Source organism: Lepisosteus oculatus, unplaced genomic scaffold (assembly GCF_040954835.1).
Source record: "Lepisosteus oculatus isolate fLepOcu1 unplaced genomic scaffold, fLepOcu1.hap2 HAP2_SCAFFOLD_121, whole genome shotgun sequence".
Classification (NCBI taxonomy): Eukaryota; Metazoa; Chordata; class Actinopteri; order Semionotiformes; family Lepisosteidae; genus Lepisosteus; species Lepisosteus oculatus.
Window position 1 is genome coordinate 172039 of NW_027167671.1, and position 135570 is coordinate 307608.

General features: G+C 41.8%; 1 protein-coding gene and 6 long non-coding RNA genes across 8 annotated transcripts; 6 read left to right on the plus strand and 1 right to left on the minus strand.

Moving 5' to 3' along the window:
* The first annotated feature begins 12563 nt into the window (after positions 1 to 12563).
* Positions 12564 to 15676, plus strand: LOC138226268 (uncharacterized). The gene is made up of 4 exons (XR_011184458.1): positions 12564 to 13070; positions 13485 to 13634; positions 14189 to 14365; positions 15526 to 15676. It is a non-coding gene; the product is annotated as an uncharacterized lncRNA (long non-coding RNA).
* Positions 15677 to 26314: 10638 nt separating this feature from the next.
* Positions 26315 to 30832, plus strand: LOC138226260 (uncharacterized). Its single transcript, XR_011184451.1, has 4 exons — positions 26315 to 26407; positions 29265 to 29370; positions 30269 to 30371; positions 30786 to 30832. It is a non-coding gene; the product is annotated as an uncharacterized lncRNA (long non-coding RNA).
* A 6587-nt stretch (positions 30833 to 37419) lies between these two features.
* On the plus strand, positions 37420 to 39249 carry LOC138226261 (TOG array regulator of axonemal microtubules protein 1-like). The gene is made up of 5 exons (XM_069186261.1): positions 37420 to 37498; positions 37727 to 37826; positions 37984 to 38089; positions 38237 to 38472; positions 39069 to 39249. The coding sequence occupies exons 1-5, from the start codon at positions 37420 to 37422 to the stop codon at positions 39247 to 39249; spliced, it is 702 nt and encodes a 233-aa protein (XP_069042362.1).
* Positions 39250 to 42538: 3289 nt separating this feature from the next.
* On the plus strand, positions 42539 to 80305 carry LOC138226259 (uncharacterized). 2 transcript variants are annotated; one of them, XR_011184449.1, is made up of 3 exons: positions 42539 to 42579; positions 79973 to 80075; positions 80239 to 80305. It is a non-coding gene; the product is annotated as an uncharacterized lncRNA (long non-coding RNA). The 2 variants fall into 2 exon arrangements; XR_011184450.1 differs by lacking the exon at positions 42539 to 42579 and adding an exon at positions 77311 to 77391.
* LOC138226267 (uncharacterized) lies at positions 65349 to 68318 on the minus strand. Its single transcript, XR_011184457.1, has 3 exons — positions 68233 to 68318; positions 67714 to 67863; positions 65349 to 65640 (listed from the first exon to the last, which is right to left on the minus strand). It is a non-coding gene; the product is annotated as an uncharacterized lncRNA (long non-coding RNA).
* Positions 80306 to 83206: 2901 nt separating the features above from the next.
* LOC138226264 (uncharacterized) lies at positions 83207 to 86985 on the plus strand. Its single transcript, XR_011184454.1, has 4 exons — positions 83207 to 84219; positions 84634 to 84783; positions 85338 to 85514; positions 86675 to 86985. It is a non-coding gene; the product is annotated as an uncharacterized lncRNA (long non-coding RNA).
* An 11886-nt stretch (positions 86986 to 98871) lies between these two features.
* LOC138226262 (uncharacterized) lies at positions 98872 to 102934 on the plus strand. Its single transcript, XR_011184452.1, has 3 exons — positions 98872 to 98963; positions 101826 to 101937; positions 102835 to 102934. It is a non-coding gene; the product is annotated as an uncharacterized lncRNA (long non-coding RNA).
* Positions 102935 to 135570: the final 32636 nt, after the last annotated feature.

The following is a 135570-nucleotide window of genomic DNA, read 5'->3' on the forward strand; positions in this document are numbered from 1 at the left end:
GTTGAGAAGCATTGCTTTAATAGATCGATCAGTAAATATCAGTCTCTAAAGAGGAACAATCTTACTCTCTAGCTTGATGGCAAGATCAGAACAAGCTGCTGTTTTGCCATGAGAGGGTTTGGGACAGGGGAGAAGAAATAGAAGCAGCAGAGGACAGATGCATTGAAAAGCCAGGAATCAACACAATAGGTGACCGCACAAACACCAATAATGGGAATCAGTGCACTTTGGCAAAGCAGGTTAATCCCATCGATGCTCTGTTAATTAGTATTTGATGATGCCACTTTGTCAAAGACTTAAACCAGGTGATTTCAATCATTGTATCATACTGTAGTCTGCAATGTGAATTTAATCTCAAAAGGTCCAGTCACTTCATTCAGTCCATTACTTGAAAGAAGGCAGGTGTGAAACTCAAAAACTGAGCATTGATGGTATCCAACTACTTTTGAATTAGCTTAACCAAGAGCTCAGCTGGCATGGTCGTATTCCAGTACTGGGGATGAGTTTTTACTGAGTTAAAATCTGTAGAAACTTCAGTAGAATTTTCCTGGGTTCTTCCATAGTTTAGTTCCAAATAACTGATCAAGTCTGCATTGGGATATACAGTAATTAGGAATAACTATACTGTATGTTTTAGTCCACTTGAGCTTCATGAAGCTCCTCTCTGTGCCTGCCGCTGTCACTGGGAGAGAGATGTATTCACCAAATTCTTCACCCAAGGCCGTGGGGTGAGACAGGGCTGCAGCCTGAGCCCAACACTGTTCAATATCTACAGTATATCAACGAATTAGCAGGAATGTTGGAACAGTCTGAAGCTCCTGGTCTCACACTACACGACACAGAAATAAAGTTCCTGCTCTATGCAGATGACCTGGTCCTGCTGTCGCCCACCGAACAGGGGCTGCAGCAGAACCTGGCACTGCTGGAGCAGCACTGCCAGACCTGGGCGCTGACAGTCAATCTGGACAAGACCAGAGTTATGGTTTTCCAGAAGAAAGCCAGACCTCAGGGTAACAGGTACAAATTCACACGCAACAGCAATACATTGGAGCACACATCCAGCTACACATATCTCGTTCTCTCTATCAGCTCATCTGGGAGTTTTGACCTGGCAGTGAAGGCACCGAGGGAGAAGGCACTCAGGGCATTCTACGCAATAAGAAGGAGGCTCTTCAACATCAACCCACCAACAAGAATCTGGCTCCAAATATTTCAAAGTGTAATCCAACCCAGTGCCCTATACGGCAGTGAAGTGTGGGGTCCCCTCACAGACCAGGAGTACACTCAATGGGACAAACTCCCCACAGAAACTCTGCACATGGAGATCTGTAGAAACATCCTCCGTGTGCAGAGAAAAACACCTAACAACGGGTGCAGGGCCGAATTAGGCCAGTACCCACTATTGATAAACATACAGAAAAGAGTATTATCCCTAAAAAACAGGGACCAAAATTCATAACACCACAAAGCCCTGCTGAGCCAAGAGCAGAGCCCAAAACAGAGCCCCCTGAGCCAGCTGGTCCTGAGGCTCACTGACACAAGCCACACCTACACTAACCAGCATCAGGACAGAACTGCTAGAGCACCACAACTCAGACTCAACCACATCACAGCACAGATCAAACAGCAATATCTCACACACTGGGACACACACATACAAACACAACATAAACTGGAATGCTACAGAACCCTAAACAGACAATACACACTAGCTGAATATTTGACCAAGATAAGAAACACCTAAAAGAAACAGACCCTGACCAAGTACAGGCTCAGTGACCACAGTGACACAGGCAGACCTGGCTGCCCAGAGAGGACAGGCTGTGCTCCCACTGCCAGCGGGGAGAAATAGAGACAGAGGTGCACTTCCTATTGCACTGTGACATATACTCTGGGATTAGAGAAAACATTCTTCCCTAAATTCAGAAATCTAGTCCCAGAGTTCCCACACCTGCCAGAATCACAACGGGTCCCAATCCTACTGGGAGAGGGAGCAGGGAACTGGCAGCCCAGTTGTACTGGCAGCCCAGTATGTGATCTCCTGTCACAGCCTGAGGAACAGTGAGCCTGTCTCCCAATAATGCTCCATCTGTCTACAGTATCTGTAAATATTTTATGACACGTCTCTGTTGTAAATGTCTGTAGATTTTATTTTACTTTATTTTATGTTTTGTTCCATGTTAATTCTATCATTTTTATTTGCTTTGGCAACACTGATTGTACCCAACGGTCATGGAAATAAAGCAGCATGAATTGAATTGATTGCCATCCGAAGGGCCCCAGGTTGGGCTCACAATACCCCCAAGTTAACGAAATACAGCAGAAACCGCACGGAAAACAATGTGTTTTAAAGACGATTACGTATAACCACTGAACAGGCTTTTGTACTGTTCATTCCTTTCACGCTTTTGTTTCGCTGGGTAGCAATGATTTTTAGCAGTCGACTCACACGGCGTGTGTACAAGTATGGGAAACGTGAATCGTTAACTTCTAGTAAAAAAAAACATTTCAAATTAGGATACGTGTCTAGCCTGAAAATGTGCATCTGACAGACTAGAAACCAAATGAAATATTGTTATATTGATTACATTAAATTCTTACATTATTATACATATTAAGTACTGTCATAATTACTTGATTTAATGTACTTCTGTTTTGAGATCGCTTATGCCACTCTTCTTTTCTGCGCTTCGGAAACTTTACGTCTTTGATTATGATTGGTCGTTTGTTTTGACTGGGCTTCCGTTAGGATAATCCACAGCACCGACAGAAAGAACCGTTATAGAGAATGTTTCGCTCCCAGATGAACGTGCCAATTCAAACTGATCTGTTGTACATTGAGGGGCCCCCTGGCGGCCTCGTCTACAGTCCTCTAGTTCGCCTGTGTCCAGGGCCGGCTCTGAGTGATCTTCTGCTGAAACGTCAAGTATTTTAAGAGAAGGATTAATAATGATAGAACCGAGTTTTGCAGTGTACAAAGCCTTTCAGTTGAACAGAGAGGATGAGCAGATGTTAATGACATGAACAACCTGACAGTCAATTAGATATGGCTGATCAATGTGATGAGTTATGCAATATTACATGTTGACTGCTTGTACTGTATATAGTTTTCGAATTGTTGTGATAAAGCTAAGATAACCAGTGTGAATTTAATATTGCATAACATTCAATATTAAACTAACCCATATTAAAATCATTTAAAGTTGTTATAATGTAAAAAATTACTTATGAAGAATTTGTGTAAAGTTGGCTCATAACAGAGATTTATTGTGACACCTTTGTCCAAGATATTTTAAATTTCTGAACAAGTGATTTTCAAAAATGTAATTACAATTAACACATAATGTTCAATAACAACTATCATTACACCCCACGTGAAGTTACCAGAAACAACAACAATTTCCTCTAAAAGATTTCTAGTACAATTTGGGCAGGTTTGCACTATTAATACTGCTGCCTCACTGCACTGTGTTCAGTTCGGGAGTCTGTACACTACACTGCGTTGCCATAAAAAAGAAGTTCGCCTAATTTGCCCTAAAACCAAAAGTTTGGAAGAAAGTGATTATACTTTTCAAAGTCCTGCATTTGGCATTGAATGCACAGGCAGATTGACTCATGAGACCACAATGGATTGGGTATTCCTGACTCTTACCCTATTTACACCTGAAAGCATGCTCATTGAGAACCATTCAACACAAAATTTCCAATAACAGAATACTTGATAAAAAATGGAATTTTACCATTGTTGATACATACTCATTGGTCTGGATTGGTGACTTAGTCATTTCCGACTAATATTCTAATTCGGTGAAGTATACTGTACAGTATGTAGATCGCTATTGCACTGGGGTTCCTAGATAAGTGTGTAGATCTGATGGGCAGCATGGTGGTACAGTGATGAGCATTGCTGTCTTGCAGCACTGGGGCTCTTGGCTCACTTCCTGGTGTGCTATCTGCAACACTAAATTAAATAAAGTGGTTAGAAAATAAATGTGATCTAGTTGCTTTTATAATTTTATAGGAATGCCTCCTACTGTGTCCTTCAGGCGAAGCCCGTGAGAATTGCCCTGTGCTAACTAAAGCCACGCTTGTGCGTTCTCGCTGTTTCTCCAATGGAATCAAGCCTGTGCCGCCGAACACCCAACCCAGGTCTGTCCATGACACACGGCCCTCAGAAATGTACACATTGCAGACACATTCAGAGCAATTAAAATGCTGCCCTTACACCTCAAGACGGTTGTTGCTTTCATAAACAGTGCACTGAAGCTTGTTTTCCAAACTTGTAACTTTTGTTTTTGCTTACTGCCACACAGGTAGCCTCCTACTTTTATGAACATCTTTTCTGTTTTTTTTTGTGGGGGCTGGAGTGGAGAGTGTTGATAAAGTTAGGTTGTTGTTCAAGCTGGCATATTTTGTGGTTTTATGTGCAAAAGTTTGGAAGAAAGTGATTATACTTTTCAAAGTCCTGCATTTGGCATTGAATATTCAAGCAGATTGACTCATGAGGCCAAGATGTATTGTGTATTCCTGACTCGTACCCTATTTACACCTGAAAGCATGCTCATTGAAAACCATTCAACACAAAATGTCCAAACTCTTGCATTTGGCATTGAACACACAGGCATACTGTATTAATAAATTAAGCCAGCATTTATTGTGTTTTGCTGACTGTCAGCCTAGGTAAGCCTGAAACTAAGCTCACTGAGAAAACCATTTAACAAGACATTTTTTTATTACAGTCAAGATTTTACAATTGTTGATACATGCTCTCTGGTTTGACGATGTTTCTTCGTCATACCCAACTAAAATTCTCAAAGTTAAAGCAGGGTAGCCATTTGTTTTATAAATGCTACTAGATTTATTAGGTTTGTATTGCACATGACAACATCACTGCAGTGAAGCTTTGTCTTGACTGCTTTGTCATCTGATTCAGCTGACAGCTCCAGTTATTGATAAGAATGATGGTGTTATTTCAAGGTGGTGCACTAACAGAAGAACACCATGTGAAATAGCTACAGGAGTCAACATGAATTAATATGACTGAATTATACACCATAAATAATAGAAACATTGCATACTTTGCTATTTTGGGGACACATTTTAACAATACCAATGAGAATGTTTTTGGAGTTACGGTCTAGATGTGTTATACTTGATTCTATCAATCCTTGAAGTACCTGATAATTGACAATATACTGAAATACACTGAAAAGACTAATCTCCGCCACATGTTTCGTTCTATGTCTCTGTATTAATCAGTATGAGGTAAAAGACCAACAGGCACCCTGGAAAGACTCAAGCTACTGGCCAGAGCTGGTAGTGGACACCAGGCCCTGCAGCTCTGCAGTCAGTGAAGTGTAGATATCTTTCAATATTGCTCACCCAAGCACAAGTGCTGGAAATTCCTGAATATTGAGCAGACAATGGAACTATACTCCTATGATTTGAAGAAAATCAAAATACTAGAGCAAGAAAAACTAGATTTAACAACAGAAAATTGGGTATCGCACTGATCAAATGGGGCAAAAAAACAAATCAAGATCATACATTTACAAAGCAAAAAAATATCACAAAGCAGGTAATGAAGGGTATTGATATGTGTATAACAATACAATTCCACATTTAACTGAATAGATTTAATTCTTAAATGTGCACATGTACATTCATTTTGTATTCAAAGTTCATCACTGTAATCACAAAGCAAGTCACTGTTATGCTTCTGCTGATGTCACAGAATCTATGATGTCATCAAGCTGCACTAAGTTCCAATGAAAATCCATCCACCAGTCAGTGCAGGTACCTTGCTAAGGTGACACAATGCCAGGAGTTCTCTGCTGCTGGCCAAACTGCCTAAAACCAAATGGCCACAAAGAGGGAAAGAAGAAGAAGAAGAAAAGAGTGAAACAGAAAGATTGTAAAGAAAGTCCAGCAAGGTCTGACCAACATGAACAGACCGTGAATTTCAGTGAGAGAGATGAAGCAAATGAGGAAGCCAGCCAGAAACATCAGCTGATGGAGAACAATCTTAAGCACAATGGACAGACAACAGACACTGTAAAGACAGAGGAAGAGACAAAAGACACAATCACATCAGACACATTGACAGTGAATAGAGAGCAGGTTATGATGAATGAGGAAGTGAAAATGGACACCGTCAGTGAACAGAAGGAAGAGAGAGGAACGGTCAATCAGATTGAGGACAATAAAGATGAAACACCAACCCTAGACCAAACATTGGAAGAAAATCTCAGCATGAACGATGAAATGAAAGACCATCAATTTAAACAACATGAACGGCTGATCGTCCCAAGCAGCATAAAGGAGGAAGGAAAGAGAAATTACAAAGAGGACAAAGACAAAGGAAAAGGTTACAGAGAGCCTGAAGCTCAGGAAGAGACAGAAGTAGCAGAAAAGGCAGATGGAGAGAAAGAGAAAAGCAATAGCCCTCAAAGGCATGAGAGGGGAGCTGGAAGCATGATGATCACAGATGACGAGGATGAAGGCAATGCCCCTGCAGAAATGCAGATACTTCTAAGGATGGAGAAGAGTTCCCTCTTTGCCAAGAACAACCCTTCACCTCAAACAGAGAGCTGTACAGGGGAGACAAATTATGAAACTGAGACCAAAATCAACTGTCCCAGACCCTGGGAGCCCCTCCCTCAAAGGAAGAGACAGGCCCGTGAGACAAGACAGAAAAACAAACTGCCAACAAATTGGTACGACCCTCCTAGCTCTGACAGCCAGCCACTACCATCAAGAGACACAGTCTGGAGAGAGAGGAAAATCTCCTCTTCTACAAGAGTCGAGGGTCGCCCTGCTTTATATTCCCAGCCCCATCAGAGGACTGAGGATATGAGGAGAGACAGGAGGGATTCGCATCCGCACTCTCTCCCCTTTACACCTCCACAAGACTCCTGGAAAAGGAACAGGGAGGAGAGAGAGATAGTCAGAGGGTCCAGGTTTCCAGAAGGAAACAGAAGGATTTGCTGTGGATCCCAAGGCTACAGCCATCAGAGACAGCAGGATGTGTCCAGGAGACAGACACAGTCTTACCATCCAGGTGAGGCCAGAATCCCCTACCATACAGACGTTGCAGCCAGGAAACAGAACAAGTGGGAGAATGAACAGAAATTCCCCCAAATCAGGCAGAACAGGGAAGAAACCTCAGAGAAGCAGAGGGGATGTGAGAGGAGGAGGCCTCGACTGGCTTTCCTCCAGACAGGATCAGAAGCTGAAGAAGAGCCTGTCCATCCACAAGCTCCCCCCAAAAGACAGGCCTGTGCAAGGCTGTGGGAACAGAGAGCCCAAGGACAAGGAGCCGGTCAAAATCCACAGGACCTGCTGTGCAAGAAAATATGGACCCTCATGGGCTATGGCCACAGGAACAAGTAACTTGTTGAATGAATGTTCTCTCTGAACTCTGACTTAACAAAAAAAGAGAGCCTTAGGAGAAAGTATTTATACCACCTTTACAGCAACAAAATTCTATTGTGTTAATTATGTTTGAGAAAATAAATGGGTATTATTGAATTAACCTTTGCAAGTGTATTTATTAAAATACTATAGGTAAGAGGATGGTATACTAAGTGTTTGAGACTGCTTGGTCTTTTTAAGCCAATGTTTTTTAACTGGTGTTGAATCAAGAATACAATAATGGCAGCTTATAACATTTTCTATCTAGGGGTTAAGTATATTAAGAGAAGGATTAATAATGATGGAACCGAGTTTTGCAGTGTACAAAGCAGCCTTTCAGTTGAACAGAGAGGATGAGCAGAGTTTGCTTACTCTGAAGAAGCTCCTTGGGGTTTTCTCTGTGAATCTGGAGATATCATCACCTTGTGAGCTTTTGTCACCTGATGATCTACTGCCTCACAGAACCAAAACGTCACACCCAATACTCTAAAACTCTGGCATGCTATCTGTTGCTGTGTTGCTAAAGCTGGAGTTGAAATGTGAACAGGAATGTGTACTGGCATATCCACTCCTAAGAGTTCAATAAATCCTGGGTTGTGCTGCTATCTCTAGCGTGGCTTGATTTGTTCACATGTCTGTCTGTGGCAGATCAGTTCACATGTCTGTAAGAGTTCACGATACAGTTCTGAAGGTCTTTGAAACTGATTTGTTGCAACCCCCTCTGATAGGGCAGTTATCTTAAGGGAATTTTCTTTTTCAAGAACCAATTTTGATCAATTCTCAATTCATTCATCCATCCATCCACTTTCTAAACACTTTATCCAATACAAGGTCATGAGGGAGGGAGCCGGAGTCACAGGGCACACAGACACAAACACAGACATGCTTATATACTCACATCAAAGCCACTTGTTCCAGAAGCCAATTAACCTACCACCATGTCTTTGGACTGTGGGAGGAAACTGGAATACCTGGAAACCCATAAAAACTAGTGCTGCACGGCAGCAATGCCAACCACTGAGCCAACATGCCGCCCATTAATAACTCACCAAAATCAGAACGATCCTCAAAATCAATAAAACAATACAATGATCCCCAAGGCCAGTCTTACTATCCTCTAAACTTTTACCAAAGGACTCCAAAAAACATTCAAGAAAACGAATGTTAGAAACATAATGTTTTTACCACATCAGCAGCAGCAGAAGAGCCTTTTCTTGATGCAAGGCAGTTAAAAAAGACAGAGCAGAACCAAGTATACAGTAATACATTTTTTTTCCCTGATCCTGGAGAATCCTGTATCATGGATAAAAAGGTAAGTTTATTTTTGTTTTGTACAGTTATGAAGGTGGGATGTTAGAAAGGAATAGTGCCAAGTCTGTAATAAATCCCTCTTCACAGGCCATTAGAGAGTTTTTGTTACCAGTGAGGTTTTGCATGTAACTCTGGTACCAGTCCCTATTATCATTAGCGACATCTTAACCAATGGTGCAGCCGACTCACATGTGGGGATTCTGGAAACTCTGCAGGGCACACGGCCCGGGTGTCTGGCAGCAGGTGGGGACACCACTATCAGCCGTTCCTCCTCAGGCTCACCAGGCTCATTAGAATAGGTCAGCCACTGCCTCACTACACTCACATCTGAGGTCACCCCTACAAAACAAGGTCAAAATTTCTCAACACCCTTCAGAACTGTGACCCTTTTCACCAATCTCACAACACCACAGCCCACAGTAGCAGACACACTGACACACACACCAACCTCAACACAAGGAGGGCAAATGCAAGAACTGACTGAGAAGAATAATTGGCAAGGTCTTTATCTTATTTATCTCTTTAACTCTGAGTCCCAGCAGACAGGAAGTTTCAATCTCTACTGTGCTCTACTGTAAAGCACAGAAACTTACTTTCAGTTTTGCCCAGTCTCACGGCTGGTTTCTCAGCACACACTCATACACACAAGCAAACTCATTCAAACAAATGACAGACCAGCAGCTCCAGCTGTCAGCACCTTGGTTGGGGCTGTCCTCCACTCTGGAAGCAGCCATCAGCCTTCTGGAGGGGACTCCAGCCAAGCGAGGTCTTGCTACTAAAGGAGGGGAGTTAACGGACCTGCAGACAAGACACAAATGGAGACACAGTGGAGAAAAGTGAAAAAATAATAAGCACTGTTGTCATCTTTACAGAGTTCGAGCAGTGTTGTCGACTCTGTTCACTCCCTTGCCAAGTTCACAATCCTGCTTTGAAGCACATCAAACCACAAAAGATGCCAGCTTGAACAACAACCTAACTTTATCAACACTCTCCACTCCAGCCCCCACAAAAAAACAGAAAAGATGTTCATAAAAGTAGGAGGCTACCTGTGTGGCAGTAAGCAAAAACAAAGTTACAAGTTTGGAAAACGAGCTTCAGTGCACTGTTTATGAAAGCCGCAACCGTCTTGAGCTGTAAGGGCAGCATTTTAATTGCTCTGAATGTGTACATTTCTGAGGGCCGTGTGTCATGGACAGGCCTGGGTTGGGTGTTGAGCGGCACAGGCTTGATTCCATTGGAGAAACAGCGAGAAGGCACAAGCGTGGCTTTAGTTAGAACAGGGCAATTCACACGGGCTTCACCTGAAGGACACAGTAGGAGGCATTCCTATAAAATTATAAAAGCAACTAGATCACATTTATTTTCTAACCACTTTATTTAATTTAGTGTTGCAGATAGCACACCAGGAAGTGAGCCAAGAGCCCCAGTGCTGCAAGACAGCAATGCTCATCACTGTACCACCATGCTGCCCATCAGATCTACACACTTATCTAGGAACCCCAGTGCAATAGCGATCTACATACTGTACAGTATACTTCACCGAATTAGAATATTAGTCAGAAATGACTAAGTCACCAATCCAGACCAATGAGTATGTATCAACAATGGTAAAATTCCATTTTTTATCAAGTATTCTGTTATTGGAAATTTTGTGTTGAATGGTTCTCAATGAGCATGCTTTCAGGTGTAAATAGGGTAAGAGTCAGGAATACCCAATCCATTGTGGTCTCATGAGTCAATCTGCCTGTGCATTCAATGCCAAATGCAGGACTTTGAAAAGTATAATCACTTTCTTCCAAACTTTTGGTTTTAGGGCAAATTAGGCGAACTTCTTTTTTATGGCAACGCAGTGTAGTGTACAGACTCCCGAACTGAACACAGTGCAGTGAGGCAGCAGTATTAATAGTGCAAACCTGCCCAAATTGTACTAGAAATCTTTTAGAGGAAATTGTTGTTGTTTCTGGTAACTTCACGTGGGGTGTAATGATAGTTCTTATTGAACATTATGTGTTAATTGTAATGACATTTTTGAAAACCACTTGTTCAGAAATCTAAAATATCTTGGACAAAGGTGTCACCAAAAATAATTTGCATTAATCATTAAAGTCAACTTTACACAAATTCTTCATAAGTAATTTTTAACATTATAACAACTTTCAAATGATTTTAATATGGGTTCGTTTAATATTGAATGTTCTTCATCATCAAAGTCACACTGGTTATCTTAGCTTTATCCCAACAATTCGATAAACAATGTACAAGCAGTCAACATGTAATATTGCATAACTCATCACATTGATCAGCCACATCTAATTGACTGTCAGGTGGTTCATCAGGAGCTTCTTCAGAGTAAGCAAACTCATTTGCAGTAGATTCTGGCCAGAATACAGGTGGTTTTAGTTTTTTGTTAACCCCAGCAACTCTCTTTCCCCACCCAGTTATCCCAGAGCCTTACCAACCCCAGGTTTCAGGGAAGAAAGGGCTCCTGAGGATGTCACAGAACAGTGGTGGAGAGGACTCGGACATGCAGTTCCTGAGCCCCACCAACCCTTCCGACAGAGAGAGAGGTGTGCTCACAGAGGAGGGTCAGGCCTGAAAGGGGATCTGCAGTCCCAATTTCTCAGGCCGGTTATTAAACCTTGAAATTATTTTTTTTCACAAAGAAGAGAGAGGCTGTGAAATTTTCAAAGCAAAAAGCAAATCCTTGATGAGTAGCCCAAGAGTCACAGCAGAAACTGATTCGGGGAGTGCTGCTTCCTGCTATTGACATTTCTTCTCTTCCCACCCGATTGCCTGTGCTTTGGTTGTGTCTTTGGCTCATAGATGTAACTGGACTTTTAGATGAAAAAGGATTTGATAGCTCACAAGCTGTTAAATGTTTTTTTTTTTATTTCTCAACAGAACTTTAGTCATAGCATTAAAACTCCCAATGGATTTTGGATACACAGTTCCACGCATATGCATTAGTTAACAGCTAAGGCTTGGGCTGTCTAATGGTATACTTGATACTTGATGTCTAATGATATACAAATGATGCTTGGGCTGGTAATGATAATGCTATGCTAGTTAATTATATTAATCCTTAACATCTTTCAATGTTTGGGAAAACCAAGGAATGAGCTATGTTTGGCTGGTTTTGACAGCTCCCGTCCATGGTGGGGACAATGTGCCTACAAAGACTTCCTGCCCTCTCTGCGGACATTCCAGCGTAGAGCGTACATTTCTCACAGCCCCAGGAGCTGCTGGGGGTCTGGGCTCTCAGCCAGCTTGCAGGAATGTGGACCCCAATGTTGGCATGTCCAGCACCTGATCCAGCAGGAAGGAGAGCAGTCTTCTGTGCAGATCCCTCTGCCCCAGTTCCCAGAACACTGCAGGGAAGGATACACATCCATTCCTTTTCTTTCTCCTTTCTTTCATCTTGCTCAGTTTTTATTAAGTGATCATAAAAATTGAGGAACATTGATAATGGTAGTTTGGATGATTTTTGACAACTGCAGTTTTGATTCCAATTTTGGTGATAGTAGTACTATTGATTACTGTTAAGTATCAGACTGAGGACTGATTGCCTATTATGAAGACTGGTAGTGGTTACAGTCAAGTTGGTTTGCACAATCTTGACCTCCATGTGGTGAAAGAGCAGGGGACTTGATGTAGTGTTTTAGCAACAATGGCAACTTGTTAGGAAGACTGCCATCCTGACTAACCACTACAGCCTTCACAATAGACAAGCAGTCCTCACCCTTTATTCTTCTTAAAGGTCAAGTGGAAATATAGTTTCCTCTCAGAACGTTATGTACAGACAGTATGTGTAAGCCCTGTCTGTGTTCTTCAGGGGAAGCCCAGGGAAGGACCTTCCCAGAGCTCCTCAGAGCCTCTCAGATGTGCTCCACAACCTGCCGCTGTGTCTTCAATGGAATCAAACCCGTGCCCCCGATCTCTCGAGGCACCAAGCCCTTGCCCGACAGGGCCTAGGGTATGCCCAGGGACTCAGGAAAGGCAAGCCAGACAGGGCGCCCCTTGGAGCGCCCAATGGAAAGTAACCTTCAGCTTTATGGAGAAGAGGAGGCAGTGGACTATGAGGAAGTCAGAACACACCAGTGGTGGACATCACAACATTCTTGCCTGTGGGGTTGGGGATCTCAAAATTGACAGCTCTGTTCCAGCTCTGTAAAGATAACTGTCAGAGCAGTGCTGATTGTTATTATTTTTTCACTTTTCTCCTCTGTCTCTGTGTCTTCCCTGCAGGTCCGATTACTCCCCTCCTTTAGTAGCAAGGTCTCGCTTGGATGGAATCCCCTCCAGAAAGCTGATGGCTGCTTCCAGAGTGGAGGACAGCCCCACCGAAGGTGCTGACAGCTGGAGCTGCTGTCTTGTCATTTGTTTGAATGTGTTTGCTTGTGTGTATGAGTGTGTGCTGAGAAACCAGCTGTGAGACTGGGCAAAACTGAACAGTAATTAAACATTACAGCTTGGGTTTTGAATGGGGCACAGTCTGTTTCAGTTTTTTCTTTTCTAGACTAGATAACTGCATTTCCTAGTCATTTTCATCAGTGAAAAAACTGTCTTTGTCCACAGAAAACACAGTAGCTGTTCATTATTGCTGCCTACTGGGTCTTATTTAGAGATAAAGAAATAAAGAATAACACCTGCCCACATTTTTCTCAGTTGATTTTGGCATTTGTACTTCGGCATGAGTGTCAGTGTGTCTGCTGGGTTTTGAAAGGTGAAGGGTGTTGAGAAATGCGGACTTTGTTTTGCAGGGGTGACCTCGGATGTGAGTGTAGTGGAGTAGTGGCTGACCTATTCTAATGGGCCTGGTGAGCCTGAGGAGGACAGGTTGATAGTGGTGTCCCCTCCTGCTGCCACACCCCCGGGCCGAGTGCCCCGCAGAGTGTCCAGAATCCCCAGACGTGAGTCGGCTGCACCATTGGTTAAGATGTTACTAATGATAACAAGGACTGGCTCTGAAGGATAATTAGTTTTTCTGAGGAAAAACAAAGGAAAATTAACTATTAAGCCTTGATTCTTTGTTAAATTATGCATTATGTGATGCATTATGTGATAGTTAGCCCACAGAGGAATGATAATATCAGATGGGAATGCAGGCTTTAACTAATCTAATGTAGTCAATGGGACTCTGGATCATGATGATAGAGTTTTTGTAGTCAACACATTTGTAACATAGGCAGAGATGTGATATTTTTAAAGTCATACCAATTTGTTGGTGTAATTTCTGAGCCCCAATTTGGTGAGTTGCTTTCAGTCGAATCTGGCTATTATCACATTATTATTTTAATATTGTTGCGTCCATTTCAGTGATGCCTGTCAGGCATTGTAATTAAATCATACATTCCAACTCACTAACACTTTAAAAATAAAACAGGTGATGCAGTTATTAATGTCAGTTTTGAAATCTGTTCATAGGTTCTCAAGAGCTCAGTGCAGGTCTAAGTCTCAGGGCCAGTGCTTTGGTCACTTTGTCTCTATAGGAGTGTTGGGGAGCTCCACTCGAGTTGCTTCTCAGCAGAGCCTGATGTCGTGCCCTGGGCAAGGCACCAGCACTGGCAACACAAGTGTCGAGCCCCTGGCGCGAGTCTATGGAAAGGCAGTCCAACACAACAGTCACCCCTACGTCGAGGAGGTGAGTAAGAGGCCTTTATTTCTCTTTGCTTTTGTTTTGAGTTTTTTACAAACAAAACTTTTGAGTTTGAAAATGCTCTGTAGGTCTTTCATTTTTGTGTTTCATCAATGTCCTAGTTTTTTATAATACCTTTTAAAGTATATTTATTTATAAACACTTCACATCAAGACATCAAAAACAATCAAGATTAGTAATAATGTCTCCATCAGCATACGTGTGTACTCTGCATACTGTAATGCCATAGCACACAAGTGTAACTACAGTATATTATGATCAAGTCCTGTCTACGTACTGACCTAATATTCACAACAACAGTATTTGAAGCCCTATACAGACAGTATTCTGGAATAGAATACTAGAGTATTTTAGATGTAAAAATACAGCCTGGAAAGGAATTGACCCAATAATAACAAACAGCAAAAATCTGTTCAGGGGTTCACTATATAGGAAATAACAATGATACAGGACTAATATGTTTCTTTTTCCATCTATAATATATTTGGTATTTGAGGGATTTGATCATTTTGGGACCAGCCAGATTGCTTACAATGATCAGGCACAGTTATTTATCTCAGAAATCTCAGAAATTAAAACATTTTTAATTTTTTTGTAGACCTTGGGGTTCAGTATATAGGAAATAACAATGAAACAGGACTAATATGTTCTATTTCCATCTACAGTGGTATTTGCATCAGTGGTATTTGAGGGATTTGATCATTTTGGGACCAGCCAGATTTCCTTCAATGATCAGGCACCGTTATTTATCTAAACATTTTTACATTTTTTGTAGACTCTGGTGGATAACTTGTGAAAGCCTTTAGCTTGCTTTTAGAAAACACCTATCAAATCCCTTGCATGGCACTTTCATCTATGTACTGTACTTAATTATATCAGCAGCATTATAGAGTTGCTGTCATATGGCTGTAAGTTATGTTACAGCAGCAAAATATAGAGGAAAATCAAAATAAAATGCAAGTATATGTATATGAATACTATGAATCACAATTCAGTGCTGTGAAACAATTTATGTCATGGGGTCCAACAGTAAATATTTCAGAGGACTCAAAGTAAAAACTTTTACCAGGACTGGTCCAGCTGGTCTCAAAACTGAGCCGGGCCAGGATTGCCCAGGGTTAACTTGTGCTTTTCTGTTATTACAGACACACAAGATGGGGCACGTCCAGGACCAGTGGAGGAGCGTGGGGAGTCTTAAGAAACGCCTGCGCATGACAGGGGGGGATGGATCTGCAGAGGAGAGGGATAACGTCTCTTTTCTGCCTCTGAACAGTACCCCCCATTTCGCAGGTCAGATCAGCATCTCCGAGCTGGCCCTCACCCAGAGCCTTCAGTTTCAGGCCTCTGACGACTGGTATGCATAAAGCAGTACAATCAGCATCCATTTATTCTGCTTTCTAAGAATACAGTTCTGACTAGTGAAAATACAGACCTTGTTGCCCATAGCTCTTTACAGTTAGACCTCTTTCTTTGTCCTGGTTGATATATTTCTTTCCTTTCACTGAATTAAGGGAGAGGAAGGTTGACGGACTGACCTTCATAAGGCGTCTGTTCCAGCATCACCCCGCCATCCTGATGAGCAGACTGCACAATGTCTCCCAGGCGCTCGTGCAGGAGGTGTGATCTCTCCAAAATATTAATTGTTCATTTGTATGATTGCTTTTCACTGTTTTTGTATCCATTCTGAACCATTTATAGAGAATGGTTCAAGAGAGGGGTACAGACGAGGCTCTGCAGTGCTGGCGGTGGTTTGCCTTTCCCCAGGTGAAGAACTTGCGATCAGCTGTGTCTAGGATGGCAGTGGTGTGTCTGAGAGACATGTTCACCTTCCTGCAGAGAGGGATGGACCCGGAACTGGGCAACACAGTTAAGGTGCTGCTGCACAAAGCCGGAGAATCCAACACATTCATCCTTCATGTACCCCTGCTCGTGCAATCAACGCACTGCTGAATGGAGGTCTGAGGTGAGGGCAGAAATATACAGAATAGAATAATACCCAGAATCTTAGGGTCTGACTTCAAGAGCTGTGAAGGGTCATTTACGTTTCACGGAGCTTTAAATCAAAGCATGTACTAAAGAATGTTTACTACAATGCTAATATCCATTTATTTTCTAACCACTTTCTCCAGTTTATGGTCATGAGTTAGCTGAAGCCTATTTCTGCAAACAGTGGGTGTAAATCAGGCCAAACCTTGGACTTGTAACCAGTCCGTCACAGGACAGACACACAGACACGGACACGTGCACACTCACACCAGAAACACATGAGAACACACAAGCAGATAGCACCCCAGGTCCTGGTGGAGAGGATGGGCGCACGTAACCTCCCCAGGGAACTCACCAGCTGCATCCTGCCTGCTGCCACTCTGCTGGCACAAGACGCCTCCCAGGAAACCAGGTACAAGCTTGCTCTTTTCCTAGACGGGTAAGATGGTGATATGCTTCAAGGAGCCAGCTTTGCAACTCCGTGGTGCAATGAGTCTCATGCAAAGATTTGTCATTTCAGACACTTTGGACAGCGGTTGCTGTCTTCCCTGAAGCACCGACTTTGAGCAAAAGGTACTGTCTGTGGTCTGCGGTCCTGTATTTTACAGTACAGCTCTAATTTTAAAACAGAAACATTTCATTTCCTTTAAATTGAAAATGTAGGTCTAAAATGTATAAAATCACAATACATTCACAAACACTTAATAGGGGACAATATACATCATTAACAGCCGGACTGTTTAATTTATTAAAATGAATATTACATGTAGTATGTGCTCTAGAAACTTGCAGATGATTAAATATTGTAATACATTTCTACCAATGCATTTTTTAGGTTATTCTTTTTACATTTATAGTACTTAGCACAAAAAACTAATCTGGAATATATTTAGCTTCCAATGTATTTAAAGGTATCGCTTACTAATTAAAAACTACTTTATTTTTGTCAGTGTATGTTATTCATAATCAGTGAATGAATTAAAGTCATTACTGAATTGTGTGAAAGATGAAAAATGAAAGTACTGTGGCAGGCCTGTTCTGGTACACCCTTAATTAAATGCAGGTGGGCTGGAGCTTGAGGCTCCCAGTGATGTTGCTTGACTGATTGATGGACGTATTGTATTCTGTATGCTTCATGCACATGATCACCCAGCCCGTCTGTCTATCCTGGTGCCAACTTCCACCTTTACCAACTCTCCCACCTTTGTGTCTGTTAGACTTCCAAGTGGAAGAAGAGACTTAATGGTGGAGAATGAAACATCACAGTGAAGACATCAGAAAAGACAGAACTTGTGTTATTTGTGTTTATACTATTCTCTGCTGTTTCTTGGTGGTTTCAAGTGCTTAATAAAGTCGTTATTTTGAAATCATAATTGACCATGCTTCTCTATTCTTTATTTATTGCCTGTGGCTCATATGCCTTAGAATGTTGCCTCAGTACTTGTTCAAGCACATCATGGAAACATAAATGCAGAGGTATTGCTGTACTTACATTTATTCCCCACCCTTTCTGTACTGTATGTATTGTAATGTTATAGTTATTTCTTGAACTAATTTCTGCCACTAACGACAGTCTAATTTAAGTTGCTGAAGTTGAAGTTGCACTTCCTTTTTAGTTTCTACTTTTACTCCCAAGTTTGATTTACTGTTTATTATGAAGATGTCTATGGCGTTAACTCTGTCTATCAATGCCTTTGAAGATTTGGAATACTTGAATGGGTCCTTCCGAGAGTTCTTTTAACCTGTCAGCTTAGGAAATTCCTTTCAATCCCAGAAAGTATCTGGCTATTTTCTTTTGACTGATTCAATAGATCTCTTGTGTAAACACCATTCAACACAAACTTTCCAATAACAGTATACTTGTCCAAAAACCGAATCTTACCATTGTTGATACAGTATGTTCTCTTCAGTTTGGCTTGGATGCGTGGTCCCTTCAGAAGTATATTTTGATTGAGTGAAGGATATTTTGCATGTAAATGAGTGAAAGATTGTGGAAACTCTGAAGCAATCTGAACCCTAACCCTAACGCAAATCTATAGCTTGGGTTATATACACTGCATTGCCCTGAGGGAGAATGTTGTCAAAAATGCCCTCAAAGAAAATGTTTGCAAGAAATTGATAACACTTATCAAACCCCTTGCATTTTGCATGGAATGTACATGTTTTTTATGGAATAAAGCCCAGAGTTTTAAGGTATACCTGACTGTTACCATAGTGCGTAACTAACTGGAACACTGCGGGACCGCTGTGTACATACTGTACATTCACACTGGGAGAAATACTGCTCAATATGGGTTCGTGCAAACAACCCGCATATGACCACAGGAAGTCAGAACAGCATTGAAACAAACTCAAAGTAGTCTCCAGTTATCTAGCCTGTAAGCAGGGAATAAAGCTTTGATTGATTTCTGAAACCCTTTCTTTATGTCCTGTTTTCATTCAGGTAAGAGTCAACTATATACTGTACACAATACTGCTGACAGACAGACACAGCCTTGTGGTGTGAATCTCTTTTTTTCTTGGTTTTATTTAATGTGGCACTATGCAGTGGGATGCTGCTCATAAGCCAATAGCATTTAAACGACAATACCTAGAATGCTGCAACTAAGTGTTTTACACACGAGGCAAGTCCTCTGACCTTTCCCAGCCTTGCTTTGGGTTGTGAAAGTTTTTCATTTTTTTAATGAATCGACACTTGACACATGCCTCCAATGTAATGGATCTTTATTACTTTTTCTTATCAAAAAATCAATTTAAACTCTCTAGTTATTTTTAAACTTCTTACTGAACTATGGAACAGTTGCAGGGTTGCTATTTCTCTTCCATATTGGCAAACATGGAAAAAACTAAAATATAACCCTATTTTAAATGTAAAGTTTTTTTTTCCTTTTAAAACAACAGAAGTCTTCACATCTGAGGAAAAAATGAAGACATCATAACTTAGGAGAAGTCCTCATTGGTTGCAAAAATGATAAATTTTAACGAAACATTTTGAAATATAATGAAACAAATTAAACATTGCTATTTCTCATGGCCATGAGAAACCCTACATTTCGCCTACCAGCCCAGAGTTGGTGTGGAGGATGTGATCATCTACATGCTGCAAAGGGCCTACTCACACCTGGACAGGGCTGGCAACACTGTAAGGATCATGTTTTTCGACTTCTCCAGTGCCCTCAATACCATCCAGCCCTTACTTCTAAGGAGGAAGGTGGAGGAGATGCAAGTCGATCCCTCCATGACCTCGTGGATCACTGACTACCTGACAGGCAGACCACAGTCTGTGAGACTTCAGAACTGTGTGTCTGAACAGGTAGTGAGTAACACAGGGGCACCTCAAGGGACAGTTCTTTCTCCATTCCTCTTCACCCTTCTATACTTCGGACTTTAAGCACAACTCATGCCAAGTCATGCCACCTGCAGAAGTTCTCAGATGACTCTACAATTGTGGGATGTATCAAGGGTGAGCAGGAGGAGGAGTACAGAGGACTGGTCAGCAGCTTTGTGGAGTGGTCTGGGGTGAACCACTTGGAACTGAATGTAACAAAGACAAAGGATCTGGTGGTAGATTTCAGGAGGAAAAAGGTCAAACCTACTCCTGTCTACATCCATGGGAGTGGCGTGGAGATGGTGGACTCATACAAGTACCTGGGAGTGCACATCGACGATAGACTGGAATGGTCTAAGAACATCGAGGCCATCTATAAGAAGGGACAGAGCCGACTTTACTTCTTGAGGAAGCTCAGGTCCTTCAATGTATGTAGTAAGATGCTACATATGTTCTATCAGTCAGTGGTAGCGAGCGCCATTTTCTACGCAGTGGTATGCTGGGGCCCTGGGATTAGAGCAGTGGATTCTAAAAGGCTGAACAAGCTCATCAGGAGAGCAAGCTCTGTAATACGGTCTGACTTGGACCCCTTGGAGGTAGTGGCTGAGAGGAGAATCATGTTGTCATGGACAACATCTCCCATCCCCTCTATGACAGGCTTGTAGAAATGAAGAGCACGTTCAGCAATAGACTGATTCATCCACGGTGCGACAGGGAGCGCTACAGGAGGTCATTCTTGCCTTCTGCTATAAGACGGTACAATGCATCCACCTTGTGTCTGAGCAGAGGCAACATTGACAGTGATCTGTTTCTGGACTGAACGCATCTACACATCTACTGCTACATCTGTTCTTTTTCTTTTCTTTTCCCGTTTACATCCGTTTTTTGTGCAATACATGCCAGGGACCCGTGCAATACATTTATATTTATATCTTTATCTATATTTACATCTATATTTACTGTATATTCATATGTGTGATACAATTTTTCTGCTTACTGTTCTGTTCTAGTTTGTTCTTTGTGTGTCCGGACTGTGAGTAGCTCTTTTAGTGCACCCTCACTGTACTGATTGTATTGTATGTATTGTACTATTATTATTATTGTATCATTTGTTACACTGTGGCTGTGTTGACTGTGTAAAGCTGCTGTTGCACTGCAATTTCCCTCACGGGATCAATAAAGTATCTATCTATCATAAAAACAGCCACACACACACAAAAACCTTTTCAAGCTACGCTGCGTGTAAGTTCAAAACATCTACCGGTAATCCATGGAACTAATGAAAATATGTAGACCTATGTTTCTTTCACAGTCTGAGTAACAAGCAAAACAAAATCCAAAAAATGAAAATTTTTGGAATTTAATAAATCCCAGTCAGACCGATGTTTTAGGTCTCAAAAAGAGGACATGCTAAATGTCACACCCCACACTCTCCCTCACAAAGGCCATTACATTCCCAAACCCACTGTTTCACAATCTCATTCCTAATTGAACCCATCACATTCCCACATGCACCAGGTTCCATAAATTCTCACTCCCAGACCAATTATCCAACCACGTCCCTTTCCCTTTAGTATTTAAAGTTCCCTCACGCCAATTTATGCTCCCTATTGAGAAGCCTCCCAAAGTATCCTCTTGTGTGTTTCTAAATTTTTTGATTGATCTGCTGGTTCCTAATCTTTGCTCCTGCCTTTTTGACCATTCTCTTTGGATTTTGTTTTTTGGATTGTCTTTCTGGGATTTCCCTAGTTACTGGACTCAGTGCTTCTCCAATTGACTAAGTCCCTGGATTATGTGTTTGGATTTGTCCCTGTGCTACTCCACATTATACAGGATTTGTGGTTCTGCATAAGGATCCTCTTATTCTGCTGATTGGTTCCCTGACACTACTAAGCAATGACTTTCATTAAAAGCTCTCTTTTAATCAAATTTACATACATTTTTTTTTGTGTTGCCCTCTACTAATAAAGTGAGCAGAGTTTGGGTTTAAGGTGCATTCAGACCCAGCTAAAAGGCTTTTTTTTGGCTGTTCTGGAAGACTTGGAGCATGCCCTGACTGGCCTGAAAGGTAAGGCATTATTTTCCCATGTTTTCAGCTTGTAGAAAAAGAGTAAAGATAATGTGCACACCTTCCTTTGATATGTCTAGTGTGGAGTTGTCGGTCTTTCTATAGCTCAGTTAAACCTGAATGATTAATTGATGCAGAATTCAATGATACAGTAAAAGATGGGCATCTAACAAACTCAGTTTTATGTTCCACTCAAGGAAACTCAGTTATGGTTGGCCATTTATAAGAAAAGATCACTTTATTGGCCATATTCAACTTCTTGTATAAGGGATTTGTCTTTTTGCATACTCCAACTTGCTCTCCATGAGACACGGACTGGGAGAGAAGCTTGAGGCTCGAGCGCAGTGTCAGCCATTTACAGTATAAAGCACCCCTGGAGCAGTGGGGGTTAAGGGGCCCTTACTCAGGGGTGTATGCTATCCTTGTATAATGTGTGATTGGATGTGCAGAAGGATTAATTTATTATCTATATGAGCCTAAGTGGGATTAAGATACAGTTATGACCATAAGTGAGAAGAGATGGGAGTTCATGCCTAGTTATTTAGTAAACATAAACTAATTTTCGACCATAGTCTTTTGATGTTGTTAAGGAAGGGCTAAGGCATTAGCAGGACACAAGTGCCCTGCAGACTCCAAAGTTGTTACAACGCAAGCAATAGCACCTTGGTACAGCTAACTGTTGTAATTCAGCACCTAATTTCTACTGTTTTGTCAAATTAATTTGCCTTATTCTTTCAAAGACTGTACTGTGTGGAATGGGGGAGCTACACATTGAGATCATTCATGATCGAATAAGAAGAGAATATGGCATTGAGACTCACCTTGGACCACTACAGGTGGCCTACAGGGAAACCATCTTGCAGTCGGTTTCCACCACAGGTATCACATTCACACCTCGGCACAATATGCCAGTAATATCTTCACTTTGACAGGTAACAATTGCTTGTGCTGTATATCAGTGGTCATCAGTTTCTTAGAGGGCTCATCATTGATAACATGTCACAATTCCTCTTCACAAGGATATACTGTAGGATGTGTGTTCTGCAAAATGACTGCAGTTTTTTTAGGTGTCCCAAATCACGTGTCAGCATTTCTGCCTGGTGTGCATTCCAGCCAATATTTATGAATGTATGGATTGTTTCTTTTTTCTGTGTCTGTTAGTAGAAACAGCTTTCGTTTTTTTCTTTCATTTCCCTACCCTCTACAGAAGCTTGACCCATTCTAATCTGCTGCAGAGCCTGCTGTTCTGAAACTATTCCTGAGTGTCGTTGTTCTCCTCTGTCAGACACACTGGACAGAAGCATTGGAGACAAGAGACACCTGGTGACAGTTGAGCTGGGAGTGAGCCCCTGCGCAGAGGGTAGCTCCACTGCTGCCCCTGCCATCAGCTTTGAGGACAGTGTGGAAGACCAGCTTCCTTTGGATGTGAAAGAGGCAGTGGAGAATGGAATACAAAGTGCTTATCTCCAAGGTAACGGGGCTCTTAAATGGATTTGGGCTATCAGTGACAGGCAGTTTTTTCTGGTTATTGAAGCACCATTATTTGGGTCAGTTTCAGATTCTGATACCAAGAATGGTTTCCAATATAGAGGATGTGTACTAAATGTCAATGTCCAAAAAATGTTTATCCCATTTGATATTGCAATAATAAAGTCATGTATGTGAAGGCTCACCTTGAAGCATTGTTTTTAAGCACTACAGTTTGCATAAACTCTGGTTGTTTACATATCTTTTGTTTTGAACAACTTTTCATTTAACTTCTTAAGAGTCAGTAGTGGAGATCAAGTTCTGGTGCTAGGGTGTCAATTTTTACTGACGTGTTTGAAATAGTGATGTACATTCTGTAAATTGTATAAGTCCTCTAGAATTATACTTTCATATGTTATGCTGTCTAATTAACTAAGGTAAGGAGTATTTCATATTTATGGTGTATACACAGCTGAAGAGAGGTTCTGAACTACTCAGCTTGAATTAGGTAGTGTTAAATGATGATGTATGGGTGTGAAAGCTAGACCCTGAAAAAAGCTGACCGAAAGAGGATGGATGCTTTCAAGCTATTGGTGCTAGAGAAGACTGTTACGGATACCATGGACAGCAAGGGTCACCAATAAAGAGGTTCTGGAGCGCATCAAGCCAGAAATCTTGCTTAGGGAAAGATCACCAGACTCCGGCAATTGGAGAAAGCAAATATGCTTGGAATGGTCAGTGGAACAAGAAGACGAGGCCACCAAAGAACGCGGTGGCTCGACGCCAACAAAACGGACACTGGTTTAGCTATAGAACAGCTGAAAGGGAAAGTCCAAGACCGGAAAGCGTGGCGAGAGATGGCCTATAGAATCGCCGAGAGTCGGATCCGACTGACCGGATAACATCATCATCATCAAATGATGATGTGGATGTGTAGGTGCACTGTCAAAAAAGCTTCTAAAAAGCTGCAATTTTACATGTTTGTCCATGTGCTTTCTACATATGCAGCCATTTCCTGATTCTCCAATGCCATTCAAAGTAATTCCAGGTCCACTGCTGGGGTTCCCGGTGCAGGATGTGGTCACTACAGTTTACTCTGTCAGCATACAGCCTGGGACATCAATGGCCATGGTCTCAGCCTGTGTGTCTCGCTGTATGCACAAGGTAACATTTGCTCAAAAGGAAAAGATGAAGACTAGGATAATCATGCAGCACAATACAATTTCTTCAACCCGTTTGAAATCATGATGGAAGGCTCATTTCTAGAAAGTAGTCCCCTAAATGAATAAACCGATGAAAGAAAACATGAGAGAAATATATGTAGAAAGAAAAGTCATTGCTTATTGCAAGACAGAAGTTAAAGATGCAATTGTTAAATGTTCTGAGTAGCCCAGGGCACAATACATAGAGGTTAGAAGTGTTGTGCTGTTTTTTACAATTGGCTTTGTTAGACCAATATGCTAACAACAAAATCAGTTTGGTTTCTTTCAATTTTATTTAAAAATACAACTCAAATATCAAATGCTATATTAAATGTTTATTGCTGCAATTTAGTCTTAATCTATTCAAATTTATCGGTGAATAGACGGGCCAGAAGATGGGGTTTTTAGTGACAGAATAAATGTTTATATTTTTTATAGAACATTTAAGCTTGTCTGTCTTTCAGGTTTCATTACAATATGGGCTTTGTTGTTTAAAAACATGTTTAACAAAGTATTCATCAGGAAACAATGGAGTGTGATGGGAGTGAGCATTTCTTTACAAAAACGACTTTTCTTTTGTTCATCTATCTCACAGGGTTACTTCACAGTCCTTTGCGCTCTGACATCTGGCACTGCCACCTTCACACTGGAACTGTCCAGCTACGAAGCCATGACTGCCCATGATCAGAACACCCTTCTCAGCCGAATGACAGGAGTGGCATGAAGCCTTCAGCCAAACATGTTTGAAACAAGGAGTACAAGAAACTGTTTAACTCTTGAAAGCACCAGGCTCATACAAAATGTAGACTGGGCTTTGTCTTTTAAGAAGGGGTTGAAAAGACCTGCATTTCCTTTCATGTGTTGTCATCCATTTTGCTGCAGGATATAACTTTGGAAACACACTAAACTGACTTCAAAGTTTGGAATTACCAGCTAAAATTCTCTTAATAAATTATGTACAAAAGCTCTAAGAGTAGGATAGGTGATTGTTATGGATAAATTAAGATGTACTGAACAAAGTAACATTTTACATACATCAATAAAAAATTAAAATGCAGAAGCATTAAAAACTACCCCAAGAAAGCTAGTGCCTTCTTCTTTCAGTCTTATTTCCACAGTGGAGTCTTAGGTCATGGTTGAACTGAGTTTAACGGGACATATTTTAACATGCAATATTGCCAGGGCTGCAAATATCAGTACCTCTTCCAACAGGAGACACTTTAATGTTCAAATGCGAGACTTTCTGGGTCACAAGGGTCGGCTGGCAACCGTACTCGCCTCAAAAGCAAAGGAGTCCTCACGCGTCATTCTGTTGCGGTGGGAGACATGAGTGAGCACAGTGTTGATGAGCAAGTTGCTCAAACCTAACGTTTCCGAAGGGGTGGAACTGCAGTACGGGAATAATCACGAGGGTGGAGCATCGATAGTGTTACACCGAGATAACAGATTTGCAACTTTTTTTTTTAGTCAAGAAGCAATGCAAAGAAGAACAATCTCCCACTCCTCCTCACTGAAACATTCACCGCAGTGGCAGCTCCTCCACCTTCTTCATCTCAAAACGCGACTCTAGCTCCACAAAAAAGATGAACGAGGTCGGATTTTGTAATTGGAATTGCATTTTCCAAATTCCAAAGTTGCAAAATATTTTTTTCACCCGAGCATTTGTTTTCAATTAACCTGAACGTCATTTTCGCAGATCGCGTCTTATATAGGTCACGTGCTCAATCTGTAAAGCGCCACGCAGCGATCAGCGCGCCATCTCTGAACTCACAATTGCATTATTACTGAGAGAGTGACGGATTGCTCAAGGGGTTAAAATGATCGTAGTTTCTCATAGGTTATTGCTTTAGCTCATTCTCTTCGTCAGGGCATATATAAAAAAAACGTATTGTACGCCCGGTAGTAATGGTCAAGAGAGTGGCAAACTATTGCAGCAAAACCTTCCCGGATTAGGAATACCGCAGCAAAGCAGAAAGGTACCTATAGATTTTAGGAGTAGTTACAGTACCCTTTAAGAGAAGTTGCTTTCACTGAGACTTTATCTGGTATAACATTAATGTTTCACTATTTTTCTATTAGTTAGAAATAGTCTGGTATAATATTTTAAAAGTAAATTAATATGACGTGCGTGTAACACAAGAACAGTAAACTATGGTGCAGAAAAAAAACTTGCATGGCAGCGACAGAGTTTTATTTTTGTGCGGTTACTGCGCATCTGCAACCCTGCAACTTGGTAACGATCAGGCGAAGTCTATTTTCTGAATTGGACTGCTTGTTTCTACACTGTGTAACCAAAGTGGTAAAAAATACTGTTTTTTTACATTGGGTGTCCGCGGAAATCTGTCGATTTTCCGTTACGACCAGCTTCAGTAAAATGTCGTGCAAACGGTGCCCTTCTACACGCTACTTTGTGCAGAAGGTATGCAGAGGAAGAAGCATGAGAGCACCAGAATGAGCTCCCGTTTAACTATCCTCAAAGCAACGAATTCGTTTGATAAAAATCGATGTGTATATCAATGAAGATGTAAATTTGTACAGTTCAAGATTTGTACAAACTTGTGGGAGGGCATGGGGGTGTAGCGACGCTTTCCAGCACGTGGTGAACCGATGCGACCGCCTGTAAGAGATGGAAGTCGCAAACGCATCATTGTCCGAGGATCGGAGCAACAGAAACGTTTTTTTCAAGCGAAGCAGTATCTTCATTCATATTTTTATCAATAGAAATACAAACATACCCAAAAACGATATAAAAAAACAGTGGGGTGTGAATTCGAGCACTGGTCTTGTTACTTTTGAATGTGTGCTTACTTCATTCACCTACTGTAAGACGTTTTTTTTACACCAGAACCACACATCGTATTAAGAAAATAGATCTTTCCCGTTAAACATCTAGTAGCCAGTTCTGTCTAGTTCTTCTTGTGCCAGTTCTTCTAGAAAACGTCACCCATGTCATGAAATACAGTACATACTCTGTATGCACAATCCGTATCTCTACTGAATTTCTTTCAGACTTCAAAGTACCTTTTTTTCTTATGTTTTATGGTCCCAATAAATTAATTCCCTGATCACACTGTCTTTTCTTCTGATATTGCCAAGTTTTTGTCCTCTCTACCAGATTATGAACAGTGCATGATAAGGCTTTCTAGTAGTCTAACCTTGTAGTCTGTTTTCAGATCTGACCTTAAGACCCTGGCAGTCACACAGATCTTATGATGTATTCTGCATGTTGTCTTCTGTATATTGATTTATTTGGTACAATGATCTCTCCTGAATGTGCACTTTCCTAAGAAACAATGTTTTCTGAAAACTGCTATGTAAAATAAAGATTAATAATCGGTATACATATCACATAGGTAATATCAATCGCCAGACAGGATTGTACTATAGGCATCTGGGTGTTTATGATGATTTTTTCATGTTAATTAGAACAATAAAATTACAAACAAAATGTTTGGGTATAAAACAAGAAGTGTGTAGCTTACTCCCTTCAGCATTGAAGCAATACATAAGGTTTGCAACAGTAGTAAAATCTCATTTATAATACTGCATTCATTTGTATTCACCATACCTCTAAACTTACATTAGGTAATTAAATGTTCAGACTTTTATAGTTCAGTCGATTGGTGAATCCATAAAAATGAAAGATGTGAGAGATATTCTAGTTTTTAAAAATCCAAGGAGTGTAGATAGATAGGGTCAAGCAGTTTTTGTAGCAAAAGAGCCACAACTTGAAACTAAAAGAGAATTAATTCTTGAAACATGCTGTGGTATTGATGCTTCAATAAAATGGCTGGGCTGCTTGTTACTTTGGAGAGCTGTGGGTGCTTTTAACAGGATTCCTAGTTAGGTGTCTTAAGGCCCAATCTGGGCTCCTTGAAGTAGCAGCTAGAAATGGGATCCATACACAGTTAGGGGTGGCTTCTCTTTGTTCTTCAGATTACAATCTGTATGTCTAATATTTTTTTTAAATCATCAAGGAGCTGAGTTGCATTAACATTCATCTTTTATAAACATGCTGCTTATAAACTCTGCAAGTACAAATCAGCAAATAGATAATATTAGCAGTAAGTACAGCCCCCTATTACTGTTTCTCCAGTTGTAAATTATAGAATAGAACTGCCTGCTTAGAGTTTGCTGCATTTTGGTTTATGAAATCATTAAGAAGAGATTTAGGACAGTCTATACAGGTCTGAATGTTTGTAATCCCATATTTTTCGTGTTTGATTTATACATTCCATTACATCTGTCAATATGCGATGTTACTATTGTAATGCTTGAGTTGAGTACAGATAACACATCACAACTCTTTGAGGAGTTTTGCTTGAGTGTCAGTTTTAATACTTGTCATTTTTAAAGTAGCAAATCAGAATAGTTTGTAATGAAAACTGTGTTAAGTAAGTAGACTGGATCCAGTGATATCGCTGTCCAAATTTGGACATTTTATTGAAGCAAACAGGATTTTACTGTTTGGACTCCTTGGAAGAGAAGGAGATTACATAAGCTACTACTGTTCTTGAGTCCTCAGGTTCATGTTCTCAAAAGAAATGAAAGTGGAGATGATGAGCTGAGAACTGTACTTAAATTGAATACAAATTATCACTATATCAGCTGTCTGTCAACATGGTAGCTAAAACTGATCTACATGTTTTAAATGTCTCTTGCACTCTTTCTACATAAAATATTTAAGGATATTCAGATTCAATTACAGTACATGGAAATGATAAAATATGTAAATTAGTAAAACATGCATTTGCTACAAAAACTGCTGTTTTTCTGGAAATCAGACATTGAGCATTAACAAGCACTAAGAACTTCATTGTTCCTGCCTCTCAGATGGACAGAGATCCCCGGTCTCCCCAACTGAGTGGCTCCTCTGAGAAAGACCTGCAGTTCACAATGAATATAAGTCAGAAAAATGCCAAACGTGCCAAACGCATTGGTAAGTACCTGATTTATACTTTCTAGACTATTAATTTCAGGCTGAGTAATGAGTTGAGAACTGTAGTTATCAGTGTGTATACAGTCTATTTTGAATTCTTTAGCTAATTCTGAATCCAGAGAAAAAGGAGTAATTTAGGCTTGCATTAACTCCACCAAAATCATTCCAAACATTTCTGTCCATGGTGTGGTAAAGGAAAGTGAAGTACATTTCCCTCCTTGTGTGAGGAAAAAGACATGTGCTCCTGGTAGGGAGTAGTCTGTGTCAGTAACATGCAGTATGTTGGCAGGGCTGGAGGAGGTGAAGTGGGTTGTGCGTGTGCAGTGCTATATGCATGAAACACCAGGCACATTGAGAGGTCTTGCATGATTAGCAGTTGCTGAACAAAAATATTTTCTGCTGTCCCTGTCAGAGCTGAGGATGTGATCAAGATAAATTGAAATTAAGACTAAATTAACAGAGCTTTGATGGGATTAACCTGCTTTGCCAATGTGCACTGATTCCCATTATTGGTGTTTGTGTGGTCACCTGTTTTGTTGATTCCTGGCTTTTCAATGCATCTGCCCTCTGCTGCCTCTATTTCTTCTCCCCTGTCCCAAACTCTGTCATGGCAAAATACAGTAGCAGCTTGTTCTGAACTTGGCAGCAAGCTAGGGAGTAAGATTATTCCTCTTCAGAGACTGATATTTGTAACTGATCAGTATTAAAGCAATGTTTCTCAACCCTGCTTCTGGAGTATCTTTTAGTTTTCCTTCCAGCTGGTGGTACAGTGGTGAGCACTGGCTCACTTCCTGGCGTGCTATCTGCAACACTAAATTAAATAAAGTGGTTAGAAAATAAATGTGATCTAGTTGCTTTTTTTATTTTTCATGAATGCCTTTCCTACTGTGTCCTTCAGGTGAAGCCCTTGAGAATTGCCCTGTGCTAACTAAAGCCACGCTTGTGCGTTCTCGCTGCTTCTCCAATGGAATCAAGCCTGTGCCGCCGAACGCCCAACCCAGGTCTGTCCATGACACACGGCCCTCAGAAATGTACACATTGCAGACACATTCAGAGCAATTAAAATGCTGCCTTTACAACTCAAGACGGTTGTGGCTTTCATAAACAGTGCACTGAAGCTCGTTTTCCAAACTTGTTACTCAGTTTTTGCTTACTGCCACACAGGTAGCCTACTACTTTTAGAAACATCTTTTCTGTTTTTGTGTGGGGGCTGGAGTGAAGAGTGTTGATAAAATTAGCTTGTTGTTGTCCAAGCTTGCATCTTTTGTGGTTTTATGTGCTTCAAAGCAGGACTGTGAACTTGGCAAGGGAGTGAACACAGTTGACAACACTGCTCGAACTCTGTAAAGATGACAGAGCAGTGTTTATCATTTTTTCACTTTTCTCCACTGTCTCCATTTGTGTCTTGCCTGCAGGTCCGATAACTCCCCTTCATCAGTAGCAAGGCCTCGCTTGGCTGGAGTCCCCTCCAGAAGGCTGATGGCTGCTTCGAGAGTGGAGTACAGCCCCAACCAAGGTGCTGACAGCTGGAGCTGCTGGCCTGTCATTTGTTTGAATGTGTTTGGTTGTGTGTATGAGTGTGTGCTGAGTAACCATCTGTGGGACTGGGCAAAATGGAAAGTAACCTAATCAGTACAGCTCTAGGTTTGAGCAATACAGGACAGTAGAGGTTGAAACTTCCTGTCTGCTGGGACTCATTTAGAGTTAAAGAGATAAAGAAATAAAGAACTTGCCTATTTTCCTTCTTGGTCGGTTCTTGCATTTGCCCTCCTTGTGTTGAGGTTGGTGCGAGTGTCAGTGTGTCTGCTACTGTGGGCTGTGGTGTTGTGAGATTGGTGAAAAGGGTGACATTTCTGAAGGGTGTTGAGAAATTTTGACCTTGTTTTGCAGGGGTGACCTCAGATGTGAGTGAAGTGGGACAGCAACTGATCTATTCTAACGGGCCTGCTGACCCTGAGGAGGACAGGCAGATAGTGGTGTCCCCTCCTGCTGCCAGACCCCCGGGCCGAGTGCCCCGCAGAGTGTCCAGAATCCCCACATGTGAGTCGGCAGCACCATTGGTTAAGATGTCACTAATGATAACAGGGACTGGTACCAGAGTTACATACTGTACAAAAGCTCACTGGTAACAAAAACTCTCTCATGGCCTGTAAAGAGGGATTTATTACAGACTTGATACTATTTCTTTCTGACATCCGACCTTCGTAACTGTATATAAAAAAAACTTACCTTTTTATCCCTGATCCAGGATTCTCCAGCAGCATTGAAAAGAAATGTTATTATAACTAATAACAACTAATCTGTTTCAAAGACCTTTAGAACTCTCAAGGACTTGTGAACTGATCTGTAGACAATGGGCACAAATCAAGCCGCGCTAGAGATAACAGCACAACCCAGGATTTATTGAACTCTGAGGTGTGGCCATGCCAGTTCACATTACTGTACACATTACAGTTCCAGCTGTACCAACACACCAACAGATGGCGTGACAGAGTTTTGAGTATTGGGTGTGAAGTTTTGGTTCTGTAAGGCAGTAGATCATCAGGTGACAAAAGCTCACAAGGTGATGATATCTCCAGATTCACCGAGAAAATCCCAAGGAGCTCCTTCAGAGTAAGCAAACTCATTTGCAGTAGATTCTGGCCAGAATACAGGTGGGTTTTGTTTTTGTTAACCCCAGCAACTCTGCTTCCCCCACCCAGTTATCCCAGAGCCTTGCCAGCCCCAGGTTTCAGGGAAGAAAGGGCTCCTGAGGATGTCACAGAACAGTGGTGGAGAGGACTCGGACATGCAGTTCCTGAGCCCCACCAACCCTTCTGACAGAGAGAGAGGTGGAAGACTGGTAGTGGTTACAGTCAGGTTGATTTGCACAACTTGACTTCCATGTGGTGAAAGAGCAGGGGACTTGATGTAGTGTTTTAGCAACAATGGCAACTTGTTAGGAAGACTGCCATCCTGACTAACCACTACAGCCTTCACAGTAGACAAGCAGTCCTCACCCTTTATTCTTCTTAAAGGTGAAGTGGAAATATAGTTTCCTCTCAGAACGTTATGTTCAGACAGTATGTGTAAGCCCTGTCTGTGTTCTTCAGGTGAAGCCCAGGGAAGGACCTTCCCAGAGCTCCTCAGAGCCTCTCAGATGTGCTCCACAACCTGCCGCTGTGTATTCAGTGGGATTAAACCCGTGCCCCCGATCTCTAGAGGCACAAAGCCCTTGCCCGACAGGGACCAGGGCATGCCCAGGGACTCCGGAATGGCCGGCCAGACAGGGCGCCCCTTGGAGCGCCCAACGGAAAATAACCTGCAGGTTTATGGAGAAGAGGAGGCAGTGGACTACGAGGAGGTCAGAACACACCAGGGCCTTTCTAACCCACATATCATCATTTAAATGTGCAGAAAAAGGAAGGGATAAGAGCTTGCTTGTGTAGTTTTATTTGGTTATGTTCTTCAGGAGGTTTCAAGGTTTCATTCCCAAGTCTTTTCTATTTTGCTTTGCACAAAAAGTACAATAAGCTGTGCGAATGCACTGGCAGTGAGAGCCCAGCTGGGTTAGGAACTGAGAAGGAATGTTAAAGGCTTGTGTCTTTTGTGTTCTTCAGAGGCCGAACTCCCTCAGGTTCCTGCAGTACACTGTGGCAGAGGAGCAAGACTTGCTCAGCTCACCCCCACACAACTTCCTCGATGGCATCAAAGCCGGGTCAGTCCACAACAGCTCATGGCCCACAGACACACGCCACCTTTACAAATAACAACGCCTACAAAAAAAGCTGAGACAAAAAAACCCAAAATATACTAAAAGCAACAGTTAACATAGTTGAGCTGCGTCAGCATGCATAGGCTTCAAAGGAACAACTAATAGATTTATTCCATGCTGAAAAGAGAAGAAAGAAAACACAAAGTTTCGGCTGTGGAGCCTTCTTCAGGTGTGAGTTAGTTAACATATTCAGAATGATGAAGTTGTCTGCTTGTGGATCATGCTGGCATCTTTTTCTTTAGTGGCTTTTACATGCTCCATAGCAGGGCTGTGAACATGGTGATTTTTTAATGTCTCACTGACAGAAAGTGTCCTATATTTACAATGTTTTTTGTACAGATAAAACTTTGTGGAGGGCGCGGTGGACATCACAACATTCTTGCCTGTGGGGTTGGGGATCACAAAATTGACAGCTCTGTTCCAGCTCTGTAAAGATAACTGTCAGAGCAGTGCTGATCGTTATTATTTTTTTCACTTTTCTCCTCTATGTCTCTGTGTCTTCCCTGCAGGTCCGATAACTCCCCTCCTTTAGCAGCAAGACCTCGCTTGGCTGGAGTCCCCTCCAGAAAGCTGATGGCTGCTTCCAGAGTGGAGGACAGCCCCAACCAAGGTGCTGACAGCTGGAGCTGCTGGCCTGTCATTTGTTTGAATGTGTTTGATTGTGTGCTGAGAAACCAGCCGTGAGACTGGGCAAAACTGAACAGTAATTAAACATTACAGCTTGGGTTTTGAATGGGGCAGTCTGTTTCAGTTTTTTCTTTTCTAGACTAGATTACTGCATTTCCTACACAGTAGCTGTTCATTATTGCTGCCTACTGGGTCTTATTTAGAGATAAAGAAATAAAGAATAACACCTGCCCACATTTTTCTCAGTTGATTTTGGCATTTGTACTTCGGCATGAGTGTCAGTGTGTCTGCTGTTGTGGGTTTTGACAGGTGAAGGGTGTTGAGAAATGCGGACTTTGTTTTGCAGGGCCTGGTGAGCCTGAGGAGGACAGGCTGATAGTGGTGTCCCCTCCTGCTGCCACACCCCCGGCCCGAGTGCCCCGCAGACTGTCCAGAATCCCCAGACGTGAGTCGGCTGCACCATTGGTTAAGATGTCACTAATGATAACAAGGACTGGCTCTGAAGGATAATTTCAAAACACAGACATCCCATTCCAATTGGTCAAATTCCCATGCATGAACACAACCTACTGTACGTGATTTCTTCTCCTATTATTATTTTCTGAGGAAAAACAGAGGAAAATTAACTATTAAGCTTTGATTCTTTGTTAAATTATGCGTTATGTGATGCATTATGTGATAGTTAGCCCACAGAGGAATGATAATATCAGATGGGAATGCAAGCTTTAACTAATCTAATGTAGTCAATGTCACTCTGGATCATGATGATAGACTGTGATAGACTCTGTGTCAACAAATGTGTAACTTTGGGAGAGATGTGATGTTTTTTAAGTCATAACAATTTGTTGGTATAATTTCTGAGCCTCAATTTGGTGTGTTGCTTTAAGTCTAATCTGGCTATTATCACATTATTACTTTAATATTGTTGTGTCCATTTCAGTGATGCCTATCAGACCATGTAATTAAATCATATATTCCAACTCACTAAAACATTGCTTTGGTCACTTTGCCTCTATAGGAGTGTTGGGGAGCTCCACTCGTGTTGCTTCTCATCAGAGCCTGATGTCGTGCCCTGGGCAAGGCATCAGCACTGGCAACACAAGTGTCGAGCCCCTGGCGCGAGTCTATGGGCAGGCAGTCCAACAGAACAGTTACCCCCAGGTCCAGGAGGTTAGTAAGAGTTCCTTATTTCTCTTTGCTTTTGTTTTGAGTTTTTTACAAACAAAACTTTTGAGTTTCAAAAAATGCTCTGTAGGTCTTTCATTTTTGTGTTTCACCAATGTCCTAGTTTTTTATAATACCTTCTACAGTATATTTATTTATAAACACTTCACATCAAGACATCAAAAACAATTTAGACATCAAAAACAATCAAGATTAGTAATAATGTCTCCATCAGCATATGTACTCTGTATACTGTAATGCCATAGCACACAAGTGTAACTACAGTATATTATGATCAAGTCCTGTCTACGTACTGACCTAATATTCACAACAACAGTATTTGAAGCCCTATACAGACAGTATTCTGGAATAGAATATTAGAGTATTTAGATATAAAAAATACAGCCTGGAAATGAATTGACCCAATAATAACAAACAGCAAAAATGTCTTCAGGGGTTCACTATATAGGAAATAATAATGATACAGGACTAATATGTTTCTTTTTCCATCTATAGTATATTTGGTATTTGAGGGATTTGATCATTTTGGGACCGGCCAGATTGCTTACAATGATCAGACGCAGTTATTTATCTCAGAAATTAAAACATTTTTACATTTTTGTAGACTCTGGTGGATAACTTGTGAAAGCCTTTAGCTTGCTTTTAGAAAACACCTATCAAATCCCTTGCATGGCACTTTCATTTATGTACTGTACTTAATTATATCAGCAGCATTATAGAGTTGCCGTCATATGGCTGTAAGTTATGTTACGGCAGCAAAATATAGAGGAAACTCAAAATAAAATGCAAAAAGGCTTGCCAGATATAATAATAATAATAATAATAATAATAATAATAATAATAATAATAATAATTGCTTACACTTATATAGCGCTTTTCTGGACACTCCACTCAAAGCTCTTTACAGGTAATGGGGTCTCCCCTCCATCACCACCAATGTGCAGCATCCACCTGGATGATGCGACGGCAACCATAGTGCCCCAGAACGCTCACCACACATCAGCTATCAGTGGGGAGAAGAGCAGAGAGTAATGAAGGCAATTCATAGATGGTGATTATTAGGAGGCCATGATTGGTATGGGCCAATGGGAAATTTGGCCAGGACGCCGGGGTTACACCCTTACTCTTTTCGAGAAACGCCCTGGGATTTTTAATGACCACAGAGAGTCAGGACCTCGGTTTTACGTCTCATCCGAGGGACGACGCCTGTTTACAGTATAGTGTCCCCATCACTATACTGGGGCATTAGGACCCACGTGGACCACAGGGTGAGTGCCCCCTGCTGGCCCCACTAACACCTCTTCCAGCAGCAACCTTAGTTTTAGCAAACTATGGAAGATATTAACAGACGTTCGGGAGGGATAACAATGACAAGTCAATCTCACACAGCTGTTCCTAATCACCAGCATTATAAAACTAGCTACATACAGTATACTGAACTCCAACACCTCCCTTCGCATTTATCTCAAACATTCCTCCTACGCCCCATCTCCACCTTGCAGCTACCCCTCGGTTCACTCAAATGACTGGGGTTCGAGACTGCTTGTCTTATGGCCAGGAGGCTGCCTATTAACCAGATGGGTTAAACCAAATTTTTCTAGGTAGGTATTGCTAGCATTCACAAAACATTCAGTTTTTGGATGTTGTTGTCCCTAGTGAAATAAATGTTATGAACACAACTCTACTGGCATCCAATAATAATATTTATAAGACGCAGTAGAAAAATATATATAGAATTTATGGAAATGTCTTTAAATTGTGTTTGTGTCTTTAATGATTGGGATTAGACTCTAAATATACTGTATGCGTATGTATAATAATTTTTTTTTTATAGTAGAATTTTTTTTTATACTGTACTCCCCCAAAAATACACACAACAGCAACCAAGTCCTGAGGGTGACAAGTAGTTACAAAAATGTTTTGTTCTTCTCTTTTTAGAAAACGTAAGTAAATTAAATCATATCTGTTCTGTCAATTTGTATGATTTTTTTTTTACAATCCAAGTTGTTTATGCTACAGATGATATATTCTTGTGCAATTTAGTTTTAGCTGAGATCTGAGCAGTTGATTACTCTAAACACTATCCTTTCCTTTCCTTTCACTATCCTGTTCCCAGGGTGATTTTATTGCTGGCTACACAATTGCAATTTCTTTTTCTAATTTGCTAATACTGGCACTGACACTGATACTGACAATACATCAGTACTGTTTTTTTAGGTGGAGCAAGTACAAGTAAATGTATATGAATACTATGAATCACAATTCAGTGCTGTGAAACAATTTATGTCATGGGGTCCAACAGTAAATATTTCAGAGGACTCAAAGTAAAAAAGTTTACCAGGATTAGTCCAGCTGGTCTCAAAACTGAGCCGGGCCAGGATTGCCCAGGGTTAACTTGTGCTTTTCTGTTATTACAGACACACAAGATGGGGCACGTCCAGGACCGGTGGAGGAGCGTGGGGAGTCTTAAGAAACGCCTGCGCATGATAGGGGGGGATGGATCTGCAGAGGAGAGGGATAACATCTCTTTTCCCCCTCTGAAGAGTACCCCCCATATCGCAGGTCAGATCAGCATCTCCCACACATCTGCACTGATTTTCTTTCTCACTTTCTTCCACCACTTTCTTTCAAGGTCAGGTTTTTTTCCTTCTTCTAGAGCTTTTTTACTGATGCCCCGAGGCAGACGCCTTTCACGATCTGCTTTAGTCAAATCAGTGGTGACCAAACTGATCAAGGAACGTTTCCCCACTCTGTTGTGACCTTTAGATGAGCTGTCCCCTGCCCTTAAAGGGAAGAGAAGAGATGGTCCAGAGCAGCCTGGGCTGCAATCCTTCTCTAGGCCCGAGCTGGCCCTCACCCAGAGCCTTCAGTTTCTGGCCTCTGACGACTGGTAGGCATAAAGCAGTACTATCAGCATCCACCTATTCCGTTTTCTATGAATACAATTCTGACTAGTGAAAATACAGACCTTGTTGCCCATAGCTCTATACAGTTAGACCTCTTTCCTTGTCCTGGTTGATGTATTTCTTTCCGTTCACTGAATTCAGGGAGAGGAAGGTTGATGGACTGAGCTTTATAAGGCGTCTGTCCCAGCATCACCCTGTCATCCTGATCAGCAGACTGCACGATGTCTCCCTGGCGCTCGTGCAGGAGGTGTGATCTCTCCAAAATATTAATTGTTCATTTGTATGATTGCTTTTCACTGTTTTTGTATCCATTCTGAACCATTCATATAGAATGGTTCAAGAGAGGGGCACAGACGAGGCTCTTCAGTGCTGACGGTGGTTTGCCTTTCCCCAGGTGAAGAACTTGCGATCAGCTGTGTCTAGGATGGCAGTGGTGTGTCTGGGAGACGTGTTCACCTTCCTGAAGAGAAGGATGGACCCGGAACTGGGGAACACAGTGAAGGTGCTGCTAGAGAAAGCCGGAGAATCGAACACATTCATCCGACAAAGTGTAGACAGCACACTGGACTGCATGGTGCAGAGCTGTACCCCTGCTCGTGCAGTCAACGCGCTGCTGAATGGAGGTCTGAGGTGAGGGCAGAAATATACAGAATAGAATAATACCCAGAATCTTAGGGTCTGACTTCAGGAGCTGTGAAGGGTCATTTACGTTTCATGGAGCTTGAAATCAAAGCATGTATTAAAGAATGTTTACTACAATGTTAATATCCATTCGTTTTCTAACCACTTTCTCCAATTTAGGGTCATAGGGTAGCTGGAGCCTATTTCTGCAAACAGCGGGTGTAAATCAGCCCAAACCTTGGACTTGTCACCAGTCCGTCACAGGACAGACACACAGACACAGACACGTGCACACTCACACCAGAAACACATGAGAACACACAAGCAGATAGCACCCCAGGTCCGAAATTGAACCCATTGGACACTGCGTGGCAGCAATGCTAACCACTGCGCCACCATGCTGCCATACAATGCTAACATACAGTACTTAAAAAAATATAAAAACAACATTAGACAGTTAAATATAATTTTTTATCATTTTAAAAGAAATCTGGTTAAGCATTGGAAAATGAGGTCCACATTGCCAATGGTTAGGTGACAGGTTGATATGGTTTCAATCAAAGTAACAGCTCAGTAATATACAATACAATGTTCTGTGTGCACAGTCACCTGAACTCCAGAGTGAGGGCGTGTATGGCTCATCACCTGGCAGACCTGGTGGAGAGGATGGGTGCACATAACCTCCCCAGGGATATCACCAACCGCATCCTGCCTGCTGCCACTCGTCTGGCACAAGACGCCTCCCAGGAAACCAGGTACAAGCTTGCTCTTTTCCTAGACGGGTAAGATGGTGATATGCTTCAAGGAGCCAGCTTTGCAACTCCGTGGTGCAATGAGTCTCATGCAAAGATATGTCATTTCAGACACTTTGGACAGCGGTTGCTGTCTTCCCTGAAGGACCGACTTTGAGCAAGAGGTACTGTCTGTGGTCTGCGGTCCTGTATTTTATAGTACAGCTCTAATTTTAAAACAGAAACATTTCATTTCCTTTTAATTGAAAATGTAGGTCTAAAATGTATAAAATCACAATCTACATTCACAAACACATTCAATAGGGGACAATATACATCATTAATAGTCAGACTGTTTATTTAATTAAAATGAATATTACATTTAGTATGTGCTTTAGAAAGTTATAGAGTATTAAATATTGTAATACATTTCTACCAATGCATTTTTTAGGTTATCCTTTTACATTCATAGTACTAATCTGGAATATGTTTAGCTTCCAATGTATTTAAAGGTATCGCTCACTAATTAAAAACTACTTTATTTTTTTAAATGTCTGTTATTCATAATCAGTGAATGAATTAAAGCAATAACTGAATTGTGTGAAAGATGAAAAATGAAAGTACTGTGGCAGGCCTGTTCTGGTACACCCTTAATTAAATGTAGATGGGCTGGAGCTTGAGGCTCCCAGTGATGTTGCTTGACTGATTGATGGACGTATTGTATTCCGTATGCTTCATGTACATGATCACCCAGCCATTGTCTATCCTGGTGCCAACTTCCACCTTTACCAACTCTCCCACTTTTGTGTCTGTTAGACTTCCACAGAGAATAAAATCAGAAAGTTCACAAAAAGCTGGATGTGAGCTGTTGACTAAGTGCACTGGAAGCAAGCGCCCTTGATGGAAGGCTGATTTCTAGAAAGTAGTCCCCAAAATGAATAAACCGATATAAGAAAACATAAGAGAAATATATGTAGAAAGAAAAGTCATTGCTTATTGCAAGACAGAAGTTAAAGATGCAATTGTTAAATATTCTGAGCAGCCCAGGGCACAATACATAGATGTTAGAAGAAGTGTTGTGCTGTTTTTTACAATTGGCTTTGTTAAACCAATATGCTAACAACAAAATCAGTTTGGTTTCTTTCAATTTGATTTAAAAATACTACTCAAATATCAAATGCTATATTAAATGTTTATTGCTGTATTTAGTCTTAATCTATTCAAATCTATCGAAAAATAGATGGGGCAAAAGACAGGGTTTTTAGTGACAGAATAAATATTTTTTATAGAACATTTAAGCTTGTCTGTCCTTCAGGTTTCATTACAATATGGGCTTTGTTGTTTAAAAACATGTTTAACAAAATATTCATCAGGAAACAATGGAGTGTGATGGGAGTGAGCATTTCTTTACAAAAATGATTTTTCTTTTGTTCATCTTTCTCACAGGGTTACTCCACCATCCTTCGCTCTGTGCCATCTAGCACTGCCACCTTCACACTGGAACTGTCCAGCTACAAAGCCACGACTGCCCATGATCAGAACACCCTTCTCAGCCGAATGACAGGAGTGGCATGAAGCCTTCAGCCAAACTTGTTTGAACCAAGAAGTACAAGAAACTGTTTCACTCTTGAAAGCACCAGGCTCAAACAAAATACAAAATGGGCTTTGTCTTTTAAGAAGGTGTTGAATAAACCTGCATTTCCTTTCATGTGTTGTCATCCATTTTGCTGCAGGATATAACCTTGGAAGCACACTAAACAAAACCTATGTACAAAACCTCTGACTAAGAGTAGGATAGGTGATTGTTATGGATAAGTTAAGATGTACTGAACAAAGTAACATTTTACACACATCAATAAAAATTTAAAATTCAGAAGCATTAAAAATTACCCCAAGAAAGCTAGCGCCTTTTTCTTTCAGTCTTACTTCCACCGTGGAGTCTTAGATCATGGTTGAACTGAATTTAACGGGACATATTTTAACATGGAGTGTTGCTAGGGCTGCAAACATCAGTACCTCTTCCAACAGGAGACACTTTTATGTTCAAATGCGGAACTTTGTGGGTCACAAGGGTCAGCTTGCAACCGTTCTCACCTCAAAAGCTGAGGGGTCCTCACGCGTCATTCTGTTGCGGTGGGAGACATGAGTGAGCACAGTGTCGTGTGTTGATGAGAAGTTGCTCAAACCTAACATTTCCGAAGAGGTGGAATGGGCAGTACGGGAATAAATATGATGGTGGAGCGTTGATAGTGCTACGCCGAAATAACAGATTTGCAATTTTTTTTAGTCAAGAAGCAATACAAAAAGAAAAAAATCTCCCACTCCTCCTCACTGAAACATTCATCGCAGTGGCAGCTCCTCCACCTTCTTCTAAATTAAATAAAGTGAACTAGCGCTTCATCAGTAAATCCCCGTAAATGCCCAAACCCTACAGAACTGGTGCCTTCAGAGAGCACACTACATCTGTAAAGATGACAAAGCAGTGTTTATCATTTTTTTCACTTTTCTCCACTGTCTCCATTAGTACCTCTAGGTTTGAACAGTAAAGCACAGTAGAGATTGAAAATTTCTGTCTGCTGGGACTCATTTAGAGTTAAAAAGATAAAGAAGATAAAGACCTTGCCTATGTCACGATTATAGTCCCCCCTCCTTAAGGGTGCTCCAGCCCTTTCACTTGTGACTTTATTCTATGCACCTGCTCCCTATTCCCAGCCCACCTTAAAAGCCAGGCGCTGACGCTCATCCGGGCTCTGCATCTGATTTCCATATTGTGCGAGTCCGGGACCTGGAAGCGCCTGGTCCCGTTAAGGTTTTAATCTCGGGTCCCGTTCCTGTTCCCTGTCCGCCGGTTCCGACCCGGCCTTCGTGGTTTTAATTCCCTTCTTTTGATGGATCTCCTGGTTTTGGACTTACTCCAGTGTTTTTGGATACTCTAAGGATTACTCTCTGGGATTGTTCGCCTCGGCCACACCCCGTGCACCAGCGCACCTTGGACACGCCCCCCTGTCTTCAGCCCCGTTTTACTGCATGACGTTTCCCTAGTGTTTCCCCACTCCGTCGGACTGTGTCGTCCGCATAGGGTCCGGAAAGAACTGTTCGTTACAGCCTATTTTCCTTCTCAGTCAGTTCTTGCATTTGCCCTCATTGTGTTAAGGTTGGTGCGTGTGTCAGTGCGTATGCTGCTGTGGGTTTTGATAAGTGAAGGGTGTTGAGAAATGTTAACCTTGTTTTGCAGGGGTGACCTCAGATGTGAGTGTAGTGAGACAGCAACTGACCTATTGTAACGGGCCTGCTGAGCCTGAGGAGGACAGGCTGATAGTGCTGTCCCCTTCTGCTGCCAGACCCCCAGGCCGTGTGCCCCGCAGAGTGTCCAGAATCCCCACATGTGAGTCGGCTGCACCATTGGTTAAGATATCACTACTGATAACAAGGACTGGCTCTGAAGAATAATTTAAAAACACAGACATCCCATACCAATTGGTCAAATTTCCATGCATCAACACAACCTTATGCATTATGTGATAGTTAGCCCACAGAGGAATGATAATATCAGATGGGAATGCAGGTTTTAACTAATCTAATGTAATCAGTGGGACTCTGGATCATGATGATAGAGTGTTTGTAGACTCTGTGTCAACAAATGTGTAACCTAGGCAGAGATGTGATGTTATTAAAGTCATAACAATTTGTTGGTGTAATTTCTGAGCCTCCATTTGGTGAGTTGCTTTCAGTCTAATCTGGCTATTACCATATTATTATTTTAATTTTTGTTGCGTCCATTTCAGTGATGCCTGTCAGCCCATGCTTTTAAATCATATTTTCCAACTCACTTACACTTTAAAAATAAAACAGGTGATGCAGTTATTAATATTGTTTTTGAAATGTTGAGCATTTCTTATGTTGGGTACATAGAGGGTATCTTCTAAGAAACAAATTTGTAGAGAATGTTTAAACCAAAACATTTACATTGGTTCTTGTTATTGCTTATGACATGACTTGCTTCTACTGTGTTGCTTTTTATTTACTCAAACATTCCACTTTCATTTCTTTAATTCAAGTATCTCCTCTGCCCACAGAGGTAGGGTGTTTTTCTTAAAAAGGCTCCTATGTATTTTCTCCATGAGATTTGTTTGAAATTGGGACAGAAAATCTGTATTTGTAAGGTTCAGTATGTAGCGATTAAGATTTAGAGTCTGTCAGTGTTGCAACTTGTAAATCAGTGTGATGGGCTGTGCTGCAGTTGTCTTTGAATAGGATGGAGTTCACCAACTGAACCAAAGGAGAGAAATGGCAGCTAGATGGAAGTGCATTTAAAACCAAGAACAGGAGGCCCATCTTTATGCAAAAGGTTGTAGGAGTCTGGATCAAGCTAACCAGCTATGTTGTCAGATCCAATCCAATACCCTGGTTTCAAATGAGCCACTAATTACCAAATAGGCTAAATTACCTGTGGGCAGGCAGTCCAACACAACAGTCACCCCTACATTGAGGAGGTGAGTAAGAGGCTGTAGTGTCAAACAAATGACAAAGTTCAGGTGTCTGTGAAGCAGAAGTCTCTTTATTCATATGCATATGGAAGTCCGGCTTGCAACCACCAGACTTAAAAAATAAGTAGCTGAAGATGGTCCTTTATACCTTAAAACACAAAGAGTTACTATGACATATTCTAAACAAATGATGAAACAGCAACACCTGGCAATTAATTATATCGAAGTTGCGGACTAGACAACAGTTAGTTCTTTTCATATTCTGGGCGTACAGACAGCTTACCAAAATCTTACTGACCAAGGACAGGCAGCATCTTTATATACATTTGAGCACAAAGCCTACGTCAAGCCACTAGACTGCATAGTTTGCAAAAACATACAAAATCAAGAAAATTATATTATTATCTCACGTCCTGGGCATCTCTCATCTCTTCATTCTTCAGTCCTTTATAGCAATACAAACCCAACATGAGCTCTGATTATTATTTGTGGCTGATTGATAAAGTATTGATTCAATATCCCCATTTATCAAAGTAAAACTCCTTACACTTAACAGGCACACTGTCGGCCCCCCTCAGGAAGCCCATCAAACACAGAAACAGTAACAGCATAATAATTAATGTTCATTCAGTCTCTGGTGCAGTGGCTTGGTGGCAGTGCGAAGCGTAGATCCAGCGATCTCATCCTGTCACTCAGATGGCAGAGTCAGTTGTCAGTTGCACTTGATTTGGTCCCTCCCCAGCGGGGATGCAACATCTGGCAGGGTACATCTTCCTCACCCACAACCACTCGCGAGGTATCAGGTCGTGTCTTCCCTCTACTGGAGGTCTCCAAACGTCCAGCACCTGTTCACCAGCCTCATGCACTGCTTCAATTAACAATCTACAATACTACAATAGAGAATTAGCAAATTCAATGATCCATTAGCCAGATTTGGCCCTCCAGGAAGGTTCGTTGGTTGGCCCGTGATGAATTCAAACAGGCTCTGTTACACAGTTCTGTTTGATCCAGCCCGCAGGCTACACAGAACCGCAGGCAGAACATCTACCCAAGGTGCTCCTTCAGTCTGATGTTTCGACGATCGTTCAGAGTTCTGTTCCTTTGTTCCACTGTTCCAGCAGACTGAGGGTGATCTCAGTCCATCTCACCCCAAACAATGCAGCCACAGCCTGACACTTTCCCTGTGAAGTGCGTCCCTTCATCATAATACAAGCGGCAGGGCACTGCCCAACGGGAAAACAGATTATAAGAGCCCAGGTTTCCCTTTACAATTGTCAACTTGCCAGTGCATGAAAGGTTCCTCAGGAGCAGGCCTTTTGAGCTGTTGCACCCGCACCTGAACTGTAGTTGAGTTCCTTTGATAAGCATCACATCGAGATATCACAGAAGTGGCTACTGCTTCAAATCAGGTCCCCACCCAGTTTTGGGTAACCAGCACACCATTTGTCTCACACCCGGGTGTCCGACAGAGTGCCTTTGTCGGGCTACAAAGGGCATTAGGCTGTGAGGGCATGCAGGGCGTCCAGTGTGCTGGCAGCACCATACCCAATCATCCTGCAGCCCCACATTATTTTCTAACCATGTCCATTTCTCTGCTTTAGAGGCCTCAGCCTGAATGTCCTGTAGCTGTCCCCTTTTCACCAGCAGAGGTTTCACAGAGGTCTCAGACTCCTGCTCTACCAGGACTGCTCACCTGACAGCTGCATCTGCAAAGTTGTTCCCTCGAGTTACTGGAAACATTTCTTTATGATGTGATTTACACTTTACCACAGCTACTTCAGTCAATAGCTGCAAAGCGTCTAACAGTTCAGAGACAAACCCAACATTCTTAACTGGAGTCCCTGCCGTGTTGAGGAAATCCCTATTCCTCCACCACCATCCAAAATTGTGGCATACACCAAATGTATATATAGAGTCTATATAAAGCGCTACAATTTTCCATTTAGCATATTTACAAGTTTCAATTTACAGTTTATACAGGCACAACACATAAACATGGCCCCTTGGCCACCGCATCGAGGGGTCCTGAATAATAACCCACCAGACGCTACCTCCATGCTCCTGCGCCAGCACAGCAGCTCACAACCCATTTCTTTCACTCACACACAGATTACATACAGATGATCCGTCTGAGGGAATCCAGTCCAGGGCCAGTGCCTGCAAGAAAGCTTGTTTCAAAACATTAAAAACAGTTTCTACTGCAGGGGTCAAGGCAATTTTGTCTTTAGACTGCACTACCCCACTTAAGCCAGTTCGTCACCAGGCGAGCTCGCTCAGAGAAGGCATTCACCCTGGCTTTATCATGTAGTTGGTTTTATACCCTTTTTTCCGTCCGAAGATCTAATACTTGGAGTAGCCCGGCCTTATGGATTCCCTCATTAGGTAAAACAATCACAATATCACATAACTCTTTTGAGGTAGTTCACATAAATGCTATTTCATACAGAAATTCCTTATAAATGCTGCAGGGCATCCTAGCCCAATAGGTCTGGGGTGTCCCCCACCCACATCAGTAGTTGAAACTGTACATCTTTTCCCAAGCATACTGTGACAGCTTGTATCTGCTTTAAACACAACCCGTGCCCCCCTACTCCTGTAGCCTCCTGTTACCCGTTAGAAAACTTTATATCACATCTTTATGCTGTTTTAGTCGAAGAACAGGACAAATGTGCTCCTGTGTCCCGCCGTTACTGCACACTGTAAGATTATTTCACTTTTATTTAAATCCTGAGATAAACTTAGGAAGGCTACAAAGGGGCTTATTAGTTTAAATCTATTATTTCACGCAAGGCTCTCGTTTCAGCTTCTGACATGTTCTTTAATTGAGATATCAGCCCCTTCTGACCCTCACTATCAGTAGGATTATGAGGGGGACCCCTTCCCCCTCTGTCACTCTGTCTTTTTGCTTTTAACAATTGTCTACAGGCTTTATAAAAATGGCCCGGTCTATTACAATAGCGACACACTGGCTGTTCCTTTTTCTCCTCTTTGGGAGCTTCCATATCTCCCATTTGCAGTGCTCGCACTTTAGCATACATGCTTTGCTCTATCTTCCTAGCTTCGCGAGTTATTAAATCAAATCTGTCTCCGCTCTCCGCAATGTCAGGAGAACGTAGCTGCACATGCTTGGCAACATCAGGTTTTACTGTAGCAGTCTTGGAGTATAATAAATGTATCTAATGTGAATCTGTTTTAAATTTGCACTATTTCTTCTTTTTGTAACCTGCATCAGAAATAAAGTATACAATAAGCATATTTTGTTCCATGTAAAGGTTCGTATTACAATTGCCACTAAATCTTACCGCAAAGCATCATTTTATATAGACTGAAATGCAAAAATAAGTGAGATTATCATGCAGAAAGTGTGTTTGCAAACTTTGAATTTTTGACCATTTTTGATTGTCAGGTACAGTAACCTACTCAAGCAAATTTGTTTTATTACTGTGGAAGTATCTTCATTCACTTCCTTTTCATCTGCTAACCCGGAGTATTCTATCCATAGAATTATAAACCTTTCTGTAAAATCTGAAACATCCTCACTTTCCTTCTGCTGACATGCTGTTACTTTTCTCCAATCAGTTTTCGGTGGGTAATGTTCTTTCAAAACTCTCCACACTGATTCCCACCCTTCTCCCAGGTTCTTTCTTTCACACACCTGTTTTAACTGCCCTGCCTTTCTTTCACCAACTCTTCTCAAAATCATTGCCGCTTCTATAGGTCTAATCCCATATGTATCCTTTCAGTCTTGAAGTGCACTCCAGGTTTGCTGCATGCCTGACTTAGGGTGAGGCACTTCTTTAGCCCATCGGTCTCTATCCTCAGGTTTGGATTTGTACCCGTCTTTGTCTTCTGATCTTTCACTACTAGATCTCTCAGCCCTGCTTATACCCCTAACTGGGCTCGGAGACTCTTGTCTTTTCCCTGTAAAAACGTTATGACCTGGGGGTTGCCAGGACCCGTCTCTATCTCTATCATATGAAGTGTCTTCCCAATCCGACCCCCCTTCTGGATACGGCCAGTCGGGATATCTGTCCCAGTCCTCATTTTTGCCTTTTAAAGGTCTCAGATCTGGATATAATTTAGGTGTTACATTCACATTACTGCATTTCCCTAATTCGTTCTTGAGACGTTCTATTTCTTCTTTTGCTTTTTCTTTTTCACTGTATAGAACTTCATTTCGTTCTGCCAAAGCTTTTAGCTTCACATCAAGACATCAAAAACAATTTAGACATCAAGAACCATCAAACATAATTAGTAATTGTCTTCATCAGCATATGTACTCTGTATACAGTATATAACTGTATTTTATATTAATTTAACTTTTATTCCAAGCATCTTCTTCTGTTCTAATGCTGTATTAGGCAGTTTTCACAGGCAGTGACTGTAAAATGTATTTAATTGTTCAAGGATTTTCCAAAGAACTTGTTAAAACCTCCACCTTGCAGCTACCCCTCAGTTCACTCAAATGACTGGGGTTCGAGACTGCTTGTCTTTTGGCCAGGAGGCTGGCTGCCTACTAACCAAATGGGTTAAACCAAATGTTTCTAGGTAGTGTTTTAACAGAAAGAATACGGTTCTGGATCCCGAGATGAAGTTTTCTGCAGTAAACAGAAGAGTTTACTGCATGCAAGGAACAATAAAGCCGAAGTCTTGTTTCCTGCAAGAAACAACAAAACAGAAGTATTGTTCCAAGTGTCGGTACAAACTTTTAGTTTATATAGCCCTTCCTTGCCACTTCTGATGTCACTCGTTATTATAGTAAAGGGGGGAGGTCATGTGTTTGGCCAGTTTACAGCCTTTTGGCCAAATGTTCAGGGATTAAGTCCCCAGGGAGTTTCCTAGCTCGCATCTGGAATCCTTATCAGTTAACCCCCTTCCTGCCATAAACTCCAGCCTTAGAAGTCTAATCTTCATGCAGAAAGGACTTAAAATAAACCTCGTCTTCACATCTTGTTTCTTACTTCATTCCCCCCTTATAAAATATGGCATACGTCAGTACTGCCTATTTTTTACACATACAATGTCAGGGCAGATCTTTCCTTTCTAGATGTACGGGCATGCATTACCATGACATTGTGCGTTCCACGGTTACAACAAGATGTGATTGATGTTTTTGTACAAGTGATAGTTACAATTATACATTTAAAACAATCCTAATCCTACAAATAAATAAAGTCCTATCCCAGGACCCAAACGCAGACCTCAGCCATGTGGAGATCTATCGTCAGGATCTTGGAATAGCAATATTGACCCAACTCTGATTATCATTTTTGGCTGATAGATATGACAACACCAGGAATGTATTGATACATATTCCCCAGTAATGCTCCTCAGGCCTAACAAGCACACTGTTGGTTCACCTTACGAAGCATCAGACACAGAAACAGTAACAACATTATTCTTTCTGTTCACTCAGTCTCTGGTGCAGTGGCTCGGTGACAGTGCAATGCGTGGATCCAGCGATCTCATCCTGTCGCTCAGATGGCAGAGTCAGTAGTTAGTGGCACTTGTTATGGTCCCTCCCAGCAGGGTTGCAACGTCTGGCAGGGTATCTCTTCTTCACCCACACCCACTCGCCAAGTATCCGGTCATGTCTTCCCTGTACTGGAGGTCCCCAAGCGTCCGGCACCTGTTCACGAGCCCTGTGCAATGCTTCAATTAACAAACCTACAATACTGTAATAGAGAGTCAGTAAATTCAACAGTCCGTTAGCCAAACTTGGCCCTCCAGGGAGTTTCTTTGGCTGCCCGTGATGATCTCAGTCTCACAATTCCATTTGCTTCAGCCCTCAAACTGCACAGGACCACAGGTAGAGCATCTACTCACGGTGTTCCTTCGGTTGATATTTCCCTAGTTGGTCTTTCAGACTGTGGGTGATGGGGGCAATGTAACTTCCACCTCACCCTTAGTGAGGCGATTACAACCTGGCACACCTTCCCAGTGTACTATGCCCCTAGATCAGTATCCAAGGGGCAGGGCAGTCCGCACCACGGGATCATCTTTGTCATACACCTGGGTATCCGCCAGCAAGAATTTCTGGCTACAAAATGGCATTAGGCTGCGAGGGCATGCAGGGCATCTGGTGTGCTGACGGCCCCACATCCCATCATCATGCAACCCCACATTCTTTTCACATTTTTTCTAACCACATCTATTAGAAGCCTCAACCTTAATTCTCCCTTTTCCCCAATAGAGGTTTCACAGGGGTCTCAGACTCAGACCCAGGATTATTTATTGTGTCATTTACACCTTACTACAGCTACTTCAGTTGGCAGCTGTAAAACTACAAATGAGATCAGAGACAAACCCAGTATTCTTAACTGGAGTCCCTGCCGTGGTGAGAGAATCCTATTTTTCCATAGCCATCCAGAATTGTGGCCTACATGCAACAAATACATAGATTATATACATATACAGTAACCCTTTAACATCTTTCTTTTTACAATCTTCCATCAGTGCTCTAAACTGGCTTGCTGCGCAGAGGCAGTGGAGGGGCATTTTCCGGTCGTTAGCACCTCGAATTCTGTTGCAACAGCTCAGCCTGTTCTCTGTTCTCCCTCATGCGCCAGACCCTTCAGTAAACAGTATTACATTTTCTTAAATTTTCACGGTCCCCCACCCTTTGGCTACAGCATCTAATGGTATAATAGTATCCCACCGGATGGTGCCTACCTCCATGCTCCTGCGTCAGCACAGCTGCCCAGAACCCATTTTCCACACTTACATACAAAGGAATGGTTGGTCCATCTGAGGAAACCCCAGTCTCAGCACCTGTAAGAGAGCTTGTTTCAAATTATTACAGGCGGCTTTTGCTGCTGGAACCAAGGCAATCCTGTCCTTGTACTGCACTTCCCCCTTAATTAGATCTGTTAAAAGTTGTGCTCACCCCGTAAAAACATTGCACCCAGGCCCTGTTAAAATTACACAATGCTAGACACAAAAGGGCCTTATCATAACTGCTTAATATTAGACACTCTAAACCTGAAGCAACTCAGACTTGTGGGTTTCCTCGTCAGGGGAAGCACTCAGAATACCATCAACATACTGAGTGATCACAGTCAGTTGAAGCCACGTGATACCATGTTCTGGATAGTCATTACTTGTAATGCTGCATAACATCCCAACCCAACAGATCTGGGATAGAACCACCCACATTCGCATGATAAGTGCACGTAAATGGTAGAATCAATGTTAAAATCTGGTACTCAGGAAGTAAAACTCGCTGCCCCAATAGTCCTGTGGCCTCCTTCCGTCTCCCCATATACGTAACTCTATAGCACACTGTGAAGTGAGACAAGCATGACAGAAGTGCTCAAGTATCCCATAACAGAGAAACCAACACACCATTAACAGTTCACTTTAGGTTTAACCCCTTCTACGCACTGGACTGGGACAGACTTAGGGAGGCTGTGAGGGATTTACAGGATCTAATCTTTAGGTAAACAAATCCCTCACAAGACTGTTTAGTCTCCCCAGACAAAGCTCTTAGCTGGGTGATACATGTTTCACTGTTCTTCCCTGTCAGTTGAACCACAGGGTGTCACGATTATAGCTCCCCCTCCTTAAGGGTGCTCCAGCCCTTTCACTCAAGACTTTATTCTGCGCACCTGATTCCTATTCCTATTTGTGGGGGCTGGAGTGGAGAGTGTTGATAAAGATAGGTTGTTGTTCAAGCTGGCATCTTTTGTGGTTTTATGTGCTTCAAAGCAGGATTGTGAACTTGGCAAGGGAGTGAACAGAGTTGACAACACTGCTCGAACTCTATAAAGATGACAGAGCAGTGTTTATCATTTTTTCACTTTCCTCCACCGTGTCTCCTTTTGTGTCTTGTCTTCAGGTCCAATAACTCCCCTCCTTTAGTAGCAAGACCTCGCTTGGCTGGAATCCCCTTGTAGAGAAAACCGGTTCAGGGACGCCAAATATGTAATCATAGTGGCTCTCTGAAGGCACCAGTTCTGTAGGGTTTGGGCATTTACTGAGACAATTATTAATTGTAGCAGTAAATCACAAAGTTGATTCTTTTGGTGGCTTTAGAATCCAACCATGCGATATAACTCAAACAACGCACACACACAGGTACTAATACACGAGGATACATTTATTAATACATAGAATATGCATATAAACCTAACAGATCTTATCGAGAGGGTTATCAGAATACAAAAGATATATATTCAATCAGTTACAAAGAGTTACACATCAAGAGGAAATACGTTCAGTATATCATTCATTAAGACCGTTTCGTAAAGTGAACTTGGTTACAACTTCTACATTAGATACTCAAACAAGTACATAACTCTTAGGAATTAAATTGATATCAACTGGTTGGGATAACAATTGAATTCTCGAGCTGTAATGCATTGAAGTTGAATACTCATCCAATTTTTGGGGATTCAGATCTCCTGCGGGCACAAAGGAACAGTTGCAGGCTGTTGCTGTCCAATCCGCGCTCTCTGGCTCCGTGCCAGGCTGTGATGTGCGGCTTGCGACGGTGCGCTGCTGATGCTCACTGTTGGCATTAACTAGCAAAGTTTGTGCACAGGAGAAAAGATGACTGTGGGTCCCAGCAAGTCAGGAAGAGGACCGGTTCGTTCCTGGTGAAGAGCTAGTTCTGAATAGTAATTCAGCTGTCCACAGTTCCGACCTGTTCACGAGGCCTGCTGCTGGTTACTCTCTGGCAACCTCCACTCTAGACTCTTAGAACAAAGGAAAGTTCTGGCACTCGGACACACTGGCCGTTCCGTGGTTGTCCGGGCTGAGTCTCAGGATGGTCAGGAGGCGCGCTGCGAGAATGTCCTGCCCTTGGGATTCTCCTTTGAATTCCTTCTGAATCTGAATCTTGTTGAATCCCAATCTGAATCTTGTCGAATCTCTCAGGCTCTCTGTGTTGCCTGTTTTTACCTGGAGGAACTTCAGCTCATTGATTGGCTGAAAGTTCCATGGGCATCAGAGTCCCACGTGGGTTACTCGGCCCTACCAGTCCCTGATTGGTTGATCAAGGTGAGATATGAGTCACTTAGTCCTGACACTTAGTAATGCAGTCCAGATGTCCAACTCGCACTCCCTAGACAGATAGGCACCAATGGATGACCATTGATCATGATAGCCAGGCTTAGCTAAATGCATCCCCCTTTGGGAGCTGTCCTTGGACCTTAAATCACCTTGCATGAATGGTTTCTCTGTGGCTGCACCACAGAGATGAACAGAGAAATGAGGCCTAATTTGGGAAAGCTCAGAAACACTTAATTCTGCCTTATTATTAAGCCTCGCCACTACATATCCCCCCTTTTTGAAGGCCACGAGGTCCCGAGGCATTGTTGCCTTCAAAACAAAACAGAGTTAAGTGATGTCCCTTGCCATTAGAACATTAACCTTAAATGTCTACATTACTCCTCGAGAATTCATACCGGAACCAGCATTGGATACAAACAGGATGAATAACATCTGGAGTATGTATAAACACGGTAGGAGACATTATCTCAGTCTAGGAATTACACATCAGGAAGTTCACTGTCAATATCTGATACCTCTGTGGTAGATATTTGGGGAGAAGTCACTTCCTTTCTTTTGACATGCTACCTTTGACTCATTCGTGCTACCCAGAGTACATCTTGATGTGAGAGTACAGCATTCAGAGTACACTGTCAGTCATGATCCAGCTTCCCGGCAGTAGTGTTACAATAACAACAGTTCCTGTTCCCAGCCCCCCGATAAACCACAACACCTGTGTTGGGTATCTGCTAGGGTGATTTGGAGGTTTGTTCCATTAAAGCAAACTAACTACCTGTACCTCTTCAGGGCTTACTGTTTCTTGGATTTCTATCCAATTGAATAGTGTGGCACCTGAAGGCATCTTAGACCTCAAGTTTGGTCTTATTGTCTGGTTCCAGACCGTACAATGTTAAGTTACCATGCTGTACTATGGCCTCCTCGGGAACTTGCAGGGAAACTGTTTGATTAGGTAGCTGCATTGCGGTAGCTGTATCTTGCCCGTCACAAGTCATAGTGTCAGTTAAATGTGGTGTGCTGACCAGCCATTTACTTCCCACCTGCTCTTCATGGGGTTCATTAACCTCCCTCTGCCCATTTGTAGCTTTACACCCTTCATTGGTGAATTGTTTAGACACAGCCAATGGATAGCTTTGGTAGCCATACCCATCTCAAGATTTGGAACCAAATTCAATCTTGGATTGCCTTCTGGGTGAGCTATGAACGATGAGGTTAAAGTCACATGCTCCTCTACTGAGAAGAGTGGAATCAAGTGGGTTGGGATTTGTGCCGTGGTTAGACTGGCTACAGTGGCACTAAACTCCCTTAACAGGTCTTGTGTCAACATTCTGGCCTGTTGCACACAAGCATAAACCCACTGTATAACACCAACAATCATGTCCACTGTTTGGGGAATAAGGTTTAACCCTGTTGCATAGGAAGTTGCCTGTAGGGTTTTCCCTAAGCTTTCCAACTTTTGCTGCTGTTGATACAGTCTGTCACTACCCTCTGGCATCTCTGACACCTGCCTTCTTGGGGCAGTCAGGGTGAGAGTGCCAGTAGCACACAAACCTACCAGAAATAGCAAATGCACAACAGTGGTGGCAGCAATCAGTCCTCCCAAAAGTATTTTCGGGTGGCTGATCCCAGTCATCTCCTTCTGAGTGACTGTTGCCTTTCTAAGCTGGCGCAGCGTGTACATGGTGTCTTTCTCAGTATGCCCTGTGGCATCTTGGGCACCAACATCCTGAAAATCTGGGGAGATCTGACGCAGCGGCTGATGCTGCTCCTCCGTTTCCAGGGCATCTGCTTTTTCGATTTGTTCATGCCTGTGCTCTAGGAACCCTGCAGGGAGTGGTGCAGCGGTGGAGCATGCCTGACCCTGGGCTGAGTGGTCATCTGGAGCACCTGAGTGATCTGGGATTGTTATCCTATTCTCACTGTTCAGGTCCACCCTGCACACTTCCTGATTGAGGAATCCCTCTATCGGCATGTTTACAATCGTTCGCTGGGGGTAGGTGTAGGACACCTGCTCGCTCCCCCCTTCCCTCGCTAGGGGTTCAGGGAGCTGCCCCAGCACTGGGATAGCTAGTTCACTGTCTTTGAACTTACTATCACTCACCAGGCCCATGTCAGTGCAGGCTGGGATTCTGACACCCCTCTTTGCGATGTCCTGCACTGGCAGGCGGGTGACTTTACCATCCAGCTCCAGTCTGGCTGAACCACTGTTGGTCAGACTCAGACTGACAGACTGAGCTGGTGGCTGTAAGAAAACCGTCTCGGCTTTCATTCCCTGTCCCTTCTGGGGGACTGGGTGTGTTGGCAACCCTGCCGTTGAGGCAGGAACAATCAGGTCAGTCTCACTCACTACCTGGTAGTCGTGAGAAATAATGTTACCTGACTGCAGGTTCCCTGGGTCACAGCAGAGGGAATCGGCATCTGGGAACAGGTGTGTCCACAGCGCAGTAGTCTCAGCGTCCAGCTGGACCTCCTGTCTAACCTGTGAATGTTGCACCAGGGGCACCTGGCGGTGGCCCTGTGACAGCTGCTCAAGCAGATCCTCACTAATAGAGGACCTCTCAGCGCTAAGGGTGAGGGCTACATCACCAACCTGCTCTCCTGCCATCTGGATCCCTTCCACCACTGCAGGGTGGTGGTCCTGACCCCTCTTGGGTGCCAGGGTGTACAGGGAAAGCTCCTTTTCATCGCCAGGTGGGGAGATCTGCTCCTCTTTAGGGATGTAAAAGGTGTGTGCTTTACCTGGTGGATCAGGCGGCTGCTCGGAGCAGCGCTCCTGTGGCAGGGAGGCTGTTGGGACCTCAGCCGGGACAGGACTTCCCTGTATATCTGGGGAACAAGGAAATATTTTTATTTCTTGTCCAGAGGGAACAGAAGGAATCTCCGCATAGGCTTCTGTGTTCGGTGGGCACTGTGTGAGCACAGTCTGCCTCTTGGCCCCCCTTTCCTTCTGTACAGAAGGCTTAGGAGCCTTGACCTGTTTCCACACCTTGCCTTTCTGGTGATTCACCAAAGGTTCCTCTCTGAGTCGCATGCCCTTTTCTTTTTCTACCCGTTTGAGCTTGCCGTGTGACTTCAAACACCTTTCAACCTCAGTGTCAATCAGTGTCTCACTGGGTAAGACATCTCCCATGGCAGCCTTGAGGTAAAAGCTTCTTGCTTTTCCTCTGCGTTTTACTGCCTGCTCTGTGACTTCAGGGGTGGAGTCAGCACTCACTTGGGAGTGGCTGACCTTATCCAGGCAGGAACTCTTCCGCTCAATCAGATAGACTGAGAGAGGGAGAGGGGGCGGGTCTCCGCCTCCTCCAGTGGAGAGTATCAGCTCATTCACGCTTCCGGCAGCCTTGGGGAGCGGTTGTCCCTGTCCTAATAAAGCTTGTTCAAGCCTGGCCAGGCGGGCGGCTACTGAATCCTTTTGTTCAGCTTTTTCTAGCCCTTTCCCTCCCCCGGTGTTCTCATGGCACTTAGGACGCTGGGTGCGGTCCTGTGTGAGTGCTTTGGAACGGGGCTTAGCCAGCTCAGGAGCCTGTGCTCCTTCGAGCAGGGGGGAATTAACCCTGCTGGCTCTGACGGCGAACGCAGTCGCTTTAGCAACTTTTTGCTCAGAGCGACTTTGGACATCATACTCCCAGGCTTTCTGCACGAATCTCTTGATATCAGTCATTTTCATGGTCTGTGCATCTGTATGCATTAAGATCATCTTTCTGACTGACGGGTGGAGATTCGCAATGAATGAACCCTTGAAATGTGTGTTCTCTTCGCAACCCTCATCATTTCGCCCTGCAAAATAAGTTCGTCTAAGTCTCTCGTAATATTCGCGAGGGGACTCTGCTCTCTCGTGCTTAATGTTAAGAGCGGCGGCTATCGCAGCAGTCGGGTCAATAAACGCACTGTATTCTTCGATAAGTGCTTGACACAGCTCCTCAAAATCATTACAGACTTCTTTCATCTGCCTAGCCATCCACTCATGTACGGCTCTGCTGGTAGTTTTCCTGACCAGAAACACTTTCTCCTGTTCTGTGGCGTTTGGCAGGTACTGCAGGTTATACCTGAGGTCTTTAATATAACTCTCGATATTATTCTCTGACACTGCGGGGTCAAATCTCTCTATGTCCTTCGCTAGCTCTCTCAGAGAATGGAGATTTATTCTTCTAGCTTCTCCGCTGACGGAGATATGGAAGAGATCGTGGTCAGACCTGTCGCTGCTAGAGAGAGTGCTTAATAGCGACTCGAATTCAGACCTTTTAGCAACCATCGTTAAACTTAAAGAGTATTACTTTTAAGTACGAAATCACAGTTTTACCACAGAAAACCACAAGATCAAGTATGCAATCAACCCGGTAGATCGCAAAAGATCACAAAACAATCAAACACTGCTTAAAGAGCAAGGGGAACTTTTTTCCTTTCGGCTTTCAGCACACTGTATTGTCGTGTATGAAACCCGCGGCGTTTTATATTGAATTATTCCGCTTGGTTGACTCATTTCAGTCTTGCCACGCCCACTCAGGGACGCCAAATAAATGTAGAGAAAACCGGTTCAGGGACGCCAAATATGTAATCATAGTGGCTCTCTGAAGGCACCAGTTCTGTAGGGTTTGGGCATTTACTGAGACAATTATTAATTGTAGCAGTAAATCACAAAGTTGATTCTTTTGGTGGCTTTAGAATCCAACCATGCGATATAACTCAAACAACGCACACACACAGGTACTAATACACGAGGATACATTTATTAATACATAGAATATGCATATAAACCTAACAGATCTTATCGAGAGGGTTATCAGAATACAAAAGATATATATTCAATCAGTTACAAAGAGTTACACATCAAGAGGAAATACGTTCAGTATATCATTCATTAAGACCGTTTCGTAAAGTGAACTTGGTTACAACTTCTACATTAGATACTCAAACAAGTACATAACTCTTAGGAATTAAATTGATATCAACTGGTTGGGATAACAATTGAATTCTCGAGCTGTAATGCATTGAAGTTGAATACTCATCCAATTTTTGGGGATTCAGATCTCCTGCGGGCACAAAGGAACAGTTGCAGGCTGTTGCTGTCCAATCCGCGCTCTCTGGCTCCGTGCCAGGCTGTGATGTGCGGCTTGCGACGGTGCGCTGCTGATGCTCACTGTTGGCATTAACTAGCAAAGTTTGTGCACAGGAGAAAAGATGACTGTGGGTCCCAGCAAGTCAGGAAGAGGACCGGTTCGTTCCTGGTGAAGAGCTAGTTCTGAATAGTAATTCAGCTGTCCACAGTTCCGACCTGTTCACGAGGCCTGCTGCTGGTTACTCTCTGGCAACCTCCACTCTAGACTCTTAGAACAAAGGAAAGTTCTGGCACTCGGACACACTGGCCGTTCCGTGGTTGTCCGGGCTGAGTCTCAGGATGGTCAGGAGGCGCGCTGCGAGAATGTCCTGCCCTTGGGATTCTCCTTTGAATTCCTTCTGAATCTGAATCTTGTTGAATCCCAATCTGAATCTTGTCGAATCTCTCAGGCTCTCTGTGTTGCCTGTTTTTACCTGGAGGAACTTCAGCTCATTGATTGGCTGAAAGTTCCATGGGCATCAGAGTCCCACGTGGGTTACTCGGCCCTACCAGTCCCTGATTGGTTGATCAAGGTGAGATATGAGTCACTTAGTCCTGACACTTAGTAATGCAGTCCAGATGTCCAACTCGCACTCCCTAGACAGATAGGCACCAATGGATGACCATTGATCATGATAGCCAGGCTTAGCTAAATGCATCCCCCTTTGGGAGCTGTCCTTGGACCTTAAATCACCTTGCATGAATGGTTTCTCTGTGGCTGCACCACAGAGATGAACAGAGAAATGAGGCCTAATTTGGGAAAGCTCAGAAACACTTAATTCTGCCTTATTATTAAGCCTCGCCACTACACCCTCCAGTAAGCTGATGGCTGCTTCCAGAGTGGAGGACAGCCCCAACCAAGGTGCTGACAGCTGGAGCTGCTGGCCTGTCATTTGTTTGAATGAGTTTGCTTGTGTGTATGAGTGTCTGCTGAGAAACCAGCCGTGAGAGTAGGCAAAACTGAAAGTAACCTAGTAGCTCTAGGTTTGAACAGTACAGCACAGTAGAGATTGAAACTTCCTGTCTGCTGGGACTCAGTTAGAGTTATAGAGATAAAGAAGATAAAGACCTTGCCGATTATTCTTCTCAGTCAGTTCTTGCATTTGCCCTCCTTGTGTTGAGGTTGGTATGTCAGAGCGTCTGCTACTGTGGGCTGTGGTGTTGTGAGATTGGTGAAAAGGATGACAGTTCTGAAGGGTGTTTTGAGAAACTTTGACCTTGTTTTCTAGGGGTGACCTCAGATGTGAGTGTAGCGGGACAACAACTGACCTATTGTAACGGGCCTGCTGAGCCTGAGGAGGACAGGCTGATAGTGGTGTCCCCACCTCCTGCCAGACCCCTTGGCCATGTGTCCCGCAGAGTTTCCAGAATCCCCACATGCGAGTCGGCTGCACCATTGGTTAAGATGTCACTAATGATAATAGGGACTGGTACCAGAGTTACATCCAAAACCTCACTTGTAACAAAAACTGTCTAATGGCCTGTGAAGAGGAATTTATTATAGACTTGACACTATTCCTTTCTAACAACCCACCTTCATAACTGTACAAAACGAAAATAAACTTACCTTTTTATCCATGATCCAGGATTCTCCAGCATCAGGGAAAAAAAAAATGTATTACTGTATACTTGGTTCTGCTCTGTCTTTTTAAACTGCCTTGCATCAAGAAAAGGCTCTTCTGCTGCTGCTGATGTGGTAAAAACATTATGTTTCTAACATTCGTTATCTTGAATGTTTTTAGGAGTCCTTTGGTAAAAGTTTAGAGGCTAGTAAGACTGGCCCCACTGTTCTTTCTCCTTTCTTTCATCTTGTTCAGTTTTTATTAAGTGATCATAAAAATTGAGGAACATTGATAATGGTAGTTTGGATGATTTTTGACAACTGCAGTTTTGATTCCAATTTTGGTGATAGTGATACTATTGATTACTGTTAAGTATCAGACTGAGGACTGATTGCCTATTATGAAGACTGGTAGTGGTTACAGTCAAATTGGTTTGCACAATCTTGACCTCCATGTGGTGAAAGAGCAGGGGACTGGATGTAGTGTTTTAGCAACAATGGCAACTTGTTAGGAAGACTGCCATCCTGACTAACCACTAAAGCCTTCACAATAGACAAGCAGTCCTCACCCTTTATTCTTCTTAAAGGTCAAGTGGAAATATAGTTTCCTCTCAGAACGTTATGTTCAGACAGTATGTGTAAGCCCTGTCTGTGTTCTTCAGGGGAAGCCAGGGAAGGACCTTCCAAGAGCTCCTCAGAGCTTCTCAGATGTGCTCCACAACCTGCCGCTGTGTCTTCAATGGGATTGAACCCGTGCCCCTGATCTCTCAAGGAACCAAGCCCTTGCCTGACAGGGACTCAGGAAAGGCCGGCCAGACAGGGCGCCCCTTGGAGCGCCCAATGGAAAGTAACCTGCAGCTTTATGGAGAAGAGGAGGCAGTGGACTACGAGGAGGTCAGAACACACCAGTGGTGGACATCACAACATTCTTGCCTGTGGGGTTGGGGATCACAAAATTGGCAGCTCTGTAAAGATAACTGTCAGAGCAGTGCTGATTGTTATGATTTTTTTCATGTCTGCAGTTCCGATAACTCCCCTCCTTTAGTTGCAAGGCCTCGCTTGGCTGGAATCCCCTCCAGAAAGCTGATGGCTGCTTCCAGAGTGGAGGACAGCCCCAACCAAGGTGCTGACAGCTGGAGCTGCTGGCCTGTCATTTGTTTGAATGTGTTTGCTTGTGTGTATGAGTGTGTGCTGAGAAACCAGCCGTGAGACTGGGCAAAACTGAACAGTAATTAAACATTACAGCTTGGGTTTTGAATGGGGCACAGTCTGTTTAAGTTTTTTCTTTTCTAGACTAGATTATTGCATTTCCTAGTCATTTTCTTGAGTGAAAAAACTGTCTTTGTCCACAGAAAACACAGTTGCTGTTCATTATTGCTGCCTACTGGGTCTTATTTAGAGATAAAGAAATAAAGAATAACACCTGCCTACATTTTTCTCAGTTCATTTTGGCATTTGTACTTCGGCATGAGTGTCAGTGTGTCTGCTGCTGTGGGTTTTGACAGGTGAAGGTTGTCGAGAAATGCGGACTTTGTTTTGCAGGTGTGACCCCGGATGTGAGTGTAGTGGGGCAGTGGCTGACCTATTCTAATGGGCCTGGTGAGCCTGAGGAGGAAAGGCTGACAGTGGTGTCCCCTCCTGCTGCCACACCCGCGGGCCGAGTGCCCCGCAGAGTGTCCAGAATCCCCAGACGTGAGTCGGCTGCACCATTGGTTAAGATGTTACTAATGATAACAAGGACTGGCTCTGAAGGATAATTAGTTTTTCTGAGGAAAAACAAAGGAAAATTGACTATTAAGCCTTGATTCTTTGTTAAATTATGTGTTATGTGATGCATTATGTGATAGTTAGTCCACAAAGGAATGATAATATCAGATGGGAATGCAGGCTTTAACTAATCTAATGTAGTCAATGGGACTCTGGATCATGATGATAGAGTTTTTGTAGTCAACAAATGTGTAACATAGGCAGAGATGTGATATTTTTAAAGTCATAACAATTTGTTGGTGTAATTTCTGAGCCTCAATTTGGTGAGTTGCTTTCAGTCGAATCTGGCTATTATCACATTATTATTTTAATATTGTTGCGTCCATTTCAGTGATGCCTGTCAGACCATGTAATTAAATCATATATTCCAACTCACTAACACTTTAAAAATAAAACAGGTGATGCAGTTATTAATATTGGTTCTGAAATATGTTCATATGTTCTCAAGAGCTCAGTGCAGGTCTAAGTCTCAGGGCCATTGCTTTGGTCACTTTGTCTCTATAGGAGTGTTGGGGAGCTCCACTCGAGTTGCTTCTCAGCAGACCCTGATGTCGTGCCCTGGGCAAGGCACCAGCACTGGCAACACAAGTGTCGAGCCCCTGGCGCGAGTCTATGGGCAGGCAGTCCAACAGAACAGTCACCCCCAGGTCGAGGAGGTGAGTAAGAGGCCTTTATTTCTCTTTGCTTTTGTTTTGAGTTTTTTACAAACAAAACTTTTGAGTTTGAAAATGCTCTGTAGGTCTTTCATTTTTGTGTTTCATCAATGTCTTAGTTTTTTATAATACCTTCTACAGTATATTTATTTATAAACACTTCACATCAAGACATCAAAAACAATCAAGATTGGTAATAATGTCTCCATCAGCACACGTGTGTACTCTGCATACTGTAATGCCATAGCACACAAGTGTAACTACAGTATATTATGATCAAGTCCTGTCTACGTACTGACCTAATATTCACAACTATAGTATTTGAAGCCCTATACAGACAGTATTCTGGAATAGAATATTAAAGTATTTTAGATGTAAAAATACAGCCTGGAAAGGAATTGACCCAATAATAACAAACAGCAAAAATGTGTTCAAGGGTTCACTATAAAGGAAATAATAATGATACAGGACTAATATGTTTCTTTTCCAACTATAATATATTTGGTATTTGAAGGATTTGATCATTTTGGGACCAGCCAGATTGCTTACAATGATCAGGCACAGTTATTTATCTCAGAAAGCTCAGAAATTAAAACATTTTTAATGTTTTTGTAGACCTTGGGGTTCAGTATATAGGGAATAACAATGAAACAGGACTAATAAGTTCTATTTTCATCTACAGTGGTATTTGCATCTTCGGTATTTGAGGGATTTGATCATCTTGGGACCAGCCAGATTGCCTACAATGATCAGGCACAGTTATTTATCTAAACATTTTTACATTTTTTGTAGACTCTAGTGGATAACTTGTGAAAGCCTTTAGCATGCTTTTAGAAAACACCTATCAAATCCCTTGCATGGCACTTTCATCTATGTACTGTACTTAATTTTATAAGCAGCATTATAAAGTTGCTGTCATATGGCTGTAAGTTATGTTACAGCAGCAAAATATAGAGGAAACTCAAAATAAAATGCAAGAAGGCTTGCCAGATATAGAAAATTATGGAAGATATTAACTGACGTTCGGGAGGGATAACAATGACAAGTCAATCTCACACAGCTGTTCCTAATCACCAGCATTATAAAACTAGCTACATACAGTATACTGAACTCCAACACCTCCCTTCGCATTTATCTCAAACATTCCTCCTACACCCCATCTCCACCTTGCAGCTACCCCTCGGTTCACTCAAATGACTGGGGTTCGAGACTGCTTGTCTTATGGCCAGGAGGCTGCCTATTAACCAGATGGGTTAAACCAAATTTTTCTAGGTAGGTATTGCTAGCATTCACAAAACATTCAGTTCTTGGATGTTGTTGTCCCTAGTGAAGTAAATGTTATGAACAACTCTAATGGCATCCAATAATAATAATTGTAAGACGCAGTACCCAAAAATATATAGCATTTATGGAAGTGTTTTTAAATTGTGTTTGTTTCTTTAATGATTGTGATTAGACTCTGAATATACTGTATTTGTACGCAAAATTTGTTTTATACTGTACTCCCCTAAAAATACACACAACAGCAACCAAGTCCTGAGGGTGACAAGTAGTTACGAAAGTGTTTTGTTCTTCTCTTTTTAGAAAACGTAAGTGAATTAAATCAGATCTGTTCTGTCAATTTGTATGGATTCTTTTTTTACACTCCAAGTTGTTTATGCTACAGATGATATATTCTTGTGCAATTTAGTTTTAGCTGAGATCTGAGCAGCTGATTACTCTAAACACTATCCTATCACTATCCTGTTCCCAGGGTGATTTTTTGCTGGCTACGCAATTGCAATTTCAGTTTCTAATTTGCTAATACTGGCACTGACATACATCAGTACTGTTTTTTTAGGTGGAGCAAGTACAAGTAAATGTATATGTATATGAATACTATGAATCACTATTCAATGCTGTGAAACAATTGATGTCTTGGGGTCCTACAGTAAATATATCAGAGGACTGAAAGTAAAAACTTTTACCAGGACTGGTCCAGCTGGTCCCAAAACTGTGCTGAGCCTAGATTCCCCAGGGTTGACTTGTGCTTGTCTGTTATTACAGCAGAAAGCAAACCTACCAGTAACAGCCCACACGATGGGGCACGTCCAGGACCAGAAGAGGAGCGCGGGGAGTGTTAAGAAACGCCTGCGCATGATAGGAGGGATGGATCTGCAGAGGAGAGGCAAACGTCATTTTTCTGCCTCTGAACAGTACCCCCCATATTGCAGGTCAGATCAGCATCTCCCTCACATCTGCACTGATTTTCTCACCTTCTTCCACCACTTTCTTTCAAGGTCAGGTTTTTTCCTTCTTCTAGAGCTTTTTTACTGATACCCTGAGGCAGAAGCCTTTCACGATCTGGTTTAGTCAAATCAGTGGTGACCAAACTGATCACAGAATGTTTCCCCACTCTGTTGTGACCTTTAGATGAGCTGTCCCCTGCCCTTAAAGGGAAGAGGAGAAATGGTCCAGAGCACCCTGGGCTGCGATGCTTCTCTAGGCCTGAGCTGACGCTCACCCAGAGCCTTCAGTTTCTGGCCTCTGACGACTGGTAGGCATAAAAGAGTACAATCAGCATCCACCTATTCCGTTTTCTATGAATACAATTCTGACTAGGGAAAATACAGACCTTGTTGCCCATAGCTCTATACAGTTAGACCTCTTTTCTTGTCCTGGTTGATGTATTTCTTTCTGTTTACTGAATTCAGGGAGAGGAAGGTTGACGGACTGACCTTCATAAGGCGTCTGTCCCAACACCACCCCGCCATCCTGATCAGCAGACTGCATGATGTCTCCCTAGAGCTTCTGCAGGAGGTGTGATTTCTCCAAAATATTAATTGTTAATTTGGATGATTGCTTTTCACCGTTTTTGTATCCATTTGACCCATTTATAGAGAGGGGTACAGACGAGGCTCTGCAGTGCTAACAGTGGTTTGCCTTTCCCCAGGTGAAGAACTTGCGATCAGTTGTGTCTAGGATGGCAGTGATGTGTCTGGGAGACATGTTCACCTACCTGCAGAGAGGGATGGACCCGAAACTGAGCAACACAGTTAAGGTGCTGCTGCACAAAGCCGGAGAATCCAACACCTTCATCCGACAAGGCGTAGACAGCACACTAGACTGCATGGTGCAGAGCTGTACCCCTGCTCGTGCAATCAACACACTGCTGAATGGAGGTCTGAGGTGAGGGCAGAAATATACAGAATAGAATAATACCCAGAATCTTTGGGTCTGACTCCAGGAGCTATGAAGGGTCATTTACGTTTCATGGAGCTTGAAATCAAAGCATGTAACAAAGAATATTTACTACAATGCTAATATCCATTCATTTTCTAACCACTTTCTCCAGTTCAGGGTCACAGGGTAGCTGGAGCCTATTTCTGCAAACAGCGGATGTAAATCCGGCCAAACCTTGGACACAGACACGTGCACACTCACACCAGAAACACATGAGAACACACAAGCAGATAGCACCCTACGTCCAAAATTGAACCCATTGGACACTGCGTGGCAGCAATGCTAACCACTGCGCCACCATGCTGCCATACAATGCTAAAATACTTAACAAAAATGTAAAAACAACATTAGATGGTGAAATACAAACTTTTATCATTTTAAAAGAAATCTGGTTAAGCACTGGAAAATGAGGTCCTCATTGGCAATGGTTAGGTCACAAGCTGATATGGTTTCAGTCAAAGTAACAGCTCAGTAATATACAATACACCTAAACTCCAGAGTGAGGGCGTGTATGGCACATCACCTGGCAGACCTGGTGGAGAGGATGGGTGCACGTAACCTCCCCAGGGACATCACCAACCGCATCCTGCCTGCTGCCACTCGGCTGGCACAAGACGACTCTCAGGAAACCAGGTACAACCTCGCGTTTTTCCTAGATGGGTAAGATGGTGATTTCCTTCAAGGAGCCAGCTTTGCAACTCCATGGTGCAATGAGTCTCATGCAAAGATTTGTCATTTCAGACACTTTGGACAGCGGTTGCTGTCTTCCCTGAAGCACCGACTTTGAGCAAAAGGTACTGTCTGTGGTCTGCGGTCCTGTATTTTACAGTACAGCTCTAATTTTAAAACGGAAACATTTCATTTCCTTTAAATTGAAAATGTAGGTCTAAAATGTCTAAAATCACAATCTACATTCACAAACACTTAATAGGGGACAATATACATCATTAATAGTCAGACTGTTTATTTTGTTAAAATGAATATTACATGTAGTATGTGCTCTAGAAACTTATAGATTATAGATATTAAATATTGTAATACTTTTCTACCAATGCATTATTTAGGTTATTCTTTTTACATTTATAGTACTAAGCACAAAAAAACTAATTTGGAATATGTTTAGCTTCCAATGTATTTAAAGGTATCACTCACTAATTAAAAACTACTTTATTTTTGTCAATGTATGTTATTCATAATCAGTGAATGAATTAGTCATTACTGAATTGTGTGAAAGATGAAAAATGAAAGTACTGTGGCAGGCCTGTTCTGGTACACCCTTAATTAAATGCAGGTGGGCTGGAGCTTGAGGCTCCCAGTGATGTTGCTTGACTGATTGATGGACGTATTGTATTCTGTATGCTTCATGCACATGATCACCCAGCCCGTCTGTCTATCCTGGTGCCAACTTCCACCTTTACCAACTCTCCCACCTTTGTGTCTGTTAGACTTCCAAGGGGAAGAAGAGACTTAATGGTGAAGAATGAAACATCACAGTGAAGACATCAGAAAGAGACAGAACTTGCGTTATTTGTGTTTAAACTATTCTCTGCTGTTTCTTGGTGGTTTCAAGTGCTTAATAAAGTCGTTATTTTGAAATCATAATTGACCTTGCTTCTCCATTCTTTATGTATTGCCTGTGGCTCATATGCCTTAGAATGTTGGCTCAGTACTTGTTCAAGCACATCACGGAAACTAAATGCAAGTACAGCAATACCACTGCATTTATTTCTCCACTCTTTCTGTACTGTATGTATTGTAATGCTGTAGTTATTTCTAGACCTAATTTCTGCCTCTTAAGACAGTGTATGAAGTTAACTAGATGTTCTGTTATTTTTAAGTTAAAAAATTAAGAACATAAGGTCTCCCAATGTGAAGAGCTCATTTTGTAGATTGCACCTAAATGATACAAGGATCTCATCCAAATATTTGTTGCAGGCTATCAGCTTCAGCAACGCTGAAGTACTGTAGCTTGTTCTTTACTTCATGGTTTTAGATGCACTTCCTTTATCGTTTCTACTTTTACTCCCAAGTTTGATTTACTGTTTATTATGAAGATGTCTATGGAGTTAATATAGTCCTGATTCCAATTTATCTTGATCATGTCCTCAGCTCTGACAGGGACAAAAGAAAATCTTTTTGTATAGCAACTGCTAATCGTGCAGGAGCTCTCAATGTGCCTGGTGTTTCATACATATACTGTAGCACTGCACACACACAGCCTACTTCATCTCCTCAAGCCCTGCCAACATACTGTTGCCCATTAATAACTCACCAAAATCAAAACGATCCTCAAAATAAATAAAACAATACAATGATCCCCAAGGCCAGTCTTACTATCCTCTAAACTTTTACCAAAGGACTCCTAAAAACATTCATGAAAACGAATGTTAGAAACATAATGTTTTTACCACATCAGCAGCAGCAGAAGAGCCTTTTCTTGATGAAAGGCAGTTTAAAAAGACAGAGCAGAACCAAGTATACAGTAATACAATTTTTTTTTCCCTGATGCTGGAGAATCCTGTATTACGAATAAAAAGGTAAGTTTATTTTCGTTTTGTACAGTTATGAAGGTGGGATGTTAGAAAGGAATAGTGTCAAGTCTGTAATAAATCCCTCTTCACAGGCCATTAGAGAGTTTTTGTTACCACTGAGGTTTTGCATGTAACTCTGGTACCAGTCCCTATTATCATTAGTGACATCTTAACCAATGGTGCAGCCAACTCACATGTGGGGATTCTGGAAACTCTGCGGGGCACACAGCCAGGGGGTCTGGCAGCAGGTGGGGACACCACTATCAGCCTGTCCTCCTCAGGCTCACCAGGCCCATTAGAATGGGTCAGTCGTTGTCCCGCTACACTCACATCTGAGGTCACCCCTACAAAACAAGGTCAAAATTTCTCAACACCCTTCAGAACTGTCACCCTTTTCACCAATCTCACAACACCAAAGCCCACAGTAGCAGACGCACTGACACACACAGCAACCTCAACACAAGGAGGGCAAATGCAAAAACAGACTGAGAAGAATAATCGGCAAGGTCTTTATCCTCTTTATCTCTATAACTCTAACTGAGTCCCAGCAGACAGGAAGTTTCAATCTCTACTGTGCTGTACTGTTCAAACCTAGAGCTACTAGGTTACTTTCAGTTTTGCCTAGTTTCACGGATGGTTTCTCAGCACACACTCATACACACAAGCAAACTCATTCAAACAAATGACAGGCCAGCAGCTCCAGCTGTCAGCACCTTGGTTGGGGCTGTCCTCCACTCTGGAAGCAGCCATCAGCCTTCTGGAGGGGACTCCAGCCAAGCGAGGTCTTGCTACTAAAGGAGGGGAGTTATTGGACCTGCAGACAAGACACAAATGGAGACACAGTGGAGAAAAGTGAAAAAATAATAAACACTGCTCTGTCATCTTTACAGAGTTCGAGCAGTGTTGTCAACTCTGTTCACTCCCTTGCCAAGTTCACAATCCTGCTTTGAAGCACATAAAACCACAAAAGATGCCAGCTTGAACAACAACCTATCTTTATCAACACTCTCCACTCCAGCCCCCACAAAAAAACAGAAAAGATGTTCATAAAAGTAGGAGGCTACCTGTGTGGCAGTAAGCAAAAACAAAGTTACAAGTTTGGAAAACAAGCTTCAGTGCACTGTTTATGAAAGCCACAACCGTCTTGAGCTGTAAGGGCAGCATTTTAATTGCTCTGAATGTGTACATTTCTGAGGGCCGTGTGTCATGGACAGACCTGGGTTGGGCGTTCGGCGGCACAGGCTTGATTCCATTGGAGAAATAGCGAGAACGCACAAGCGTGGCTTTAGTTAGCACAGGGCAATTCTCACGGGCTTCACCTGAAGGACAAAGTAGGAAAGGCATTCCTAAAAAATTATAAAAGCAACTAGATCACATTTATTTTCTAACCACTTTATTTAATTTAGTGTTGCAGATAGCACACCAGGAAGTGAGACACCAAGACAGCAATGCTCATCACTGTACCACCATGCTGCCCATCAGATCTACACACTTATCTAGGATCCCCAGTGCAAGAGCAATCTACATATAGTTATTCCTAATAACTGTATATCCCAATGCAGACTTGATCAGTTATTTGGAACTAAACTATGGAAGAACCCAGGAAAATTCTACTGAAGTTTCTACAGATTTTAACTCAGTAAAAACTCATCCCCAGCACTGGAATACCACTGTGCCAGCTGAGCTCTTGATTAAGCTAATTCAAAAGTAGTTGGATACCATCAATGCTCAGTTTTTGAGTTTCACACCTGCCTTCTTTCAAGTAATGGACTGAATGAAGTGATTGGACCTTTTGAGATTAAATTCACATTGCAGTCTACAGTATGATACAATGATTGAAATCACCTGGTTTAAGTCTTTGACAAAGTGGCATCACCAAATACTAATTAACATCATACCATAATTTTGTCTCCTGTTCAGAGATGCTAAGAGACAAATAAGACAACTACCACTTAATAAGAAAACTGAGGGCAGAGTAGGTGGAATTTTATTTGTCAGGTTTTTTGTTGCATAACATGTCCATAGCAGAGTCTTTGAAACCAAAGTCTAAAAGTAGAAACAGGTTGAAGAGGTCAAATCACCAAATAAAAAGAATAATTCAGCCTCAATAATTTAGAGATCAGACAGAAGGAAAAGTAAAAGACACTCCAGAAGCAGGGTTGATAAGCATTACTTTAATAGACCGATCAGTAAATATTAGTCTCTGAAGAGGAATATTCTTACTCTCTAGCTTGATGGCAAGATCAGAACTAGCTGCTGTTTTGCCATGAGAGGGTTTGGGACAGGGAAGAAGAAATAGAAGCAGAAGAGGACAGATGCATTGAAAAGCCAGGAATCAACACAATAGGTGACCACACAAACACCAATAATGGGAATCAGTGCACTTTGGCAAAGCAGGTTAATCCCATCAAAGCTCTGTTAATATAGTCCTGATTCCAATTTATCTTGATCATGTCCTCAGCTCTGACAGGGACAGCAGAAAATCTTTTTGTATAGCAACTGCTAATCGTGCAGGAGCTCTCAATGTGCCTGGTGTTTCATACATATACTGTAGCACTGCACACGCACAGCCCACTTCATCTCCTCAAGCCCTGCCAACATACAGCATGTTACTGACACAGACTACTCCCTACCAGGAGCACATGTCTTTTTCCTCACACAAGGAGGGAAATGTACTTCACTTTCCTTTACCACACCATGGTCAGAAATGTTTGGAATGATTTTGGTGGAGTAATTGTGAACCTAAATTACTCTTTTTTCTCTGGGTTCAGAATTAGCTAAAGAATTCAAAACAGACTGTACACACAGTGATAACTACAGATCTCAACTCATCACTCATCTTGAAATTAAAAGTCTAGGAAGCATAAATCAGGTACTTACCAAAGTGTTTGGCACGTTTTGCATTTTCCTGACTTATATTCATTGTTCTAGTGAACTGCAGGTCTTTCTCAGAGGAGCCACTCGGTTGGGGAGACCAGGGATCTCTGTCCATCTGAGAGGCAGGAACAATGAAGTTCTCAGGGCTTGTTAATGCTTAATGTTTGATTTCAAGAAAACTGGCATAGTTTTTGTAGTAAATGCACGTTTTGCTAATTTCCATATCTTATCTTTTCCATGTACTGTAATTGAACCTTAATAATATCCTTACATATTTTAAGTAGAAAGACTGCAAGAGACATTTAAATCTGTAGATCATTTTTAGTAAACATGTTGACAGTTAGCTGATATAGTGATCATTTCTATTTAATTTAAGTAGAGGTCTTGGGCTCATCAATCCCACTTTCTTTTCTTTGGAGAACATGAACCTAAGAACTGCATGCAGAACAGTAGAAACTTATGCAATATCCTTTTCTTCCACAGAGTCCAAACAGTAAACTTCTCTTTATTTCAATAAAATGTCAAAATTCGGACAGAGAGATCACTGGTTCCAGTCTACTTACTTAACACAGTTTTCATTACAAACTATTCTGATTTACTTCATTATAAATGACGAGTACTGAAACTGGCACTCAATCAAAACTCCTCAAAGTGTTGTGATGTGTTATCAGTACTCAACTCAAGCATTACAACGGTAACATCGCATATTGATTGATGTAATGGAATGTATAAATCAAACATGAAAAATACGGGATTACAAACAATCAGACCTGTATGGAATTTCCTGAATCTCTTCTTAATGATTTTATAAACCAAAATGCAGCACACTCTAAGGAGGCAGTTCTATTCTATAATTTACAACTGGAGACACAGTAATAGGGGGCTGTACTTACTGCTAACATTGTCTATTTGCTGATTGGTAATTGTAGAGTTTAAAGGCAGCATGTTTATAAAAGAGGAGTGTTAATTCAAGTCAACTCCTTGATGATTATAAAACAACATGAAACATACAGATTGTAATCTGAAGAACAAAGAGAAGCCACCCCTAACTGTATATAGATCCCATTTCTAGCTGCTACTTCAAGGAGCCTAGATTGGGCCTTAAGACACCTAACTAGGAATCCTGTTGAAAGCACCCACAGCTCTCCAAAGTAACAAGCAGCCCAGCCATTTTATTGAAGCATCAATACCACGGCATTTTTCAAGAATTAATTCTCTTTTAGTTTCAAGTTGCGGCTCTTTTGCTACAAAAAAATGGTTGACCCCATCTACACTCCTTGGTTTTTTATAAACTGGAATATCTCTCACTACTTTTGTTTTTGGTTGGTTTTTTCTTTTTTCATTTTTATGAATTCACCAATCCACTGAACTTTAAAAGTGTGAACATTTAATTACCTAATGTAATTTTAGAGGTATGGTGAATAAAAATGAATGCAGTATTATAAATGCGATTTTACTAGTGTTGTAAACCTTATGTATAGTCTCAATGCTGAAGGGAGTAAGCTACACACTTCATGTTGTACCCAAACATTCTGTTTGTAATTTTATTGTTCTAATTTGACCATTAAAGAATCAACATAAACACCCAGATGCCTATAGTACAATCCTGTCTGGCGATTGATATTGCCCATGTGATATGTATACCAAGGCATTAAAAATCTATCAAAAATAAGTATTGGAATCACTAGCATGATCAATTTGTATAGGATATAGGATATGTTTCTATTTCCTCCATGAACCGCTTTGGACTTGTCTAATACTGGCATCTTAATTTCAAGATTTTTGAGTATGTATTTGAGCTAGAAATGGTGGAAAAACAGTATATGTCGAAATATTTCAGAAATTCCAATAAAAACAAAAAGGCCGAATCAGTGTGATTAAATAATGACTATTTGAACGGAAGTGATGATAACTGTGAAGCTGCATTAACAGTATAATGTATATAGCATATAACTGAGAGAACATGTGGAACAAACATTAGAAGACTCAAGGCTCTCCAGAAATTGAGTCTGACACTCCTGATTTAAAGAACTGTGCAAGTTACAAATTTAGTCTGCAGTTTTATTTTTTTTAAAGAGATTCTCAATTATTAATCTTTATTTTACATAGCAGTTTTCAGAAGACATTGTTTTCTTAGGAAAGTGCACATTCACGAGAGATAATTTCACCAAATAAATCAATATACAGAAGACAATATACAGAATACATCATAAGATCTACTGTATGTGACTGCCAGGGTCTTAAGGTCAGATCTGAAAACAGACTACAAGGTGAGACTACTAGAAAGCCACTGCAAGTGAATGAAGTAAGCACACATCCAAAAGTAACAAGACCAGTGCTCGAATTCACACCCCATTCTTTACTCGTTATTGTTTTTGGATATGTTTGTATTTCAATTTATAAAAATATGAACGAAGATACTGCTTTGCTTGAAAAAAACGTTTCTGTTGCTCTGATCCTCGGACAATGATGCGCTTGCGACTCCCATCTCTTACAGGCGGTCGCATCGGTTCACCACGTGCTGGAAAGCGTCGCTACACCCCCATGCCCTCACACGAGTTTTTACAAATCTTGAACTGAACAAATTAACATCTTTATTGATATACACATCGATTTTTATCAAACGAATTAGCTGCTTTCAGGATAGTAAAATGGGAGCACTTAAAAGGGCACCGTTTGCATGATGTTTTACTGAAGCTGGTCTTAATGGAAAATCGACAGAGATTTCTGCTGACACCCAATGTAAAAAACAGTATTTTTTACCACTTTGGTTACACAGTGTAGAAAACCGGAATCTAATTTAGAAAATAGACTTCGCCTGACCTTTACCAGGTTGCAAGGTTGCAGATGCGCAGTAACCACACAAAAATAAAACTCTGTCGCTGCCATGCATGTTTTTTTTAGCTAAAGTAATAACATTTGAGAAACTACGATCAATTTAACCCCTTGAGCAATCCGTCACTCTCTCAGTAATAATGCAATTGTGAGTTCAGAGATGAGACTTTGATTGCTGCGTGGCGCTTTACAGATTGAGAACGTGACCTACATAAGACGCGATCTAATACAAAATTAATACAAATTAAAATAAATTTGCAAGCTGGGAATTTGGAAAATGCAATTCCAATTACAAGATCCGACCTCGTTCATCTTTTTTGTGGAGTTAGAGTCGCGTTTTGAGATGAAGAAGGTGGAGGAGCTGCCACTGCGATGAATGTTTCAGTGAGGAGGAGTGGGAGATTTTTTCTTTTTTGTATTTCTTCTTGACTAAAAAAAGGTGCAAATCTGTTATTTTGGCGTAACACTATCGATGCTCCACCATCGTAATTATTCCCGTACTGCCCGTTCCACCCCTTAGTGTAATCAATGTAAGTTAATGCTTATGTGGCCTAAAAGAAACAACTAATACATTTTGGCTTTATTTGTTAACATGCCTGTGATTTTAAAGCCCATGGCAAGAGTTTGAAAGTTAAAACAGGTTAATTGAACTGCTGATTGTCGGGCAATTCAGACACCATTCCCTTTTGGGGCAAAGCACTGTATGCAGCCATATAGGTCAGGAAAAAAATGTTTAGAAAACATTGAAAGAACTGTATTCCTAAGTATGCTTTCAGCCCTAAAACACAGCCATGCCATCAAAAACTGTCTACATTGTATGGGAATAAAACCCTAACCCTAGTGTCACGCTGGGGCTGACTGCGGAGGATTGGGATCCAATGCGGTGCTCTAGGAAGGGATACCTAGCTTGGGGTTTTGTTAGTTAGGGTTAGGGTTCAAATATTTCTCAAAGGCTTTTCACCATATTACACTCAAAGAACTATATACCTACAGATGCAGCCATTCAAAACGAGCGGATTATATTGCGGTAAAACGTGGTGGGAGTGTCCCAGAATAACACGGGTTATCGTATAATACCGCAAGTAAGATATTAGTGTCCGGAATTACCGCCAGGTGGAGCTAATAAAGCTCAACCTCTCATGTACAGCGTTTGAGCTTTCGCCATCAAAGTCTTTACAGAAGATATTACTCATAGTATTAATAATGAATGACCTTGGACAAGCTGTAAACTCAAAGTATTACCCTGGTCCACATTCTTTGTAAATCTAAAGACTATTGTTTTCTTTGACAAAAAATAACGCCACAGCATTTCATTGATCCAATCACACATTTGTTTCCAATCATACAAAGTAATTCTTGAGAATCTCCGATTCACCATGCCTTTCACATGCTCATTAAAGATATTAATTTAGGAACAAAAATATTACTGTATGTAAACTGTACTGTATATGGATGGTCTTGGTATTTGAAAGAAAAAATGCACACCAGTATTCCATTTCTCCCTAAACATTTTAAGAATCAAAGTCTTACATGTGGTTATTTTGGAAACGTTTTTACTTGCTCCTTGCTCCTTCTGACCATGTTACTGTACGTTTATACAGTATTCAGTACTTTGTGAGAAAAGTGATAGTTTTAAGCTTTTCTGTGAATACGCTCGATACCAGAGTAAACAGAAGCATACTTTTAGAATTTGATTAATAGGGAATATAATATGGAATCGCATATATAAAGAAATTAATAATATAATTATATTCATGTACTGTAGCACAGTAGTATATACACATATCTATTGATGTGTACGGCTGTTTCACCACTTGTTATGTGACTTTCTCAGTAGCGTGATGGTTTAAGTGCCTGACTTATAAGCAAAATAACCCAGCTATCGCAATGAGTTTTCTTTTATCAAACATTACCTTGAAAAACGAAAATAGCAATATTACGGACACTCTATTGACTTTTTTATATTTCTGAATATCACAACATGTTCGAATCTAAGTCATTTATTAACAACAATGGATAGTTTCAGACTGTTACCGATATCGTTATCATCAATATGTGAAAAAAGTGAATCCCGGTTTTTTATGGTCTGTAGCTCAAATCCTGCTTAACTAAAAATTAGACACAAGAAGCGTATTATTGGACAATGCTGTGAGGCTAAAGAAATCAATAATAATATTAATTCAAAGATCTAAATATATTTAACACATACTGTACGCCTGACTAGAGAGTGTGTCTGCTCGCCTGCACGGTGACGTCACCATCTTTCACGTCACACCGTCTGTGTGGTGTGACGCAGTGGTGGCCGAGCACGGTGAGGTGCGCTGGCAGCTGTGTGACGCAGTGGTGGCCGGGCGCGGTGAGGTGCAGGGGTGTGTGCGGGTGGGTTTGTGGGGGTGTGTGCAGATGGGGCTGTGGGGCCCGGCGGGTCCTGGCTGTGGTCTGACCAAAAACTCAAAATAAGATGCAATCGACAGACATTCCTAACATAGACATATCATAAAACATTTACATGCTGTGAATGTCTGTCGATTGTACCTGTATCTTATTTTTAGTTTTTGTTTTGTTTCACGTTAATTTTATACGGGAGAGTGTCATAGAGAAGACTCCCTTACCCTCATCTTGATTAAAATCGCAAATGTGTGTTTCATAAAATACTTTTATTTTTCACAATCTGGCAATGCCAGACGGAATCCACATTCGCTGCGGAAAAAACTGCCTTGCAGATCAGAACATCAAGGAAGAAAACAATTATTACACCCGGCTTTTCAACGTAATTGCTTTAACTTGCTAATGTGTTACTGTAACAGTCCGGGTGTGTGGCAAGCCTCTAATGTCTCCCGATTTGGGCAAAAGGAATAAAGCTTTGTTTGATTTCTGAAACCCTTTCTTTATGTCCTCAGTTTTCTTTTGACATTTCATTTAACATTTATTTGTTTGTTTTGTGGTCTGGGTAATTGGAGGCTACGGTGTTATGCTTCCTATAGTGATATACGGCCGTATTGAGCAGTATTTCTCGCGTTAAGAAAGTTAGGTGTTAGCATAAACTATTAGTAATCAATAATATTAAATTTAGCACTGTAATAAATTGTGCTAATAATAAATTCTATTCTACTCTGAGAATATAGGTGGGAGGAAAAATGCCCGTGGCCTTTTCACTGATAAACTTGTTAACAAAAACTACACTATGCTTAAGAGTTTTTTTTCAGCACAGCACAGACTGTGCCTGCTAGAGCACCACAATTCACACTCAACCACATCACAGATCACAGATCAGTCCCAGTGTGTGAGATCCTGATGTTTGATCTGTGCTTGATCTTTGATCTGAACCAGTTCTTACCATTGACACATTTAGCCAATTTCTGCCTGGAATTTCCTCCCCCTTAAACATTTGTTATATCTCTGCAGCAGAACATAGCAAGAGCCTGGTTCGGGTCTTAAATTGAAACTAACCCCCTTGGCTTTGAGTGTGAACAAATCTCTTATATTTCTTAATGTGTCCACTCTGCAGACAAACATATGAAAAAAAAACAACAAAAACAGTAGGCAAAAATGTTTTTTTTTGTTGGTATTCAGAGGTCAGAATTTTCAATTCTAGGCCTGTCAGCGCCCTGGGGATGATTTGAAAACCTTGTTCTGGGTGACTACTAGCTTGGATAAAAATCTGGGACAAATTGATCAATAAGAAAAAATTCGACATCATGTTTTGAGAAGACTGTACCTGGAATTAAATTTCAGGCCTATAATAAAAAATCATAAACATATTGAAAATAATAAGAATAAAAAACATTAGACACTGCTAAAGAGCCTTTATCTGCTGTTATGTAATGAAGAAAACCTCAGAGTTCACTTCCAGTTTGTAAAAAAGGAGCACTGAGAAGACACTGATAAAAAACTGATTGATTAGCCCTTCTGAGTCAATGATTGACAGCTAATAGGCAGACGGAATGAAGCCTGAGGCTTCTAGGGGAAGTCTTACCCCCTAAGGCCTCTGAATGGCTGAAAATACAATGACTGACAGCGCTTTTTACCAATCAGATCGCCTTATTTTTCGCGGTCCTTCTTCACACATTTACTACAAAGTCAATAACGTTCAATAGCCTCCAGGTTTGGAGATAAGCTAGTCTGGGTTATTTTGGATATACATCATGCTTCAGAATAAGGTAAAAAAATGGGATATATATATATTTTTGCTGTTTTTTGCTTTTGCGGTTTTGTTGGTAAAAAGGTATGATATTAACATGTTGTGCTGGCCGGGTGTTTTTATTGGGGTTCTGCTAGTTCTTTAATTTATTGGTTTACTGCACAATAGTGTCATATCTGTGGAATAAACTTTATGGTTTTGTTGTGATGATATTGGAGAATACGTGCATATGAGAAAATGTGTGGAGCTATTTGAAAAAATCTTGCGTTTGTCTTTTAAAAAAAGAAACGACACGATCCGAAAGCTTATCTCTGTAAATATATTAATATCGAGTGGTATTAAATGCAACTTTTTTGTATAGACGTTGCCTGGCAAAGAATAATTAGCACAGGACACAAATATAATTTGGGGGTTCTTTTTTTCTAGGTGAGTATGTGGTCTGATCTGTTCTTAGTTTTAAAAAATAAAAATAAAAGAAATGACATATAACGATATTTTTATATACACAAAATACGGCGCTGGTTCTTTCACGCAGAGGGGAAAACAAAGAAAACATGTTTAGTTTGACAGTTTTTTACATTGCATCTGACCGTTACAGAAACGCATCTACACTGAACAACAAAAAAAGAAAGAAATGACATTACAGAAATAGGCAGGTCACCTCCCCGAGAACTACATTACGACAATAATTAGTATAAGACTCACAATTGCGTACACTTAACAAACGGTGCTAAACATAAGTCTCTGTAAAGAATGAAGGAGCATGTGAAACCCATTACTTACAAATCAATAAACAGATATCCCTAGCCCGAGAAGGTGTCTAAAAACTGGCTACCGCCTCAGTGTACTCCGTTAAAATCTAATACCCCTCTTGCTAATCTTGTCTCAATCCTATGAAATACCCCTTTATACTCATTTAGGGTGCAAATAGGGAAACAACACCGTATTTACCGTTACAACTCTCTGGAGTCATTTCGGGTTCTTTTTAACGGTCGCTCACTGCCTCTTAGTCCCTACTGCCCATGCGCAGAACGCTGAACTCAACTGACAGGAGCCGCGAGCTAAGAGGTAGCGCCATCTAGTGGATTTGGCAGAACAGGCCGCTCTTCACCACTGGGTCACAGAGATGACACTTTTCTAAAATGTCTTTAAAAATAAAAGCGATTACAATTGGCACGACTGTTGACTTTTCACGATAACTGCTAGAGTTACGAAAACACATGTGTGCGTACAAAATACATGTGGCTGTTTTCACGGCCTTCACTATGTCGTTTTTAAGCCATTTTTTGACCAAGCTAGAATATTCTTCTGTCCAAATCTTTGGAAGGGAAAGGCAGAAAGCCTTCAAACCAAATGCATTTAAAAGACCACGACATGTGAAAATGTTCACAGCCTCCACATAAAACTATCAGTGAGCTAATTCTCTTTTTTTCATCGATGCACTGTAAAAAACATCCTGTAAAATTTACGGTAAAAAACTGGCAGCTGTGGTTGCCAGAAATCTACCGTAAAAAAAATGTTTTTAACATCATACCATAATTTTTTCTCCTGTTAAGAGATGCTAAAACACAAATAAGGCAACTACCACTTAATAAGAAAACTGAGGGCAGAGTAGGTGGAATTTTATTTGTCAGTTTTTGCATAACATGTCATAGAAACAGGTTGAAAAGGTCAAATCACCAAATAAAAAGAATCATTCAGCCTCAATCATTTAGAGATCAGCCAGAAGGAAAAGTAAGACACTCCAGAAGCAGGGTTGAGAAGCATTGCTTTAATAGACAGATCAGTAAATATCAGTCTCTAAAGAGGAACAATCTTACTCTCTAGCTTGATGGCGAGATCAGAAGAAGCTGCTGTTTTACCATGAGAGGGTTTGGGACAGGGGAGAAGAAATAGAAGCAGCAGAGGACAGATGCATTGAAAAGCCAGGAATCAACACAATAGGTGACCACACAAACACCAATAATGGGAATCAGTGCACTTTGGCAAAGCAGGTTAATCCCATCGATGCTCTGTTAATTAGTATTTGGTGATGCCACTTTGTCAAAGACTTAAACCAGGTGATTTCAATCATTGTATCATACTGTAGACTGCAATGTGAATTTAATCTCAAAAGGTCCAGTCACTTCATTCAGTCAATTACTTGAAAGAAGGCAGGTGTGAAACTCAAAAACTGAGCATTGATGGTATCCAACTACTTTTGAATTAGCTTAATCAAGAGCTCTGCTGGCATGGTCGTACTCCAGTCCTGGGGATGAGTTTTTACTGAGTTAAAATCTGTAGAAACTTCAGTAGAATTTTCCAGGATTCTTCCATAGTTTAGTTCCAAATAACTGATCAAGTCTGCATTGGGATATACAGTAATTAGGAATAACTATATGTAGATCGCTATTGCACTGGGGTTCCTAGATAAGTGTGTAGATCTGATGGGCAGCATGGTGGTACAGTGATGAGCATTGCTGTCTTGCAGCACTGGGGCTCTTGGCTCACTTCCTGGTGTGCTATCTGCAACACTAAATTAAATAAAGTGGTTAGAAAATAAATGTGATCTAGTTGCTTTTATAATTTTTTAGGAATGCCTTTCCTACTGTGTCCTTCAGGTGAAGCCCGTGAGAATTGCCCGGTGCTAACTAAAGCCACGCTTGTGCGTTCTCGCTGTTTCTCCAATGGAATCAAGCCTGTGCCGCCGAACGCCCAACCCAGGTCTGTCCATGACACACGGCCCTCAGAAATGTACACATTGCAGACACAATCAGAGCAATTAAAATGCTGCCCTTACAGCTCAAGACGGTTGTGGCTTTTATAAACAGTGCACTGAAGCTCGTTTTCCAAACTTGTAACTTTGTTTTTGCTTACTGCCACACAGGTAGCCTCCTACTTTTATGAACATCTTTTCTGTTTTTTTGTGGCGGCTGGAGTGAAGAGTGTTGATAAAGTTAGGTTGTTGTTCAAGCTGGCATCTTTTGTGGTTTTATGTCCTTCAAAGCAGGGTTGTGAACTTGGCAAGGGAGTGAACAGAGTTGCCAACACTGCTCGAACTCTGTAAAGATGACACAGCAATGTTTATCATTTTTTCACTTTTCTCCACTGTGTCTCCATTTGTGTCTTGTCTACAGGTCCAATAACTCCCCTTCATCAGTAGCAAGGCCTCGCTTGGCTGGAGTCCCCTCCAGAAAGCTGATGGCTGCTTCCAGAGTGGAGGACAGCCCCAACCAAGGTGCTGACAGCTGGAGCTGCTGGCCTGTCATTTGTTTGAATGAGTTTGCTTGTGTGTATGAGTGTGTGCTGAGAAACCAGCCGTGAGAGTAGGCAAAACTGAAAGTAACCTAGTAGCTCTAGGTTTGAACAGTACAGCACAGTAGAGATTGAAACTTCCTGTCTGCTGGGACTCATTTAGAGTTAAAGAGATAAAGAAGATATAGACCTTGCCGATTATTCTTCTCCGTCAGTTCTTGCATTTGCCCTCCTTGTGTTGAGGTTGCTGTGTGTGTCAGTGCGTCTGCTACTGTGGGCTCAGGTGTTGTGAGATTGGTGTAAAGGGTGACAGTTCTGAATGGTGTTGAGAAATTTTGACCTTGTTTTGTAGGGGTGACCTCAGATGTGAGTGTAGCGGGACAACAACTGACCTATTGTAACGGGCCTGCTGAGCCTGAGGAGGACAGGCTGATAGTGGTGTCCCCACCTGCTGCCAGACCCCTTGGCCATGTGTCCCGCAGAGTTTCCAGAATCCCCACATGTGAGTCGGCTACACCATTGGTTAAGATGTCGCTAATGATAATAGGGACTGGTACCAGAGTTGCATGCAAAACTTCAGTGGTAACAAAAACTCTCTAATGGCCTGTGAAGAGGGATTTATTACAGACTTGACACTATTCCTTTCTAACATCCCACCTTCATAACTGTACAAAACGAAAATAAACTTACCTTTTTATCGGTAATACAGGATTCTCCAGCCTCAGGGAAAAAAAATTGTATTACTTTATACTTGGTTCTGCTCTGTCTTTTTAAACTGCCTTGCATCAAGAAAAGGCTCTTCTGCTGCTGCTGATGTGGTAAAAACATTATGTTTCTAACATTCGTTTTCATGAATGTTTTTAGGAGTCCTTTGGTAAAAGTTTAGAGGATAGTAAGACTGGCCTTGGGGATCATTGTATTGTTTTATTGATTTTGAGGATCGTTCTGATTTTGGTGAGTTATTAATGGGCGGCATGTTGGCTCAGTGGTTGGCATTGCTGCCGTGCAGCACTAGTTTTTATGGGTTTCCAGGTATTCCAGTTTCCTCCCACAGTCCAAAGACATGGTGGTAGGTTAATTGGCTTCTGGAACAAGTGGCTTTGATGTGAGTATATGAGCATGTCTGTGTTTCTGTCTGTGTGCCCTGTGACTCCGGCTCCCTCCCTCATGACCTTGTATTGGATAAAGTGTTTAGAAAGTGGATGGATGGATGAATGAATTGAGAATTGATCAAAATTGGTTCTTGAAAAAGAAAATTGCCTGATAACTGCCCTATCAGAGGGGGTTGCAACAAGTCAGTTTCAAAGACCTTCAGAACTGTATCGTGAACTCTTACAGACATATGAACTGATCTGTAGACAATGGGCACAAATCAAGCCACGCTAGAGATAGCAGCACAACCCATTTATTGAACTCTTAGGAGTGGATATGCCAGTACACATTCCTGTTCACATTTCAACTCCAGCTTTAGCAACACAGCAACAGATAGCGTGCCAGAGTTTTAGAGTATTGGGTGCGACGTTTTGGTTCTGTGAGGCAGTAGATCATCAGGTGACAAAAGCTCACAAGGTGATGATATTTCCAGATTCACAGAGAAAACCCCAAGGAGCTCCTTCAGAGTAAGCAAACTCATTTGCAGTAGATTCTGGCCAGAATACAGGTGGTTTTAGTTTTTTGTTAACCCCAGCAACTCTGCTTCCCCACCCAGTTATCCCAGAGCCTTACCAACCCCAGGTTTCAGGGAAGAAAGGGCTCCTGAGGATGTCACAGAACAGTGGTGGAGAGGACTCGGACATGCAGTTCCTGAGCCCCACCAACCCTTCCGACAGAGAGAGAGGTGTGCTCACAGAGGAGGGTCAGGCCTGAAAGGGGATCTGCAGTCCCAATTTCTCAGGCCGGTTATTAAACCTTGAAATTATTTTTTTTCACAAAGAAGTGAGAGGCTGTGAAATTTTCAAAGCAAAAAGCAAATCCTTGATGAGTAGCCCAAGAGTCACAGCTGAAACTGATTCGGGGAGTGCTGCTTCCTGCTATTGACATTTCTTCTCTTCCCACCCGATTGCCTGTGCTTTGGTTGTGTCTTTGGCTCATAGATGTAACTGGACTTTTAGATGAAAAAGGATTTGATATCTCACAAGCTGTTAAATGTTTTTTTTATTTCTCAACAGAACTTTAGTCATAGCATTAAAACTCCCAATGGATTTTGGATACACAGTTCCACGCATATGCATTACTTAACAGCTAAGGCTTGGTCTGTCTAATGGTATACTTGATACTTGATGTCTAATGATATACAAATGATGCTTGGGCTGGTAATGACAATGCTATGCTAGTTAATTATATTAATCCTTAACATCTTTCAATGTTTGGGAAAACCAAGGAATGAGCTATGTTTGGCTGGTTTTGACAGCTCCTGTCCATGGTGGGGACAATGTGCCTACAAAGACTTCCTGCCCTCTCTGCAGACATTCCAGCGTAGAGCGTACATTTCTCACAGCCCCAGGAGCTGCTGGGGGTCTGGGCTCTCAGCCAGCTTGCAGGAATGTGGACCCTAATGTTGACATGTCCAGCACCTGATCCAGCAGGAAGGAGAGCAGTCTTCTGTGCAGATCCCTCTGCCCCAGTTCCCAGAACACTGCAGGGAAGGATACACATCCATTCCTTTTCTTTCTCCTTTCTTTCATCTTGCTCAGTTTTTATTAAGTGATCATAAAAATTGAGGAACATTGATAATGGTAGTTTGGATGATTTTTGACAACTGCAGTTTTGATTCCAATTTTGGTGATAGTAGTACTATTGATTACTGTTAAGTATCAGACTGAGGACTGATTGCCTATTATGAAGACTGGTAGTGGTTACAGTCAAGTTGGTTTGCACAATCTTGACCTCCATGTGGTGAAAGAGCAGGGGACTTGATGTAGTGTTTTAGCAACAATGGCAACTTGTTAGGAAGACTGCCATCCTGACTAACCACTACAGCCTTCACAATAGACAAGCAGTCCTCACCCTTTATTCTTCTTAAAGGTCAAGTGGAAATATAGTTTCCTCTCAGAACGTTATGTACAGACAGTATGTGTAAGCCCTGTCTGTGTTTTTCAGGGGAAGCCCAGGGAAGGACCTTCCCAGAGCTCCTCAGAGCCTCTCAGATGTGCTCCACAACCTGCCGCTGTGTCTTCAATGGAATCAAACCCGTGCCCCCGATCTCTCGAGGCACCAAGCCCTTGCCCGACAGGGCCTAGGGTATGCCCAGGGACTCAGGAAAGGCAAGCCAGACAGGGCGCCCCTTGGAGCGCCCAATGGAAAGTAACCTTCAGCTTTATGGAGAAGAGGAGGCAGTGGACTATGAGGAAGTCAGAACACACCAGTGGTGGACATCACAACATTCTTGCCTGTGGGGTTGGGGATCTCAAAATTGACAGCTCTGTTCCAGCTCTGTAAAGATAACTGTCAGAGCAGTGCTGATTGTTATTATTTTTTCACTTTTCTCCTCTGTCTCTGTGTCTTCCCTGCAGGTCCGATTACTCCCCTCCTTTAGTAGCAAGGTCTCGCTTGGATGGAATCCCCTCCAGAAAGCTGATGGCTGCTTCCAGAGTGGAGGACAGCCCCACCGAAGGTGCTGACAGCTGGAGCTGCTGTCTTGTCATTTGTTTGAATGTGTTTGCTTGTGTGTATGAGTGTGTGCTGAGAAACCAGCTGTGAGACTGGGCAAAACTGAACAGTAATTAAACATTACAGCTTGGGTTTTGAATGGGGCACAGTCTGTTTCAGTTTTTTCTTTTCTAGACTAGATTACTGCATTTCCTAGTCATTTTCATCAGTGAAAAAACTGTCTTTGTCCACAGAAAACACAGTAGCTGTTCATTATTGCTGCCTACTGGGTCTTATTTAGAGATAAAGAAATAAAGAATAACACCTGCCCACATTTTTCTCAGTTGATTTTGGCATTTGTACTTCGGCATGAGTGTCAGTGTGTCTCCTGGGTTTTGAAAGGTGAAGGGTGTTGAGAAATGCGGACTTTGTTTTGCAGGGGTGACCTCGGATGTGAGTGTAGTGGAGTAGTGGCTGACCTATTCTAATGGGCCTGGTGAGCCTGAGGAGGACAGGTTGATAGTGGTGTCCCCTCCTGCTGCCACACCCCCGGGCCGAGTGCCCCGCAGAGTGTCCAGAATCCCCAGACGTGAGTCGGCTGCACTATTGGTTAAGATGTCACTAATGATAACAAGGACTGGCTCTGAAGGATAATTAGTTTTTCTGAGGAAAAACAAAGGAAAATTAACTATTAAGCCTTGATTCTTTGTTAAATTATGCGTTATGTGATGCATTATGTGATAGTTAGCCCACAGAGGAATGATAATATCAGATGGGAATGCAGGCTTTAACTAATCTAATGTAGTCAATGGGACTCTGGATCATGATGATAGAGTTTTTGTAGTCAACACATTTGTAACATAGGCAGAGATGTGATATTTTTAAAGTCATACCAATTTGTTGGTGTAATTTCTGAGCCTCAATTTGGTGAGTTGCTTTCAGTCGAATCTGGCTATTATCACATTATTATTTTAATATTGTTGCGTCCATTTCAGTGATGCCTGTCAGGCATTGTAATTAAATCATACATTCCAACTCACTAACACTTTAAAAATAAAACAGGTGATGCAGTTATTAATGTCAGTTTTGAAATCTGTTCATAGGTTCTCAAGAGCTCAGTGCAGGTCTAAGTCTCAGGGCCAGTGCTTTGGTCACTTTGTCTCTATAGGAGTGTTGGGGAGCTCCACTCGAGTTGCTTCTCAGCAGAGCCTGATGTCGTGCCCTGGGCAAGGCACCAGCACTGGCAACACAAGTGTCGAGCCCCTGGCGCGAGTCTATGGAAAGGCAGTCCAACACAACAGTCACCCCTACGTCGAGGAGGTGAGTAAGAGGCCTTTATTTCTCTTTGCTTTTGTTTTGAGTTTTTTACAAACAAAACTTTTGAGTTTGAAAATGCTCTGTAGGTCTTTCATTTTTGTGTTTCATCAATGTCCTAGTTTTTTATAATACCTTCTAAAGTATATTTATTTATAAACACTTCACATCAAGACATCAAAAACAATCAAGATTAGTAATAATGTCTCCATCAGCATACGTGTGTACTCTGTATACTGTAATGCCATAGCACACAAGTGTAACTACAGTATATTATGATCAAGTCCTGTCTACGTACTGACCTAATATTCACAACAACAGTATTTGAAGCCCTATACAGACAGTATTCTGGAATAGAATATTAGAGTATTTTAGATGTAAAAATACAGCCTGGAAAGGAATTGACCCAATAATAACAAACAGCAAAAATCTGTTCAGGGGTTCACTATATAGGAAATAACAATGATACAGGACTAATATGTTTCTTTTTCCATCTATAATATATTTGGTATTTGAGGGATTTGATCATTTTGGGACCAGCCAGATTGCTTACAATGATCAGGCACAGTTATTTATCTCAGAAATCTCAGAAATTAAAACATTTTTAATTTTTTTGTAGACCTTGGGGTTCAGTATATAGGAAATAACAATGAAACAGGACTAATATGTTCTATTTCCATCTACAGTGGTATTTGCATCAGTGGTATTTGAGGGATTTGATCATTTTGGGACCAGCCAGATTTCGTTCAATGATCAGGCACCGTTATTTATCTAAACATTTTTACATTTTTTGTAGACTCTGGTGGATAACTTGTGAAAGCCTTTAGCTTGCTTTTAGAAAACACCTATCAAATCCCTTGCATGGCACTTTCATCTATGTACTGTACTTAATAATATCAGCAGCATTATAGAGTTGCCGTCATATGGCTGTAAGTTATGTTACAGCAGCAAAATATAGAGGAAACTCAAAATAAAATGCAAGTATATGTATATGAATACTATGAATCACAATTCAGTGCTGTGAAACAATTTATGTCATGGGGTCCAACAGTAAATATTTCAGAGGACTCAAAGTAAAAACTTTTACCAGGACTGGTCCAGCTGGTCTCAAAACTGAGCCGGGCCAGGATTCCCCAGGGTTAACTTGTGCTTTTCTGTTATTACAGACACACAAGATGGGGCACGTCCAGGACCAGTGGAGGAGCGTGGGGAGTCTTAAGAAACGCCTGCGCATGACAGGGGGGGATGGATCTGCAGAGGAGAGGGATAACGTTGTAGATTAAACCGACCCAGGGACGCCAAATAATGTAGGGAAAACCGGTTCAGGGACGCCAAATATGTAATCATAGTGGCTCTCTGAAGGCACCAGTTCTGTAGGGTTTGGGCATTTACTGAGACAATTATTAATTGTAGCAGTAAATCACAAAGTTGATTCTTTTGATGGCTTTAGAATCCAACCATGTGACATAACTCAAACAACGCGCACACACAGGTACTAATACACGAGGATACATTTATTAATACATATAATATGCATATAAACCTAACAGATCTTATCGAGAGGGTTATCAGAATACAAAAGGTATATTCGGTCAGTTACAAAGAGTTATACATATCAAGAGGACATACGTTCAGTATGTCATTCATTAAGACAGTTTCATAAATGAACTTGGTTATAACTTCTACATTAGATACTCAAACAAGTACATAACTCTTAGGAATTAAATTGATATCAACTGGTTGGGATAACAATTGAATTCTCGAGCTGTAATGCATTGAAGTTGAATACTCATCCAATCTTTGGGGATTCAGATCTCCTGCGGGCACAAAGAAACAGTTGCAGGCTGTTGCTGTCCAATCCGCGCTCTCTGGCTCCGTGCTCATTGTTGGCATTAACTAGCAAACTTTGTGCACAGGAGAAAAGATGACTGTGGGTCCCAGCAAGTCAGGAAGAGGACTGGTTCGTTCCTGATGAAGAGCTAGTTCTGAACAGTGATTCAGCTGTCCACAGTTCCGACCTGTTCACGAGGCCTGCTGCTGGCTACTCTCTGGCAACCTCCACTCTAGACTCTTAGAACAAAGGAAAGTTCTGGCACTCGGACACACTGGCCGTTCCGTGGTTGTCCGGGCTGAGTCTCAGGATGGTCAGGAGGCGCCCTGCGAGAATGTCCTGCCCTTGGGAGCCTTCTGCTCCTGGGCCGTCCTGCCCTGGAATTCTCCTTTGAATTCCCTTTAGAATCTGAATCTGAATCTTGTTGAATCTGAATCTGAATCTTGTTGAATCTCTCAGGCTCTCTGTGTTGCCTGTTTTTACCTGGAGGAACTTCAGCTCATTGATTGGCTGAAAGTTCCATGGGCATCAGAGTCCCACGTGGGTTACTCGGCCCTACCAGTCCCTGATTGGTTGATCAAGGTGAGATATGAGTCACTTAGTCCTGACACTTAGTAATGCAGTCCAGATGTCCAACTGGCACTCCCTAGACAGATAGGCGCCAATGGATGACCATTGATCATGATAGCCAGGCTTAGCTAAGTGCATCCCCCTTTGGGAGCTGTCCTTATCAAAAGAAAACATGTTGCATGAATAGTTTCTCTGTGGCTGCACCACAGAGATGAACAGAGAAATGGGGCCTCATTTGGGAAGGCTCAGAACACTTAATTCTGCCTTATTATTAAGCCTCACCGCTACAACGTCTCTTTCTGCCTCTGAAGAGTACCCCCCATATCGGAGGTCAGATCAGCATCTCCGAGCTGGCCCTCACCCAGAGCCTTCAGTTTCTGGCCTCTGACGACTGGTATGCATAAAGCAGTACAATCAGCATCCAACTATTCCGCTTTCTTTGAATACAGTTCTGACTAGTGAAAATATAGACCTTGCTGCCCATAGCTCTATACAGTTAGTTAGACCTCTTTCTTTGTCCTGGTTGATATATTTCTTTCCTTTCACTGAATTAAGGGAGAGGAAGGTTGACGGACTGACCTTCATAAGGCGTCTGTTCCAGCATCACCCCGCCATCCTGAAGAGCAGACTGCACAATGTCTCCCAGGCGCTCGTGCAGGAGGTGTGATCTCTCCAAAATATTAATTGTTCATTTGTATGATTGCTTTTTACTGTTTTTGTATCCATTCTGAACCATTTATAGAGAATGGTTCAAGAGAGGGGTACAGACGAGGCTCTGCGATCAGCTGTGTCTAGGATTGCAGTGGTGTGTCTGAAAGACATGTTCACCTTCCTGCAGAGAGGGATGGACCCGGAACTGGGCAACACAGTTAAGGTGCTGCTGCACAAAGCCGGAGAATCCAACACATTCATCCTTCATGTACCCCTGCTCGTGCAATCAACGCACTGCTGAATGGAGGTCTGAGGTGAGGGCAGAAATATACAGAATAGAATAATACCCAGAATCTTAGGGTCTGACTTCAGGAGCTGTGAAGGGTCATTTACGTTTCACGGAGCTTTAAATCAAAGCATGTACTAAAGAATGTTTACTACAATGCTAATATCCATTCATTTTCTAACCACTTTCTTCAGTTTATGGTCATGAGTTAGCTGGAGCCTATTTCTGCAAACAGTGGGTGTAAATCAGGCCAAACCTTGGACTTGTCACCAGTCCGTCACAGGACAGACACACAGACACGGACACGTGCACACTCACACCAGAAACACATGAGAACACACAAGCAGATAGCACCCCAGGTCCTGGTGGAGAGGATGGGCGCACGTAACCTCCCCAGGGAACTCACCAGCTGCATCCTGCCTGCTGCCACTCGGCTGGCACAAGACGCCTCCCAGGAAACCAGGTACAAGCTTGCTCTTTTCCTAGACGGGTAAGATGGTGATTTCCTTCAAGGAGCCAGCTTTGCAACTCCGTGGTGCAATGAGTCTCATGCAAAGATTTGTCATTTCAGACACTTTGGACAGCGGTTGCTGTCTTCCCTGATGCACCGACTTTGAGCAAAAGGTACTATCTGTGATCTGCGGTCCTGTATTTTACAGTACAGCTCTAATTTTAAAACAGAAACATTTCATTTCCTTTAAATTGAAAATGTAGGTCTAAAATTTATAAAATCACAATCTACATTCACAAACACTTAATAGGGGACAATATACATCATTAACAGCCGGACTGTTTAATTTATTAAAATGAATATTACATGTAGTATGTGGTCTAGAAACTTGCAGATGATTAAATATTGTAATACATTTCTACCAATGCATTTTTTAGGTTATTCTTTTTACATTTATAGTACTTAGCACAAAAAACTAATCTGGAATATTTTTAGCTTCCAATGTATTTAAAGGTATCGCTTACTAATTAAAAACTACTTTATTTTTGTCAATGTATGTTATTCATAATCAGTGAATGAATTAGTCATTACTGAATTGTGTGAAAGATGAAAAATGAAAGTACTGTGGCAGGCCTGTTCTGGTACACCCTTAATTAAATGCAGGTGGGCTGGAGCTTGAGGCTCCCAGTGATGTTGCTTGACTGATTGATGGACGTATTGTATTCTGTATGCTTCATGCACATGATCACCCAGCCCGTCTGTCTATCCTGGTGCCAACTTCCACCTTTACCAACTCTCCCACCTTTGTGTCTGTTAGACTTCCAAGTGGAAGAAGAGACGTAATGGTGGAGAATGAAACATCACAGTGAAGACATCAGAAAAGACAGAACTTGTGTTATTTGTGTTTATACTATTCTCTGCTGTTTCTTGGTGGTTTCAAGTGCTTAATAAAGTCGTTATTTTGAAATCAGAATTGACCTTGCTTCTCCATTCTTTATGTATTGCCTGTGGCTCATATGCCTTAGAATGTTGGCTCAGTACTTGTTCAAGCACATCATGGAAACATAAATGCAGTGGTATTGCTGTACTTACATTTATTCCCCACCCTTTCTGTACTGTATGTATTGTAATGTTATAGTTATTTCTTGAACTAATTTCTGCCACTAACGACAGTCTAAGTTAAGTTGCTGAAGTTGAAGTTGCACTTCCTTTTTAGTTTCTACTTTTACTCCCAAGTTTGATTTACTGTTTATTATGAAGATGTCTATGGCGTTAACTCTGTCTATCAATGCCTTTGAAGATTTGGAATACTTGAATGGGTCCTTCCGAGAGTTCTTTTAACCTGACAGCATAGGAAATTCCTTTCAATCCCAGAAAGTATCTGGCTATTTTCTTTTGACTGATTCAATAGATCTCTTGTGTAAACACCATTCAACACAAACTTTCCAATCACAGTATACTTGTCCAAAAACAGAATCTTACCATTGTTGATACAGTATGTTCTCTTCAGTTTGGCTTGGATGTGTGGTCCCTTCAGGAGTATATTTTGATTGAGTGAAGGATATTTTGCATGTAAATGAGTGAAAGATTGTGGAAACTCTGAAGCAATCTGAACCCTAACCCTAACCCTAACGCATATCTATAGCTTGGGTTATATACACTGCATTGCCCTGAGGGAGAATGTTGTCAAAAATGCCCTCAAAGAAAATGTTTGCAAGAAATTGATAACACTTATCAAACCCTTGCATTTTGCATGGAATGTACATGTATTTTATGGAATAAAGCCCAGAGTTTTAAGGTATACCTGACTGTTACCATAGTGCGTAACTAACTGGAACACTGCGGGACCGCTGTGTGCATACATTCACACTGCGAGAAATACTGGTCAATATGGGTTCGTGCAAACAACCCGCATATGACCACAGGAAGTCAAAACATCATTGAAACAAACTCAAAGTAGTCTCCAGTTATCTAGCCTATAAGCAGGGAATAAAGCTTGGATTTCTGAAACCCTTTCTTTATGTCCTGTTTTCATTCAGGTAAGAGTCAACTATATACTGTACACAATACTGCTGACAGACAGACAAAGCCTTGTGGTGTGAATCTTTTTTCTTGGTTTTATTTAAAGTGGCACTATGCAGTGGGATGCTGCTCATAAGCCAATAGCATTTAAACGACAATACCTAGAATGCTGCAACTAAGTGTTTTACACACGAGGCAAGTCCTCTGACCTTTCCCAGCCTTGCTTTGGGTTGTGAAAGTTTTTCATTTTTTTAATGAATCGACACTTGACACATGCCTCCAATGTAATGAATCTTTATTACTTTTTCTTATCAAAAAATCAATTTAAACTCTCTAGTTATTTTTAAACTTCTTACTGAACTATGGAACAGTTGCAGGGTTGCTATTTCTCTTCCATATTGGCAAACATGGAAAAAACTAAAATATAACCCTATTTTAAATGTAAAGTTTTTTTTTCCTTTTAAAACAACAGAAGTCTTCACATCTGAGGAAAAAATGAAGACATCATAACTTAGGAGAAGTCCTCATTGGTTGCAAAAATGATAAATTTTAACGAAACATTTTGAAATATAATGAAACAAATTAAACATTGCTATTTCTCATGGCCATGAGAAACCCTACAGTTCGCCTAGCAGCCCACAGTTGGTGTGGAGGATGCGATCATCTACATGCTGCAAAGGGCCTACTCACACCTGGACAGGGCTGGCAACACTGTAAGGATCATGTTTTTCGACTTCTCCAGTGCCCTCAATACCATCCAGCCCTTACTTCTAAGGAGGAAGGTGGAGGAGATGCAAGTCGATCCCTCCATGACCTCGTGGATCACTGACTACCTGACAGGCAGACCACAGTCTGTGAGACTTCAGAACTGTGTGTCTGAACAGGTAGTGAGTAACACAGGGGCACCTCAAGGGACAGTTCTTTCTCCATTCCTCTTCACCCTCCTATACTTCGGACTTTAAGCACAACTCAAAGTCATGCCACCTGCAGAAGTTCTCAGATGACTCTACAGTTGTGGGATGTATCAAGGGTGAGCAGGAGGAGGAGTACAGAGGACTGGTCAGCAGCTTTGTGGAGTGGTCTGGGGTGAACCACTTGGAACTGAATGTAACAAAGACAAAGGAACTGGTGGTAGATTTCAGGAGGAAAAAGGTCAAACCTACTCCTGTTTACATCCATGGGAGTGGCGTGGAGATGGTGGACTCATACAAGTACCTGGGAGTGCACATCGACGATAGACTGGAATGGTCTAAGAACATCGAGGCCATCTATAAGAAGGGACAGAGCCGACTTGAGGAAGCTCAGGTCCTTCAATGTATGTAGTAAGATGCTACATATGTTCTATCAGTCAGTGGTAGCGAGCGCCATTTTCTACGCAGTGGTATGCTGGGGCCCTGGGATTAGAGCAGTGGATTCTAAAAGGCTGAACAAGCTCATCAGGAGAGCAAGCTCTGTAATACGGTCTGACTTGGACCCCTTGGAGGTAGTGGCTGAGAGGAGAATCATGTTGTCATGGACAACATCTCCCATCCCCTCTATGACAGGCTTGTAGAAATGAAGAGCACGTTCAGCAATAGACTGATTCATCCACGGTGCGACAGGGAGCGCTACAGGAGGTCATTCTTGCCTTCTGCTATAAGACTGTACAATGCATCCACCTTGTGTCTGAGCAGAGGCAACATTGACAGTGATCTGTTTCTGGACTGAACGCATCTACACATCTACTGCTACATCTGTTCTTTTTCTTTTCTTTTCCCGTTTACATCCGTTTTTTGTGCAATACATGCCAGGGACCCGTGCAATACATTTATATTTATATCTTTATCTATATTTACATCTATATTTACTGTATATTCATATGTGTGATACAATTTTTCTGCTTACTGTTCTGTTCTAGTTTGTTCTTTGTGTGTCCGGACTGTGAGTAGCTCTTTTAGTGCACCCTCACTGTACTGATTGTATTGTGTGTATTGTACTATTATTATTATTGTATCATTTGTTACACTGTGGCTGTGTTGACTGTGTAAAGCTGCTGTTGCACTGCAATTTCCCTCACGGGATCAATAAAGTATCTATCATAAAAAGCCACACACACACAAAAACCTTTTCAAGCTACGCTGCGTGTAAGTTCAAAACATCTACCGGTAATACATGGAACTAATGAAAATATGTAGACCTATGTTTCTTTCACAGTCTGAGTAACAAGCAAAACAAAATCCAAAAAATGAAAAATTTTGGAATTTAATAAATCCCAGTCAGACCGATGTTTTAGGTCTCAAAAAGAGGACATGCTAAATGTCACACCCCACACTCTCCCTCACAAAGGCCATTACATTCCCAAACCCACTGTTTCACAATCTCATTCCTAATTGAACCCATCACATTCCCACATGCACCAGGTTCCATAAATTCTCACTCCCAGACCAATTATCCAACCACGTCCCTTTCCCTTTAGTATTTAAAGTTCCCTCACGCCAATTTATGCTCCCTATTGAGAAGCCTCCCAAAGTATCCTCTTGTGTGTTTCTAAATTTTTTGATTGATCTGCTGGTTCCTAATCTTTGCTCCTGCCTTTTTGACCATTCTCTTTGGATTTTGTTTTTTGGATTGTCTTTCTGGGATTTCCCTAGTTACTGGACTCAGTGCTTCTCCAATTGACTAAGTCCCTGGATTATGTGTTTGGATTTGTCCCTGTGCTACTCCACATTATACAGGATTTGTGGTTCTGCATAAGGATCCTCTTATTCTGCTGATTGGTTCCCTGACACTAAATACTCAGCAATGACATTCATTAAATGCTCTCTTTTAATCAAATTTACATACATTTTTTTTGTGTTGCCCTCTACTAATAAAGTGAGCAGAGTTTGGGTTTAAGGTGCATTCAGACCCAGCTAAAAGGCTTTGTTTTGGCTGTTCTGGATGACTTGGAGCATGCCCTGACTGGCCTGAAAGTTAAGGCATTATTTTCCCATGTTTTCAGCTTGTAGAAAAAGAGTAAAGATAATGTGCACACCTTCCTCTGATATGTCTAGTGTGGAGTTGTCTGTCTTTCTATAGCTCAGATAAACCTGAATGATTAATTGATGCAGAATTCAATGATACAGTAAAAGATGGGCATCTAACAAACTCAGTTTTATGTTCCACTCAAGGAAACTCAGTTATGGTTGGCCATTTATAAGAAAAGATCACTTTATTGGCCATATTCAACTTCTTGTATAAGGGATTTGTCTTTTTGCATACTCCAACTTGCTCTCCATGAGACACGGACTGGGAGAGAAGCTTGAGGCTCAAGCGCAGTGTCAGCCATTTACAGTATAAAGCACCCCTGGAGCAGTGGGGGTTAAGGGGCCCTTACTCAGGGGTGTATGCTATCCTTGTATAATGTGTGATTGGATGTGCAGAAGAATTAATTTATTATCTATATGAGCCTAAGTGGGATTTAGATCCAGTTATGACCATAAGTGAGAAGAGATGGGAGTTCATGCCTAGTTATTTAGTAAACATAAACTAATTTTCGACCATAGTCTTTTGATGTTGTTAAGGAAGGGCTAAGGCATTAGCAGGACACAAGTGCCCTGCAGACTCCAAAGTTGTTACAACGCAAGCAATAGCACCTTGGTACAGCTAACTGTTGTAATTCAGCACCTAATTTCTACTGTTTTGTCAAATTAATTTGCCTTATTCTTTCAAAGACTGTACTGTGTGGAATGGGGGAGCTACACATTGAGATCATTCATGATCAAATAAGAAGAGAATATGGCATTGAGACTCACCTTGGACCACTACAGGTGGCCTACAGGGAAACCATCTTGCAGTCGGTTTCCACCACAGGTATCACATTCACACCTCGGCACAATATGCCAGTAATATCTTCACTTTGACAGGTAACAATTGCTTGTGCTGTACAGTATATCAGTGGACATCAGTTTCTTAGAGGGCTCATCATTGATAACATGTCACAATTCCTCTTCACAAGGATATAGGATGTGTGTTCTGCAAAATGACTGCAGGTTTTTTAGGTGTCTCAAATCACATGTCAGCATTTCTGCCTGGTGTGCATTCCAGCCAATATTTATGAAAGTATGGATTGTTTCTTTTTTCTGTGTCTGTTAGTAGAAAATGCTTTCGTTTTTTTCTTTCATTTCCCTACCCTCTACAGAAGCTTGACCCGTTCTAATCTGCTGCAGAGCCTGCTGTTCTGAAACTATTCCTGAGTGTCGTCGTTCTCCCTTTGTCAGACACATTGGACAGAAGCATTGGAGACAAGAGACACCTGGTGACAGTTGAGCTGGGAGTGAGCCCCTGCGCAGAGGGTAGCTCCACTGCTGCCCCTGCCATCAGCTTTGAGGACAGTGTGGAAGAGCAGCTTCCTTTGGATGTGAAACAGGCAGTGGAGAATGGAATACAAAGTGCTTATCTCCAAGGTAACGGGGCTCTTAAATGCATTTGGGCTATCAGTGACAGGCAGTTTTCTTTGGTTATTGAAGCACCATTATTTGGGTCAGTTTCAGATTCTGATACCAAGAATGGTTTCCAATATAGAGGATGTGTACTATAGCTTGACAAAATGTCCAAAAAATGTTTATCCCATTTGATATTGCAATAATAAAGTCATGTATGTGAAGGCTCACCTTGAAGCATTGTTTTTAAGCACTACAGTTTGCATAAACTCTGGTTGTTTACATATCTTTTGTTTTGAACAACTTTTCATTTAACTTCTTAAGAGTCAGTAGTGGAGATCAAGTTCTGGTGCTAGGGTGTCAATTTTTACTGACGTGTTTGAAATAGTGATGTACATTCTGTAAATTGTATAAGTCCTCTAGAATTATACTTTCATATGTTATGCTGTCTAATTAACTAAGGTAAGGAGTATTTCATATTTATGGTGTATACACAGCTGAAGAGAGGTTCTGAACTACTCAGCTTGAATTAGGTAGTGTTAAATGATGATGTATGGGTGTGAAAGCTAGACCCTGAAAAAAGCTGACCGAAAGAGGATGGATGCTTTCAAGCTATTGGTGCTAGAGAAGACTGTTACGGATACCATGGACAGCAAGGGTCACCAATAAAGAGGTTCTGGAGCGCATCAAGCCAGAAATCTTGCTTAGGGAAAGATCACCAGACTCCGGCAATTGGAGAAAGCAAATATGCTTGGAATGGTCAGTGGAACAAGAAGACGAGGCCACCAAAGAACGCGGTGGCTCGACGCCAACAAAACGGACACTGGTTTAGCTATAGAACAGCTGAAAGGGAAAGTCCAAGACCGGAAAGCGTGGCGAGAGATGGCCTATAGAATCGCCGAGAGTCGGATCCGACTGACCGGATAACATCATCATCATCAAATGATGATGTGGATGTGTAGGTGCACTGTCAAAAAAGCTTCTAAAAAGCTGCAATTTTACATGTTTGTCCATGTGCTTTCTACATATGCAGCCATTTCCTGATTCTCCAATGCCATTCAAAGTAATTCCAGGTCCACTGCTGGGGTTCCCGGTGCAGGATGTGGTCACTACAGTTTACTCTGTCAGCATACAGCCTGGGACATCAATGGCCATGGTCTCAGCCTGTGTGTCTCGCTGTATGCACAAGGTAACATTTGCTCAAAAGGAAAAGATGAAGACTAGGATAATCATGCAGCACAATACAATTTCTTCAACCCGTTTGAAATCATGATGGAAGGCTCATTTCTAGAAAGTAGTCCCCTAAATGAATAAACCGATGAAAGAAAACATGAGAGAAATATATGTAGAAAGAAAAGTCATTGCTTATTGCAAGACAGAAGTTAAAGATGCAATTGTTAAATGTTCTGAGTAGCCCAGGGCACAATACATAGAGGTTAGAAGTGTTGTGCTGTTTTTTACAATTGGCTTTGTTAGACCAATATGCTAACAACAAAATCAGTTTGTTTTCTTTCAATTTGATTTAAAAATACAACTCAAATATCAAATGCTATATTAAATGTTTATTGCTGCAATTTAGTCTTAATCTATTCAAATTTATCGATGAATAGACGGGCCAGAAGACTGGGTTTTTAGTGACAGAATAAATGTTTATATTTTTTATAGAACATTTAAGCTTGTTTGTCCTTCAGGTTTCATTACAATATGGGCATTGTTGTTTAAAAACATATTTAACAAAGTATTCGTCAGGAAACAATGGAGTGTGATGGGAGTGAGCATTTCTTTACAAAAACGACTTTTCTTTTGTTCATCTTTCTCACAGGGTTACTTCACAGTCCTTTGCGCTCTGACATCTGGCACTGCCACCTTCACACTGGAACTGTCCAGCTACGAAGCCATGACTGCCCATGATCAGAACACCCTTCTCAGCCGAATGACAGGAGTGGCATGAAGCCTTCAGCCAAACATGTTTGAAACAAGGAGTACAAGAAACTGTTTAACTCTTGAAAGCATCAGGCTCATACAAAATGTAAACTGGGCTTTGTCTTTTAAGAAGGGGTTGAAAAGACCTGCATTTCCTTTCATGTGTTGTCATCCATTTTGCTGCAGGATATAACTTTGGAAACACACTAAACTGACTTCAAAGTTTGGAATTACCAGCTACAATTCTCTTAATAAATTATGTACAAAAGCTCTAAGAGTAGGATAGGTGATTGTTATGGATAAATTAAGATGTACTGAACAAAGTAACATTTTACACACATCAATAAAAAATTAAAATGCAGAAGCATTAAAAACGACCCCAAGAAAGCTAGTGCCTTCTTCTTTCAGTCTTATTTCCACAGTGGAGTCTTAGGTCATGGTTGAACTGAGTTTAACGGGACATATTTTAACATGGAGTGTTGCTAGGGCTGCAAATATCAGTACCTCTTCCAACAGGAGACACTTTAATGTTCAAATGCGGGACTTTCTGGGTCACAAGGGTCGGCTGGCAACCGTACTCGCCTCAAAAGCAAAGGAGTCCTCACGCGTCATTCTGTTGCGGTGGGAGACATGAGTGAGCACAGTGTTGATGAGCAAGTTGCTCAAACCTAACGTTTCCGAAGGGGTGGAACTGAAGTACGGGAATAATCACGAGGGTGGAGCATCGATAGTGTTACACCGAGATAACAGATTTGCAACTTTTTTTTTAGTCAAGAAGCAATGCAAAGAAGAACAATCTCCCACTCCTCCTCACTGAAACATTCACCGCAGTGGCAGCTCCTCCACCTTCTTCATCTCAAAACGCGACTCTAGCTCCACAAAAAAGATGAACGAGGTCGGATTTTGTAATTGGAATTGCATTTTCCAAATTCCAAAGTTGCAAATTTATTTTTATTTCTATTAATAATGTTTAATCTTCGGGTAAAATATTTGTTTCACCGGAGCATTTGTTTTCAATTAACCTGAACGTCATTTTCGCAGATCGCGTCTTATATAGGTCACGTGCTCAATCTGTAAAGCGCCACGCAGCGATCAGCGCGTCATCTCTGAACTCACAATTGCATTATTACTGAGAGAGTGACGGATTGCTCAAGGGGTTAAAATGATCGTAGTTTCTCATAGGTTATTGCTTTAGCTCATTCTCTTCGTCAGGGCATATATAAAAAAAACGTATTGCACGCCCGGTAGTAATGGTCAAGAGAGTGGCAAACTATTGCAGCAAAACCTTCCCGGATTAGGAATACCGCAGCAAAGCAGAAAGGTACCTATAGATTTTAGGAGTAGTTACAGTACCCTTTAAGAGAAGTTGCTTTCACTGAGACTTTATCTGGTATAACATTAGTGTTTCACTATTTTTCTATTAGTTAGAAATAGTCTGGTATAATATTTTAAAAGTAAATTAATATGACGTGCGTGTAACACAAGAACAGTAAACTATGGTGCAGAAAAAAAACTTGCATGGCAGCGACAGTCTTTTATTTTTGTGCGGTTACTGCGCATCTGCAACCCTGCAACTTGGTAAAGATCAGGCGAAGTGTATTTTCTGAATTGGACTGCTTGTTTCTACACTGTGTAACCAAAGTGGTAAAAAATACTGTTTTTTTACATTGGGTGTCCGCGGAAATCTGTCGATTTTCCGTTACGACCAGCTTCAGTAAAATGTCGTGCAAACGGTGCCCTTCTACACGCTACTTTGTGCAGAAGGTATGCAGAGGAAGAAGCATGAGAGCACCAGAATGAGCTCCCGTTTAACTATCCTGAAAGCAACGAATTCGTTTGATAAAAATCGATGTGTATATCAATGAAGATGTACATTTGTACAGTTCAAGATTTGTAAAAACTTGTGGGAGGGCATGGGGGTGTAGCGACGCTTTCCAGCACGTGGTGAACCGATGCGACCGCCTGTAAGAGATGGAAGTCGCAAACGCATCATTGTCCGAGGATCGGAGCAACAGAAACGTTTTTTTCAAGACAAGCAGTATCTTCATTCATATTTTTATCAATAAGAAATACAAACATATCCAAAAACGATAAAAAAAAAACAGTGGGGTGTGAATTCGAGCACTGGTCTTGTTACTTTTGAATGTGTGCTTACTTCATTCACCAACTGTAAGACGTTTTTTTTACACCAGAACCACACATCGTATTAAGAAAATAAATCTTTCCCGTTAAACATCTAGTAGCCAGTTCTGTCTAGTTCTTCTTGTGCCAGTTCTTCTACAAAACGTCACCCATGTCATGAAATACAGTACATACTCTGTATGCACAATCCGTATCTCTACTGAATTTCTTTCAGACTTCAAAGTACCTTTTTTTCTTCTTATGTTTTATGGTCCCAATAAATTAATTCCCTGATCACACTGTCTTTTCTTCTGATATTGCCAAGTTTTTGTCCTTTCTACCAGATTATGAACAGTGCATGATAAGGCTTTCTAGTAGTCTCACCTTGTAGTCTGTTTTCAGATCTGACCTTAAGACCCTGGCAGTCACATAGATCTTATGATGTATTCTGCATGTTGTCTTCTGTATATTGATTTATTTGGTACAATGATCTCTCCTGAATGTGCACTTTCCTAAGAAACAATGTTTTCTGAAAACTGCTATGTAAAATAAAGATTAATAATCGGTATACATATCACATAGGTAATATCAATCGCCAGACAGGATTGTACTATAGGCATCTGGGTGTTTATGATGATTTTTTCATGTTAATTAGAACAATAAAATTACAAACAAAATGTTTGGGTATAAAACAAGAAGTGTGTAGCTTACTCCCTTCAGCATTGAAGCAATACATAAGGTTTGCAACAGTAGTAAAATCTCATTTATAATACTGCATTCATTTGTATTCACCATACCTCTAAACTTACATTAGGTAATTAAATGTTCAGACTTTTATAGTTCAGTCGATTGGTGAATCCATAAAAATGAAAGATGTGAGAGATATTCTAGTTTTTAAAAATCCAAGGAGTGTAGATAGATAGGGTCAAGCAGTTTTTGTAGCAAAAGAGCCACAACTTGAAACTAAAAGAGAATTAATTCTTGAAACATGCTGTGGTATTGATGCTTCAATAAAATGGCTGGGCTGCTTGTTACTTTGGAGAGCTGTGGGTGCTTTTAACAGGATTCCTAGTTAGGTGTCTTAAGGCCCAATCTGGGCTCCTTGAAGTAGCAGCTAGAAATGGGATCTATATACAGTTAGGGGTGGCTTCTCTTTGTTCTTCAGATTACAATCTGTATGTCTAATATTTTTTTTAAATCATCAAGGAGCTGAGTTGCATTAACATTCATCTTTTATAAACATGCTGCTTATAAAGTCTGCAAGTACAAATCAGCAAATAGATAATATTAGCAGTAAGTACAGCCCCCTATTACTGTTTCTCCAGTTGTAAATTATAGAATAGAACTGCCTGCTTAGAGTTTGCTGCATTTTGGTTTATGAAATCATTAAGAAGAGATTTAGGACAGTCTATACAGGTCTGAATGTTTGTAATCCCATATTTTTCGTGTTTGATTTATACATTCCATTACATCTGTCAATATGCGATGTTACTATTGTAATGCTTGAGTTGAGTACAGATAACACATCACAACTCTTTGAGGAGTTTTGCTTGAGTGTCAGTTTTCATACTTGTCATTTTCAAAGTAGCAAATCAGAATAGTTTGTAATGAAAACTGTGTTAAGTAAGTAGACTGGATCCAGTGATATCACTGTCCAAATTTGGACATTTTATTGAAGCAAACAGGATTTTACTGTTTGGACTCCTTGGAAGAGAAGGAGATTACATAAGCTACTACTGTTCTTGAGTCCTCAGGTTCATGTTCTCAAAAGAAATGAAAGTAGAGATGATGAGCTGAGAACTGTACTTAAATTGAATACAAATTATCACTATATCAGCTGTCTGTCAACATGGTAGCTAAAACTGATCTACATGTTTTAAATGTCTCTTGCACTCTTTCTACATCAAATATTTAAGGATATTCAGATTCAATTACAGTACATGGAAATGATAAAATATGTAAATTAGTAAAACATGCATTTGCTACAAAAACTGCTGTTTTTCTGGAAATCAGACATTGAGCATTAACAAGCACTAAGAACTTCATTGTTCCTGCCTCTCAGATGGACAGAGATCCCTGGTCTCCCCACCTGAGTGGCTCCTCTGAGAAAGACCTGCAGTTCACTAGAACAATGAATATAAGTCAGAAAAATGCCAAACGTGCCAAACGCATTGGTAAGTACCTGATTTATACTTTCTAGACTATTAATTTCAGGCTGAGTAATGAGTTGAGAACTGTAGTTATCAGTGTGTATACAGTCTATTTTGAATTCTTTAGCTAATTCCGAATCCAGAGAAAAAGGAGTAATTTAGGCTTGCATTAACTCCACCAAAATCATTCCAAACATTTCTGTCCATGGTGTGGTAAAAGAAAGTGAAGTACATTTCCCTCCTTGTGTGAGGAAAAAGACATGTGCTCCTGGTAGGGAGTAGTCTGTGTCAGTAACATGCAGTATGTTGGCAGGGCTGGAGGAGGTGAAGTGGGCTGTGCGTGTGCAGTGCTATATGCATGAAACACCAGGCACATTGAGAGGTCTTGCATGATTAGCAGTTGCTGAACAAAAAGATTTTCTGCTGTCCCTGTCAGAGCTGAGGATGTGATCAAGATAAATTGAAATTAAGACTAAATTAACAGAGCTTTGATGGGATTAACCTGCTTTGCCAATGTGCACTGATTCCCATTATTGGTGTTTGTGTGGTCACCTGTTTTGTTGATTCCTGGCTTTTCAATGCATCTGCCCTCTGCTGCCTCTATTTCTTCTCCCCTGTCCCAAACTCTGTCATGGCAAAATACAGTAGCAGCTTGTTCTGAACTTGGCAGCAAGCTAGGGAGTAAGATTATTCCTCTTCAGAGACTGATATTTGTAACTGATCAGTATTAAAGCAATGTTTCTCAACCCTGCTTCTGGAGTATCTTTTAGTTTTCCTTCCAGCTGGTGGTACAGTGGTGAGCACTGGCTCACTTCCTGGCGTGCTATCTGCAACACTAAATTAAATAAAGTGGTTAGAAAATAAATGTGATCTAGTTGCTTTTTTATTTTTCATGAATGCCTTTCCTACTGTGTCCTTCAGGTGAAGCCCTTGAGAATTGCCCTGTGCTAACTAAAGCCACGCTTGTGCGTTCTCGCTGCTACTCCAATGGAATCAAGCCTGTGCCGCCGAATGCCCAACCCAGGTCTGTCCATGACACACGGCCCTCAGAAATGTACACATTGCAGACACATTCAGAGCAATTAAAATGCTGCCTTTACAACTCAAGACGGTTGTGGCTTTCATAAACAGTGCACTGAAGCTCGTTTTCCAAACTTGTTACTCAGTTTTTGCTTACTGCCACACAGGTAGCCTACTACTTTTAGAAACATCTTTTCTGTTTTTTTGTGGGGGCTGGAGTGAAGAGTGTTGATAAAATTAGCTTGTTGTTGTCCAAGCTTGCATCTTTTGTGGTTTTATGTGCTTCAAAGCAGGACTGTGAACTTGGCAAGGGAGTGAACACAGTTGACAACACTGCTCGAACTCTGTAAAGATGACAGAGCAGTGTTTATCATTTTTTCACTTTTCTCCACTGTCTCCATTTGTGTCTTGCCTGCAGGTCCGATAACTCCCCTTCATCAGTAGCAAGGCCTCGCTTGGCTGGAGTCCCCTCCAGAAGGCTGATGGCTGCTTCGAGAGTGGAGTACAGCCCCAACCAAGGTGCTGACAGCTGGAGCTGCTGGCCTGTCATTTGTTTGAATGTGTTTGGTTGTGTGTATGAGTGTGTGCTGAGTAACCATCTGTGGGACTGGGCAAAATGGAAAGTAACCTAATCAGTACAGCTCTAGGTTTGAGCAATACAGGACAGTAGAGGTTGAAACTTCCTGTCTGCTGGGACTCATTTAGAGTTAAAGAGATAAAGAAATAAAGAACTTGCCTATTTTCCTTCTTGGTCGGTTCTTGCATTTGCCCTCCTTGTGTTGAGGTTGGTGCGAGTGTCAGTGTGTCTGCTACTGTGGGCTGTGGTGTTGTGAGATTGGTGAAAAGGGTGACATTTCTGAAGGGTGTTGAGAAATTTTGACCTTGTTTTGCAGGGGTGACCTCAGATGTGAGTGAAGTGGGACAGCAACTGATCTATTCTAACGGGCCTGCTGAGCCTGAGGAGGACAGGCAGATAGTGGTGTCCCCTCCTGCTGCCAGACCCCCGGGCCGAGTGCCCCGCAGAGTGTCCAGAATCCCCACATGTGAGTCGGCAGCACCATTGGTTAAGATGTCACTAATGATAACAGGGACTGGTACCAGAGTTACATACTGTACAAAAGCTCACTGGTAACAAAAACTCTCTCATGGCCTGTAAAGAGGGATTTATTACAGACTTGATACTATTTCTTTCTGACATCCGACCTTCGTAACTGTATATAAAAAAAACTTACCTTTTTATCCATGATCCAGGATTCTCCAGCAGCATTGAAAAGAAATGTTATTATAACTAATAACAACTAATCTGTTTCAAAGACCTTTAGAACTCTCAAGGACTTGTGAACTGATCTGTAGACAATGGGCACAAATCAAGCCGCGCTAGAGATAACAGCACAACCCAGGATTTATTGAACTCTGAGGTGTGGCCATGCCAGTTCACATTACTGTACACATTACAGTTCCAGCTGTACCAACACACCAACAGATGGCGTGACAGAGTTTTGAGTATTGGGTGTGAAGTTTTGGTTCTGTGAGGCAGTAGATCATCAGGTGACAAAAGCTCACAAGGTGATGATATCTCCAGATTCACCGAGAAAATCCCAAGGAGCTCCTTCAGAGTAAGCAAACTCATTTGCAGTAGATTCTGGCCAGAATACAGGTGGGTTTTGTTTTTGTTAACCCCAGCAACTCTGCTTCCCCCACCCAGTTATCCCAGAGCCTTGCCAGCCCCAGGTTTCAGGGAAGAAAGGGCTCCTGAGGATGTCACAGAACAGTGGTGGAGAGGACTCGGACATGCAGTTCCTGAGCCCCACCAACCCTTCTGACAGAGAGAGAGGTGGAAGACTGGTAGTGGTTACAGTCAGGTTGATTTGCACAACTTGACTTCCATGTGGTGAAAGAGCAGGGGACTTGATGTAGTGTTTTAGCAACAATGGCAACTTGTTAGGAAGACTGCCATCCTGACTAACCACTACAGCCTTCACAGTAGACAAGCAGTCCTCACCCTTTATTCTTCTTAAAGGTGAAGTGGAAATATAGTTTCCTCTCAGAACGTTATGTTCAGACAGTATGTGTAAGCCCTGTCTGTGTTCTTCAGGTGAAGCCCAGGGAAGGACCTTCCCAGAGCTCCTCAGAGCCTCTCAGATGTGCTCCACAACCTGCCACTGTGTATTCAGTGGGATTAAACCCGTGCCCCCGATCTCTAGAGGCACAAAGCCCTTGCCCGTCAGGGACCAGGGCATGCCCAGGGACTCCGGAAAGGCCGGCCAGACAGGGCGCCCCTTGGAGCGCCCAACGGAAAATAACCTGCAGGTTTATGGAGAAGAGGAGGCAGTGGACTACGAGGAGGTCAGAACACACCAGGGCCTTTCTAACCCACATATCATCATTTAAATGTGCAGAAAAAGGAAGGGATAAGAGCTTGCTTGTGTAGTTTTATTTGGTTATGTTCTTCAGGAGGTTTCAAGGTTTCATTCCCAAGTCTTTTCTATTTTGCTTTGCACAAAAAGTACAATAAGCTGTGCGAATGCACTGGCAGTGAGAGCCCAGCTGGGTTAGGAACTGAGAAGGAATGTTAAAGGCTTGTGTCTTTTGTGTTCTTCAGAGGCCGAACTCCCTCAGGTTCCTGCAGTACACTGTGGCAGAGGAGCAAGACTTGCTCAGCTCACCCCCACACAACTTCCTCGATGGCATCAAAGCCGGGTCAGTCCACAACAGCTCATGGCCCACAGACACACGCCACCTTTACAAATAACAACGCCTACAAAAAAAGCTGAGACAAAAAAACCCAAAATATACTAAAAGCAACAGTTAACATAGTTGAGCTGCGTCAGCATGCATAGGCTTCAAAGGAACAACTAATAGATTTATTCCATGCTGAAAAGAGAAGAAAGAAAACACAAAGTTTCGGCTGTGGAGCCTTCTTCAGGTGTGAGTTAGTTCTGAATATTCTGAACATATTCAGAATGATGAAGTTGTCTGCTTGTGGATCATGCTGGCATCTTTTTCTTTAGTGGCTTTTACATGCTCCATAGCAGGGCTGTGAACATGGTGATTTTTTAATGTCTCACTGACAGAGAGTGTCCTATATTTACAATGTTTTTTGTACAGATAAAACTTTGTGGAGGGCGCGGTGGACATCACAACATTCTTGCCTGTGGGGTTGGGGATCACAAAATTGACAGCTCTGCTCCAGCTCTGTAAAGATAACTGTCAGAGCAGTGCTGATTGTTATGATTTTTTTTCACTTTTCTCCTCTATGTCTCTGTGTCTTGTCTGCAGGTCCGATAACTCCCCTCCTTTAGCAGCAAGGCCTCGCTTGGCTGGAATCCCCTCCAGAAAGCTGATGGCTGCTTCCAGAGTGGAGGACAGCCCCAACCAAGGTGCTGACAGCTGGAGCTGCTGGCCTGTCATTTGTTTGAATGTGTTTGCTTGTGTGTTTGATTGTGTGCTGAGAAACCAGCCGTGAGACTGGGCAAAACTGAACAGTAATTAAACATTACAGCTTGGGTTTTGAATGGGGCAGTCTGTTTCAGTTTTTTCTTTTCTAGACTAGATTACTGCATTTCCTACACAGTAGCTGTTCATTATTGCTGCCTACTGGGTCTTATTTAGAGATAAAGAAATAAAGAATAACACCTGCCCACATTTTTCTCAGTTGATTTTGGCATTTGTACTTCGGCATGAGTGTCAGTGTGTCTGCTGTTGTGGGTTTTGACAGGTGAAGGGTGTTGAGAAATGCGGACTTTGTTTTGCAGGGCCTGGTGAGCCTGAGGAGGACAGGCTGATAGTGGTGTCCCCTCCTGCTGCCAAACCCCCGGCCCGAGTGCCCCGCAGAGTGTCCAGAATCCCCAGACGTGAGTCGGCTGCACCATTGGTTAAGATGTCACTAATGATAACAAGGACTGGCTCTGAAGGATAATTTCAAAACACAGACATCCCATTCCAATTGGTCAAATTCCCATGCATGAACACAACCTACTGTACGTGATTTCTTCTCCTATTATTATTTTCTGAGGAAAAACAGAGGAAAATTAACTATTAAGCTTTGATTCTTTGTTAAATTATGCGTTATGTGATGCATTATGTGATATTTAGCCCACAGAGGAATGATAATATCAGATGGGAATGCAAGCTTTAACTAATCTAATGTAGTCAATGTGACTCTGGATCATGATGATAGACTGTGATAGACTCTGTGTCAACAAATGTGTAACTTTGGGAGAGATGTGATGTTTTTTAAGTCATAACAATTTGTTGGTATAATTTCTGAGCCTCAATTTGGTGTGTTGCTTTAAGTCTAATCTGGCTATTATCACATTATTACTTTAATATTGTTGTGTCCATTTCAGTGATGCCTATCAGACCATGTAATTAAATCATATATTCCAACTCACTAAAACATTGCTTTGGTCACTTTGCCTCTATAGGAGTGTTGGGGAGCTCCACTCGTGTTGCTTCTCATCAGAGCCTGATGTCGTGCCCTGGGCAAGGCATCAGCACTGGCAACACAAGTGTCGAGCCCCTGGCGCGAGTCTATGGGCAGGCAGTCCAACAGAACAGTTACCCCCAGGTCCAGGAGGTTAGTAAGAGGCCTTTATTTCTCTTTGCTTTTGTTTTGAGTTTTTTACAAACAAAACTTTTGAGTTTCAAAAAATGCTCTGTAGGTCTTTCATTTTTGTGTTTCACCAATGTCCTAGTTTTTTATAATACCTTCTACAGTATATTTATTTATAAACACTTCACATCAAGACATCAAAAACAATTTAGACATCAAAAACAATCAAGATTAGTAATAATGTCTCCATCAGCATATGTACTCTGTATACTGTAATGCCATAGCACACAAGTGTAACTACAGTATATTATGATCAAGTCCTGTCTACGTACTGACCTAATATTCACAACAACAGTATTTGAAGCCCTATACAGACAGTATTCTGGAATAGAATATTAGAGTATTTAGATATAAAAAATACAGCCTGGAAATGAATTGACCCAATAATAACAAACAGCAAAAATGTCTTCAGGGGTTCACTATATAGGAAATAATAATGATACAGGACTAATATGTTTCTTTTTCCATCTATAGTATATTTGGTATTTGAGGGATTTGATCATTTTGGGACCGGCCAGATTGCTTACAATGATCAGACGCAGTTATTTATCTCAGAAATTAAAACATTTTTACATTTTTGTAGACTCTGGTGGATAACTTGTGAAAGCCTTTAGCTTGCTTTTAGAAAACACCTATCAAATCCCTTGCATGGCACTTTCATCTATGTACTGTACTTAATTATATCAGCAGCATTATAGAGTTGCCGTCATATGGCTGTAAGTTATGTTACGGCATCAAAATATAGAGGAAACTCAAAATAAAATGCAAAAAGGCTTGCCAGATATAATAATAATAATAATAATAATAATAATAATTGCTTACACTTATATAGCGCTTTTCTGGACACTCCACTCAAAGCTCTTTACAGGTAATGGGGTCTCCCCTCCACCACCACCAATGTGCAGCATCCACCTGGATGATGCGACGGCAACCATAGTGCCCCAGAACGCTCACCACACATCAGCTATCAGTGGGGAGAAGAGCAGAGAGTAATGAAGGCAATTCATAGATGGGGATTATTAGGAGGCCATGATTGGTAAGGGCCAATGGGAAATTTGGCCAGGACGCCGGGGTTACACCCCTACTCTTTTCGAGAAACGCCCTGGGATTTTTAATGACCACAGAGAGTCAGGACCTCGGTTTTACGTCTCATCCGAGGGACGACGCCTGTTTACAGTATAGTGTCCCCATCACTATACTGGGGCATTAGGACCCACTTGGACCACAGGGTGAGTGCCCCCTGCTGGCCCTACTAACACCTCTTCCAGCAGCAACCTTAGTTTTAGCAAACTATGGAAGATATTAACAGACGTTCGGGAGGGATAACAATGACAAGTCAATCTCACACAGCTGTTCCTAATCACCAGCATTATAAAACTAGCTACATACAGTATACTGAACTCCAACACCTCCCTTCGCATTTATCTCAAACATTCCTCCTACACCCCATCTCCACCTTGCAGCTACCCCTCGGTTCACTCAAATGACTGGGGTTCGAGACTGCTTGTCTTATGGCCAGGAGGCTGCCTATTAACCAGATGGGTTAAACCAAATTTTTCTAGGTAGGTATTGCTAGCATTCACAAAACATTCAGTTCTTGGATGTTGTTGTCCCTAGTGAAGTAAATGTTATGAACACAACTCTACTGGCATCCAATAATAATATTTATAAGACGCAGTAGAAAAATATATATAGAATTTATGGAAATGTCTTTAAATTGTGTTTGTGTCTTTAATGATTGGGATTAGACTCTGAATATACTGTATGCGTATGTATAATAATTTTTTTTTATAGTAGAATTTTTTTTTATACTGTACTCCCCCAAAAATACACACAACAGCAACCAAGTCCTGAGGGTGACAAGTAGTTACAAAAATGTTTTGTTCTTCTCTTTTTAGAAAACGTAAGTAAATTAAATCATATCTGTTCTGTCAATTTGTATGATTTTTTTTTTACAATCCAAGTTGTTTATGCTACAGATGATATATTCTTGTCCAATTTAGTTTTAGCTGAGATCTGAGAAGTTGATTACTCTAAACACTATCCTTTCCTTTCCTTTCACTATCCTGTTCCCAGGGTGATTTTATTGCTGGCTACACAATTGCAATTTCTTTTTCTAATTTGCTAATACTGGCACTGACACTGATACTGACAATACATCAGTACTGTTTTTTTAGGTGGAGCAAGTACAAGTAAATGTATATGAATACTATGAATCACAATTCAGTGCTGTGAAACAATTTATGTCATGGGGTCCAACAGTAAATATTTCAGAGGACTCAAAGTAAAAAAGTTTACCAGGACTAGTCCAGCTGGTCTCAAAACTGAGCCGGGCCAGGATTCCCCAGGGTTAACTTGTGCTTTTCTGTTATTACAGACACACAAGATGGGGCACGTCCAGGACCGGTGGAGGAGCGTGGGGAGTCTTAAAAAACGCCTGCGCATGATAGGGGGGGATGGATCTGCAGAGGAGAGGGATAACATCTCTTTTCCCCCTCTGAAGAGTACCCCCCATATCGCAGGTCAGATCAGCATCTCCCACACATCTGCACTGATTTTCTTTCTCACTTTCTTCCACCACTTTCTTTCAAGGTCAGGTTTTTTTCCTTCTTCTAGAGCTTTTTTACTGATGCCCCGAGGCAGAAGCCTTTCACGATCTGCTTTTGTCAAATCAGTGGTGACCAAACTGATCACAGAACGTTTCCCCACTCTGTTGTGACCTTTAGATGAGCTGTCCCCTGCCCTTAAAGGGAAGACTAGAGATGGTCCAGAGCACCCTGGGCTGCAATCCTTCTCTAGGCCCGAGCTGGTCCTCACCCAGAGCCTTCAGTTTCTGGCCTCTGACGACTGGTAGGCATAAAGCAGTACAATCAGCATCCACCTATTCCGTTTTCTATGAATACAATTCTGACTAGTGAAAATACAGACCTTGTTGCCCATATCTCTATACAGTTAGACCTCTTTCCTTGTCCTGGTTGATGTATTTCTTTCCGTTCACTGAATTCAGGGAGAGGAAGGTTGATGGACTGAGCTTTATAAGGCGTCTGTCCCAGCATCACCCTGCCATCCTGATCAGCAGACTGCACGATGTCTCCCTGGCGCTCGTGCAGGAGGTGTGATCTCTCCAAAATATTAATTGTTCATTTGTATGATTGCTTTTCACTGTTTTTGTATCCATTCTGAACCATTCATATAGAATGGTTCAAGAGAGGGGCACAGACGAGGCTCTGCAGTGCTGACGGTGGTTTGCCTTTCCCCAGGTGAAGAACTTGCGATCAGCTGTGTCTAGGATGGCAGTGGTGTGTCTGGGAGACGTGTTCACCTTCCTGAAGAGAAGGATGGACCCGGAACTGGGGAACACAGTGAAGGTGCTGCTAGAGAAAGCCGGAGAATCGAACACATTCATCCGACAAAGTGTAGACAGCACACTGGACTGCATGGTGCAGAGCTGTACCCCTGCTCGTGCAGTCAACGCGCTGCTGAATGGAGGTCTGAGGTGAGGGCAGAAATATACAGAATAGAATAATACCCAGAATCTTAGGGTCTGACTTCAGGAGCTGTGAAGGGTCATTTACGTTTCATGGAGCTTGAAATCAAAGCATGTAATAAAGAATGTTTACTACAATGTTAATATCCATTCGTTTTCTAACCACTTTCTCCAATTTAGGGTCATAGGGTAGCTGGAGCCTATTTCTGCAAACAGCGGGTGTAAATCAGCCCAAACCTTGGACTTGTCACCAGTCCGTCACAGGACAGACACACAGACACAGACACGTGCACACTCACACCAGAAACACATGAGAGCACACAAGCAGATAGCACCCCAGGTCCGAAATTGAACCCATTGGACACTGCGTGGCAGCAATGCTAACCACTGCGCCACCATGCTGCCATACAATGCTAACATACAGTACTTAAAAAAATATAAAAACAACATTAGACGGTTAAATATAATTTTTTATCATTTTAAAAGAAATCTGGTTAAGCATTGGAAAATGAGGTCCACATTGCCAATGGTTAGGTGACAGGTTGATATGGTTTCAATCAAAGTAACAGCTCAGTAATATACAATACAATGTTCTGTGTGCACAGTCACCTGAACTCCAGAGTGAGGGCGTGTATGGCTCATCACCTGGCAGACCTGGTGGAGAGGATGGGTGCACATAACCTCCCCAGGGATATCACCAACCGCATCCTGCCTGCTGCCACTCGGCTGGCACAAGATGCCTCCCAGGAAACCAGGTACAAGCTTGCTCTTTTCCTAGACGGGTAAGATGGTGATATGCTTCAAGGAGCCAGCTTTGCAACTCCGTGGTGCAATGAGTCTCATGCAAAGATTTGTCATTTCAGACACTTTGGACAGCGGTTGCTGTCTTCCCTGAAGCACCGACTTTGAGCAAAAGGTATTGTCTGTGTTCTGCGGTCCTGTATTTTACAGTACAGCTCTAATTTTAAAACAGAAACATTTCATTTCCTTTTAATTGAAAATGTAGGTCTAAAATGTATAAAATCACAATCTACATTCACAAACACTTAATAGGGGACAATATACATCATTAATAGTCAGAGTGTTTATTTTATTAAAATGAATATTACATTTAGTATGTGCTTTAGAAAGTTATAGAGTATTAAATATTGTAATACATTTCTACCAATGCATTTTTTAGGTTATCCTTTTACATTCATAGTACTAATCTGGAATATGTTTAGCTTCCAATGTATTTAAAGGTATCGCTCACTAATTAAAAACTACTTTATTTTTTTAAATGTCTGTTATTCATAATCAGTGAATGAATTAAAGCAATAACTGAATTGTGTGAAAGATGAAAAATGAAAGTACTGTGGCAGGCCTGTTCTGGTACACCCTTAATTAAATGTAGATGGGCTGGAGCTTGAGGCTCCCAGTGATGTTGCTTGACTGATTGATGGACGTATTGTATTCCGTATGCTTCATGTACATGATCACCCAGCCATTGTCTATCCTGGTGCCAACTTCCACCTTTACCAACTCTCCCACTTTTGTGTCTGTTAGACTTCCACAGAGAATAAAATCAGAAAGTTCACAAAAAGCTGGATGTGAGCTGTTGACTAAGTGCACTGGAAGCAAGCGCCCTTGATGGAAGGCTGATTTCTAGAAAGTAGTCCCCAAAATGAATAAACCGATATAAGAAAACATAAGAGAAATATATGTAGAAAGAAAAGTCATTGCTTATTGCAAGACAGAAGTTAAAGATGCAATTGTTAAATATTCTGAGCAGCCCAGGGCACAATACATAGAGGTTAGAAGAAGTGTTGTGCTGTTTTTTACAATTGGCTTTGTTAAACCAATATGCTAACAACAAAATCAGTTTGGTTTCTTTCAATTTGATTTAAAAATACTACTCAAATATCAAATGCTTTATTAAATGTTTATTGCTGTATTTAGTCTTAATCTATTCAAATCTATCGAAAAATAGATGGGGCAAAAGACAGGGTTTTTAGTGACAGAATAAATATTTTTTATAGAACATTTAAGCTTGTCTGTCCTTCAGGTTTCATTACAATATGGGCTTTGTTGTTTAAAAACATGTTTAACAAAATATTCATCAGGAAACAATGGAGTGTGATGGGAGTGAGCATTTCTTTACAAAAATGATTTTTCTTTTGTTCATCTTTCTCACAGGGTTACTCCACCATCCTTCGCTCTTTGCCATCTAGCACTGCCACCGTCACACTGGAACTGTCCAGCTACAAAGCCACGACTGCCCATGATCAGAACACCCTTCTCAGCCGAATGACAGGAGTGGCATGAAGCCTTCAGCCAAACTTGTTTGAACCAAGAAGTACAAGAAACTGTTTCACTCTTGAAAGCACCAGGCTCAAACAAAATACAAAATGGGCTTTGTCTTTTAAGAAGGTGTTGAATAAACCTGCATTTCCTTTCATGTGTTGTCATCCATTTTGCTGCAGGATATAACCTTGGAAGCACACTAAACAAAACCTATGTACAAAACCTCTGACTAAGAGTAGGATAGGTGATTGTTATGGATAAGTTAAGATGTACTGAACAAAGTAACATTTTACACACATCAATAAAAATTTAAAATTCAGAAGCATTAAAAATTACCCCAAGAAAGCTAGCGCCTTTTTCTTTCAGTCTTACTTCCACCGTGGAGTCTTAGATCATGGTTGAACTGAATTTAACGGGACATATTTTAACATGGAGTGTTGCTAGGGCTGCAAACATCAGTACCTCTTCCAACAGGAGACACTTTTATGTTCAAATGCGGAACTTTGTGGGTCACAAGGGTCAGCTTGCAACCGTTCTCACCTCAAAAGCTGAGGAGTCCTCACGCGTCATTCTGTTGTGGTGGGAGACATGAGTGAGCACAGTGTCGTGTGTTGATGAGAAGTTGCTCAAACCTAACATTTCCGAAGCGGTGGAATGGGCAGTACGGGAATAAATATGATGGTGGAGCGTTGATAGTGCTACGCTGAAATAACAGATTTGCAATTTTTTTTAGTCAAGAAGCAATACAAAAAGAAAAAAATCTCCCACTCCTCCTCACTGAAACATTCATCGCAGTGGCAGCTCCTCCACCTTCTTCTAAATTAAATAAAGTGAACTAGCGCTTCATCAGTAAATCCCCGTAAATGCCCAAACCCTACAGAACTGGTGCCTTCAGAGAGCACACTACATCTGTAAAGATGACAAAGCAGTGTTTATCATTTTTTTCACTTTTCTCCACTGTCTCCATTAGTACCTCTAGGTTTGAACAGTAAAGCACAGTAGAGATTGAAACTTTCTGTCTGCTGGGACTCATTTAGAGTTAAAAAGATAAAGAAGATAAAGACCTTGCCTATGTCACGATTATAGTCCCCCCTCCTTAAGGGTGCTCCAGCCCTTTCACTTGTGACTTTATTCTATGCACCTGCTCCCTATTCCCAGCCCACCTTAAAAGCCAGGCGCTGACGCTCATCCGGGCTCTGCATCTGATTTCCATATCGTGCGAGTCCGGGACCTGGAAGCGCCTGGTCCCGTTAAGGTTTTAATCTCGGGTCCCGTTCCTGTTCCCTGTCCGCCGGTTCCGACCCGGCTTTCGTGGTTTTAATTCCCTTCTTTTGATGGATCTCCTGGTTTTGGACTTACTCCAGTGTTTTTGGATACTCTAAGGATTACTCTCTGGGATTGTTCGCCTCGGCCACACCCCGTGCACCAGCGCACCTTGGACACGCCCCCCTGTCTTCAGCCCCGTTTTCCTGCATGACGTTTCCCTAGTGTTTCCCCACTCCGTCGGACTGTGTCGTCCGCATAGGGTCCGGAAAGAACTGTTCGTTACAGCCTATTTTCCTTCTCAGTCAGTTCTTGCATTTGCCCTCATTGTGTTGAGGTTGGTGCGTGTGTCAGTGCGTCTGCTGCTGTGGGTTTTGATAAGTGAAGGGTGTTGAGAAATGTTAACCTTGTTTTGCAGGGGTGACCTCAGATGTGAGTGTAGTGAGACAGCAACTGACCTATTGTAACGGGCCTGCTGAGCCTGAGGAGGACAGGCTGATAGTGGTGTCCCCTTCTGCTGCCAGACCCCCGCAGAGTGTCCAGAATCCCCACATGTGAGTTGGCTGCACCATTGGTTAAGATGTCACTACTGATAACAAGGACTGGCTCTGAAGAATAATTTAAAAACACAGACATCCCATACCAATTGGTCAAATTTCCATGCATCAACACAACCTTATGCATTATGTGATAGCCCACAGAGGAATGATAATATCAGATGGGAATGCAGGTTTTAACTAATCTAATGTAATCAGTGGGACTCTGGATCATGATGATAGAGTGTTTGTAGACTCTGTGTCAACAAATGTGTAACCTAGGCAGAGATGTGATGTTTTTAAAGTCATAACAATTTGTTGGTGTAATTTCTGAGCCTCCATTTGGTGAGTTGCTTTCAGTCTAATCTGGCTATTACCATATTATTATTTTAATTTTTGTTGCGTCCATTTCAGTGATGCCTGTCAGACCATGCTTTTAAATCATATTTTCCAACTCACTTACACTTTAAAAATAAAACAGGTGATGCAGTTATTAATATTGTTTTTGAAATGTTAAGCATTTCTTATGTTGGGTACATAGAGGGTATCTTCAAAGAAACAAATTTGTAGAGAATGTTTAAACCAAAACATTTACATTAGTTCTTGTTATTGCTTATGACATGACTTGCTTCTACTGTGTTGCTTTTTATTTACTCAAACATTCCACTTTCATTTCTTTAATTCAAGTATCTCCTTTGCCCACAGAGGTAGGGTGTTTTTCTTAAAAAGGCTCCTATGTATTTTCTCCATGAGATTTGTTTGAAATTGGGACAGAAAATCTGTATTTGTAAGGTTCAGTATGTAGCGATTAAGATTTAGAGTCTGTCAGTGTTGCAACTTGTAAATCAGTGTGATGGGCTGTGCTGCAGTTGTCTTTGAATAGGATGGAGTTCACCAACTGAACCAAAGGAGAGAAATGGCAGCTAGATGGAAGTGCATTTAAAACCAAGAACAGGAGGCCCATCTTTATGCAAAAGGTTGTAGGAGTCTGGATCAAGCTAACCAGCTATGTTGTCAGATCCAATCCAATACCCTGGTTTCAAATGAGCCACTAATTACCAAATAGGCTAAATTACCTGTGGGCAGGCAGTCCAACACAACAGTCAACCCTACATTGAGGACGTGAGTAAGAGGCTGTAGTGTCAAACAAATGACAAAGTTCAGGTGTCTGTGAAGCAGAAGTCTCTTTATTCATATGCATATGGAAGTCCGGCTTGCAACCACCAGACTTAAAAAATAAGTAGCTGAAGATGGTCCTTTATACCTTAAAACACAAAGAGTTACTATGACATATTCTAAACAAATGATGAAATAGCAACACCTGGCAATTAATTATATCTAAGTTGCGGACTAGACAACAGTTAGTTCTTTTCATATTCTGGGCGTACAGACAGCTTACCAAAATCTTACTGACCAAGGACAGGCAGCATCTTTATATACATTTGAGCACAAAGCCTACGTCAAGCCACTAGACTGCATAGTTTGCAAAAACATACAAAATCAAGAAAATGATATTATTATCTCACGTCCTGGGCATCTCTCATCTCTTCATTCTTCAGTCCTTTATAGCAATACAAACCCAACATGAGCTCTGATTATTATTTGTGGCTGATTGATAAAGTATTGATTCAATATCCCCATTTATCAAAGTAAAACTCCTTACACTTAACAGGCACACTGTCGGCCCCCCTCAGGAAGCCCATCAAACACAGAAACAGTAACAGCATAATAAATAATGTTCACTCAGTCTCTGGTGCAGTGGCTTGGTGGCAGTGCGAAGCGTAGATCCAGCGATCTCATCCTGTCACTCAGATGGCAGAGTCAGTTGTCAGTTGCACTTGATTTGGTCCCTCCCCAGCGGGGATGCAACATCTGGCAGGGTACATCTTCCTCACCCACAACCACTCGCGAGGTATCAGGTCGTGTCTTCCCTCTACTGGAGGTCTCCAAACGTCCAGCACCTGTTCACCAGCCTCATGCACTGCTTCAATTAACAATCTACAATACTACAATAGAGAATTAGCAAATTCAGTGATCCATTAGCCAGATTTGGCCCTCCAGGAAGGTTCGTTGGTTGGCCCGTGATGAATTCAAACAGGCTCTGTTACACAGTTCTGTTTGATCCAGCCCGCAGGCTACACAGAACCGCAGGCAGAACATCTACCCAAGGTGCTCCTTCAGTCTGATGTTTCGACGATCTTTCAGAGTTCTGTTCCTTTGTTCCACTGTTCCAGCAGACTGAGGGTGATCTCAGTCCATCTCACCCCAAACAATGCAGCCACAGCCTGACACTTTCCCTTTGAAGTGCGTCCCTTCATCATAATACAAGCGGCAGGGCAGTGCCCAACGGGAAAACAGATTATAAGAGCCCAGGTTTCCCTTTACAATTGTTAACTTGCCAGTGCATGAAAGGTTCCTCAGGAGCAGGCCTTTTGAGCTGTTGCACCCGCACCTGAACTGTAGTTGAGTTCCTTTGATAAGCATCACATCGAGATATCACAGAAGTGGCTACTGCTTCAAATCAGGTCCCCACCCAGTTTTGGGTAACCAGCACACCATTTGTCTCACACCCGGGTGTCCGACAGAGTGCCTTTGTCGGGCTACAAAGGGCATTAGGCTGTGAGGGCATGCAGGGCGTCCAGTGTGCTGGCAGCACCATACCCAATCATCCTGCAGCCCCACATTCTTTTCTAACCATGTCCATTTCTCTGCTTTAGAGGCCTCAGCCTGAATGTCCTGTAGCTGTCCCCTTTTCACCAGCAGAGGTTTCACAGAGGTCTCAGACTCCTGCTCTACCAGGACTGCTCACCTGACAGCTGCATCTGCAAAGTTGTTCCCTCGAGTTACTGGAAACATTTCTTTATGATGTGATTTACTCTTTACCACAGCTACTTCAGTCAATAGCTGCAAAGCGTCTAACAGTTCAGAGACAAACCCAACATTCTTAACTGGAGTCCCTGCCGTGTTGAGGAAATCCCTATTCCTCCACCACCATCCAAAATTGTGGCATACACCAAATGTATATATAGAGTCTATATAAAGCGCTACAATTTTCCATTTAGCATATTTACAAGTTTCAATTTACAGTTTATACAGGCACAACACATAAACATGGCCCCTTGGCCACCGCATCGAGGGGTCCTGAATAATAACCCACCAGACGCTACCTCCATGCTCCTGCGCCAGCACAGCAGCTCACAACCCATTTCTTTCACTCACACACAGATTACATACAGATGATCCGTCTGAGGGAATCCAGTCCAGGGCCAGTGCCTGCAAGAAAGCTTGTTTCAAAACATTAAAAACAGTTTCTACTGCAGGGGTCAAGGCAATTTTGACTTTAGACTGCACTACCCCACTTAAGCCAGTTCGTCACCAGGCGAGCTCGCTCAGAGAAGGCATTCACCCTGGCTTTATCATGTAGTTGGTTTTATACCCTTTTTTCCGTCCGAAGATCTAATACTTGGAGTAGCCCGGCCTTATGGATTCCCTCATTAGGTAAAACAATCACAATATCACATAACTCTTTTGAGGTAGTTCACATAAATGCTATTTCATACAGAAATTCCTTATAAATGCTGCAGGGCATCCTAGCCCAATAGGTCTGGGGTGTCCCCCACCCACATCAGTAGTTGAAACTGTACATCTTTTCCCAAGCATACTGTGACAGCTTGTATCTGCTTTAAACACAACCCGTGCCCCCCTACTCCTGTAGCCTCCTGTTACCCGTTAGAAAACTTTATATCACATCTTTATGCTGTTTTAGTCGAAGAACAGGACAAATGTGCTCCTGTGTCCCGCCGTTACTGCACACTGTAAGATTATTTCACTTTTATTTAAATCCTGAGATAAACTTAGGAAGGCTACAAAGGGGCTTATTAGTTTAAATCTATTATTTCACGCAAGGCTCTCGTTTCAGCTTCTGACATGTTCTTTAATTGAGATATCAGCCCCTTCTGACCCTCACTATCAGTAGGGTTATGAGGGGGACCCCTTCCCCCTCTGTCACTCTGTCTTTTTGCTTTTAACAATTGTCTACAGGCTTTATAAAAATGGCCCGGTCTATTACAATAGCGACACACTGGCTGTTCCTTTTTCTCCTCTTTGGGAGCTTCCATATCTCCCATTTGCAGTGCTCGCACTTTAGCATACATGCTTTGCTCTATCTTCCTAGCTTCGCGAGTTATTAAATCAAATCTGTCTCCGCTCTCCGCAATGTCAGGAGAACGTAGCTGCACATGCTTGGCAACATCAGGTTTTACTGTAGCAGTCTTGGAGTATAATAAATGTATCTAATGTGAATCTGTTTTAAATTTGCACTATTTCTTCTTTTTGTAACCTGCATCAGAAATAAAGTATACAATAAGCATATTTTGTTCCATGTAAAGGTTCGTATTACAATTGCCACTAAATCTTACCGCAAAGCATCATTTTATATAGACTGAAATGCAAAAATAAGTGAGATTATCATGCAGAAAGTGTGTTTGCAAACTTTGAATTTTTGACCATTTTTGATTGACAGGTACATGGCTAAGCAAAAACTGCAAAATTGGGAAAATTTATTTGTTGAGGAGACAAAAAAACAACTTTCCTGGAATTTAAAAGGCATCTGAAAGCACAGAAAATGCATTTAAACATTTCCAGGAGTGTTTAAACCCTAACCCTAACCCTAGCTCGGGTACTTATAGAAAAAGTTTCAAAATCCCGGCATCAAAACACTGCTAAAAATGTTACCCAAATGACTCCAGATCACTCAGAAATACTTAATGTAACAGTGTTGGAGTATAATAAATGTATCTAATGTGAATCTGTTTTAAATTTGCACTATTTCTTCTTTTTGTAACCTGCATCAGAAATAAAGTATACAATAGGCATATATTGTTCCATGTAAAGGTTCGTATTACAATTGCCACTAAATCTTACCGCAAAGCATCATTTTATATAGACTGAAATGCAAAAATAAGTGAGATCATCATGCAGAAAGTGTGTTTGCAAACTTTGAATTTTTGACCATTTTTGATTGTCAGGTACAGTAACCTACTCAAGCAAATTTGTTTTACTGTGGAAGTATCTTCATTCACTTCCTTTTCATCTGCTAACCCGGAGTATTCTATCCATAGAATTATAAACCTTTCTGTAAAATCTGAAACATCCTCACTTTCCTTCTGCTGACATGCTGTTACTTTTCTCCAATCAGTTTTCGGTGGGTAATGTTCTTTCAAAAATCTCCACACTGATTCCCACCCTTCTCCCAGGTTCTTTCTTTCACACACCTGTTTTAACTGCCCTGCCTTTCTTTCACCAACTCTTCTCAAAATCATTGCCGATTCTATAGGTCTAATCCCATATGTATCCTTTCAGTCTTGAAGTGCACTCCAGGTTTGCTGCATGCCTGACTTAGGGTGAGGCACTTCTTTAGCCCATCGGTCTCTATCCTCAGGTTTGGATTTGTACCCGTCTTTGTCTTCTGATCTTTCACTACTAGATCTCTCAGCCCTGCTTATACCCCTAACTGGGCTCGGAGACTCTTGTCTTTTCTCTGTAAAAACGTTATGACCTGGGGGTTGCCAGGACCCGTCTCTATCTCTATCATATGAAGTGTCTTCCCAATCCGACCCCCGTTCTGGATACGGCCAGTCGGGATATCTGTCCCAGTCCTCATTTTTGCCTTTTAAAGGTCTCAGATCTGGATATAATTTAGGTGTTACATTCACATTACTGCATTTCCCTAATTCGTTCTTGAGACGTTCTATTTCTTCTTTTGCTTTTTCTTTTTCACTGTATAGAACTTCATTTCGTTCTGCCAAAGCTTTTAGCTTCACATCAAGACATCAAAAACAATTTAGACATCAAGAACCATCAAACATAATTAGTAATTGTCTTCATCAGCATATGTACTCTGTATACAGTATATAACTGTATTTTATATTAATTTAACTTTTATTCCAAGCATCTTCTTCTGTTCTAATGCTGTATTAGGCAGTTTTCACAGGCAGTGACTGTAAAATGTATTTAATTGTTCAAGGATTTTCCAAAGAACTTGTTAAAACCTCCACCTTGCAGCTACCCCTCAGTTCACTCAAATGACTGGGGTTCGAGACTGCTTGTCTTTTGGCCAGGAGGCTGGCTGCCTACTGACCAAATGGGTTAAACCAAATGTTTCTAGGTAGTGTTTTAACAGAAAGAATACGGTTCTGGATCCCGAGATGAAGTTAAACAGAAGAGTTTACTGCATGCAAGGAACAATAAAGCCGAAGTCTTGTTTCCCGCAAGAAACAACAAAACAGAAGTATTGTTCCAAGTGTCGGTACAAACTTTTAGTTTATATAGCCCTTCCTTGCCACTTCTGATGTCACTCGTTATTATAGTAAAGGGGGGAGGTCATGTGTTTGGCCAGTTTACAGCCTTTTGGCCAAATGTTCAGGGATTAAGTCCCCAGGGAGTTTCCTAGCTCGCATCTGGAATCCTTATCAGTTAACCCCCTTCCTGCCATAAACTCCAGCCTTAGAAGTCTAATCTTCATGCAGAAAGGACTTAAAATAAACCTCGTCTTCACATCTTGTTTCTTACTTCATTCCCCCCTTATAAAATATGGCATACGTCAGTACTGCCTATTTTTTACACATACAATCAGGGCAGATCTTTCCTTTCTAGATGTACGGGCATGCATTACCATGACATTGTGCGTTCCACGGTTACAACAAGATGTGATTGATGTTTTTGTACAAGTGATAGTTACAATTATACATTTAAAACAATCCTAATCCTACAAATAAATAAAGTCCTATCCCAGGACCCAAACGCAGACCTCAGCCATGTGGAGATCTATCGTCAGGATCTTGGAATAGCAATATTGACCCAACTCTGATTATCATTTTTGGCTGATAGATATGACAACACCAGGAATGTATTGATACATATTCCCCAGTAATGCTCCTCAGGCCTAACAAGCACACTGTTGGTTCACCTTACGAAGCATCAGACACAGAAACAGTAACAACATTATTCTTTCTGTTCACTCAGTCTCTGGTGCAGTGGCTCGGTGACAGTGCAATGCGTGGATCCAGCGATCTCATCCTGTCGCTCAGATGGCAGAGTCAGTAGTTAGTGGCACTTGTTATGGTCCCTCCCAGCAGGGTTGCAACGTCTGGCAGGGTATCTCTTCTTCACCCACACCCACTCGCCAAGTATCCGGTCATGTCTTCCCTGTACTGGAGGTCCCCAAGCGTCCGGCACCTGTTCACGAGCCCTGTGCAATGCTTCAATTAACAAACCTACAATACTGTAATAGAGAGTCAGTAAATTCAACAGTCCGTTAGCCAAACTTGGCCCTCCAGGGAGTTTCTTTGGCTGCCCGTGATGATCTCAAATGGGATCTCAGTCTCACAATTCCATTTGCTCCAGCCCGCAAACTGCACAGGACCGCAGGTAGAGCATATACCCACGGTGTTCCTTCGGTTGATATTTCCCTAGTTGGACTTTCAGACTGTGGGTGATGGGGGCAATGTAACTTCCACCTCACCCCTAGTGAGGCGATTACAACCTGGCACACCTTCCCAGTGTAGTATGCCCCTAGATCAGTATCCAAGGGGCAGGGCAGTCCGCACCACGGGATCATCTTTGTCATACACCTGGGTATCCGCCAGCATGAATTTCTGGCTACAAAATGGCATTAGGCTGTGAGGGCATGCAGGGCATCTGGTGTGCTGACGGCCCCACATCCCATCATCATGCAACCCCACATTCTTTTCACATTTTTTCTAACCACATCTATTAGAGGCCTCAACCTGAATTCTCCCTTTTCCCCAATAAAGGTTTCACAGGGGTCTCAGACTCAGACCCAGGATTATTTAGTGTGTCATTTACACCTTACTACAGCTACTTCAGTTGGCAGCTGTAAAACTACAAATGAGATCAGAGACAAACCCAGTATTCTTAACTGGAGTCCCTGCCTTGGTGAGAGAATCCTATTTTTCCATAGCCATCCAGAATTGTGGCCTACATGCAACAAATACATAGATTATATACATATACAGTAACCCTTTAACATCTTTCTTTTTACAATCTTCCATCAGTGCTCTAAACTGGCTTGCTGCGCAGAGGCAGTGGAGGGGCATTTTCCGGTCGTTGGCACCTCGAATTCTGTTGCAACAGCTCAGCCTGTTCTCTGTTCTCCCTCATGCGCCAGACCCTTCAGTAAACAGTATTACATTTTCTTAAATTTTCACGGTCCCCCACCCTTTGGCTACAGCATCTAATGGTATAATAGTATCCCACCGGATGGTGCCTACCTCCATGCTCCTGCGTCAGCACAGCTGCCCAGAAGCCATTTTCCACACTTACATACAAAGGAATGGTTGGTCCATCTGAGGAAACCCCAGTCTCAGCACCTGTAAGAGAGCTTGTTTCAAATTATTACAGGCGGCTTTTGCTGCTGGAACCAAGGCAATCCTGTCCTTGTACTGCACTTCCCCCTTAATTAGATCTGTTAAAAGTTGTGCTCACCCCGTAAAAACGTTGCACCCAGGCCCTGTTAAAATTACACAATGCTAGACACAAAAGGGCCTTATCATAACTGCTTAATATTAGACACTCTAAACCTGAAGCAACTCAGACTTGTGGGTTTCCTCGTCAGGGGAAGCACTCAGAATACCATCAACATACTGAGTGATCACAGTCAGTTGAAGCCACGTGATACCCTGTTCTGGATAGTCATTACTTGTAATGCTGCATAACATCCCAACCCAACAGATCTGGGATAGAACCACCCACATTCACATGATAAGTGCACGTAAATGGTAGAATCAATGTTAAAATCTGGTACTCAGGAAGTAAAACTCGCTGCCCCAATAGTCCTGTGGCCTCCTTCCGTCTCCCCATATACGTAACTCTATAGCACACTGTGAAGTGAGACAAGCATGACAGAAGTGCTCAAGTATCCCATAACAGAGAAACCAACACACCATTAACAGTTCACTTTAGGTTTAACCCCTTCTACGCACTGGACTGGGACAGACTTAGGGAGGCTATGAGGGATTTACAGGATCTAATCTTTAGGTAAACAGATCCCTCACAAGACTGTTTATTCTCCCCAGACAAAGCTCTTAGCTGGGTGATACATGTTTCACTGTTCTTCCCTGTCAGTTGAACCACAGGGTGTCACGATTATAGCTCCCCCTCCTTAAGGGTGCTCCAGCCCTTTCACTCAAGACTTTATTCTGCGCACCTGATTCCTATTCCTATTTGTGGGGGCTGGAGTGGAGAGTGTTGATAAAGATAGGTTGTTGTTCAAGCTGGCATCTTTTGTGGTTTTATGTGCTTCAAAGCAGGATTGTGAACTTGGCAAGGGAGTGAACAGAGTTGACAACACTGCTCGAACTCTATAAAGATGACAGAGCAGTGTTTATCATTTTTTCACTTTCCTCCACTGTGTCTCCTTTTGTGTCTTGTCTTCAGGTCCAATAACTCCCCTCCTTTACTAGCAAGACCTCGCTTGGCTGGAATCCCCTCCAGTAAGCTGATGGCTGCTTCCAGAGTGGAGGACAGCCCCAACCAAGGTGCTGACAGCTGGAGCTGCTGGCCTGTCATTTGTTTGAATGAGTTTGCTTGTGTGTATGAGTGTGTGCTGAGAAACCAGCCGTGAGAGTAGGCAAAACTGAAAGTAACCTAGTAGCTCTAGGTTTGAACAGTACAGCACAGTAGAGATTGAAACTTCCTGTCTGCTGGGACTCAGTTAGAGTTATAGAGATAAAGAAGATAAAGACCTTGCCGATTATTCTTCTCAGTCAGTTCTTGCATTTGCCCTCCTTGTGTTGAGGTTGGTGTGTATGTCAGAGCGTCTGCTACTGTGGGCTGTGGTGTTGTGAGATTGGTGAAAAGGGTGACAGTTCTGAAGGGTGTTTTGAGAAACTTTGACCTTGTTTTGTAGGGGTGACCTCAGATGTGAGTGTAGCGGGACAACAACTGACCTATTGTAACGGGCCTGCTGAGCCTGAGGAGGACAGGCTGATAATGGTGTCCCCACCTGCTGCCAGACCCCCGGGCTGTGTGCCCTGCAGAGTTTCCAGAATCCTCACATGTGAGTCGGCTGCACCATTGGTTAAGATGTCACTAATGATAATAGGGACTGGTACCAGAGTTACAACCAAAACCTCACTTGTAACAAAAACTGTCTAATGGCCTGTGAAAAGGAATTTATTACAGACTTGACACTATTCCTTTCTAACAACCCACCTTCATAACTGTACAAAACGAAAATAAACTTACTTTTTTATCCGTGATACAGGATTCTCCAGCATCAGGGAAAAAAAAATGTATTACTGTATACTTGGTTCTGCTCTGTCTTTTTAAACTGCCTTGCATCAAGAAAAGGCTCTTCTGCTGCTGCTGATGTGGTAAAAACATTATGTTTCTAACATTCGTTTTCTTGAATGTTTTTAGGAGTCCTTTGGTAAAAGTTTAGAGGATAGTAAGACTGGCCTTGGGGATTATTGTATTGTTTTATTGATTTTGAGGATCGTTCTGATTTTGGTGAGTTATTAATGGGTGGCATGTTGGCTCAGTGGTTGGCATTGCTGCCGTGCAGCACTAGTTTTTATGGGTTTCCAGGTATTCCAGTTTCCTCCCACAGTCCAAAGACATGGTGGTAGGTTAATTGGCTTCTGGAACAAGTGGCTTTGATGTGAGTATATGAGCATGTCTGTGTTTGTGTCTGTGTGCCCTGTGACTCAGGCTCCCTCCCTCATGACCTTGTATTGGATAAAGTGTTTAGAAAGTGGATGGATGGATGAATGAATTGAGAATTGATCAAAATTGGTTCTTGAAAAAGAAAATTGCCTGATAACTGCCCTATCAGAGGGGGTTGCAACAAGTCAGTTTCAAAGACCTTCAGAACTGTATCGTGAACTCTTACAGACATATGAACTGATCTGTAGACAATGGGCACAAATCAAGCCACGCTAGAGATAGCAGCACAACCCATTTATTGAACTCTTAGGAGTGGATATGCCAGTACACATTCCTGTTCACATTTCAACTCCAGCTTTAACAACACAGCAACAGATAGCGTGCCAGAGTTTTAGAGTATTGGGGGTGACGTTTTGGTTCTGTGAGGCAGTAGATCATCAGGTGACAAAAGCTCACAAGGTGATGATATTTCCAGATTCACAGAGAAAACCCCAAGGAGCTCCTTCAGAGTAAGCAAACTCATTTGCAGTAGATTCTGGCCAGAATACAGGTGGTTTTAGTTTTTTGTTAACCCCAGCAACTCTGCTTCCCCACCCAGTTATCCCAGAGCCTTACCAACCCCAGGTTTCAGGGAAGAAAAGGCTCCTGAGGATGTCACAGAACAGTGGTGGAGAGGACTCGGACATGCAGTTCCTGAGCCCCACCAACCCTTCCGACAGAGAGAGAGGTGTGCTCACAGAGGAGGGTCAGGCCTGAAAGGGGATCTGCAGTCCCAATTTCTCAGGCCGGTTATTAAATCTTGAAATTTTTTTTTCACAAAGAAGTGAGAGGCTGTGAAATTTTCAAAGCAAAAAGCAAAACCTTGATGAGTAGCCCAAGAGTCACAGCTGAAATTGATTCGGGGAGTGCTGCTTCCTGCTATTGACATTTCTTCTCTTCCCACCAGATTGCTTGTGCTTTGGTTGTGTCTTTGGCTCATAGATGTAACTGGACTTTTAGATGAAAAAGGATTTGATATCTCACAAGCTGTTAAATGTTTTTTTTTTATTTCTCAACAGAACTTTAGTCATAGCATTAAAACTCCCAATGTATTTTGGATACACAGTTCCACGCATATGCATTAGTTAACAGCTAAGGCTTGGGCTGTCTAATGGTATACTTGATACTTGATATCTAATGATATACAAATGATGCTTGGGCTGGTAATGATAATGCTATGCTAGTTAATTATATTAATCCTTAACATCTTTCAATGTTTGGGAAAACCAAGGAATGAGCTATGTTTGGCTGGTTTTGACAGCTCCTGTCCATGGTGGGGACAATGTGCCTACAAAGACTTCCTGCCCTCTCTGCGGACATTCCAGCGTAGAGCGTACATTTCTCACAGCCCCAGGAGCTGCTGGGGGTCTGGGCTCTCAGCCAGCTTGCAGGAATGTGGACCCTAATGTTGGCATGTCCAGCACCTGATCCAGCAGGAAGGAGAGCAGTCTTCTGTGCAGATCCCTCTGCCCCAGTTCCCAGAACACTGCAGGGAAGGATACACATCCATTCCTTTTCTTTCTCCTTTCTTTCATCTTGCTCAGTTTTTATTAAGTGATCATAAAAATTGAGGAACATTGATAATGGTAGTTTGGATGATTTTTGACAACTGCAGTTTTGATTCCAATTTTGGTGATAGTAGTACTATTGATTACTGTTAAGTATCAGACTGAGGACTGATTGCCTATTATGAAGACTGGTAGTGGTTACAGTCAAGTTGGTTTGCACAATCTTGACCTCCATGTGGTGAAAGAGCAGGGGACTTGATGTAGTGTTTTAGCAACAATGGCAACTTGTTAGGAAGACTGCCATCCTGACTAACCACTACAGCCTTCACAATAGACAAGCAGTCCTCACCCTTTATTCTTCTTAAAGGTCAAGTGGAAATATAGTTTCCTCTCAGAACGTTATGTACAGACAGTATGTGTAAGCCCTGTCTGTGTTTTTCAGGGGAAGCCCAGGGAAGGACCTTCCCAGAGCTCCTCAGAGCCTCTCAGATGTGCTCCACAACCTGCCGCTGTGTCTTCAATGGAATCAAACCCGTGCCCCCGATCTCTCGAGGCACCAAGCCCTTGCCCGACAGGGCCTAGGGTATGCCCAGGGACTCAGGAAAGGCAAGCCAGACAGGGCGCCCCTTGGAGCGCCCAATGGAAAGTAACCTTCAGCTTTATGGAGAAGAGGAGGCAGTGGACTATGAGGAAGTCAGAACACACCAGTGGTGGACATCACAACATTCTTGCCTGTGGGGTTGGGGATCTCAAAATTGACAGCTCTGTTCCAGCTCTGTAAAGATAACTGTCAGAGCAGTGCTGATTGTTATTATTTTTTCACTTTTCTCCTCTGTCTCTGTGTCTTCCCTGCAGGTCCGATTACTCCCCTCCTTTAGTAGCAAGGTCTCGCTTGGATGGAATCCCCTCCAGAAAGCTGATGGCTGCTTCCAGAGTGGAGGACAGCCCCACCGAAGGTGCTGACAGCTGGAGCTGCTGTCTTGTCATTTGTTTGAATGTGTTTGCTTGTGTGTATGAGTGTGTGCTGAGAAACCAGCTGTGAGACTGGGCAAAACTGAACAGTAATTAAACATTACAGCTTGGGTTTTGAATGGGGCACAGTCTGTTTCAGTTTTTTCTTTTCTAGACTAGATTACTGCATTTCCTAGTCATTTTCATCAGTGAAAAAACTGTCTTTGTCCACAGAAAACACAGTAGCTGTTCATTATTGCTGCCTACTGGGTCTTATTTAGAGATAAAGAAATAAAGAATAACACCTGCCCACATTTTTCTCAGTTGATTTTGGCATTTGTACTTCGGCATGAGTGTCAGTGTGTCTGCTGGGTTTTGAAAGGTGAAGGGTGTTGAGAAATGCGGACTTTGTTTTGCAGGGGTGACCTCGGATGTGAGTGTAGTGGAGTAGTGGCTGACCTATTCTAATGGGCCTGGTGAGCCTGAGGAGGACAGGTTGATAGTGGTGTCCCCTCCTGCTGCCACACCCCCGGGCCGAGTGCCCCGCAGAGTGTCCAGAATCCCCAGATGTGAGTCGGCTGCACCATTGGTTAAGATGTCACTAATGATAACAAGGGCTGGCTCTGAAGGATAATTAGTTTTTCTGAGGAAAAACAAAGGAAAATTAACTATTAAGCCTTGATTCTTTGTTAAATTATGCGTTATGTGATGCATTATGTGATAGTTAGCCCACAGAGGAATGATAATATCAGATGGGAATGCAGGCTTTAACTAATCTAATGTAGTCAATGGGACTCTGGATCATGATGATAGAGTTTTTGTAGTCAACACATTTGTAACATAGGCAGAGATGTGATATTTTTAAAGTCATACCAATTTGTTGGTGTAATTTCTGAGCCTCAATTTGGTGAGTTGCTTTCAGTCGAATCTGGCTATTATCACATTATTATTTTAATATTGTTGCGTCCATTTCAGTGATGCCTGTCAGGCATTGTAATTAAATCATACATTCCAACTCACTAACACTTTAAAAATAAAACAGGTGATGCAGTTATTAATGTCAGTTTTGAAATCTGTTCATAGGTTCTCAAGAGCTCAGTGCAGGTCTAAGTCTCAGGGCCAGTGCTTTGGTCACTTTGTCTCTATAGGAGTGTTGGGGAGCTCCACTCGAGTTGCTTCTCAGCAGAGCCTGATGTCGTGCCCTGGGCAAGGCACCAGCACTGGCAACACAAGTGTCGAGCCCCTGGCGCGAGTCTATGGAAAGGCAGTCCAACACAACAGTCACCCCTACGTCGAGGAGGTGAGTAAGAGGCCTTTATTTCTCTTTGCTTTTGTTTTGAGTTTTTTACAAACAAAACTTTTGAGTTTGAAAATGCTCTGTAGGTCTTTCATTTTTGTGTTTCATCAATGTCCTAGTTTTTTATAATACCTTCTAAAGTATATTTATTTATAAACACTTCACATCAAGACATCAAAAACAATCAAGATTAGTAATAATGTCTCCATCAGCATACGTGTGTACTCTGCATACTGTAATGCCATAGCACACAAGTGTAACTACAGTATATTATGATCAAGTCCTGTCTACGTACTGAGCTAATATTCACAACAACAGTATTTGAAGCCCTATACAGACAGTATTCTGGAATAGAATATTAGAGTATTTTAGATGTAAAAATACAGCCTGGAAAGGAATTGACCCAATAATAACAAACAGCAAAAATCTGTTCAGGGATTCACTATATAGGAAATAACAATGATACAGGACTAATATGTTTCTTTTTCCATCTATAATATATTTGGTATTTGAGGGATTTGATCATTTTGGGACCAGCCAGATTGCTTACAATGATCAGGCACAGTTATTTATCTCAGAAATCTCAGAAATTAAAACATTTTTAATTTTTTTGTAGACCTTGGGGTTCAGTATATAGGAAATAACAATGAAACAGGACTAATATGTTCTATTTCCATCTACAGTGGTATTTGCATCAGTGGTATTTGAGGGATTTGATCATTTTGGGACCAGCCAGATTTCCTTCAATGATCAGGCACCGTTATTTATCTAAACATTTTTACATTTTTTGTAGACTCGTGTGGATAACTTGTGAAAGCCTTTAGCTTGCTTTTAGAAAACACCTATCAAATCCCTTGCATGGCACTTTCATCTATGTACTGTACTTAATTATATCAGCAGCATTATAGAGTTGCTGTCATATGGCTGTAAGTTATGTTACAGCAGCAAAATATAGAGGAAAATCAAAATAAAATGCAAGTATATGTATATGAATACTATGAATCACAATTCAGTGCTGTGAAACAATTTATGTCATGGGGTCCAACAGTAAATATTTCAGAGGACTCAAAGTAAAAACTTTTACCAGGACTGGTCCAGCTGGTCTCAAAACTGAGCCGGGCCAGGATTGCCCAGGGTTAACTTGTGCTTTTCTGTTATTACAGACACACAAGATGGGGCACGTCCAGGACCGGTGGAGGAGCGTGGGGAGTCTTAAGAAACGCCTGCGCATGACAGGGGGGGATGGATCTGCAGAGGAGAGGGATAACGTTGTAGATTAATTACCCAGGGACGCCAAATAATGTAGGGAAAACCGGTTCAGGGACGCCAAATATGTAATCATAGTGGCTCTCTGAAGGCACCAGTTCTGTAGGGTTTGGGCATTTACTGAGACAATTATTAATTGTAGCAGTAAATCACAAAGTTGATTCTTTTGATGGCTTTAGAATCCAACCATGCGACATAACTCAAACAACGCGCACACACAGGTACTAATACACGAGGATACATTTATTAATACTTAGAATATGCATATAAACCTAACAGATCTTATCGAGAGGGTTATCAGAATACAAAAGGTATATTCGGTCAGTTACAAAGAGTTATACATATCAAGAGGACATACGTTCAGTATATCATTCATTAAGACCGTTTCATAAATGAACTTGGTTATGACTTCTACATTAGATACTCAAACAAGTACATAACTCTTAGGAATTAAATTGATATCAACTGGTTGGGATAACAATTGAATTCTCGAGCTGTAATGCATTGAAGTTGAATACTCATCCAATCTTTGGGGATTCAGATCTCCTGCGGGCACAAAGAAACAGTTGCAGGCTGTTGCTGTCCAATCCGCGCTCTCTGGCTCCGTGCTCATTGTTGGCATTAACTAGCAAAGTTTGTGCACAGGAGAAAAGATGACTGTGGGTCCCAGCAAGTCAGGAAGAGGACCGGTTCGTTCCTGATGAAGAGCTAGTTCTGAATAGTGATTCAGCTTTCCACAGTTCCGACCTGTTCACGAGGCCTGCTGCTGGCTACTCTCTGGCAACCTCCACTCTAGACTCTTAGAACAAAGGAAAGTTCTGGCACTCGGACACACTGGCCGTTCCGTGGTTGTCCGGGCTGAGTCTCAGGATGGTCAGGAGGCGCCCTGCGAGAATGTCCTGCCCTTGGGAGCCTTCTGCTCCTGGGCCGTCCTGCCCTGGAATTCTCCTTTGAATTCCCTTTAGAATCTGAATCTGAATCTTGTTGAATCTGAATCTGAATTTTGTTGAATCTCTCAGGCTCTCTGTGTTGCCTGTTTTTACCTGGAGGAACTTCAGCTCATTGATTGGCTGAAAGTTCCATGGGCATCAGAGTCCCACGTGGGTTACTCGGCCCTACCAGTCCCTGATTGGTTGATCAAGGTGAGATATGAGTCACTTAGTCCTGACACTTAGTAATGCAGTCCAGATGTCCAACTGGCACTCCCTAGACAGATAGGCGCCAATGGATGACCATTGATCATGATAGCCAGGCTTAGCTAAGTGCATCCCCCTTTGGGAGCTGTCCTTATCAAAAGAAAACATGTTGCATGAATAGTTTCTCTGTGGCTGCACCACAGAGATGAACAGAGAAATGGGGCCTCATTTGGGAAGGCTCAGAACACTTAATTCTGCCTTATTATTAAGCCTCACCGCTACAACGTCTCTTTCTGCCTCTGAAGAGTACCCCCCATATCGCAGGTCAGATCAGCATCTCCGAGCTGGCCCTCACCCAGAGCCTTCAGTTTCTGGCCTCTGACGACTGGTATGCATAAAGCAGTACAATCAGCATCCAACTATTCCGCTTTCTTTGAATACAGTTCTGACTAGTGAAAATATAGACCTTGCTGCCCATAGCTCTATACAGTTAGACCTCTTTCTTTGTCCTGGTTGATATATTTCTTTCCTTTCACTGAATTAAGGGAGAGGAAGGTTGACGGACTGACCTTCATAAGGCGTCTGTTCCAGCATCACCCCGCCATCCTGAAGAGCAGACTGCACAATGTCTCCCAGGCGCTCGTGCAGGAGGTGTGATCTCTCCAAAATATTAATTGTTCATTTGTATGATTGCTTTTTACTGTTTTTGTATCCATTCTGAACCATTTATAGAGAATGGTTCAAGAGAGGGGTACAGACGAGGCTCTGCAGTGCTGGCGGTGGTTTGCCTTTCCCCAGGTGAAGAACTTGCGATCAGCTGTGTCTAGGATGGCAGTGGTGTGTCTGAAAGACATGTTCAGCTTCCTGCAGAGAGGGATGGACCCGGAACTGGGCAACACAGTTAAGGTGCTGCTGCACAAAGCCGGAGAATCCAACACATTCATCCTTCATGTACCCCTGCTCGTGCAATCAACGCACTGCTGAATGGAGGTCTGAGGTGAGGGCAGAAATATACAGAATAGAATAATACCCAGAATCTTAGGGTCTGACTTCAGGAGCTGTGAAGGGTCATTTACGTTTCACGGAGCTTTAAATCAAAGCATGTACTAAAGAATGTTTACTACAATGCTGATATCCATTCATTTTCTAACCACTTTCTTCAGTTTATGGTCATGAGTTAGCTGGAGCCTATTTCTGCAAACAGTGGGTGTAAATCAGGCCAAACCTTGGACTTGTCACCAGTCCGTCACAGGACAGACACACAGACACGGACACGTGCACACTCACACCAGAAACACATGAGAACACACAAGCAGATAGCACCCCAGGTCCTGGTGGAGAGGATGGGCGCACGTAACCTCCCCAGGGAACTCACCAGCTGCATCCTGCCTGCTGCCACTCGGCTGGCACAAGACGCCTCCCAGGAAACCAGGTACAAGCTTGCTCTTTTCCTAGACGGGTAAGATGGTGATTTCCTTCAAGGAGCCAGCTTTGCAACTCCGTGGTGCAATGAGTCTCATGCAAAGATTTGTCATTTCAGACACTTTGGACAGCGGTTGCTGTCTTCCCTGAAGCACCGACTTTGAGCAAAAGGTACTGTCTGTGATCTGCGGTCCTGTATTTTACAGTACAGCTCTAATTTTAAAACAGAAACATTTCATTTCCTTTAAATTGAAAATGTAGGTCTAAAATTTATAAAATCACAATCTACATTCACAAACACTTAATAGGGGACAATATACATCATTAACAGCCGGACTGTTTAATTTATTAAAATGAATATTACATGTAGTATGTGCTCTAGAAACTTGCAGATGATTAAATATTGTAATACATTTCTACCAATGCATTTTTTAGGTTATTCTTTTTACATTTATAGTACTTAGCACAAAAAACTAATCTGGAATATTTTTAGCTTCCAATGTATTTAAAGGTATCGCTTACTAATTAAAAACTACTTTATTTTTGTCAATGTATGTTATTCATAATCAGTGAATGAATTAAAGTCATTACTGAATTGTGTGAAAGATGAAAAATGAAAGTACTGTGGCAGGCCTGTTCTGGTACACCCTTAATTAAATGCAGGTGGGCTGGAGCTTGAGGCTCCCAGTGATGTTGCTTGACTGATTGATGGACGTATTGTATTCTGTATGCTTCATGCACATGATCACCCAGCCCGTCTGTCTATCCTGGTGCCAACTTCCACCTTTACCAACTCTCCCACCTTTGTGTCTGTTAGACTTCCAAGTGGAAGAAGAGACGTAATGGTGGAGAATGAAACATCACAGTGAAGACATCAGAAAAGACAGAACTTGTGTTATTTGTGTTTATACTATTCTCTGCTGTTTCTTGGTGGTTTCAAGTGCTTAATAAAGTCGTTATTTTGAAATCATAATTGACCTTGCTTCTCCATTCTTTATGTATTGCCTGTGGCTCATATGCCTTAGAATGTTGGCTCAGTACTTGTTCAAGCACATCATGGAAACATAAATGCAGTGGTATTGCTGTACTTACATTTATTCCCCACCCTTTCTGTACTGTATGTATTGTAATGTTATAGTTATTTCTTGAACTAATTTCTGCCACTAACGACAGTCTAAGTTAAGTTGCTGAAGTTGAAGTTGCACTTCCTTTTTAGTTTCTACTTTTACTCCCAAGTTTGATTTACTGTTTATTATGAAGATGTCTATGGCGTTAACTCTGTCTATCAATGCCTTTGAAGATTTGGAATACTTGAATGGGTCCTTCCGAGAGTTCTTTTAACCTGACAGCATAGGAAATTCCTTTCAACCCCAGAAAGTATCTGGCTATTTTCTTTTGACTGATTCAATAGATCTCTTGTGTAAACACCATTCAACACAAACTTTCCAATAACAGTATACTTGTCCAAAAACAGAATCTTACCATTGTTGATACAGTATGTTCTCTTCAGTTTGGCTTGGATGTGTGGTCCCTTCAGGAGTATATTTTGATTGAGTGAAGGATATTTTGCATGTAAATGAGTGAAAGATTGTGGAAACTCTGAAGCAATCTGAACCCTAACCCTAACCCTAACGCAGATCTATAGCTTGGGTTATATACACTGCATTGCCCTGAGGGAGAATGTTGTCAAAAATGCCCTCAAAGAAAATGTTTGCAAGAAATTGATAACACTTATCAAACCCTTGCATTTTGCATGGAATGTACATGTATTTTATGGAATAAAGCCCAGAGTTTTAAGGTATACCTGACTGTTACCATAGTGCGTAACTAACTGGAACACTGCGGGACCGCTGTGTGCATACATTCACACTGCGAGAAATACTGGTCAATATGGGTTCGTGCAAACAACCAGCATATGACCACAGGAAGTCAAAACATCATTGAAACAAACTCAAAGTAGTCTCCAGTTATCTAGCCTATAAGCAGGGAATAAAGCTTGGATTTCTGAAACCCTTTCTTTATGTCCTGTTTTCATTCAGGTAAGAGTCAACTATATACTGTACACAATACTGCTGACAGACAGACAAAGCCTTGTGGTGTGAATCTTTTTTCTTGGTTTTATTTAAAGTGGCACTATGCAGTGGGATG

Coding starts and splice junctions, on each gene's coding strand:
- LOC138226261 (XM_069186261.1), top strand. CDS start 37,420: ATGATAGGGGGGGATGGATCTGCAGAGGAGAGGGATAACATCTCTTTT. Junction 37,827..37,983: donor TTTCTGGCCTCTGACGACTG/GTAGGCATAAAG, acceptor CACTGAATTCAG/GGAGAGGAAGGTTGATGGAC. Junction 38,090..38,236: donor CCCTGGCGCTCGTGCAGGAG/GTGTGATCTCTC, acceptor GCCTTTCCCCAG/GTGAAGAACTTGCGATCAGC.